We start from the raw sequence: 144179 nt of genomic DNA, 5'->3' as shown, positions 1-144179 counted from the left end.
AATGCGTATTACGCCTCCCCTCGAAAAAGATTGCCTCAATAAGGAAGGAAATCAGGCGAGTCTTGAAGATGGACTCAATGCCGCTCAGGATGCTCGCCCGGATTGTAGGACTCCTGTCCTCATCCATTCAAGCGATATTCCCGGGCCCCCTACACTACAGGGCCATGCAACGGCTGAAAGCGGGTTACTTACGCACCGGACATTCCTACGACCACTGGATCCCACTCACTCGGGAGGTGAGATCAGAACTGCGATGGTGGTTGCTACACATACAAGCCTGGAACGGCAAGGCGATCTTCGGCCCCTCCCCGGACTTCGTTGTGGAATCGGACGCCAGTTTATGGGGATGGGGCGCCAACTGCTCAGAGGCCTCCACAGGGGGACCTTGGCAAGGGGAGGAGACCGGTCTGCATATCAACTGCCTGGAGTTGATCGCGGGCTCCTTCGCCTTACGCAGCCTGGCCAAGGACAAATCGAACTGCTGTATCCTGCTCCGCATGGACAACATTTCGGCGGTGCAATACATCAACCGCCTGGGCGGAGCGAGGTCCAAAGATCTGACCGAAGCTACGAAGGACATCTACAGCTTTTGCATGCAGAGGAACATCACGTTACAGGCGGAATACCTCCCAGGGGTCGCCAACCTGACGGCGGACTGGTTCTCCCGGCACTGGAGAGACACCAGCGACTGGACGCTCAACAGAGAGATATTTCAGTCACTGCGACAACGGATGGGTCCGCTATCAATAGATCTGTTCGCATCGAGGACCAACCACCAACTGCGGAGATACTACAGCTGGCTTCCGGATCCGATGAGCGAAGCGGCGGACGCTTTCCTGCAGGACTGGCCCTCACACGGAGCCTACGCTTTCCCTCCATTCTCGATGATCCCACGAGTGCTACGGTACTTACGCACCCACAGGACTTCGGCTCTACTCATAACGCCCCTCTGGCAGAGTCAGCCGTGGTTTCCGGACCTCCTGGAGATGTCCCACGACACTCCCGTGCGACTCCCGACCTTCCCACTCCTTCTGTCGGGACCTCGAGGGGAACCTCACCCCCTCGTCCTGGAAGACCAGTTGGAACTGGTGGCTTGGGCGATTTCAGGGGATCCTGGTCAGTCCACGGCCTATCGCAGTCTACTAAAGACCTCCTTTGGGATTCGTGGGCCCCGGGCACCAGGAGATGTTACATTTCCGCTTGGTCAGCCTGGAGTGATTGGTGCGTGGAAAGGGATTCCGATCCCTTTACTGCCCCTATCCCGCTGATACTTAACTATCTTGCCCATCTCTTCTCGACTGGTAGATCATTCAGATCCCTTAACGTGATCAGATCGACCATTTCAGCGGCACACATCCCAGTACAAGGCAGACCGGTGGGTCAAGACCCGCTGGTGTGTCGCCTACTGCGAGGCGCTAGAATGACGAGACCCCCAGCGCCCAAATATTCCAACCTTTGGCAGGTAAGTAGAGTACTGGACTTTCTGAGAGGTTGGCCGGACAACCCGTTTCTATCTCTGAAACGACTCTCAGCAAAATTGGCCCTTTTGTTGTGCCTGGTCTCTTTCCGACGGGTGTCTGACATTAGGGCCTTTGACGTGGACGGTTTCTCTCTCACTCCAGAGGGAGTCACCTTTTCCATTGCGAGACGGACTAAATCAGATACGCCCTCTGTATCCTATCCATACTTTGAATCGGACCCCAAACTGTGTGTTGTCAAGACACTCAGGAGATACGTAGAATGCACAGCCTCTCTCCGGCATTTTCCGACGGGTCAACTGTTGATTTCCTACGTGAAGCCTCACGGACCAGTGTCTACGACCACCCTGGCCAGATGGGTTCGCTGGTTACTACAACTGGTGGGAATCGAATCTAGCTTTGGGGCACACTCAGTTAGGGGGGCGGCGGCATCCCAAGCGTTCTTGGCAGGCGCCTCCCTAACCGACATTATGCGTTGCGCGGACTGGTCTAGGGAAAGTACTTTTCGGACATTCTATTTCCGCCAGGTTTCGCATGCTTCCTTCACACTGGTTAGGCCTAAGCTTTAAAAATGCAAATATGAAGCCTCCTGTCATGTGGTAAAATTGAAGATTATATTAGCTTTAGTGTACTAATAATCTTAATTTTAGTAATGACAGGAGGCGAATATTTCCCGCCCTAGGGTTTTTTCTTCCCCCCCAGATACTTTGTTTTTCTTCAGGTTTAAGTCCTAGTGCTCAGGTAAGCATGCAGGTTATTACTGTAAATATTAGCATATGTTTTTTGCATTGTTTTTGTTATGTATGGATTATTTATATCATCATTTTTTCATTTGATTTTGTGGTCATGTTGCTCACGTTCCGTTTTTGATAACCTAGTTTAAGTATAATACTTTGATGCCCTAGGTTTAAATTTCTACTCTTAATATATATTATTGTTCAGTTATACAATGGTTGTGATATGCGGACACGTTTCCACGCCAGAAACCTTTCACCTTTTTTCTTTTTCTTTCAGCGTGAATATCCATTTCATGGGACGAAGAATCGTTTTCCACTGAGTCATATCATGGATTTACCTAAGTTCTTTATCGTTATATATTGTTGAATTGTTAATCTGTATTGATATTTTATGTATTGACTGTTACCTTTTTTCGCCTCAAAGAAAGAGGAAATGATGTCATAGACAGGCCCTTTTATGGGCAGCATATCTTTTCTCTGATTGGTTGTTACTGTTTCTATGCTGCTGGAGTTTTCAGTAAAGAAAGATATGCAAATATTCGCCTCCTGTCATTACTAAAATTAAGATTATTAGTACACTAAAGCTAATATAATCTTCAATTACTACACTCTCTTTCAGACCTTTTAGATGCGGGTCCATTTGATCCTCGCACCGACCACGTAATTAAAACTGCAATTTACCTGGCTTTCTATGGTTTTCTTAGAACCCATGAATTTACCACAACTACCACGACCAACCTACAATATTGCCTCAGGAAGTCTCACCTAGTTAAATTGGGAGACTATTATGTACTAACACTTCCTCACACTAAAACTACACAGGATGGTCAAGACGTTAACATACCCTATTACCCGACACATAACAAATGGTGCCCGGTTAAGATCCTAGACACCTTTCTACTGACTCATAATATACAAACTTTCAAACCACTGTTAACTTTACATGGGTCAGTCCTTACCACAACTAAATGTATGACTTACATCTGATCATTGATCACAAGGCTAGGTCTTAACCCTTCTGACTATTCTGGCCACTCTTTCAGAATAGGGGCGGCTTCCACGGCCTCTAGCAAGAACATATAATCAAAACTCTAGGTCGCAGGAAGTCCTCCGCATACTCTTTGTACATACCACAACTCAGACACGATTTTCATACTATGTCTATGTAGTACATGCTCTTCGTTTGTTGATTGTAATAAATTCTAGTCTGTATCTATTTTTTGCCCTCTTTATTTACAGGCCTACTGCTTCGTCGGTTCCGGCACACCTCAACCGACTTGTCCTCTTCTTACACCTTGCTACACCTTCATACTCTCCTTACACTCTTGCCTCGGCTTTTTATGCCCCTATCACAAATGTGAAGGCTTGGCCTGCAGTTGTGGGAGGGGCATGGTCCCCTATTTAAGCCCACTACTCACCTCCACCTGTCCCGTTCGTTGACCCCACCCTCCTCTCCCTTTAATACTTTTCTTTACTCCTTAGTGGGTGGGCCCTCTTTATTTACAGGCCTACTGCTACGTCGGTTCCGGCACACCTCAACCGACTTGTCCTCTTCTTACACTTTGCTACACCTGTATACTTTCCTTACACTCTTGCCTCTGCTTTTTATGCCCCTATCACAACTATAATTTCTTCAGCTTATCTTCTGTTTGTAGATTTCTTTTCATAGTACTTGTCTTCGACTCTCAAGTTTAAATCTAAGAATTGTTGTGTCCATTCCACAAGTACGTTTAAATTTGTTAACCGGCTCAGTGCAAGTTTAATAATGGTAATCCAATTTTTATGTTTAATGACTGTTTAATGAATGCGGGGAAGATGAAGGGGTTAAATTATGAACTGTGGAATAATCCCATATCACACTCCGTTTATGTCTTCAATCATTGCCCTAATGTGCTTAATCAATAATTCATTCAAATTATTACATGTTATACACTATATATTATTTCTGTATATCTTGTTAACTATGTAATTAACTAGTAGAGACCCCTAAATATGCTTTAATTAATTGTGTCATGCTGGTGATTACAAATCTCTTATTACATTATAGAATAATAAATTATTATTTTTTTAATTGCCTTGGGACTATCTAACATTTCCTAGACCTAGACTATAATCTACAAGTGACCATGTATTGGCATCTAATTTAGTGTTAAATCCTATGTGATTATATTTCGTCTAAACTTACCCAGCCCAGCAAAGCACCCAGAGCTCAATCAGCTGTTCCACTGCCCTTTGCAACAGTCTGATTTTAACACTTACCCAGCCCAGCAAAGCACCCAGAGCTCAATCAGCTGTTCCACTGCCCTTTGCAAAAGACTGATTTTAAAACATACCTAGCCCAGCAAAGCACCCAGAACTCAATCAGCTGTTCCAGTGTCCTTTGCAACAGGTAGCCTTCTGGAAGACCAACACTTAATTATATTTTTTACAAACCCTGTTATTTTTGTTGTGTGTGTTTTTATATTTAGTGATTATTATTTTAGTTTATTATTTTCAATGTATTTATTTCCATGTCTTTGTAACTGGAGCCTGTGCTAATCATACTTTGCATATCCCTGGCACATTGCTAATTTTATCAACTTTGTCTTGTCCATTATGTTAAAAGTTAGTTTAACCAGCTCAGGCCCATATATCTTTCTTGTTATTTTTTAATGGTTTTATTTCCCTACATGAATACCTCTGTCTTATCTATGTAGTTTTCAATCTTTCCCTTTGTTTTTCCTTAAATGACCCTTAAATCAAATGTCCATAGATTAATCTCCCCCATCTGACCCTAATATATATCTCTCTCCCACAGTCTGATTTTAAAACCTGTCCAGCCCAGCAAAGCACCCAGAGCTCAATCAGCTGTTCCACTGCCCTTTGCAACAGGTAGCCTTCTGGAAAACTGTTTCCCCTTCCACCCACCCCATGCTCATTTCCTCATTTATAGATAGTGTCCCACATAACTTTCATTCTCCTGAAATGACAGGTGCAAACACTGATCAGCACACCCTTCCAACTCTTAACCCTATAGAATACTCTCTCCCTACAAATAGCTATATATCACACACCAATATTATATACTTTGATTTAATTTTTGTTTTTCACTATTTGTGTTTCATTTTCATCTACACACCTACACACCTCACACCTAAAATGAATCCAAATATGACCATACTGTTATTTTTAATAACCCTTTTGTCATTCCAATTTTGTTCAATCACTACCGCCATAAGCACACACCTCAAACTGGAAAACAAATTATCATACACCATGGCCTGCTTTGTTGCTGTAACTTATCTGCTGAGTGCTGGTGGAGAGTTATAAAAAAATAGCCCTCCTACCCCCACCTCACAGAATTATAAAGTATACCATCATGGGCATCCGCAGGAATGGGCATCCGAGGGGGGGGGGGGGGGGGAGGGAGGGCATAATTATAATGACATCCATGTTTGGCCCCTTTATGTATTCCTGCCACTACAGTGTTCCTTTAATCAAATTAAAAGAACATTCTGGTCACCATAACAACTTCATCTAAATGAAAATGCTATGATGCCAGGAGGCCCCTAGGTGCTCTCTTTCCTTTAATGGGTAAAACCTCTCTCAAATGGTTTAACCCCAAAGACTTCCTCCAGCTCCAGATCTCCAGGTCGCTCAGTGGTATTTGGCTTCTGAAATGGAGTGTCATGAAGTACAGATTGACGTCAGGCATGGTTGCCACTGATTGGCTAGAGTCAGCTGCCACTCTAAGTCAATCGTTAGTTCCCATTTCATAAAAATGTTTTACTTTTTGTGAATGGGAGCTACTGATTGGCTTAGTGCAAGCTGACCGATATAGCCAATCAGCAACACCCTTACCCAACGACACTCTGTGCTTCCTGACACTCAGTAAATAAAAGACACATTAACACTGAGATATTTTTTTTACCTGGGAAGATGAGAAGGTCCAAAGTTTCCCTGAAAGGCCCAGATTCCAAAGCCTTATGATTTGGTGTCCAGAATAAAGTGGAGGGATCACTTCACTTGTCCTTCTTGCTCAAATCTCCTTTTCTTCTTCTTCATTTGACACAGTTTTCTTCCTTGACTTCTTTTGCTCCTTTACCTTTCTGCTACTTTCTGTTTTTTTTGTGCCCTTCTGCTCCTCTCTCTTTCTGATCCCTTTCTGCTCCTTGCAGACCCATTCTGTTCCTTCTCCTACTTTACCTTTGTGCTCCTTGCTGTCCCTTCCTGCTCATTTATGTTCCTTCTTATCCTACTTTACCTTTGTTCTCCTTCTGATTATTTCTGCTCCTTTTGCTTCCTGCTCCTTCTGTCCCTTTCTGCTCATTTCTGTTCCTTTCTGCTCCTTTTCCTACTTTACCTTTGCTCTCCTTCTTCCCCTTTCAGCTCCTTTCTACTCTTTGCTGCCCTTTCCAGCTCATTGCTGGCCCTTTCTGCTCCTTCTTTTACTTTACCTTTGTGCTCCTTCTGCTTCTTTACCTTTGTGCTCCTTCTGTCCCTTCCTGCCCCTTTCTTCTCCTTGCAGACCTTTCCTGCTGCTTGCTGACCCTTCCAGCTCCTTGCAGACCCTTCCAGCTCCTTGCAGACCCTTTCTGCTTCTTGCTGCCCCTTCCTGATCCTTTCTGCCCCTTCCTGTTCATTTATAGTCCTTTCTGCTCCTTGTCCTACTTTACCTTTGCACTCCTTCTGCCCCTTCCAGCTCCTTTCTACTCCATGCTGCCCTTTCCAGCTCCTCGCTGGCCCTTTCTGCTCTTTCTTCTACTTTACCTGCTCCTTCGGATTCTTTCTGCTCCTTTACCTTTTGTCCCTTCCTGCCCCTTGAAAACCCTTCCTTCTTCTTGCAGACCCCTTCCTGATCCTTCTGCCCCTTCCTGCTTCTTGCAGGCGCTTCCTGCTCCTTCCTGACTCTTTCTGCTCCTTGCAGGCCCTTCCTTCTCCTTGCAGACCCTTCCTGCTCCTTGTTGCCCCTACTTGCTTGCTGTAGGCTGCTCCTCCATGCCTCACTTACCTAATCTGTATGCTGCACCCCCATAACTCACTTACCTGATCTGTAGGCTGCCCCCTCACTTGCCTGATCTGTAGGCTGCCCCCCATGCCTCACTTACCTGATCTGTAGGCTCCCCCTCATGCCTCACTTACCTGATCTGTAGGCTCCCCCCACATGCCTCACTTACCTGATCTGTAGGCTCCCCCCACATGCCTCAATTACCTGATCTGTAGGCTGCCCCCCATGCCTCACTTACCTTATCTGTAGGTTGCCCCCCCATCCCTCACTTATCTGATCTATAGGCTGTCTCCCCCCATCCCTCACTTGCTGATCTGTAAACTGCCCCCCATCCCTCACTTACCTGCTCTGAAGGCTGCCCCCCATTCCTCACTTACCTGATCTGTAGGCTGCCCCCCATCCCTCACTTACCTGATCTGTAAGCTGCCCCCCATCTCTCACTTACCTGATCTGTAGGCAATCTCTGCAGGCTGGGAGTTCTGGCTGCATGTGCTGCTCCCCTGCGGTTTCAGTCAGGAGAGAGAAGCAGGGATAACATACACAGTGTGCCGGTATTGCAGTGTATTATCACTCTCTTAATAAAAATACCGGCACAAACTGAAACATCCAGGAGGGGGAAAGTGCCCCCCACCCTTCCCCCTCTGTGGACGCCCATTTATCCCATTCACTATATGGTCAAACAAAAATGATGTCCACATTCCTATTTCTTATGTTACTTGCCCTTGCAAATGATGTGGAGTCTAACCCTGGTCCCCCAGCTAATTCTAGTCCTAATCTCCCCACTAAAAAAGGCCTCTCTTTTGTGCACTGCAACATCCATAGCTTTCCTCCTAAACTGGATGCACTGCAAGCCTGGTGTTCCCATTACAAACCAAATATCATTGTGCTGTCAGAATCATGGTTAACAACTAAAATACCAGACTCCGCCATTGCAATACAGGGTTATTCATGTTTTAGAAATGACAGAGCAAAGAGTTGAGGAGGCATTGTTATTTATGTTGACAAGTCCATAAAATTTACTCCTTTAAAAACTATAACTCCCTTCTGCCTTTGATTTCCTTTCTGGCACAATTGCGATCCTTTTCACTAAAACTATAACGGTTACTGGAATCTACTGCCCACCTAGCTCTCCGGTGCACTCCCTTTCTGACATAGCCCAACTACTAAGTGAAACTGTAGCTCAAAACCAAAAAAGCGAACTGTTGTTTTTTAACACAATTAATTTCCTCTCCAACTCGCATTAATATTAAAAACCAGAACCATACCTTGCTCGATTGGATTCCCTCCAGTTGTCCTGACAGAATCTAGGAGGCGGTCGTTCTCCCTAACAGTTTCAGTGACCACTGTCTAATGTATTGCATACGCAAATTAAAGACCACCAAGATTATAATCACCAGGTCTTTTAAAAATTTATAATATAAATATGGGTGGAAAAAACTACCCTAGATGAGTGGAGAAAATGGTTAAGTGAATAGATGTCTTAAAAGACAGAAAATAAATATATAATAAAAAATGTATAATAAAAAGAAGTTCTCAACTGGTAAAAGAGCTTCCCATTAAAGCTCTGAAACAATTAAACTGTTGTATAAAGGGAATAACACCCTAAACGTACCAGGAGATCTTCTAACAAAAAAAAAAAAAAAAGAGGGGGAGGGTCTACAATGTCTATAATAAGTAATAAAAATGGAAGCACACAAATCTAAAAGTACAGAAAAAAGAGAAGAAAGAAGCAAGAAGAAAGAGGAAAAAAGAAGAAAAGAGAGGAGAGACAAAAACACAGGAATTACATATATACACAGCAGTACTGGCCCAAAATAAATCCAATACGTAAAAAACACACTGGTAAATATGGAGTATCTAAACGTATCCCAATTGAAAGATATAGTCTCTGTAACTTGTAGATATTGAAAAATATAGGTAATATTGAAAAATATAGGTAATGTTTGTATAAATAATTGTAATGAATACAGACTGCCCGTATGCTAATAGACAGATGTGGTCTCTATAATATGTAGATAGATTCAAAATATTCGAAATCCTTAGAAAGGTGAGGAAAAATCTGTATAAATAAATGTAACCGTGGATACAGACTGCCAGTAACGAAATATAAATACGTCCCAGCTACACTGTATCGCTATCTGTAATAATATATCTGTATGATAACAAACATACACAGAAATGCAATCATATGTCATGCAGCAAGGGCTTCTGATCACACACTAGGTCACTGACATAGATCTAGAGTGATAAAATAAATGTCCTCTGGTACTTGATAAAAACAGCAAACACCCATCGTATGAATAAAAAAAATATATATCAAATTTATTTGCACAGCATCATCAATAGTAAAAATGAAGAAGTAATAAATAATATGAAAAATCAAAAGTCTAATAAATATATTTACAAAGTCCTTGGGAATTAGCAGAATCCGGGTTAAGCGGTTACTCACTAAACCTCTGGCCGGTCAAGAGGTAGCAGTAAAAAAAAAAAAGAGCCGGGAAGATAGTTGTCGAAATCTTCGCGTGCGTCTCACTTAGTCTCGATCTGCGTTCCACTGGGTCTCGGTGAAATTGCGGCTCCTGCCGTAAATTGCCTTACTCGTTTCGTGACTGAATGGTGTCACTTCTTCAGAGGCTCTTAATCCTAAGGGAGTAATCAGTGTACTTATATAGCTCACATTATTAAAAATATCCCGGACAGCTGCGGACGGTAGTAATCCAATTAGTCACCTTATCGTGATCTTATGATGTTGAGATAATAAACGTTATAAGCATTAAAGGTTTAAGATAAAATAAACAAAAGTGTCAAAAGGGACAACCAAACACTGCAACACCCCCTAGATGTAGCAAATGCCTTTAATAATTATTTTGTTGGATGTGCTACGACCCTGGTTGCTAAGATAACAAATTACACTAATTTTCAGACCGCAAATAATGATCAGGCCCTGCCAAATCTTCAAAATCCTCATTTATAGAAATTCAATTTCAGACCTGTGTCTGTTAGTGTCCTTAATAAACATCTTAATAATTTAAAAATTAAAAACCAGTGTGGACCAGATCAAATCCCAGCAATGTTGCTGAAGCTCAGTGTGCCACAATTGCTAAACCTAAACCTTCGTCCAAATCCCTCAACTTCGATTGCCCTCTTAAAAGTTTGCAATGACATCCAAATTGGCATGGAACAAGGAGACTTAACTGGAGCTATTTTCTTTGATTTTGCCAAGGCCTTTGACACAGTAGACCATGGCATTTCTTTTGCAAAAACGTAAAAACTCAGGCATTGGCGATCGTCCGCTAACTTGGTTTTGATCGTATGTTTCAGACCGATTGCAATATGTGGCCATTTCTGATAGCACTTCCCTCCCTCTTGCAGTCACGGGTGGTGTTCCCCAAGGCTCCATACTCGGCCCCCTGCTATTTACATTATTTATAAATGATCTGCCTAACGTCTGCAAATCCTCAACTGTACACATGTATGCAGACAACACTGTAATCTACGCTACTAAACCCAAGCTACCGAGGCTGTGCTCCTACACCAATTCACAGAGGTAGAAAAGTGGATAGCGGATAATGCACTCTTCCTGAACACTGACAAAACCGTTACAATGATCTTTGGTACTGTACCTAAATTACGTAAACTACAAAATCAACAATTGTGCATCAGAACAAATTTAAATAGCACACTGACAGCAATCTGCTCTTTTAAATATCTAGGTATGTTGCTAGACCCCAATCTATCTTTTGGTCTTCACATTGAAACAATCTCTTCAAAACTTTACCCAAAACTTGGTGCCCTGTGCAGAAACATATCCTGCCTAAGCCCTACAGTAAGGAGACAGATGCTACAAATGCTAATGCTGGTCATTGATTATGGGGATGTAGTGTATGCACCGCAAACCCACCTTAATAAACTTAATACGTTATATAATTTGTTCTGCAGCTTTGTACTAGAATTACTTTACTCACCACCGTGACAAGCTAAAAGAGGCTAAACTGGCTGTCGCTGGAATCCCAACACACTCTTCATCTTTCCAGCCTTGTGCATAAGAGCATTTCTGGGAAGCTCCCACCCTACCTGAGTAGAATGCTCTCCCAGGCTGTTTCCACCTCCTGTAACCTCCGATCCAGTACTAGCACGATATTTAGCATACAACAATACAAAAATAAAGTGTCTCAATCCTCCTTTTCCTACAGAGCACCGCAACCTCAGAGACACAGTCAAATCTTCATTCAATCTAAAATCTTTTAAGAGATCTAAGAGATCCCGGACATACTTGAAAACTAGAGAAATCTCAATGTATCCATCCTGGTAAAATATTTTATAAATAAATAAATAAATTTATATGACATTGTTGTAGCGGAGGGCAGTATTAAAGACCACGATCTCCGCTGGTTCCACGAGTAAATCCACAGTCAGCGCTGAAAAGTAAGACAAGTCCCCAAATCCTCCCAATAACCGGACGAAACACAGTTTGGGAGTCAACTAACTGGCTTTAATCACAAGCTGGCATATTTAAGCAGTTCCCCATGCAAGGGGTTTCCGTACAGATAATCCAGGGGATTTCTCCCAACATGCATTGTTCTTTTCCCAACAGGCATTGCTGCACGAGAGGGATACTCCCACTAAAATGGACGATTAAGTGGATTATCCCCTCGTGCAGCAGAACCGGCAATTTACTTTAAAATATACATTTTACACAATATTCGGTACATTGAGATGACCGAACGTTCGGTAGATAGCTGGGGTCTGAGCGCACCTTTTGTGAGAATACCGCTCAGATCCCAGCTAAAATGACCGAACGCCGCACAAATACAGTTTTACATAGAAGTTCCCCTCAATCTGTCGAACGTATCTAGGGGAACGATTCTACCGAACACCGGGCTCCTGAATGGCCTGGAAGTGCAGCGGTGTTCGCATCATTGAGTAGCCGTTTTTAGTTCCAGGCACTCGACGACCAAACACCGCTGCGAAATAGACGAATCCAAGATGGCCGACCGCCGCATGATCTACCAGGGGGGCCCGTATTCGTTCGGCGAACGGCTTAGATCGCCGCTGTTCGCCGAACAAAGTACTTGTATGCTGGTAGCTTACGGCTGCCAGCATGCGAATCACCATAGCATAACATACATACATCAAATATAAACGGCACACATTACAGCCTACAGACAACCTTCCCATATTATAGTTCCGAAGTGGCTAGGTTTGCCACAATGCTCCCCCAGAATCAAGCCGGCATACACAGTCTGATCCCAATGGATCGGCTTGGGGAGGTCCAGGAAAGTACTCACAGATCATTTTTCAAGTTCAGTTTGTCTAGATAACCCGTTGGCGTTACCGTTTTGCTTCCCTAGGCGATAGTGTATTGTAAAGTCGAAGGGCTGCAGCGCCAAACTCCAGCGCAGCAGCCGGGCGTTGTCCCCTGCTACACGGTTAAGCCACACCAACGGGTTGTGATCTGTGAGTAGGGAGAAAGGTTGTCCATATAAGTAGGGCTGTAGTTTCTTAAGGGCCCACACCACGGCCAGGCACTCCTTCTCAATGGCGGCGTAGCTTACTTCTCGGGGCAATAACTTTCGGCTCAAGTAAGCTACGGGATGTTCGCCGCCATCAGTTCCAACTTGGCTCAGCACTGCCCCCAATCCAAACATTGAAGCGTCTGTGTGGACAAGAAATCGTTTAGTTGGATCAGGAGCAGCAAGTACTGGAGCATTAATTAGTGCAGTTTTTAGTTGTTGGAATGCCTGTTCACACTCTGGGGCCCAGACAACCTGTCGAGGAAGGTTCTTACGGGTTAAGTCAGTCAGGGGTTTGGCCAGGGCGCTATAATTGGGTACAAACTTTCTATAGTACCCGGCGGTACCCAGAAATGCTAACACCTGGGTTTTCGTTCTAGGGGTCGGCCATTTAGCTACCGCTTCCACTTTAGCTGGTTCGGGTTTCTGTCGCCCGCTTCCCACCCGGTGGCCCAAGTACTGCACCTCTGCCAACCCTATATGACATTTACTGGGTTTAAGCGTCAACCCTGCCTCTCCAATGCGATCTAGTATGGCTCCTATGTGTTGTAGATGCTCGGCCCAGGTCTGACTGAATATAGCTATATCGTCTAAGTAGGCACAGGCGTAGTCCTGGAATCCGTCCAGTAACCGGTCTACCATCCGCTGAAATGTCGCCGGAGCGTTTTTCATCCCGAATGGCATGACTCGAAATTGATACAAGCCAAACGGGGTGACAAACGCCGACTTAGGGATGGCATCCTCGGCTAGTGGAATCTGCCAGTATCCCTTACATAAATCTATGGTAGTGAGATACCGGCCCCGTGCCATCTTATCCAGCAGCTCGTCTATTCGGGGCATCGGATAGGCATCAGACACCGTTTTGTCATTTAGCCTCCGGTAGTCGACACAGAAACGTGTTGTGCCGTCCTTTTTGGGTACCAGCACTACCGGCGATGCCCAGGGGCTATCGGAGTGTTCGATAACTCCTAGCTGCAACATCTCCGCTATTTCTTTTTCCATGTGGGTCCTGACTGCTTCAGGGACGCGGTACGGAGTCTGCCGCATGGGTAGCTGTCCCGGGGTTTCAACTCGGTGGGTGGTTAGCGGAGTGTACCCAGGCAAATTGGAGAAGGTAGCCCCTTTGGCTACGATCAGCTCTTGTACCTGGGCACGCTCCTGTGGGCTTAGCCGCTCCCCAAGCTGAACCCCCTTGGAGGGCTCGGTCTGCTCCTCCTGTTCCAACAGGTCAGGTAGGGGCAAATTCTCTTGATCCTCCGAGGCTGAGGCGCATATCGCCGCCACGTCCTCTATCCTCTCATGGTAGGGTTTGAGCATGTTCACATGGAGCATGCGTCTCTTCCCTACCCCTGAGCAGGGGCCAATCACGTAGGTGGTGTCACACTTCTGTTCCACCACCTGGTATGGGCCTTGCCAGATGGCCTGCAGCTTGTCTGTGCGGACAGGTTTTAAAATCAAAACCTTCTGCCCTACCTGAAAGCTGCGGTCTCTGGCTCCCTTATCGTACCAACGGCGCTGGCGTTGCTGGGCCGCCTGGAGGTTGGTGCGCACTTCCTGAGTCAGCGCCTCCAGATGGTCCCAGAATTCCAGTACGTATGATACAATAGGGGTTCCATCTGGGCTACTCTCTCCCTCCCAATGTTCTCTAATGAGATCTAACGGTCCCCGTACCCTTCTCCCAAACAACAATTCAAAAGGGGAAAATCCTGTGGACTCTTGGGGTACCTCTCTATAGGCGAAAAGTAAATGGGGCAGAAAGCGTTCCCAATCTCGGTGGGCCTCTCCAAACGTACATCTGTTTCAGCGTACCGTTAAATCTCTCGCATAAGCCATTGGACTGGGGGTGGTAGGCGGAATTTATTATGGGCTTAATGCCACATATTTTCCATAGTTGCTGGGTGACCTCGGCGGTGAATTGGGTGCCCCTATCGGATATTATTTCTTGGGGAAACCCCACCCGGGAGAATATTTTCATCAATGCCTCGGCTACCGTCTCGGCATGGATATTCGAGATAGCTACGGCCTCGGGATATCGGGTGGCATAGTCTACTACGGTTAAGATGAACCGTTTACCGGAGGGACTGGGTTTGGGTAGTGGCCCCACTATGTCAACGGCCACCCTACTGAACGGTTCTGAAATAATCGGGAGGGGACATAATTTCGCTTTGTGACGGTCACCTCGCTTGCCTACTCGCTGACATATATCACAGGACGTGCAGTATTGTCTTACATCTTTAGAAATCCCTGGCCAGAAAAATGCATGGGTCAGTCTATATCGGGTACGAGTCATTCCTAAATGTCCGGATAAGGGGATATCGTGAGCAATTCTAAGTAGCTCGGGACGGTACTTCTGGGGAACCACTAACTGTTTGGTGGTCACTGTGGCGGACCCCCCCACTCCCCGTTCTGCAGTGCGATATAATAGCCCCTTCTCCCAAGTATACCGCTCCCCCTCTGTTCCCGCTTGGTTAGTGTGTACCCTGTCTCTATACACCTGTAATGTGGGATCTGCCTTTACCTCGGCTTCAAACTTAGCTGGGGTATCCCAGGACATACGTGTCGGGTGAGGGTCTTGGTCTCTTACCTGAGCCTCAGAGTGTGTAGGTGGAGCCGTGGTGCGGGCTTGTTGCCGGGTGGTGACCGGCTGGGCTTCTTGGTAGGGAGCCTGTGGGACAAAAGCAGATGTCATCTGGCCCAAGTCATTCCCCAGTACCACATCTGCAGGTAGGTTTTGCATGAGACCTATTTCCACAACCCCCTCCCCACACCCCAATCCAAATGCACTTTAGCAGTGGGCAGACGGTACACTGCTCCCCCTGCTACCCTCACGGCCACTGATCCACCAGTGTGAGCGGTCCCGGGGACTAGGTGGGGTGCAATCAAGGTGAGTGTGGCTCCGGAATCGCGAAGCCCTTGTAATTCTTTCCCCTCCAGCGTCACCAGCTGGCGATGATGCTGCCTGTTGTCAGTGGCTCTGACCGACATCACCTCGTGTAATACCCCTAGTGGTTCCTCGGGTTGAACACTCCACATCTCTTGGGCCGCTGGTTCCCGCTGATAATAGTGGGCTGCAGCCCTTGGTGCGGGATTCGGTCGGGCTTGGTTCCAGGTGGGTCAGCCCTGATTTTGGGTGCATTCCCAGGCTATATGCCCCCACTGTTTGCAAGAGTGGCACTGGATATTGGCACGTCCATTGTACCGGGAGGCGGGTGGTATATTCCCTGGGGCCGTGCGAAAAGGGGTTGCAGTGGGACCCGGGGAAACGGGAACGCTGGGTGACCCTGTGGGTCGCGTGTAACTCTTGGAGAGGGTTATCTGATGCCTTCTTGCATCAAAATGCTGGTCGGCTAATTGTGCCGCCTCGGTTAGGGTGAGAGGTTTCCTGTCTCGCACCCATTCTTGGGTCACTGGAGCTAACCCGTCGAAGAATTGCTCCAACAGCATTAACTGTCGCAATCCTTCCATGGTAGTGGCTTGGCTCGCTTGTATCCATCCTTGGGATGCTTGGTTCAGCTTGTGTGCCCACTCGGCATGTGAGTCTTTATCTGGTTTCTTCAGGTTTCTAAATTTTCGCCGGTATGCCTCTGGGGTGATGGCATACATTTCCAGTATCGCTCGTTTCACTTTCTCATAGTCCTTGCTGTCCTCGCTGGGTACAGCGCGGTATGCGTCAGCTGCCCGCCCTGCTAGCCTACTTGCCAGCAGGGGGACCCACGTGGTCCGTGCTAAGTCATGTAAATCACACAGCCTCTCAAAATCTTGTAAAAACCCATCGATTTCCTCCTTTTCCTCGCAGAATATTTTAAATGCTTGATAAGGAATTTTGGGTTTTACCTGGCTGTGGGATGACTCCGTCGCGGCCTCTGCTCGAGATGCTGTATACTGCGGGCTGTGTGCCATCACGTACTCCTGCACATTCGCCATTACTACGTTCAACATGTCCACTGATATAGGCTGTGGTAAAAATGCCAGCCTGGTCCTCATTTCTCTCTCGTAGAGCGTTTCTTCCATGACTGCTGGGGGTGTAGCGCTGCGGGCTTGGTCTCCCTCCATCAGCTCGGCAATTAGTACAGCCTTAGTTTTGCTGCTGGCTACTTTACCCCTGGCTTCCAGTAGTTCCTTTAACGTCTGTCTCTTTAATTTCGCATAATCCGTCTCCATTCACTTCGGTAGTCGGTTCTTTCGTTGGATTCTGCTTGCCATTCCCTTTTCTCATTCGGCAGTTACAATTTGCACGAATTGCGCTCTTTCGGCTGTAAGGTCGGATCCCGTCGCTTGCCACCAATTGTAGCGGAGGGCAGTATTAAAGACCACGATCTCCGCTGGTTCCACGAGTAAATCCACAGTCAGCGCTGAAAAGTAAGACAAGTCCCCAAATCCTCCCAATAACCGGACGAAACACAGTTTGGGAGTCAACTAACTGGCTTTATTCACAAGCTGGCATATTTAAGCAGTTCCCCATGCAAGGGGTTTCCGTACAGATAATCCAGGGGATTTCTCCCAACATGCATTGTTCTTTTCCCAACAGGCATTGCTGCACGAGAGGGATACTCCCACTAAAATGGACGATTAAGTGGATTATCCCCTCGTGCAGCAGAACCGGCAATTTACTTTAAAATATACATTTTACACAATATTCGGTACATTGAGATGACCGAACGTTCGGTAGATAGCTGGGGTCTGAGCGCACCTTTTGTGAGAATACCGCTCAGATCCCAGCTGAAATGACCGAACGCTGCACAAATACAGTTTTACATAGAAGTTCCCCTCAATCTGTCGAACGTATCTAGGGGAACGATTCTACCGAACACCGGGCTCCCGAATGGCCTGGAAGTGCAGCGGTGTTCGCATCATCGAGTAGCCGTTTTTAGTTCCAGGCACTCGACGACCAAACACCGCTGCGAAATAGACGAATCCAAGATGGCCGACCGCCGCATGGTCGGTAGTCGAACGACGGCCACCCAGGATAGTCTATAATTACCGATTGCAACATTGTTGCAATCGGTTAACAAGTGCCACACGACCCTAAGTGTGTGATCTACCAGGGGGGCCCGTATTCGTTCGGCGAATGGCTTAGATCGCCGCTGTTCGCCGAACGAAGTACTTGTATGCTGGTAGCTGACGGCTGCCAGCATGCGAATCACCATAGCATAACATACATACATCAAATATACACGGCACACATTACAGCCTACAGACAACCTTCCCATATTATAGTTCCGAAGTGGCTAGGTTTGCCACAATTGTGTTTAAATAAATCTGTCATCAAGTAGTGATATTTCTCATCTATTTTAACCGTCTGTATCTGTATTGAATTTCACTTTATATCTTATCTATTTATAATTATATTAATTTAAATTCTTTATAGTGACAGCACGCCATAGTTCATTCCTCTATCCCCTCAACCCCATCTCAAATAAATCTCCCAAACAAGTTTCCTATATTATAACCAACTCTTATTTTTCACCCATTCTGTAGCTTGCTCATGATTATTAAATGTGTGCCAAATATTCTCATACATAATTCTCAAGGTCGTTGGAAATGCCCATTTGAATTTTAAGTTTTGTTGTTTTATAATTGGAAAAATAAATGGAAAGGTTCTCCTCTTTGGACGTGAATGGTAAGAGACATCTGGCAATATTTTTATGTCCTTAAATTTATCTTCCAATGAACTCCTTCTCTTAAACTCCTGTATAACTCTCCATTTTAATTCAAAAGACTGGGAAGCCACTATAACGTCACATGGTAGATGGTCTGTTCATGATTGTCGCTTGGCAATTCTAGGCAAAGGAAGAGTTCTTTTAAGAAATCTTTTAATTTACCATCTTTGATGTCTTCTGGTATGTTCCGGAATCTTAAGTTTGCTCTCCTTGATCTATCTTAGAGGTTACTTATTTATTCTTCTAACTGCATTATTTTAGATTCCATCCTATTCTGTTTTTCTTGCAAATCCTGAAGTTGATTTCCTCGCTGTTCTTCTGTCTGTTCCATATATTGAATTTTCTGGTTAAGACACAGGATATCTGATTTCAGGTCTATAAATGTATTATTTATTTCATTTTTAAGGTCTTTAAGGCAATCTTTTAGAAAGCTTGTGGAGACTGTCACTTTCTGCCGAGTGAGGCTGTATATTTTGAGATAATGACAGGGATGCATCTGCACTGTTTTTCTCAATTAATTCAGGGTCTTGTATGGAGAAAAAGGATTAAAGCCATTTTTCTTGTTTTTGTCCTTTTTTCTAATTTTTTTCACTCTTTTACTCTCTTTTTATTCCTTTCCTCTTTTCCTTATTATATATAGGTAGTTACAGCTCTTTATACTTAGTACAGCAAAGTCAATATTATGGCTGATTTCTTTGGATTGGTTTTGATTTTAGTCTTTTAATTGTAAATGCTTTTATATGCTAATACATATATATATATATATATATATATTTTTTTTTTTTTTAAACAGAATATATCTGCAGATATTCTTCTTTTTGGGTTCAGGCACCTTTACTTAATATCTTTAAACATTTGCAGAAAGTCATTCACTTTGTTTTACTTCCACAATTTAACTCAAAAATAAACAATACAATTCATGTGTACCTGATTTTCTCTGCAGTTTCAAGCATTCAGCAGGATTCAGTATTCAGCAATGATTCATACCTTACTGACAGCTCCCGCTTCAATAGAATTCCTGTTTTTAACTTTGTATTCCTCTGATCTTCTTTTTAGCTGTTTAAAGGACCACTCTAGGCACCCAGACCACTTCAGCTTAATGAAGTGGTATGGGTGCCAGGTCCAGCTAGGGTTAACTAATTTTTTTATAAACATAGCAGTTTCAGAGAAACTGCTATGTTTATCAATTAGTTAAGCCTTCCCCTTTTTCCTCTAGTGGCTGTCTCACTGACAGCCGCTAGAGGCGCTTGCGTGATTCTCACTGTGAAAATCACAGTGAGAGCACGCAAGCGTCCATAGGAAAGCATTATGAATGCTTTCCTATGCGACCGGCTGAATGCGCGCGCAGCTCTTGCCGCGCATGCGCATTAAGCCGACGGGGAGGAACGGAGGCGGAGAGGAGGAGGAGAGCTCTCCGCCCAGCGCTGGAAAAAGGTAAGTTTTACCCCTTTTCCCCTTTCCAGAGCCGGGCGGGAGGGGGTCCCTGAGGGTGGGGGCACCCTCAGGGCACTCTAGTGCCAGGAAAACGAGTATGCTTTCCTGGCACTAGAGTGGTCCTTTAAGTTTGAATCCTTATCCAAATACATATGTAGTAAAGTAGAGATGTGCAGTAAATCTTCACAGGCAGTCTCCCCATCACTTATCTCTTTATCTCAATATTATCTCCTGTAGCTGTATCGGTTGCATTCCCTCCTTGAACCTTGAACTCAGCTTCTCAGCATCTCTGCATGCCTCGTGGCCCACTCTCTCCCTCATTTCTTGGAGTCCCTTATCGTCCGTGTTAAAATGTTCCCATCCCCTCACAGCGTGTGCGTATTACGTCATCATGCCCCCTGGGATCGTCTGTCTCTTATCCACTCTCGCAGTTCCGGGGAAAGTGCTGAGTAAATATACCAGGAGTATTAGCTGGATCACCTCCTCTATTGTAGGTGCTTGGCACCCGTTCACCTAGTGCATCGCTGTCCTATGGAGTCGGCAAGGCCATTCAGTATAGGAGTCCTTTAAGGGCTTTTTGCAACTCACGGAATTTGCGCCAATATGCCTCTGGAGTTACTGCATATTGGGCCAGCGATGCTTCTTTCACTCGGTCATAGCTCCGTAAATCCTCATCGGGTACCGCCTGAAAGGCCTCGACAGCTCTCCCGGAAAGCTTGCCGGCCAGAATAGATACCCAATCCCGGAGGGGTAGCTTGTGTCAGGTACATTGTCTTTTAAAATTGGACAGATTCCCATCAATTTCCTCCTCTGCTTCGCTGAAGGCTTTGAAAGCTGTATCTTTCAGGGCTCCGTTGCTGCTGGTGCCGAACCTCGGCCAGCTTTATCTTGTGGAGCCGTCTGACCTGATCCTCCGCTTCCACACCGGCCATCCTTTAAATACCATTTCTAGTGAGGGGTTCAGGTCAGGGTCAACTGGGCCTGAACGTCCCGCATGTATGCCTCTGACGAGGGCACAGAGGAGGCAAAGCTGGCATTGTCAAGCTCCATGTGTTCTGCTTGCACTACTGCTTTGGTCTGTTTGCAAGCTGGCTGCCCTTCAATACTTCATAGTGCTGATCCATCTGCCGCTGGTTTCACCCTGTCTCCAAGGAAGGGGACCACCCCACTTCTGCCACCAGATGTGGCAGTATACCCTCTCGAGGATGGGTTACTACTGCCTGTGGTTGCCCCTTCCTAGTTGTGCCCAGCCCTAAGTGATTATAGCTGCTAGCCAGTAATTATAGTTGTATAGACTATAGACCAGTAATTATAGACTTAGTTAAGGGTGAACAGGACTGTTTATTGTAGGCAAGATACACAGTATTTATAGGGGGTCTCCATTTACATAAGAAACATAAGCCCACCCTGGCGTCGCTGTGTCTGGGAGATAATGGTATTTCCCGGGCACAGGAAGCCGATCACACACAAACCCCAAAAATACACACCATACAGTGACGCACCGCCTCATGCCATACATCCCCAAATAGCTGGGGATACATGGTAGGCATGTGCATGGGAACATTTTTTGGTTCGGTTCGGCATTCAAAAATTCGGTACTTCGGAACTTCACCACTTCGGAATTTTAGAACTTGTCTTGCAGCCGCTTGGTAGATAACTCCCTAATTCCCACGGTATTAGGGAGTTAGCTACCAAAAGGCTGAAAGACCTAAATTGGTCTTTCAGCCACATTTACTAATACTAAGTAAAAATTACTTAGTATTAGTAAATTTTGCCCCTACTCGCTATACCGCAACTAGGGACATGTCTAGTAAACAGTGTTACATTTTTTTTTAAATGTCCTCCCCCCTGGCCGCCATACCTGAGTGGTGGGTGGGGGCCCTAAATACTAATTGGGGGGACCTAATGTCCTCCCTCCTGGCCCCCACCTCTGAGTGGTGGGTGGGGGCCCTAAATACTAATTGGGGGGACCTAATGTCCTCCCCCTGGCCCCCACCCCTAAGCAGTGGGTGGGGGCCACAGGCTACTCACTGTTCACTGTTTAATAGACATGGCCCTACCTGCGGTATAGCGAGTAGGGGCATAATTTACTAATACTAAGTAATCTTTACTTAGTATTAGTAAATTTGACTGAAAGACCAATTTAGGTCTTTCAGCCTTTTAGTAGATAGCTCCCTAATACCGTGGGAATTAGGGAGTTATCTACTAATTACCGTATATACTCGAGTATAAGCCGAGTTTTTCAGCACATTTTTTGTGCTGAAAAACCCCAACTCGGCTTATACTCGAGTCAATAGTCTGTATTATGGCAATTTGCATTGCCATAATACAGACTGGGGGCTGTGGGGGCTGGCAGCTCCTGTCAGCTCTCTCCTCCTCCGCGCCGTCCGTTCAGCACCTCGGTCAGCTCCCAGTGTAAGTCTCGCTGTGAGCTGACAGAGGGAGCTGCACAGACCGCGCGGAGGAGGAGGGAGCTAACAGGAGCTGCAGGAAAGGTAAGTACAGCTCTGCCAGCACCCCTCTCCCCCCCACTGAACTACCAATGACACTGGACCACCAGGGAAGGAGCCCCCCTCCCTGCCATATATCAAGCAGGGAGGGGGGACGAAAAAAAAATATAATAAAAAAAATAAAAATAATAATAATTAAATAATGAATAATAATACAAAAAAAATAATATAAAAAAATAAAAAATAATAATAATTAATAATATATTAAATGCCCACCCCCACCAACACACACTGCATCACACACACAGCATCACACACACTGCATCACACACACTCACACTTCATTCATATACACACACTGCACTCATACACACACTGCACTCATACACACACTGCACTCATACACACACTGCACTCATACACACTGCACTCATACACACTGCACTCATACACACTGCACTCATACACACTGCACTCACACACACTGCACTCATACACACTGCACTCATACACACTGCACTCATACACACTGCACTCATACACACACACTGCATTCATTATATACACACTGGAAATAAATATTAAATTAATATATACGCACACACACTGCACTCATACACACACACACACTGCACTCATACACTGCATTCATACACGCACTGCACTCACACACTGCATTCATACACGCACTGCACTCATACGCACACACTGCACTCATACGCACACACTGCACTCATACGCACACACTGCATTCATACGCACACACTGCATTCATACACACACACTGCATTCATTATATACACACACTGTAAATAAATATTCAATTAATATAATTTTTTTAGGATCTAATTTTATTTAGAAATTTACCAGTAGCTGCTGCATTTCCCACCCTAGTCTTATACTCGAGTCAATAAGTTTTCCCAGTTTTTGGGGGTAAAATTAGGGGCCTCGGCTTATATTCGGGTCGGCTTATACTCGAGTATATACGGTAATTCCTGTCATTACATTGTCTGGCCAAGTAACTTACATTTTATATGAATGTATGTTACTTGATTGTTGTAAGTGTTGCAAATGCTTACAGCTGAATCCTGGCTATGTTTGTATACTTTTTATTTAAAATTGTATACAGTGTAACATTCTTCTTTTTCCACTGGGTAAGTATATTAGTACTTAGGCAAAACTGTGCTTCAGAACTTCGCCAATTCGGAACTTCGCCAATTCGGAACTTCGACACTTCGGAAATTCAGTAATTTCGTAACCTCTGTAATTCAGCACTTCGGCTATTCGGACATTCGGAAGTACCCGAATGTCCGAATTGCCCGAAATTCGTCCGAATACATATTCGGCCCGAAACGAATTGCACATGTCTAATACCTGGTCCCAGCTATGATCCCTGCACATTGCGGAGCTATCGGATGTATAGAGCCCAAGAAATGGTCGTACAAAGTCTGGACTTGAGGCTCTGTACATACCCGAAAATAACTCCACAGAACCACTTGCTTTCGGCCGGTGGATTCAAATTACACACCTAAACCATGCGGCGGCCAATCAAGAGAGAGGGTGCAAAATCAACTTGCACCAATCAGTGCTCAGGGAGGGGAGGAGTTACAAGTTAAGCCCTTTAACTCACACCGACTAATCGGAAGAAAGGGCTCGAACCAGTTTGAATGACAGCTCCTTCTCCTATTGGTCGGCATGGGTTTCCAGGCAGCCACATCAGGACTCTGTGGCTGTGACTCAGAGTCATAGTTCTATGGGGCTCCCGTCTCTCTCCAGTGGATATATGGGTTTCCAGGTTGAACTTGATGGACTTTAATCTTTTTTCAACCTAGACAACTATGTAACATTATTTTGTCTTTCAGTTATACAGCCACAACATTAAAACCACCTGCCTATTATCGTGCAAGCCCCTCTCATGCTGCCAAAACAGCTCTGGTGCATCAAGGGATGGAATCCACAAGACCTCTGAACGTGTCCTGTGGTATCTGGTACCAACACATTAGCAGCAGATCCTTTAACTCCTTCAAGTTGGATTGGATGGATCCTATTTGTTGTTCCAGCGCATCCCACAGATGCTCAATTGGACTTAGATTTGGGAAATTTGAAGGCCAAGGCAACACCTTGAACTCTTGTCATGTTCCTCAAACTATTCCTGAACAGTTTTTGCATTGTGGCAGGGTACATTATCCTGCTGAAAGAGGCCACTGCCATCAGGGAACACCATTGCCCTCAAGGGATGTAAGTGGTCTGCAACAGTCTCTAGGTAGGTGGTATGTGTCAAAGTAACATCCACATGAAATTACTGTGACACTTATAAATCTATATCGAATACACAGTACTTTGCATTACTGGATGCTATGATTCAACTATAATAATGGGGGACTTTGTTACATGCATACACACGTCACAATACTAAGGGACACTTAAGAGAACACTCCAAGAAATATGACAACTGCAATGTGTAGTGATTATGGTACCAGGAGTGCCAAGACACCTTCCTGTGACTATTCAAGTAGTTCAATGTGTGCGGCTGGTTATTCGCAGTCTCACAAAAGAGGTTCATCAGGCTCTGGGGAAGGGAGCACTCTCAAGTCTTGGGTCTCCTCCAATGTCTCATGACCTCTTCAACATGCCCTTCAAATAGTGCCGTGGTTGGTGGTCGAGGGACCGAATGACACCAGATCAAAAGTCCACGGCATCACAGCACAGCCCCAATCTCCCAGTGTGCAGGATGGGTACAGGCGATCTCATGAGGTTGCGAACTCCAATAGGGAGGCAGAATAAGCGTTCCGGGAAGCTCTCAATACCTTCTTGCCATAGAGATAATAGCCCCCTAATCCTCGGTGGGAACAGAGTTCTGTGACGCTATCCATGGACATTTTTGGGAAACTAACAACGCTTCAAGGACTCCAGCTCCTTCGAATGACTGTTTTAGACGGCAGGACAATAGACAGGTTCTGAAAGACCAATGTAAATTAAAAGTCACAAAATAACCATGTCTAAGAGCATTACTTTTAAAACATCTGAAAACCATAATTAGTTGCTCATTCTCTCAACTGCATTTCCAGTCATTAAAAAGAAGAGGGGGTGGGGGATACTGCAGAATTAATCACGGCAGGGAAATGACCATTACCAGCACACAATCATCATTAGTGCTTTTATTTGATTTTTTTGTTTCTCAATTGCAACAAAACTGCCTCACTTGCACCTGTAGACCATCATACATAGTTTTTTTTTTATTACAACTGCTATAAAAATTGTATTGATTTGATATATTAATTGGTGTGTGTGTGTGTGTATGTATATATATATATATATATATATATATATATATATATATATATATATATATATATATATATATATATATATAAATTGTTATTATTAATTTTGTTTTAACCTGGTCTTATCTGGGAACTATATGACAGAAAAAATATGAAACTAGTTCATTGTCTTGCCCAGGGGACTTGTGCAAAAAACAAAACCCAATCTCCCCCCCCCCCCCCCTCCCCCCTCCCCCCCAAAAAAGAAAACTAGAAAACAAGTTAACTCCTATGTTTTGTTTTATACAATTACAAAGTATTTGTAGGGTGAGTAAAGGTGCTTTGATTTCTCAAAACCTGCTCATTGTTGCTTAATTCTCTTTCACGGAAAAGACCGCTTTTCCACCTAAAGCCTCTTGTTCTCCCTTTCTGAGTTTTTCGCATAGTCTGGATTTCACTGCTAGGGAGGGAGGCAGGTTCATGCAGCACATAACCTGTTTTGCCAGCTTGCAAGGAAAAGGAACCCACACCAGAGGTGGGGCAGTCAATTCTCAGCTTGAAAAACTTGTTTCCTCATCTCAGATACAACCTCCACTTAGGTATGGCCAGTCCCTGCAACTCTAGGCATTGTGATTTTGAAGGTGAAGTCATATGACTAAAGATGTTCATCTGGAAGAAACTACCTGTTGGAACTGAGATAGTTATAGAAGAACCAAAACAACAACTGTCCATCGTAACAAAACTAAATTCTTATATTTTTCTTTTTTTTTCTGTTGATGAAGAATAGCTGAGTTAAATATTTGCTATATTTTTATTGAGTGATATCTACATATCTACAAGTTTAAATGTGGATTTTGCACATTTTTGGAATGGCTTCTACACAGGGTGTCCTCGTGTCACTTTCATAAATTTCATAAATTGCATAAATAATTTGGTATACTGTGGAAACAAACAGCAAGAGGACCTGCGAAGGACCGTTTTTTCATATTTCTTCGTTTTAGGCTCATACTCAGTGGTGGGGAAAAATGGGTTGTACACTCCTTTAGTTGCACACAGAAAGGAAATGCTATCCCTTGGATGAAAGATTAAGTTTGTGGTCTGAAGAAGTGTGTACCAGTCTGGTGGGGCCCCTGAGATGCCGTGGTGGTGCTGTTGGTGTTTCTGTCCTCCTTGCCTTTCCGAGGATAAACGGGCAGCTCTGATTGTGAACAGAGAAATAGACAGAATGCTGGTATTTGAGAAGAAAAAGGACCGTAGAGAGCTGAAACTCCTGCTTTTGGGTAAGTGTTTAGTTTGGTTATTGTAATTTTGTTCCATATTTGACTGCAGCGCTCTGTGAATGAAATAAACTCTATCTAGTATTTGTGCGATGGAGTCTTTAAAGAATGGTGTGCCAAATATTTTAGTTTGATTGACTTTAAAGGACACCTGTATTAATAGTTTCAGCAAGTTTTGAATGGAAATGCACCTTGGGTCAGAAAGTGTTTGAAAACCAAATGAAAAATATAGTCAGTCGCTATAGTCTTTCCTGTTTCTGTGCAGAAGTGAAGCAGGGAACCCCACAGAGATGGTCAGTTTTAAAACACTATCTGTCCCAAGGTGTATGTACACTGATCAGCCACAACATTAAAACCACTGGCAGGTGAATTGAATAACATTGATTATATCATACAATAGCACCTGTCAAGGGTTGGAATATAGAAGGCAACAAGTAAGCAGTCAATTCTTAAATTTCATGTATTGGAAGCAGGGAAAATGGACAAGCAAAAAGATCTGCGTGACTTTGATTGGGTCCAAATAGTGATGGCTAAACGACTAGGTCAAAGTATCTTCAAAATGTCAAGTTTTGTAGGATGATAACGGTATGCAGTGGTTAGTACCTACCAAAAGTGGTGCAAGAAAAGACAATCAGGTAACCGGCGTCAGGGTCATGGACGCCCAAGTCTCATTGATGCATGTGTGGAGCGAAGACTAGCTCATCTGGCCCAAACACACAGAAGAGCTATGGTAGCTCAAATTACTGGAATATATAATGCTGGCCATGATAGAAAGCTGTTAGGACACAGAGTACATCACAGTTTGCTGCCTAAGGTGCTGCATAGCTGCAGACCGGCCAGCATGCCCATGATGACCCTTGTCCAGAGCCTTCAATGGGGATGTGAGCATCAGAACTGGACCAAATGAGCAATGGAAGAAGGTTGCCTGGTCTGATGAATCGCATTTTCTTTTAGAATCAGTGGATGGCTGAGTGTGTGTTATATTTACCTGGGAAAGAGATGGTAGCAGGATGAACTATGGGAAGAAGGCAGGCCAGCGGAGGTAGTGTTATGATCTGAGCAATGTTCTGCTGGGGAAACTTGGGTCTTGGTATTCATGTGGATTTTACTTTGACAAGTGCCACCTACCTAGAGTTGTTGCAGACCATGTGCACCCCTTCATGGTAATAGTGTTCCTTGATAGCAATGGCCTCTACACTGCTAGAATTGTTTAGGAATGGTTTGAGGAAATAAGAGTTCATTGTGTAGCCTTGGCCTACAAATTCCCAGATTTCAATCCCATTGAGCATTTGTGGAATGTGGTGGAACAACAAACCTGATCCATGGAGGCTCTAACTGACAACTTGCAGTACTTAGAGGATTTGTTGCCTCAATGCATCAGATATGTTTTCACAGCACTAGGGGGACCTACATGATATTAGACAGGTGGTTTTAATGTTGTGGCTTATCAGTATATACAGTTGAAAGATCCTTTAATATAGTATAGTTAGGGATAAGGTTCTTTTTTTTCCATTTTTTTAATATTGTCCATTTAAAAAAAATCTATTTCATTTTAAAAATGTATGAAAATTTTAGGTTTTCCTGACATATGGTGGCAGTACAATAGGGATGAACTCTTCCCATGGGACAAGCATCTGAAATTAAAAATTATCATAAAAGTTCCTCCCCCAACAGATATAAGACATCAACCTACCACGAACCCTCAGTTCTCTTTCTTGTTCCATCAGGAACGAACAACATCTGTATTTTGTGGTGAGGCACAGGGGGGGGTCTGGCCTGATATTCTCCCTGGTGGAGAGCTGAGTGGCCTGCGTGCATCCTGCAGGACTTACGGAGCAGGTATGTTTCACTTGCTTTATGCCGAGTGTGGTCACTGGCAAAGCAAGGAGGAAGTTTCTAGCGGCAGCAAATCACTGCCAAAAGCGAGACGCATGCACACAGCGGTGGAAAGCACGCCCGGAAGGTAATGCGTTCCACCGGAGTTCCGACCGTACTACTGCGCATGCGCGGTCGGAATTCCTGGAAATAGCACCAAATTTGAATGAATGCTGCCTATTTAAGTTGTGCAGATCCTACTGACAGCATGGATGTTTGACAGGAAGGATCTCCTGTGTCAGCAGTCCCCCCCGTCCCCCCCCCCCACGGGTCAGAGGTTTTACAGGTGAGATTTTTCAGTCTCTGATCTTTAAGACCTCTGTGTCTATCTTAATTTACTTAAATTTCAACAATCATCGTCTGCTGAATTTACAAAGTTTCTTCCAGAAAAAGTTGTTCCTAAAGTTCTCTCTTCCAGGACTATCAATCAACCAATTTCCCTGCCTACCTTTAGTTATCCATCTGTCTCCGATCTGGATGAGAATTGTCACATGTGGGATGTTGGTAGGTCTCTGAAAATCTACTTGGATCGATCAGGCCAGGTTGTCTCCAAGTCTACTTTGGCAAGATGACTCGTGGACATGATTAAATTAGCTTATTCTTCATCAAATTTGCCTTTGCCTACCTCCTTGAAAGCTCATTCTACAAGAGCCAAGGCTGCTTTCTGAGCCAAAAGAGAACAAGCTGCACCTGAAGATATCTGCATTGCTGCTACATGGTCTTCATTTAACACCTTCATCAAACATGACAGACTAGATGTATTCTCTGCCTCTGACGCTGCTTTCAGGCATAAGGTGTTAAAAGCAGTGGTTGCTTAATTCCCGCTCTGGGATTTCAATATATCCCTATTGAACTGCCACTAAATGTCAGGAAAAAACTGCATTTTTATGCAGCGTAAATTCATTTTTCCTTAATATGGTGGCAGTACCATCCAAGTGTTTAACTCGGCATCCTCAGGAATTTCACAGCGCTATCTACTGTGGGCAGATGACGTGTCCCACAGGGACTGTAATCTGCCCACACAAAGATGGTGGCGCCCAGGACCTAGGTCCGGGCATGAAATGAAGATAAAAATAGGTGGGGGGGCTTAGGGGCATTTGGGAGTGACTAGATCTAGTGAAGTCGGCCCTGACAGTGCCGTTTTCAGTTCTTTGGATTTTTGGATATTGTTATCTATGTTTTACATTAAACTATCTTCCTGCAGCTACCTCATATTGTCTAGAATTATTTAAGAGGAAGAATTTATATTATTTCCTTGAATTTTAATAAGGGCTGTTTTTTTTTTTTTACTGACCTTTATTACACTTGTTTATGAATATTTGTTTTACATTTTACATTTCTGGGCATCTTTCTTTTCTTCTCAAAAATAGGGAAATTAGTTTTCTCGAGTGGGTGTTGTTCTTGTGCTAATATTTCTCCAGCAAATGTCAGTGGTCTAATGCATGCCTGAAAACTCCTTCTTGTTAGAAAAAAGTGAATTGCGTGTAATTTTCAAAGTAAGACCCCTTGGGAAAACCCCAACACCATTAAATTAAATATAAAATCTGTGGAACATTTATTGGGCTCTGTAAAGCTTTATATGTGAAGATTGTGTCCTTTTTTTATTTTTTTTCATTTACAAAAAGTGCAGATTTCAATAGTACTTTTATAAATTAACCTTGTTACACCCTCCAGCTCAGGGCCAGATTAACATAGGGGTTGGTGGAGCTGCAGCTCCATGCCCATGCCCATGGAATAGGCCTATTGATTTTAAAAAATGTCTTTCTATTTAAAAAAAAAAAAAAAAAAATTCACACTACTTTTAGGGTTGCCACCTGATCTGGCCAGTATTTATATTAGGCTGCCTGGCCGGTGCCAATATTGCAGTAATACCGGCAATACAAATGCCGGTATTGTTCTCAGTATAAACAGAGATTACTCTGCAATACCAGCACGAGTCAGTAGTGGTCGCTATGTGTGGAGAGAGGCAGGGATAGGAAGTTGCAGCATATACCTGCATCTCTCTACACGCTGATCCGCGGGGGAGCAGCTACACAGCACAGAGAGTCCCAGCCTGCAGAGACAGCTTACAGCTCAGGGAAGTGAGGGATGGGGTAAAGGCTGCAGGGAGACATGGGGACACAGACACTAAGAGGCACTGTGAGACATGGGGACAAAGGGAGAGCTTTGGGGATGCGGAGACACTTGGGGACACTGAGACACTAGGGACACAATGTTCCCAAGTGTCTCAGTGTCCCTATGTCTCCCAGCCAGTGTCCCTGGTGTATGTGTGTCCATGTCTCCCAGTGTCTGTGTGTCCATGTCTCTGTGTCCCCTAGTGATATGGGGACACTGGGAAATATGGGGACATACACTAGGGGACACTGGGCAACATGGGGACACAGAGATGTGGGGCACTGAGACACTGTGATACATAGTCTCAGTGTCCCCATGTCTCAGTGTCCTCTAGTAACACGGGGACACTGGGTGACATTAGAAGACAGGGAGACACTGTGAGCAACCCATTTATACAGCAGAATCAAACTGTAAGTAGTTTTTGGTGATTTTACAGAATTTTCTCTTATGTCACTCCTTGTGATTTCCATCATGTAATGTCACACATACATAATTAGATATGCAAATTAGTAAGGTATTTTTTTCCAAGAAAGTTGGCAAGCCTAACTACTCTTCACATACTCTTGCAAAAGTATGGAAACTTAAGAGGGATATATGGAAGTAAAACATGTGTGGACTAGCCGAAATGAAATTAGTTAAGGCAATACTGACTTTGGTATCTCTAACACTGTGGCATGTTCCCTTTTATTCTACACTCACTACATCCTCCTTTTCTCTGTCTCAGACTGTTTACCAGGAACTTCTGCCTGCTAGTAAGAAGGTAAGGAGACAAGTGGACATGTGAGTGCTAGGGGATACTTGTGCCAACAGCATCCTGAGCTTAGCATAAATGTGTCTAATGCATGGAGCACCCACCTTTGGAGTTCTCATTGAGATGCATTGGAAAGTCTGTCATTGGACAGCCACAGAAAGTCTGGGCAAAGTTAGAGGAATTGCAAAGGCAGCAGACAAGTGAACTGCAGCTTTTTTCATATATACACCCAATCAAAAAGTGCATAATTCAATGAATTATATTATACATACTACATCGTGATTTATTTATCTTTTTATTTGGTACATTTTTTATCTTCACACTAAAAACTGTATTGTAGCCCCCATCAAATACAGTTTAGACAATATAAGACTGGCTTGTGTAATTAACAGGTTTGTTAGCTAATGTCCAAATGGCCTCATACCAAATTGGTTAAAACCGTCCTTACAAAATCACCAATCAGAACACACTATTAAGATTTGAAAGTATGGGACAGCCATTACAAAAGTTTTTCACAACTTGAATACTCACTCTGCACTGAGCCCTAGTGGGGCTCACATTGATGTATTTTTGTTGCGTCATTTTTTTTCTTCATCTGTATTTTTTCAATTCAGTCCTTTTCTATTAAAATGTTTTATTTTTACAATACCAACATTGGAATATAATGGAATTTTGGGGGGCTGAAGAAAAGAAAGCAAGTATATTTTTTTTCTCTTACAAGTATTAGATTTGTTGCCCTCTCCATATTATTAGGGTAAGGGGTTAAGCAGGGCAATTGTTAAGTGGTAGTTTCAAGGTGCTTGGAGAAACCCTAACCACTGGGTGGAAGGAATTGGCCATAGCTTGTGGGAGGACAAATGGCAATATGATGAGTATATGATAAATATTTAATATCCCCACGAATCACATGTCTAGGGAAGGAAGTGGTGTTGAAAATAGCATGTCCACCTCATCACCTAATCACTGATTAATAAACAGCCACCACCTGCCATCCATGAGTGGGGACTGTGGGATGCTAGGTCCCCCCTTGGTTATTAAGTTAATACTCCCCACCAATAGGTGGATGAGGGCTAGTACCCCCACTTTAAGAAGTAGTTTCTAACTGCTGAGCATGGGTTTTAAAGTTCCCTTATAGTAATATGTGGATATATACCGGTGTGTGTATATATATATATATATATATAGTCAATAAATGTTAAACAAAGATCTGCACACCAGTCAAACCATAAGAATTGCTTTTCCTACCGAAATCACACATTTGCAGTGATGTTACTACCTCACTGGTGGATCGGGGGGGGGGCAATTCCTCTCCCCCCCCCCCCCCCCGGGCTTTCCCCTGCCGGCTAATGCAGGGCACTGTCCAAGCGCCAGCCCTGCAATCTGCCTTCACAGATCGGAGATGAGATCAGTGATCTCCCTCCCCAGTACGCAGGCACCGTGCAGCCGGCGGGGCGGGGGGGGTGGGGGGGTGGAGGGAGGGAAAGAGGACCCGGGAGCTCAGCCTGCAGCTCCTCCGAGTCCTTCTCTCGCAAGCATGGCAACGCTCCGGATCTCGCAAGAGTGAACTATAGCCCTGGAGCTACGGGCTAGAGTTCACTCTCACCACTGCGACCCCATGGACCACCAGGGATCGAGAAATGGACATATACTTGTTTATTTTTACTAAAAAATTTTTTTTTAAAAGCCCCCTACATATTCACATACTGCCCCACTATAGACATTACCCCCCCATACCCACACTGCTCTCACATACACTGTCCCTACCATACACACACTGCCCCACTCACACACATACACTGCCCCCCATACACACACTGCCCCCACACACCATACACATTCACACACTGCCCCCCCATACACACATTGCCTCACACACACACTGCCCCACCCACGCATATACACCGCCCCACACACACCCTGCCCCCACACACACATACACTGCCCTCCATGCACACTGCCCCCACACACACATACACTGTCCCCACACACACATACACATATTGGCCAACACACACACACACACACTGCCCCCCATACACACATTGCCCCACACACCCAACACATTAGCACACTACACACCCCACACACACACACTGAACCTTACACACACACACACACACACACACTGCACACACTGCACACCTCACACATTGCACACACACAACTGCCCCTATGCCCTACCACAGCCCCATATCCCAGCAGACCCCAGGTAAGTTTTCAAACTGTTCTTAAACGTTTTGACTGCTTACTCTGGGAGGAGGTCCAGCACTCCTGGCACCATAACCACTCCACAGAGCTGTAGTGGTTATTGTGCATGGATTATTTCTTCAAATAATCTACAAGTGCCCCTCCCGAGATCAGGCTCTGGATCCGCCACGTTACTACCGCAAAGGATTCTGGGTGGGCATATGCAAGTTAGCTCAACAAGGAATTAAATTTTTGCCTCATTCCATTTTAAATATGGATTCCTTAGAGTCTGTGTTTGCTGTATACAACAGCTTTGAAACACAACTTGGGAAAAGATGCAAAGCCAGTGAAACTCTCATGGACAGCTATTTAATTGTTAATGCAAATCATCAGCATGAGGTTGGTTACTGGCTTGCTATTGAGGCTTGGCAATATATATATATATATATATATATATATATATATATATGTCTATATATATATATAAAGAAAAAGTACCTTGCACTCACGCTGAAAGATGTCCCTTGTATACCGGGTGCTAGAGCTAGGGCTTGATTGTACAAATATCCAGAAAGGTAGCAGCACTCACGGAGTTTTAAAAAATTCTGTTCTTTATTTGGTCATTTAAAAATTGCGATCAACGTTTCAATCCTCTAAACGGGACTTTCCTCAGGATCAATACAACAAAGTAGTCAATAAAACAAACTTATATAGACATAAACATTAATTAAATTAGCTTACCCCCAGGTGAAGTGCATTCCCGAACGGTGTTCTAGCTTGATCAGTGCGCATGTGCACAATAAGCTCCACCCCGTGACGTTACCGCGTCCGTTTCCATGGCGACACAATACAAATATTGTCACCATGGAAATAGGGATGCGGACATGCTGACTGTATGTGCTATAAATTGCTCATTCTAAGGAATGAAAGAAGTGAATAAGAGAAGAAAAAGTGCATACTCAGGATGAAAATGCATGTTAAGAATAAAGTACATTGTGCTGAATCTGAATTACCATTCCTAATTATTATAATACCAATTAGTGTGGCTAGATCATGTATGATCAATTAAAGTGATAGTGTGCATTGTTAAATTTAGTGATATCAAATTATTGATAATAAAGTGCATGTTTAAAGGGTCTAAAGTATCATATGCCACCTAATAAAGTGCAAAAAATATGTGATTAAAGTGCCATAGTGAATAATTCTAAGGGTACAAATATGTTGACCAACACTTATATACAGTAAATACAACTACATGCCTACAGTAACTATAATTAATTGGACGTTCTAAAGTAAGCAGTGCTATTGAAATTTTTTTCTACAATTGAAATAATTATTGTGTAAACCCTGTCACATTAAAGCAATACATATATTGCAAGATTGGCTTATTCACTAAACTATTGAATATGGATGAATTTTTACTCCAAGCTTGAGCTTTTGCAGAACAGGCAGAGATTATACAGTTCTCCCAGGAGGAGGCAAAGAATATATTATGGGAGCAGACTGGATTGGAGTTACCTTACAATATTACTGCCAAGGATGTTTATTTTAAGTTGTCTAAGTTGCACAGAAAAAGTATTGACCTGGATCTCCATGGCCTTTTTCTCTCCGATTACTATAAGGCAAAGAGAATCCCTAGAGGGTTCAGGATATTGAATATCCCCACTATTGGCAGAGGTAAAGCAAAGTATGCAAGGAATGGACTATGGTTCTAAACAGAACATCACTGGATATGATGCTGATTATCATTAAAGACGTGAAAGAAGATTTAACAGACGTCAATCAAAATATCCTGGAGGTAGAAACAGAGCACGCTATGTTACTTGCGTCTACAGAAGGATTGAAACTGCAAGAAACATAGAAACATAGAAACATAGAATGTGACGGCAGATAAGAACCATTCGGCCCATCTAGTCTGCCCAGTTTTCTAAATACTTTCATTAGTCACTGGCCTTATCTTATAGTTAGGATAGCCTTATGCCTATCCCACGCATGCTTAAACTCCTTTACTGTGTTATAAGAGAAATTAAAAGAAGACCTCCTCAAATATAAAAATGAGTTGATTGGGGGCGGGGCCTGGCTGCCGAGCGGGAAAGACGCACAGCTACATAGCTCCTGACCACAGCGACATATTCGGGGACAAAACCCCCCAAAATCGGAACAAATCACGGCAGAGAAGGCATGATGCAGGCAGGGGAAACCCGGGGGTATCCAATGACCCCAAAAACGAGACACACACCCCTCGGGAACCCTCAAAAGCCACTGTGGCCTACTCGAGACCGCACTGGGGAGAGGCGGCCGCTCTCCTTGGCAGCAAAGGCACACACAGACCTCTCGGTGTCCTTGCCTCCTATCCCCCCCCCCCTATGGACCGGAGGGGGTTATCCCGGTCCCCCCTGAACAACGGGGGCAGCTCAGCTAAGCCACACCACAAGACTAAACCTGTAACACAGAGGGGCGACCTGGCACACGATGCCTCCAAGATGGCGGCGGACTGGGAGGCCTCCCACATCGCAGCGGATACAGAGCTCCGACTGGCCGCAATCTTTGACACTTTCTGTGAGAAGCTGGAGGCTTATTTGCGACCTCCCTACCCAATGACTAACTCAAAAGGCAAGCTACTAAGCTCAGACCAGGTGGCTGCTCAGCGGAAAACGACCGCGTCTACAAGTTCCATGAGCCCGGAAGGCCTGCGCCGCAGGGGCGCCATCCCGGAGAAACACCCAGGGAGACCCATTACCAGCAAAGGCATCCAGAAACCAACCCACAGGGTCAAGAAAGTGACTGAGACAGACCACACAGGCCCCACACGCCGACAAACACTGGCCAGCAACAGACCCAGCAGGAATATAGCGACACTTGATCGGCACCGGAGGAGGCGAGAAACGAGGCCCAAAAAGGCAGCAACACCAAACCAGTCCAACAAAGGTACACAATCACGGAAGGGGGAACCTCCCGAGCACAAGCAGCGCCCGAAAACAAAACACGCCTGAGTACCTAACCGGGACCGTGAAATGCCTCCGGCAGGAGTCGGCTGACCGGGACACTTATCACTGCAGATGAGATAATTGTTTATACCTCATACTGCCCCCATCAGTGACTGGTGACTATGGCCTATTGTTTCTATGAGTTTTTTCAGCGAATCTTATTCCAATCGTGTTAAATGCTAGCTGTAGTGGTAATTATAACTCAGCAATCCATACATCAGGCTACACAGTAGGATACCACTGCTACAACACACTAATTGTAACTTAACACACACCTAAAGAATAGCGAGGAGATATACCCACATACCAAAGAGTTAGTTAACGAGGCAATTGTTTAATAATTTACCATTTAGCCAACGCATTACTAGCACTGAAGCGATGTAACTAACTTTGGTGAACAAAAAGAGCAAAGAGCACTGCCTATAGAGTATATATTGGTATATACAGCTATATAGATTTAAAGTAAAAATAAAAAATATATTTATTAGTGAACAAGATACAAGGTGATTATTTCATACATCCACTCCTGAGCCGTCTGTATAGATGCATACAGGGGCATACAGAGATGCTATGCAGAAATAAAAAAAGGTTTAAAAGGACAGTCAACAGCACCTAGATCACAGCTATTCTCAGATCAGTCGTTACAATGTCTCCACCGTTACGATTAGTAGTACTTTTGGCAGTTCGTCCAGCTGCACAAGATACTTTCTGTAACTATAATCAAAGTGCAGGAGACTTAAGCTGTCTGAGTAATATCTCTTCCGTTATGGTTAATAATATCTCGATATAGTTTCAAATTGAAAAAGATATCAACTGTAATTGGAATTACAACGGGAGACCAGTGCTGTCTGAATGCTGTCTTAGAGTTATAATAGGCTGCAAGCTATGGTAGTGGTACGTTCGATTCCTGCAATGGTCCCTACTCCGGGTAGTGAATTTTGAATTACCCCAAATATAGTGTGGAGAAAAGACAGAGAAAAAAGGAAATATATATCTCTGTGCCTTCAAGGGCACCTACCAGATAGGAGAGCTAACTGCAGGAAAAGGAAAGGTACAGAAGGAGAGAGGTATTTAAATTAATCACAGAGTAGTCAAATAGTAAGTACTGACTGTGCCTTCAAGGCCACCTTCCTTTCAAATCACTAGCTGGCTTGCGTCTAAATAACTAGGATATCAAAAAAAATGAAGTATTATCAGATGTCCATTCCATACTGTGCATGTGTTAAACACATGAATAACGTTATAACCACAATCCGTGTGAGTGGCTATAACCTTAGTGTCCCTCCCGATACACCCACGACCTATATGGATATCGTTAGTGATCAGAGTATTCTTAGGTATTAGCTGCTGGTGCAGAGAGTATAATGCTAGGAGAGACCAGAAAAACCCCGACGCGCGTTTCGCCGGTAAGGCGGCTTTTCAAGGGGAACGAGATCGTGTAACAGTGGGCTATTAAATAGGGCGCCCAAACCTATAATTGGAATCACGAGAACGTCGACGTCATCAGTCAGGTCTGACGGGAGACGGTGGCCCAGAGGGGTCATATCACTCCATACAAATTCTGTTTGCATTGTGTTTCACAGAGAGTGAAGCAGATATACCGATATGTATCTAATAAATAGATACATAGTGTAGAGGAGCAAGTGGCATGTACACAGTAAGTGACATACCTAAAACCTGTTACATATATATATAGAGCTCATAATGCTCGATCGGTAAATTCTTCTCCTTTACATGATAGAGTGATTGTAATTCATCTACAGAATTAAATATGTTTTTGTAAGGCATGAGGCGAAAGGGGCTTGATTCAGACCCTCATTCTATACAGTATTTACAAATTATGATGCTTACAATGTATATGGCTGTTACATCGGTAAGTAACTAGATCCCATCTATATGTAGTGGTAGATAGTATCCCGTTTGAACATATAATATGTCATGTTCGTGTATCATATAAGATCCATATGTACACATACTTATACTGGGAGGTCATTTATACCGTGGGAGATCCATAAAAGTAATAATAATAATACAGCCAAAAGCCCGTCCAAAAGTTTATCCTCTTTTCCAAGGGGTCGGGAAGATGTTGGCATTGGTATACTAATCGATACCGTAGTCTCATGTAGAGAACACGAGGTCCATTATCTCATGTTCAATACTGTTTTAAAACAAACATATAGGGGAATCAATGGCATATGTGCAATATATGAGTACATTGGTAGACGTTCTTAGGTATTGGTAATTTCTGCAAAAATCTTGTAATTAGAAGAAATTGTGATGCTCAAAGGATCATTAAAGATAATTGGTAAAATACTGAAATTTATAATGTAATATGTATAGATAATTAATTATGATCATGGAGTGCCAGTCATGATGACAGAGAAAGTTGTTTGAATTTTATATGAATCTAGAGGTGTGGAAATTGGATATAGTTAATGTATAAAGGGTGTATAGTTGAACTCCTCGTTGAGTCCCTGAGGGGCGAGGGTTCTTAAGGAATATATCCATTTAGATTCTTTTTGAAGTAATTGCTGATTAAAGTTCCCTTTCCTAGGGTTAGGGATCAGCTTTTCAATAGCCTGGAATTTCAGATTGTCAGTATTACCCTGGTGAAAGTTTATGACATGCCTTGCCACAGGGGTAGGTGTGATGGTGTTCTTTACAGAATTAATATGCTGAAGGATCCTTCGACGAAAAGGTTGAATGGTTTTGCCAATGTACTGGCAATTGCAGTACCACTCGTCTAGTATATCTGATCACATGTACATGTAACATCCAGTACATTGGCAAAACCATTCAACCTTTTCGTCGAAGGATCCTTCAGCATATTAATTCTGTAAAGAACACCATCACACCTACCCCTGTGGCAAGGCATGTCATAAACTTTCACCAGGGTAATACTGACAATGTGATTAATTTAAATACCTCTCTCCTTCTGTACCTTTCCTTTTCCTGCAGTTAGCTCTCCTATCTGGTAGGTGCCCTTGAAGGCACAGAGATATATATTTCCTTTTTTCTCTGTCTTTTCTCCACACTATATTTGGGGTAATTCAAAATTCACTACCCGGAGTAGGGACCATTGCAGGAATCGAACGTACCACTACCATAGCTTGCAGCCTATTATAACTCTAAGACAGCATTCAGACAGCACTGGTCTCCCGTTGTAATTCCAATTACAGTTGATATCTTTTTCAATTTGAAACTATATCGAGATATTATTAACCATAACGGAAGAGATATTACTCAGACAGCTTAAGTCTCCTGCACTTTGATTATAGTTACAGAAAGTATCTTGTGCAGCTGGACGAACTGCCAAAAGTACTACTAATCGTAACGGTGGAGACATTGTAACGACTGATCTGAGAATAGCTGTGATCTAGGTGCTGTTGACTGTCCTTTTAAACCTTTTTTTATTTCTGCATAGCATCTCTGTATGCCCCTGTATGCATCTATACAGACGGCTCAGGAGTGGATGTATGAAATAATCACCTTGTATCTTGTTCACTAATAAATATATTTTTTATTTTTTATTTTTACTTTAAATCTATATAGCTGTATATACCAATATATAATCTATAGGCAGTGCTCTTTGCTCTTTTTGTTCACCAATTTCCACGTAGGGTTAACCCCTTCACTGCCTTGATACCTTTACACTAGGCTTTCATTTTGTGCAAAAATGTAACTAACTTTAACCTACTGCTAATCAATGCATGCTTATTGCCTACTCATAACGTTTAATACCAGAATTGTTAATGCCTAGATTATTTTCACAATATATATTGTAAGCCAACACTGTTAAGATATCAAAAGCGTTGCCAACGCATAGACCTAGCCTAAATTAATCATATAGCTACTTATACCAGCGACTGTTTCTACTAATTGTTATTATTATAAAATGTGCTTGTCCATCTTGTGCCCCGCACGTTGAGCGTGGGAAAAGCTGGAGGAATGCTCTTGGGGCACCTCTTACCTGCCTGTGATATATATATGCACAACAAAAATAAAGAATTCAAAAAAAAAAATGAGTTGATTAAGTTTAAAAAACAGAAATTCGAGAAGGTACAACAAGACTATCTAGACCATAGGGTCTATAGATGGTTATCTGGCAGTAACACAAGTAGACCAAGACGACAGCGCAGAAAGATCGTAAAACCCAGGATAGTTACTATTGACAATACATTAGGAGAATCTGCCTCAGAAAATGATAACGAATCCACCAATACATTGTCTCCTTCAACTTTTTTAAGGGTCTCAGAAGCAGGTACCTCCACCAGGAGCCAAAGAAAAGAACACGCAGAACCAGAAGAAGCCGTAGGACTAAGAAGCATGCCAAAGGGCAAGCCACTCCGCAGGAAGTAATACCTATATTTAACCTGTCACATAGACCATTAATCCAGGATGAAATTGATCTATTAAGCTGGGGATTATCATTCGTACCCACGGCTAAATCGAATAGATTCCAATGGAATTTTGAAGGGTACAAATTTGGCAGGAATATGCGCTTAAAAGAGTACTTCGATCAATCAGAAAAAACATCAACAATTGCCAGTAACAAAGTACTAGAAAAATTTCGACCTAGATCTACCTTTGATCCACCGTCAAACAAGCCCTCACTTAAAACCTTTTTAACCATGACTAACAAAGAAGTTCATGAAATCATGTCCAAACAAGGTAGCACACGACACAATATTACCAGATATCAGCGACAATTACTTAAAAATCTTGGGGATGATCCTTCCATAGTTATCTGTTCTGCGGACAAGGGAGGAGGAATAGTCCTGATGGATTACAAAGACTATGCCAATGATTTAAAACAACAACTGTATGATACCAGTACTTACAGAACATTGGATGGAGACCCCACCAAGAGGATACAAAGTATCATACAGGACACACTGTCAATGGGCCTAAGAGCGGGCTTCATAAATTTGGAATTATACCAATTTTTAAATCAAAAACACCCACGTAGCCCAATCATCTACAGCATTCCTAAAATCCATAAAGATTCACAAAGACCTCCAGGACATCCCATAGTGTCAGCTATTAAGGGGTACTTGAACCACTGGCGAAGTGGCTAGATTCACTTTTTAAGAGACCAATTGAAGCGTTGGAAACATGCATAAAAGATACACCAACAATTTTGCAGAAAATAACAGAAGTCAAGTTCCAAGAAAATAAACCTATTTTGATTACGATGTAAAGAGTATACAGTTATCCTGCATGCTGAAAGGGTGGAAGCCATGAGAACAGTACTAACTCATTCAACAGTCTACAAAGGTCCTCCGTAGAGTTTGTGTTGGAAATTTTGACACTCGCTTTGGAGCACAACTACTTTTGTTTTGAGCAGGAATGTTTTTTACAAGTATCAGGTACCTCTATGGGGGCGGCAATGGCCCCCATGTATGCTAACGCATACATGTATATCTATTAGAAGAACAATATCCTGATCCCATATGCTCATTTGATACAGGGTTATTATCGTTTCATTGACGACTTGTTAATCATTTGGAATGGAACATCAACAGAGGCATTCACTATGGTTGAAAAATTGAATCAATTGCCAACGCCGATTAGATTAACGGCAAACATCATTTCTGATAAAGTTCAATACCTAGACGTGGAATTATCCATTGGGAAAAAGAATATTGACTATTGTCTTTATACGAAAATTACGGACCGTAACACCTTACTCCATGCACAAAGTGCGCATCCAAAAGCCTTGAAGAAATCTCTACCGAAAGCACAATATCTTAGAGTAATAAGAAATAACTCTAGTGATACGGTAAAGGAAATGCAACTACAGGAAATGACAAGCCCATTTTTGAATCGGGGATACCATAGTCAAACCCTCAGCAAAGTTCTAGAAGATGCCAAGGCAACTCGAGCAAAGAGGGAGGTTCCTGGTTCCTAGTTTTTCCGATGACATTTCATAACTCGACTTTACCGATTTCGACAGTGATTCGGAAAAATTGAAGAATATTGGCCACAGATGATATGCTCCCAAAAGTCTTTCGGGAGACTCCACTGATATGCCATAAGAGAAATAAAAATTTGGACGTATTTGTGCTCACAGACCCATTCAAAAGCTATGCAAATGAAAGTGTTATCCAGCACCGAGGGTCTGTACGTTGTTTGCGATGTGTCACGTGTGGGCATATGACACCATCGAAAAGCTTTACTCAACTGCACACGAACAGAAGGTATATTATACAACATACCATTACATGTAAAACTACACACGTAATATACAAACTTACATGCCCGTGTGGACTGGTTTACATCGGGAAAACCGAAACAGCCCTATGTGAGAGAATCAGAGGCCACCGCTCTAGCATTAGGTTGGCCTATAGGGACGGTATATCTGATAAACCAGTAGCCAAGCACTTTTTGCAGTATAAGCATTCGTTGGCCACCTTGAAATTTCTTGGTATAGATCATGTGCCCATATCACGAAGAGCAGGCGATCTTGGGAAAATGTTACTGAACCGTGAAGCATTCTGGATCTCTGAACTGGATACAGTGTCCCCAAAAGAGCTTAATAAGACCCTCTCCTTTCACTCTTTTCTGTAATTTTCAGCTCCAGCTAGTTTTTAAGTTTTATATTTGTGTATTTTTATACTATGAATTTGTAACAGTGTTTTGTTTGTTAGGCTATTTAGCAGACCAATACTATATGGTTAAAATCTTCATTATGCCAAAATAGTCGTCAGTAGATAATAATAGATTTATACTTAGCAGCAGATAAGTAAGAGGTTCCTTTTTGGCACCCATGAATTTATAAAAGTTTACAATTATTACATTAAAATCTGCAATTGGCAATAAGTATTTCAATAGCACTGCTCACTTTTAATTAATTATAGATACTGTTGGCATGTAGTTGTATTTACTGTATATAAGTGTTGGTCAACATAGTTGTACCCTTAGAATTATTCACTATGGCACTTTAATCACATATTTTTTGCACTTTATTAGGTGGCATATGATACTTTAGACCCTTTAAACATTCACTTTATTATCAATAATTTGATATCACTAAATTTAACAATGCACACTATCACTTTAATTGATCATAAATGATCTAGCCTCACTAATTGGTATTATAATAATTAGGAATTGTAATTCAGATTCAGCACAATGTACTTTATTTTTAACATGCATTTTCATCCTGAGCATGCACTTTTTCTTCTTTTATTCACTTCTCTTATTCCTTAGAATGAGCAATTTATAACACATAAGGTCAGCATGTCCGCACCCCTATTTCCATGGTGACAATATTTGTATCGCGTCGCCATGGAAATGGACGCGGTAATGTCACGGGGCGGAGCTTATTTTGCACAAGTGCACTGATCAAGCTAGAACGCCGTTTGGGAATGCACTTCACCTGTGGGTAAGCTAATTTAATTAATGTTTATGTCTATATAAGTTTGTTTTAATGACTACTTTGTTGTATTGATCCTGAGGAGGAAAGTCCCGTTTAGAGGATTGAAACGTTGATCGTAATTTTTAAATGACCAAATAAAGAACAGAATTGTTTAAAACTCAGTGAGTGCTGCTACTTCTTTGTATATATATATATATATATATATATATATATATATATATATATATATATATATATAGTAAAATTAGTGAAAACCTGGGTGGTACAGTGGTATAGTACCATCCTGGAAGACACTGAGAAGGGAGAGGAGACAGGCTATACAAGATATGGTAAGTAGAGGATAAAACAGATTGTGGGAAATGAATAAAGTAGTAAACTCATTAGTAAGATTAATACAAGTACCAAATCTCCTACTACAACTGGTGAGTTATAGATTAACTTATATACATAAAGTTATATACATAAAATTGTCGGTTCGCGAACGGCGAACGCGAACTTCCGCAAATGTTCGCGAACGGGCGAACCCTGCGAACCGCCATAGACTTCAATAGGCAGGCGAATTTGAAAACCCACAAAAAAGCCCTAAAGGCCCCCACCCCTGACCGGTGGGTGGGGGCCCTAGATAATAATAGTGGGGGGGGACCTACCGTCCCCCCCCGGGCCCCCACCCCGGAGTAGTGGGTGGGGGCCCTTAAAAAATAATAAGGGGGGGCCTACTGTCCCCCCAAGCCCCCACCCCTGAGCGGTGGGTGGGGGCCCTAAATAAAGAGAGGGGGGGGACCTACTGTCCTCCCCCCGGCCCCCACCCCTGAGCAGTGGGTGGGGGCCCTAGATAATAATGGTGGGGGGACCTACCCCTCAGCCCCCACTCTTAAGCGGTGGGTGGGGACCCTAAAAAAACAATAAGGAGGGGACCTACTGCCCCCCGGCCCCCACCCCTGAGCGGTGGGTGGGGGCTTTAAATAAAGAGAGGGGGGGACCTACTGTCCTCCCCCCGGCCCCCACCCCGGAGCAGTGGGTGGGGCCCTAGATAATAATGGTGGGGGGGACCTACCACCCCGGCCCCCACCCCTGAGTGGTGGGTGGGGGCCCTAAAAATACAATAAGGGGTCACCCCCCCCCCACCCAAATACAACCTATCCCCTACCAACCCCCCTAACCCTAAAAATAGTGAGGGGGAATAAAATAACTTGCCATTTGATGTTTTCTTTTTTCTAAAATCTTAATTTTTCAGCCCCAAAAAAGGCCAAATAAAAAGCCATCATACCCGACGAACTTAAATTAAAATAAAAAACCTGAGCGCAAAAAAAAAACCAGACGAAAAAGAAAAAACCTGAGCGCAAAAAAATTATCCATCTTCACCCAAGGAGGGCTCTGCGCAGACTGAGCTACTCAGGGCGGGGGAAGGCTTATAAAGCCTTACCCCGCCCTGCAATTAGGCTAAGAGCACTCTGATTGGTGGGTTTAAGCCAATCAGAGTGCTCTTTGTCATTTTACACAGCGTGGGAAAGTTCTTTGGAATTTTCCCACGCTGTGTAAAATGACAAAGAGCACTGTGATTGGATGGCTTGAAAACCATCCAATCACAGTGCTCTGTGTCATTTTACACAGCGTGGGGAAGTTCTTTGGAATTTTCCCACGCTGTGTAAAATGACAAAGAGCACTCTGATTGGTGGGCTTGAAATCCATCCAATCACAGTGCTCTGTGGAATTTTACACAGCATGGGAAAGTTCTTTGAAATTTTCCCACGCTGTGTAAAATGACAAAGAGCACTCTGATTGGCTTAAACCAGCCATTGTATAACAATTGTATAACAATGTTTGGTATTTAGTGAATATTCCCCTGTATAACAATGTTTGGCATTTAGTGAAAATTCCCCTGTATAACAATGTTTGGTATTTAGTGAATATTCCCCTGTATAAAAATGTTTGGCATTTAGTGAATATTCCCCTATATAACAATGTTTGGCATTTAGTGAATATTCCCCTGTATAACAATGTTTTGTATTTAGTGAATATTCCCCTGTATAACAATGTTTGGCATTTAGTGAATATTCCCCTGTATAACAATGTTTGGCATTTAGTGAATATTCCCCTGTATAACAATGTTTGGCATTTAGTGAATATTCCCCTATATAACAATGTTTGGCATTTAGTGAATATTCCCCTGTATAACAATGTTTGGCATTTAGTGAATATTCCCCTGTATAACAATGTTTGGCATTTAGTGAATATTCCCCTGTATAACAATGTTTGGCATTTAGTGAATATTCCCCTGTATAACAATGTTTGGCATTTAGTGAATATTCCCCTGTATAACAATGTTTGGTATTTAGTAAATATTCCCCTGTATAACAATGTTTGGCATTTAGTGAATATTCCCCTGTATAACAAGGTTTGGCATTTAGTGAATATTCCCCTGTATAACAATGTTTGGCATTTAGTGAATATTCCTCTGTATAAGAATGTTTGGTATTTAGTGAATATTCCCCTGTATAACAATGTTTTGTATTTAGTGAATATTCCCCTGTATAACAATGTTTGGTATTTAGTGAATATTCCCCTGTATAACAATGTTTGGTATTTAGTGAATATTCCCCTGTATAACAATGTTTGGCATTTAGTGAATATTCCCCTGTATAACAATGTTTGGCATTTAGTGAATATTCCCCTGTATAACAATGTTTGGCATTGAGTGAATATCCCCCTGTATAACAATGTTTGATATTTAGCGAATATTCCCCTATATAACAATGTTTGGTATTTAGCGAATATTCCCCTGTATAACAATGTTTGGCATTTAGTGAATATTCCCCTGTATAACAATGTTTGGCATTTAGTGAATATTCCCCTGTATAACAATGTTTGGCATTGAGTGAATATTCCCCTGTATAACAATGTTTGATATTTAGCGAATATTCCCCTATATAACAATGTTTGGTATTTAGCGAATATTCCCCTGTATAACAATGTTTGGCATTTAGTGAATATTCCCCTGTATAACAATGTTTGGTATTTAGTGAATATTCCCCTGTACTTAATCCACCAATTAGAGTGTTATGAGTCAATTTACACAGCGTGGGGAAATTCCACAGAACTTTCCCACGCTGTGTAAAATTACACAGAGCACTCTGATTGGTGGATTTCAAACCAACCAATCAGAGTGCTGTGACAGGTAAATGTAGAGACTTACCTGTCAGTTTCTTCATTTACCTGTCAGAGCATTCTGATTGGATGGCTTAAACCCACCAATCAGAGTGCACTGAGCCTAATTGCAGGGCGGGGCAAGGCTTTAAGCGTTCCCCCGCCTTGCAGAGCTCAGTCTGCGCGGAGCCCTCGCCGGGTGAAGATATATTATTATTTTTGCGCTCTTTTTTTTTTTTTTTATTGCGTCGGTTATTAAGGATATTTTTTTGGCCTTTTTTGTGTGTGTGTGTGTGTGACTGTCTGCCTGTGTGTGTGTGTGACTGCCCGCCTGTGTGTTTGTGTGTGACTGTCTGCCTGTGTGTGTGTGTGTGTGTGACTTTCTGCCTGTGTGTGTCGCTGTAGCTGTGCCGTTGTGTGTGCCTGTGCCTGTATGTGTGACTATCTGCCTTTAACTGAGTGTGTGTGTGTGCCTATCATAGTGCGTGAGTGTCTGCATGCCTGTAACAGAGTGTGTATGACTGTCTGCTTGTGACTGTGTGTGTGACTGTCTGCCTGTGACTGTGTGTTTGGCTCTGTGACTATCTGCCTGTAACTGTGTGTGTGTGTGTGTGTGTAACTGCCTGCCTCTGTGTGTTACTGTTTGCCTGTTCATGTGTCTGCCTGCCTGTGTGTGCGCGTGACTGCCTGCCTGCCTGTGTGTTACTGTTTGCCTGTTCATGTGTCTGCCTGTGTGTGTGTGTGTGTGTGTGACTGTCATGATCAGGCAAACAGTAACACACAGGCAGGCAGGCAGGCAGGCAGTCACGCACACACACACAGGCAGGCAGACACATGAACAGGCAAACAGTAACACACAGGCAAACAGTAACACACAGGCAGACAGTCACACACACACACACACACACACACACAGGCAGTCACACACACACACACACACACACACACACAGGCAGGCAGTCACACACACACACACACACACACACACACACACACACACAGACACACACACACAGACACACACACACACACAGGCAGGCAGACAGACAGATGAACAGGCAAACAGTAACACACACACAGAGGCAGGCAGACACATGAACAGGCAAACAGTAACACCCAGGCAGGCAGTCACATACACACAGACTTACCTCTTTCCATTATGGCTGGCAGGGGGAGTGGATGCAGTTGGTTGTTGGGGAAGCAGGGGCACATTCCTGCTTCCCTCTTCCTGTGCAGCTTCAGGTATGTATAAGCCCCACCCCACCGCACATTAAGCCCTGCCCGCCACACGTTAAGCCCCACCCCCACCACAGAGATTTTTTTCTTTTTCTTTTTAATAGACGCGGGTGGAGAATAATTAATCCTCCACCTGGGTACCTGCTTTAGCTTCCCTGACACCAGCCATGTGCGAGCTGTGTCGGCTGTCAGGGCGCCCCCTGGTCTATGGCGCCCTGTGCGGCCACAAAGCTCGCACACCCCTAAGGCGGTCCCTGGTTGTGGCATAGAAAATGAGTGGACATTTTTTTTTTTTTTTTTTTTTAATATTAGAGACAGCAGGAGAAGATAATAGTCAGTGGTGCGGTAACATGGCAAAGGATAAAACTCATACTGGTTAACTGTGTGAGTGAATATTATAAAAATAAGCTAGTGTTTTACATGTGAGACATATTAGCTAGGAGATAGTCATAACAAATGACTGACTAAGCATAGCATGTGTTAACTAATATATGAGTGATTGGCATGTTATAACGTTTAGTAGCATGTTTGAGCATGCAAGTTGGGCCACCGATTCCCTAACACTCCTTGTGGTGATTGCCTGCTCAGTGAGAGGTATGAAACCTCGACAACAAAAGGTATGTTACCCAGACTGAACATTAGCGGTGGACTGCATTGCTTAGTCTTTGCTAGACATGGAGAGGAAACCAAGGAAGTCTGGGTGGGCATAGTTGAGTCTATGGTAAGGCTTGTATAGGTGCCTGGGTGTGCGCACCATCTCTGCGGTGCAGCTTCCCCTGGGGGTACCTCCCGGTGCAGCCCGCAGGGTATAGTGTCCACAGTCAGCCTATGCCCATGCTGGGCAGCGTGATGGCAGGCACCCTGGGGCCCTCCAGGACGATGATGCGGTATGAGCTAGCAGAGGTCTTCATCCAGTCCCAGGCTTTGTGGATAGCCTGCATCCTCTCTCTACAGAGTCGGCGGCTCCATGAGGCAGTGTCTGTCCCTCTTCGGGTGGTACGGAAGGTCGCAGTATTTTGTCTCCGCTGGCGGCGGGAGGTCCGTCTGTGGCATGTGCGATGCTTTGGGGTAAGTCTTCGGTCTTCCTTAGGTCTGGGTGGGTTATCTGCCAGAACAGCAGTAGCTTGGGAGTGTCCCCCGCACCTTTACCTCATGGTTAGGTGGAAGTGGCGATTGTGCCAGGCGCTGGTGTAGTTGCTCCTAAAAGTTTTCAAATATTCTGTCCAGGTGTTTGAGTGCGTTTTCCGCATAGTTGCCTTTTAGTTGTTGATTGGCGGACGCCATTTTGTTCATCCAGTTGAGAGTCGTGCTGGCGTCTGGATGGGCTACAAGATGCGGTGTTGCTGTGTGCTTTGGGTTGGTGGGGACCAGGATAACCCCCGCCGGTCCATGGGGGGGGAACAGGGTTCCACGCTGGCGTGTACAGCTGGGTATGATGGTCAGGGAGCGGCCATCTCCCTCGCGCCCTCCATGCTGGTAGGCCGCGCCCTCCGAGTTTGTGAGGTCGGTGAGTAACACCACATATTTGGTATCGTCATGTAGGTCTCCCGGTCCTCTGTCATTTGGGCGGCAAGTTAAGTCAGGTCTCTGCCTTTGTCAGTGCGGAAAACAGACGATGCTAGAGCTACAGACAGACATGTCTGTTCGGCTCTGCAGTCAGGCCCCGCCCCTTGAGAACACTGAGAAATATTTTACCCTTTTCCTTTATTCTTTTATTATCTAGTCTTATTTAAGATTTGACATAACATTGTTGCATTTTAAAATTTTCAATTGTTTAGTGAATATACCCATTGTTCTTATTGTTTAGCCTATACTAAGTGGATGTATTCCTTTTATACCATTTACCTCCTATTCCTGGTTCAAGCAGCAACTTCTTGCTAACATACATACATACATACATACATACTATTTTTTTTCTTTCACTTTGTAATGAGACATCTGGCTATCAAGTTCTGGCCCACTGCCACATATTAACCCTTGTGCCACTGAGGGTTTTTAAACTATTTGCCCCCGCCTTACTAACAGACAAATAGTATTTCAAATGGTCATTCACTTGCAAATTTCGACCGTTGGTAAATATGAGAATTGCCGTTTTGTTTGGAATATAGCCATTTTCATAGAATTATGTCAATTCAGACAAAATCTAATATTTAGTGAATAACCCTGTAAAACTCCAAATGGATTTGGTTTGGCAGCAGTGATGAATAAGACCAGGTTATACAGATCTCCTGTTAAGGTACACCTGATAATATAGTGTGTTCAGGACTTGTGTTCAATTCTTTGAGCTGCCATCTGATACTTGGCAACAAAAGCTATTATTGGCTTCTCATGTCATAGTCAAATATGGCCTTGATTTAATATTTCTGGATAAGCATTACAAATTATCACAAGCTGTTGGAAAAAACTTTTCTAATTCTTTATATACACCATTAAAGTCTCTGGGAATTATTGCAGGTAAATTATTTGGTAAGTTTTTCTAACAGATTGTGATCATTTGAAAAGCTTATTCAAAATATTAAATCAAGCCCTATAGGATAAAGACAAATTCATTTCTGATTTGTTGGAAGAGAGTTACGAGTACCAAATGGGTATGCTGCATGTATCTAGAGTTTATTAATACAATACACAGTTTAACATTACACTTTTTTTTTTATCAATCTCTATTAGGAACAGGAGAGAGTGGAAAGAGCACCTTTATCAAGCAAATGCGAATTATCCATGGAACAGGCTTCTCGGACGAAGACCGTAAGGGGTACGCCAGACTTGTGCACCAGAACATCATCACTTGTGTGCAGTCCTTGGTGGGAGCCATGGAATCTCTGCAGATACCCTACACCCGGCCTGAGAATAAGGTGCCACCATGTAGTGAAAGGGGTGGGCCATGTTGCAAAGCTCCCTTTTTCCTGTGTCACTCTGTTAGAAATGTCCCCGACATAATATTGCATAGCTCCCCCTTTCTTATATATTGCTGAGTAATAACTGCAGATTATTAGAATGAGACGTCAGATAAGAACCATTTGGGCGATCTAGTCTGCCCAATTTTCTAAATACTCTCATTAGTCCCTGGCCTTATCTTAAGTCTAGGATAGCCTTATGCCTATTCCACGCATGCTTTAACTCTCTCACTGTGTTAACCTCTACCACTTCAGCAGGAAGGCTATTCCATGTGTCCACTACCCTCTGGTTTTTTTTTTTTCAAACCTCTGCCCCTCTAATTTAAGACTATGTCCTCTTGTTGTGGTAGTGTTTCTTCTTTTAAATATAGTCTCCTCCTTTACTGTGTTGATTCCCTTTATGTATTTAAATGTTTCTATCATATCTCCCCTGTCTCATCTTTCCTCCAATCTATACATGTTAAGATCCTTTAACCTTTCCTGGTAAGGTTTATCCTGCAATCCATTAAAGCGGGACTGTCATGCCGAACTTACATTTACTCAATCTCTTCCTCTTCTCCCCCTCTATCAGGATCTGTTCTTCTTTTCTTTCTGTCTTCTTTAGTTTTCTTTAAAATCATAAGACAAAGTAGGTACTCTTTGTCTTATGGAGGATTCCTTCGCTTGACCAGCGGAGGAGCAAAGTGTGCTTCATTTCCGCTGGTCAGAGCAATTTTCCCATGATCCCTAGCTTTCCTCCCTGTTCCCACGATGCTTCCTGTCAGTATTGCCGAACGTCCTGTCACTTAGACAGAACGCCGGCAAAACTGCCGAATTGCATCCTAACAGAATGAGCACTGTTTCTCCATTCGTGTTAGGATGCAAATCGGTACTTTGTTCGGATCGCAATTTCATTCGAATGAATGAAACTCCGATCCTATTCGTGCTGTGTCTGGATCTTGCAGCCGCTTAGTAGATAACTCCCTAATTCCCACGGTATTAGGGAGCTATCTACTAAAAGGCTGAAAGACCTAAATTGCTGTTTCAGCCACATTTACTAATACTAAGTAAAGATTACTTAGTATTAGTAAATTATGCCCCTATTCGCTATACCGCGAGTAGGGGCATGTCTATTAAACAGTGATCAGCCTGTGGCTGCTCACTGTTTAAAAAACAAAACAAAAAAAATACTAACCGCCCCCCCCTTGCGCTGCGGGTGGGGGCCCCCTAAATAAAAATTAGGGGGGGGACCTATTGTACTCCCCCCCGGCCCCCACCCATGGGTGATGGGTGGGGGCCCTAAATGACAATGGGGGGGCTACTGTCCTCCCCTCCCCTGGCCCCTTCGTGGTGGGGGCTATAAATCACTATGGGGGGGACCTATTGTCCACCACCCGCCCCCACCCCTGCATGGTGGGTGGGGGCCCTAAATAGGGATAAGGGGGGGACCTACTGTCCTCCCCCCGGCCCCCACCCCTGAGTGGTGGGTGGGGGCCCTAAAAACCAATAAAGGAGTGGGACCTACTGTCCTCCCCCCCCCCGGCCCCCACCCCTGAGCGGTGGGTGGGGGCCCAAAAAAACAATAAAGGAGTGGGACCTACTGTCCTCCCCCCCCTGCCCCCACCCCTGAGCGGTGGGTGGGGGACCTAAACAAAACAAATAGGGGGGGACCTACTGTCCTCCCCCGGCCCCCACCCCTGAGCGGTGGGTGGGGGCCCTAATAAACAATAAGGGGGGGACCTACTGTCCTCCCCCCTAGCCCCCACCCCTGAGCGGTGGGTGGGGGCCCTAGGAAAACAATAAGGGGGGGGCCTACTGTCCTCCCCCCAGCCCCCACCCCTGAGCGGTGGGTGGGGGCCCTAGAAAAACAATAAGGGGGGGACCTACTGTCCTCCCCCCCTGGCCCCCATCCCCGAGCGGTGGATGGGGGCCCTAAATAAAAATCCCCCCTCCAATCAAGGTGACTAGGGGTCCCTAGCCCCTAGTCACCACCCCCCACCCAAATAAAACTATCCCCTACCTACCCCCCTCACCCTAAAAATAATGAGGGGGTGGATAAAATAACTAACCTGTAAACAAAAATTAAACTTACCATTTGACGTCTTCTTTTTTCTAAAATCTTTATTTTTCAGCCCAAAAAAAGGCCAAATAAAAAGCCATCATACCCGTCGAACTTAAAATAAAATAAAAAACCCTAGCGCAAAAAGAAAATCCTGACGAAAAAAAAAACCAACGCTAAAAAATTTAATCTTATAAAGCCTTGCCCCGCCCTGCAATTAGGCTAAGAACACTCTGATTGGCTTAAACCAACCAATCAGAGTGCTCTTTGTCATTTTACAGAGCGTGGGAAAATTCAAAATAATTTTCCCACACTGTGTAAAATGACACAGAGCACTCTGATTGGCGGGCTTGAAATCCATCCAATCACAGTGCTCTGTGTCATTTTACACAGCGTGGGAAAATTCCAAAGAACTTTCCCATGCTGTGTAAAATGACACAGAGCACTGTGATTGGATGGATTTCAAGCCACCCAATCAGAGTGCTCTGTGTCATTTTACACAGCGTGGGAAAATTCTTTGGAATTTTCCCACGCTCTGTAAAAAGACAAAGAGCATTGGCTTAAACCAGCCAATCAGAGTGTTCTTAGCCTAATTGCAGGGCAGGGAAAGGCTTTATAAGCCTTCCCCCGCCCTGCAGAGCTCAGTCTGCGCGGAGCCCTCCATGGGTGAAGATGGATTAATTATTTTTGCGTCGTTTTTTTTTTTTTTTTTCAGGGTTTTTTTTTTTTTTTTTTTTATTCTTTATTTTTGTTGCGCATGAAGGTACATAGGCATTGAAAGACGCCACAACAGCGTACAAGTAGATTTTGTAAACAGGCTAAACTGTGGCATAGAGAGTAGCGCATTTTTAGTTTGTAGTTACAAGCTAGTTTGCAGATAAGCATACAACATTAACAGGTTCAGGCTTAGACAGTAAGTATTGTAGGTTTGATCTTTTGTATAGTGAAGTAACGTAAGACAAGTTTAGTTATGCTCAAATTGATGTGCATGTGACACTGCATTCCCAACTATGGTAAACAGTTATATTACAGTAAGCAGGATAAACCATGTATTAGGGTGTTACTTATGTGATGGAGCTAAGTGTCCCAAACAAGCACGGTGAGTATACTCGTTGTCTTGGGTGAGGGGAAACAGGCTTAAGTGAGGCCACTGGGGCAGAGCTGTCTTGCTGTTATGTGTCCATGCGGGCCCCGGCAGGGAGAAGTTGGTGGGGGCAAGATGTGGCTGCATGCTTCGTCCATGAGAGTCTATTCCCAGATGCCAGGAGGTGAGTAGTCAGCTCCCATGTTACCCGGTCTGCATCAGGCTGTGGGGAACTCCGTGCATGTGTCGCTTGGACAGGCGATGATTCATGAGTCCCCTCCAGCCATTATCTCGGCTAGGGAGGTGCGTGTTGCAGAGGGCCCGCTGGATTTCTTGGTGCCCTTCTCTCTTTGGTCTGGGTCCGCTGAGGTCGCTGTACCATTGTTCAGACAGCTGTTGTGGCATATCGCAGGAGTGGTTAGGCAGGTGCTCTGGGTCGCCGCCATCTTGGGCTGTGGGCCTTGCGTGTTCAGCGCCCTTTATTCAGCTTGTAGGTCGGTTTGAGTACGCCCCAGTGTGGACCGGGATAACCCCCCCGGCCCAGAGGGGGGGGGTGCAGGGGCCGGCAGGCACACAGCATTCCAGCGTTAGGCAGAATAGTGGGGAGACAGGGCAGCGGCCGTCCACCCTGCCTCCCCTAGAGTAGGCCGCGGCCTCCGAAGTCTCGGGCCTCCCGTGGGGGGGCCCGCAACTCCCGATCTCGGGGTCCGCTACCCTTCCCACATCTGAGTGAGTAGTGTCTCGCTGTTTGCGGGTGTGGATGGCTGCTTGTTATGGCCCAAAGGCCTGATTTCTCAGGAGCTCCTCCGCCATGCGACCGATCAGCACGGCGGTCCGGCCCCGCCCCGGGTTTTTTATTTTATTTTATTTTAAGTTCGACGGGTATGATGGCTTTTTATTTGGCCTTCTTGGGGCTGAAAAGATTTTAGAAAAAAGAAGACGCCAAATGGTAAGTTTAATTTTTGTTTACAGGTTAGTTATTTTATCCCCCCCTCATTATTTTTAGGGTGAGGGGGGTAGGTAGGGGATAGTTTTATTTGGGTGGGGGGTGGTGACTAGGAGCTTGGGACCCCTAGTCACCTTGAATGGGGGGGGGGGATTTTTATTTAGGGCCTCCACCCGCCGCTCAGGGACAGTAGGTCTCCCCCAATTGTTTGTTTTTGTTAGGGCCCCCTCCCACCGCTCAGGGGTGGGGGCTGGGGGGGAGGACAGTAGTTCCCCCCCCCTTATTGTTTATTAGGGCCCCCACCCACCGCTCAGGGGTGGGTGCCGGGGGGAGGACAGTAGGTCGTCCCCCCTATTGTTTTTTAGGGCCCCCACCCACCGCTCAGGGGTGGGGGCCGGTGGGGGCCGGGGGGGGGGAACAGTAGGTTATTTTTTAAACAGTGAGCAGCCACAGGCTTCTCACTGTTTAGTGGACATGCCCCTACTCGCGGTATAGCGAGTAGGGGCATTCGGGAGATTTTAATCTCCCTTGTGCTATTATGGGGGTCATATTGACCCCCATAGAGTGAGAGGGGGACCTCGGGGGCTTAGGAAGTGGCGGGGAGCAGTGCTCTCTGCCGCTTCTATCTTTACATATTACAAGGAGGGAGCTGCAAGCCGGTAGCTCCCTCCTTGTAACAAACTGAACGAACAAACGAGCACTGATACTCAGTGTTTGTTTGTTCGTCTGACTTTTCTATTCATTCATTCGTCTGTCTGACTAATGAATGAATAGATGAAATTCCTGTTCGCATGTCCAGGTGTTTCACTGGGCATGTGCGGGAATCTCAGTGCTATCTAGTGTGGGCAGATGACGTGTCCCACAGGGACTTCACCTACCCACACAAAGATGGCGGCACCCTGAATATAGATCGGGGCAGAAAATAAAGTTTAATAAATAGGTAATATGGGGGGCTTAGGGGCATTTGGGGGTGTCTAGGGGTTCAGTTAGATGTAGTGGAGGTGGGAGGGGGGTTAAAAAAAAAAAACGGGATTCGGCCATGACAGTGCCGCTTTAACCAGTTTAGTAGCCCTTCTCTGAACTCTCTCTAAAGTATCAATATCCTTCTGGAGATACGGTCTCCAGTACTGCGTACAAAATTCCAAGTGAGTTCTCACCAGTGTTCTGTACAATGGCATGAGCACTTCCCTCTTGCAACTGCTAATATCTCTCCCTATGCAAACAAGTATTCTGCTAGCATTTCCTGCTGATCTCTTACATTGTCTGCCTACCTTTAAGTCATTTTCTGCACAGTCATGAGAAAAAGAAAGTGCACCCTCTTTAAATCTATGGTTATACATATCAACACATAATAACAATTAGCTGTTTCTTAGCAGGTCTTAAAAGGGCTTCTCCATTTTGGCTTTACTTTTGTTAAATAAATCATTACACAGTGTAATATATTATGTGTTGTTCATCTGAGGTTGTATTTAATTAATTTTAAGACCCACTAAGGAACAGATGATTGTTATTATATCCTGATATGTAAAACCAAAGAATTTAAAGAGGGCGTACTTTCTTTTTCCCACGACTGTACATTTGCTCACTTTAGTGACATTTACTGAGAAATCCAGATATAGCAGTCACTCTGCCCTATCAACATTCCTTAACACTTTGTCTGATTTTGCCACTAGCCTGCCCCAGAGTGACACAGAAACATAATGGAGATGTTGAACTAAATGCTTGCTGATATTATAACAATCATGCCACAAGAATACATTTATTATAGAGTATTATAGAGAATGGGAGCCTAACATTTCCTACAAAGTGATCCTATAAAACTGACCCTCACACATGCAACAATATAGCACTGATGCCTATGGAGGATTCTGTGAGACCGCAGGAGGCTCCATATTTTCTCGCAATGAGAGCGTTAATGCATCAACCCACCTTTTGCTAAATGTTGCCCACTTGAGGATTTACCATAAGACAACGTTCTTGTATTATATATTTTGACTGCATTGGAATTTCCAAGGAATTCTAACAGTCTTTATTTCATATAAAATGTATTATTAATTATATAGCGCTAACACATTCAGCAGTGCTTTATAATCATAGACTGGGGATAATTGACAAGCGACAAACAAAAGCAATAACAGTGTGTTGTGGGGGAAGAAGGATTGTTGCATAAGATGCCTGTGTCAAAATAAACCAATCAAAGTGGTGTGTGGGAGAACCAAACTGAGAAAGGAGAGAGAGTGAGTTGGGCTAAGGTGTGGGAACTGAGGAGGGCAATAGTAATGAGATGAGTGTCAACCAGGAAGATGAAAGGAGTTCCTAAAGAGGTGAGTATTTAATGACCTCATGAAGGACTGGAGGCTGAGGGAGAGTCTGAAGGCACAGGGTAGAGAATTCTATGAAAATGGTGCAGCAGATGAGATTAGAGCTGGCAGAGAGGGAACGAGCAGATATAAAAAAAAAGGTTGCTCATAAAGAGAGGAAACAAGAAGAGGTGTATTTGTTAAGTAAAGAGGAAATATAGTGAGGAGTGGAGTTATTGAGGGCTTTGTAGGCATCAGGTTTTGGAGAGTACAGGGAGCCAATGTAATGTTTGGCAAAGGGGTGATGTGTGGGAGTAGCAGTCAGTCAGGAAGTCGAGCCTGGTGCGCAAATTGATTACTGACTAAAGAGGCACAATGTGGGTATTTGGAAGGCCAATGAGTGGTGAGTTGAGCAGTAGTAAAGTTGGGAAATGTTGAGTGCCTTAATTGCATCATGAGTTACAAAAGGGGAAATTAGGTCAATATTTTTAAGGTGGAAGCTACAGGATTTGGAGAACCGTTAGATGTGAGGACAAAAAGTAAAACCTGAATTAAAGGTAACTCCAATGCAATGAGCATAAGGAATCTGGGTAATATGTGTCCCATTGATATTCAGGGAGATAGATGGGGGAGGGTTATTTGATGGGGGAAAGATGAGGAGGTCAGTTTTAGAAAGAATAGGCTTTTGACTAAAGGAAAAAAATCTAGTTAGACATAGAAGAGAGGCAGTTTGTGACACATTCCAGGTGGGTAGGAGAGAGTTTAGGAGAGATAAATGTGAGTATAGTCAGCATATAGATGTCATTGAAATATAAAACAAATTAATAAGGTTACCGAGAGTCAGTGTAGATGGATAATTGAAGAGGATCAACAAAAGAGCCCTAGTGAATACCAGATGAAGGAGACACTAAATGAGTGTCCAAGGTTGTGGAGGGTTTGAAGAAGATGTGGTCAATACAAGTATTAAAGGCAGTAGTGAGGTTGAGGAGCATTAAGAGAGAGTAATGACCTTTAGAGTTAGCAGAGATTAAGTCATTAGTCATTTTGGTAAGGCAGGTTTAGGAGAGTGGAGGGAGTGGTGGCCTGATTGAAGAGGGCAAGAGGACAGAAGAATCTTAGAGACTTCTTGTTCAAAGACTGGGGGAATGGAGTTTAAGGTGGAAGATGGAACAGCATGGAAGCTATATATATAGGAGGAGAGGATAAAAAAGGAGTGAGTGGTTGATCTTTTCAGTAAAGTGACATGATTTGGTTGATCTTTTCAGTAAAGTGACAAAAAAATCACTATCTGTGATGTTAGTTAATGTTGCGGTTTCAGCGGGCAGAGAAGGGAGTTAGAGGTATGAAAAATGCATCAGGGATCATAAGAGTAGGTGGATATGAGCAAGGGAAAATATTCTTTGTTCGCAAGGGAGGGGTGGAAGTATGAAATATTTTAGGAAATGCTAATTTTTTTGTGGGGGGGCAGGAGGGGGGTGGGGAGGGGAGGGTGTGTAGGACAGAGCAACTTTAAAGGGACACTACAGTTACCAGAACCAATACAGCTTAATGTAGTTGTTCTGCTGTCTATAGCATGTCCCTACAGGACCAACATTGCAAACGCTGTCTTTTGATGCCTTGTAAGACTTCTAGGTGCCATCATTCAGATGGCCAATAGAAGTGCTTCCTATTCTAGTGCTGAATTGTGTGTGTTCAATGTCTCCACTCTCTGCATTTGTGTACAGCACTTGCATTGAACATCTCTACTAATTTTTTACTCCATTCTGAGAGGGGTCAGAAACATAAATAGGTAGTCCAACACTATATTGTTAGGAATACATGTTTGTATTCCTAACATTATAGTATTCCTTTCATTGGTGGTGAAAATATAAAAACTAAGCAAACTCAATAGTATCAAAAGATCTGAATAGTACTTACACTCTGTTAGCATAAAAGGTGCAGGTATCTGGGTCACCTCTAAAGACCCTAAATCCACAAAATACAAAACCACCAAATTATACCGCACTCAAGAAAGAAAGTATATATGAATATACATTTATTGCCACAACTTAATACAATTGGAAATAGTTCTCATCTATCCTGTGTAAAGACACCAATGGTATATAGATAGTCCTATTCAATGGTTTGCCCACCACTATGAGAGTGTAGAGACTGAGTATAAAACACTGGATGTAAGATCCCCAACAAGTGCTGTCTACCTATACACAGCTAAAGTATGAGAGAGAGGGTACAGTGATTGATATACCTATTCAATCAGTCTGGAGTGTAACACAAAACAAAATATATACAACATATATCACAAATATACAATACTGCCTGCCAATTATCCTCTATTAAGCATGAAATACTCTGAGACAGTAGAAGGGTATACATGTAATAACATTTTTTTTTTTAAAAATATATCAACGTTTTCTACTTGTTACTGAAATTTACTTTGAATTCTCACTTTAGTAAATGACCTTGTATGAGAAACCTGTTGTTACTTCACTTCAACCTACAGTTGCAAAACAATATATACAAATAGGTTCCTTTTTTTTTTTAAATACAGTTTACCATAGGCACACAAAGCCCCAGGAAACTCAAAAGATAGCATGTTGTGTTCAGCTAGCTATGGGGTTTGGATACTAAACAATAAATTGTAGTGAACTGGAAAAATTAGCACAACAACTTTTGCCTTTATTTTGCAAATTGGTTTTCAGTTTACTACTATCTGCTGTTTAATGAATAAACCTCTGTGTCATGCATTGTAGAACAGGGTGTAGTCACTGGGAAAATATTAGTCAAAAGTATGAGTCACCCGGTATACATTCAACATCATATTAAACATAATTAAGTAGAAACTAGAACAATTAGTTGTCATCTCTTATATACATATTTTATTGTTTTCATTTCAAAAACCTCCACCCAGTACAGCCGGTGAGATAGCTCAGTGGGTTAATGCATTATCAGTAGAATCCGTGCAACCCTTGCAGGTTTGAAGGTTTGAATCTCGGCCCTTCGTCCTTTTGAGGTAGATAAAATGAATACACATAAATTGGGTAATAGTAAACAACCCCTGGATGTTGGGCTAAGGTTACATCCCCAGAATGTACTTGAAAACCAGAGTAATATGAATGTACCTTTCCTGGTTAAATACTTTGTTCTCATTATGTTAAAGAGATATTGATAAATGATTTGGGAAACATGTAGAAGGTTGTAATAAATTCAAGTTACCTCTGCCTAATGAGAGCATTGCTATTTTCAAATGTTCCCAATCTTTACTTGTAGAAATGCCTGCTAGAAGCAAGATGGCCGACAGCAAGACAGTAGCAAGTTTCACATGTTATCATTACCTAAATTTGACTTACTTTTTCCAAGATTTTTCACTGGCGAGATGAGTCGACATTCACTTTAATAAAGAGTCATCTCTGGAATATCCTTAGTAAGTTTGCTCATGATAAGTGCACAGTACCTTTAACAGGGTAATTCACTAAACACTGGATTTCGTCTGTATGGTCAAATTACAGTGGAAATGGCTAGACTCCGAAGCGAAAGCTAATTCTGGTCTGAATAGTCAGAAGTCTTCAGTATCTAGTAACAGTGCTTTTTGCATCTGAACCTTATACAAAGTATAGGATTTAGCCTATGTTCAAAGCACAGCAGGATGCAAATTTTCTAATTATAGTGAAATGATGTAAAAACGCAGGATTAATCGCTTCTATGGTTTTAATTGCTGCTCTCTATTTAAGTACCTGAAGCATTTACATTTACTCTAATGAAATTGCTCATCCTGCTTACAGTAATATATAAAAAAAAGAGAGCTAGTACTAGATGAATTCTTCACTGTCGTAGTGACTAAAGAACAGTTTAGATAAAGTAGGTGGAAGATATAGCTATACCTATATAGATCAGCTGCTAAAACAAAAGAAATTTCCTAGTTTCTACAAAGATATGCATATATGGGTTTCAGCGCTTAGTAGATGTTCCCCTTATTAGTAATGAGGATCTTAAAATATAAAGAGTGATGGAGGATAATCAAACCTTATAAACTAAAGGATCAAAGGTAAAAGCAACCAAGATTCAAAATATAAGTAGAAAAATGTAGATAAAAGTGAATAAAAAATACATATAAAAACAAAAACAAAAAGGAAAGAAAGTCCAAAGTCAGCAAAAATTAAGTATAAGTTCTGCACATAAATAGTCCAATGATGTAGTGGATGATGGGGGTCCAAATCTATGTGGAGATACCTTAGATAAAGGGAGACAAAACTGTATATGGTGTAACTCTGTGACACAATTTATTTCTCCAAATACAAATATAAACTCCCCCCCTACATAAATACTCTTACATAAAAAAAGTCTTTAATACTCATCGTGAAGCAGGGAAAAAGAAGGACTCCGTGCTCGCTCGTATGAAGTCCAGGTGGAGCTCCGGTTTTTCTCAAAAGACAGCAGCTGCCCGGTGCACTCGGGAGGGCTGTCTGTGTTGGCACTCGCGGGGAAAACAACTTGCGATATAAACGGCTCCTATCAGGAACTTGTAGAGCAGGGTATACTGAGAATGAGACCTTCTGCTGGCACCTTATCAACGCGTTTCACCCTTACTTCGAGGGCTTTTTCAAGATAGGTGCTTACTGCCTGGACTTCATACGAGCGAGCACGGAGTCCTTCTTTTTCCCTGCTTCACGATGAGTATTAAAGACTTTTTTTTATGTAAGAGTATTTATGTAGGGGGGGAGTTTATATTTGTATTTGGAGAAATAAATTGTGTCACAGAGTTACACCATATACAGTTTTGTCTCCCTTTATCTAAGGTATCTCCACATAGATTTGGACCCCCATCATCCACTACATCATTGGACTATTTATGTGCAGAACTTATACTTATATAATATAATATTTCTTTTTTATTGTTAATACTATAGCCTAAGTATTAATGGCTGTGTAAAAGCAATCATTATGTGCCACTAAATGCGACTGTAGAATTTGATTTCTAGTAACAAAACATAAAATTAATAACTAGTAGTACAACTTCAGTTATTCAGCCCTTACTTTTACATTTCTACACTGATCAATAGTGATGTCGCGAACATAAAATTTTCGGTTCGCAAACGGCGAACGCGAACTTCCGCAAATGTTCGCGAACCGGGCGAACCAGGCGAACTGCCATAGACTTCAATGGGCAGGCGAATTTTAAAACCCACAGGGACTCTTTATGGCCACAATAGTGATGGAAAAGTTGTTTCAAGGGGACTAACACCTGGGCTGTGGCATGCCGGAGGGGGATCCATGGCAAAACTCCCATGGAAAATTACACAGTTGATGCAGAGTCTGGTTTTAATCCATAAAGGGCAGAAATCACCTAACATTCCTAAATAACAATAGATATGGAGTGACACCTGACATATGACATATTGACACCTTGACATATGGATTGACACCTGTCCTCAGAGACCCTGATACACACTGACAGAGAGCAGAATAGGGACTGTTCCCCCTACATAGGGTCACTTGGCAGATATGGATTGACACCTGTCCTCAGGGACCCTGATACACACTGACACACAGCAAAATAGGGACTGTTCCCCCTACATAGGGTCACTTGGCAGATATGGATTGACACCTATCCTAAGGATCCCTGATACACACTGACACAGAGCAAAATAGGGACTGTTCCCCCTACATAGGGTCACTTGGCAGATATGGATTGACACCTGTCCTCAGAGACCCTGATACACACTGACACAGAGCAGAATATGGACTGTTCCTCCTACATAGGGTCACTTGGCAGATATGGATTGACACCTGTCCTCAGAGACCCTGATACACACTGACACAGAGCAGAATATGGACTGTTCCCCCTACATAGGGTCACTTGGCAGATATGGATTGACACCTGTCCTCAGGGACCCTGATACACACTGACACAGAGCAGTGTGCTTCCACACTGTCATTCTCTGAAGTTCTGCCTGTGCATAACACTCAGAACGACAGGCGGATGCGTATTAGGGACTTTAACTTGTGGCTTGGTGAATGGTGTCGGGAGCAAGGATTTGGCTTTATTGCTCAAGGTAGCTCTGTTTGGAATGGAAATAAACTGTACAAAAAAGATGGTTTGCATCTTTCTCAAAAGGGAACAAATGTTCTCAGTGAGCAGTTCAGAGGTTTTGCTAGGATGTATTTAAACTAGGAGGGGGGGGGGCAAAAGGGTGATAAAACATCAATCCAATTGTCCCCCAAAACAAGGACAGAAGGTGCCTGTAGCAAGTGTGTTAAAAAATGATAAGCTTAGAGTCATGTCTACAAATGCTCGCAGTTTAGGGAATAAGATCCAAGGCCATACTAGGAAAAGAGGCCATACTAGATTTAGTGTTAACAAATGGAGATTTGGTATCAGATATTACTGTAGGTGAAAGTTTAGGATCCAGTGATCATCAGTCAGTGTGGTTTAACTTGTGGCAATAATGGCAACTGATAGTGTAGATTTAGTCGCTGTTACTGAGACATGGTATAATGAGTAAATGACTGGGACATAGCAATACCAGGGTACTCTTTATATAGAAAAGACAGGGAAGGCAAGAAAGGGGAGGGGTGGCCCTGTATGTAAAGGATAGCATAAAATCCAGCCTAATAAAGGTTAGTGAGGTGAACATAGAGTCCGTTTGGGTTACGTTAGAATTTGGTAATCACACAGTAACTCGTGTAGGTGTGATTTATAGGCCCCCAGGACAAATAGAAGAGTTAGATAATCTACTAGTTGAAGAAATGGCTAAAATGACAATGAAGGGGGAAGTTATCATCATGGGTGACTTTAATCTTCCTGATGTGAATTGAAAAACAAAAATAGCTACTTGTGCCAGGAGCACACATATTCTAAACACCCTACTGGGATTGTCTCTAAAACAAGTCGTTGAGGAGCCAACTCGTAAAGAGGCCATACTAGATTTAGTGTTAACAAATGGAGATTTGGTATCAGATATTACTGTAGGTGAAAGTTTAGGATCCAGTGATCATCAGTCAGTGTGGTTTAATATAAGAACAGTGACTGAGTCACACCACACAAAAACAAAAGTTTTAGACTTTAGAAAAACAGACTTTTCTAAAATTAGAATATGTGTAAAGGAGTCATTATCAGACTGGAGCAATTTAAATGGAGTCCAAAAGAAATGGGATTATTTAAAAGTTGCACTACTGAAGGCAACAGAAAATTGCATTAGGCTTGTCAGTAAAAGCAAAAAATTCAAGAAACCACTGTGGTACTCCGCAGATGTGGCCGAAATAGTAAAAAACTAAAAGTTAGCATTTAGTAATTATAAAAAAAACCAGAGTGAGGAAGACAGAATGACCTATAAGATTAGGCAGAAAGAGGCTAAGCAAGTTATAAGAGCTTCCAAATCACACACAGAAGAGAAAATAGCACAGTCAGTAAAAAAGGGGGACAAAACTTTTTTTAGATACATAAATGAGAAAAGAAAAGTAAAACAAGGATTAGTTAGATTAAAAACAAAAGAAGGAAGGTATGTAGATGAGGATAAAGGTCTAGCTGACTGCCTCAATGAATATTTTTGTTCGGTATTTACAGATGAAAATGAAGGAAAGGGACCTCAGTTAAGAAAAAGGATAAATTAGTCATTTATTACACGTGAGTTTACAGAGGAAGAGGTTCTATTTCAACTGTCAAAAGTAAAGACAAATACGTCAATGGGACCTGATGAAATACACCCAAAGCTATTAAAAGAGCTTAGTGGTGTACTAGCAAAACCATTAACAGATTTATTTAACCAATCATTGATAACAGGAGTAGTCCCAGAAGATTGGAAGTTAGCGAATGTTGTGCCCATTCACAAGAAAGGTAATAGGGAGGAGTCGGGCAACTATAGGCCAGTAAGCCTTACTTCAGTAGTGGGGAAAGTGATGGAAACCATGTTAAAGGATAGGATTGTTGAACATCGAAAAACACATGGATTTCAAGATCATAGACAACATGGGTTTACTTCAGGGAGATCATGCCAAACTAATCTTATTGATTTTTTTGATTGGGTAACTAAAATTATAGATCAGGGTGGTGCAGTAGACATTGCTTACCTAGATTTCAGTAAGGCTTTTGACACTGTTGCACATAGAAGGCTTATCAATAAACTACAATCTTTGAGTTTGGATTCCAATATTGTTGAATGGGTAAGGCAGTGGCTGAGTGACAGGCAACAGAGGGTTGTAGTCAATGGAGTATATTCGAAGCTTGGGCTTGTCCCCAGTGGGGTACCTCAGGGATCTGTACTTGGACCCATTCTCTTTAATATTTTTATTAGTGATATTGCAGAAGGTCTTGATGGTAAGGTGTGTCTTTTTGCGGATGATATTAAGATATGTAACAGGGTTGATGTTCCAGGAGGGATAAGCCAAATGGAAAATGATTTAGGTAAACTAGAAAAATGGTCAGAGTTGTGGCAACTGACATTTAATGTGGATAAGATAATGCATCTTGGACATAAAAACCCAAGGGCAGAGTACAGAATATTTGATAGAGTCCTAACCTCAACATCTGAGGAAAGGGATTTAGGGGTGATTATTTCTGATGACTTAAAGGTAGGAGACAATGTAATAGAGCAGCAGGAAATGCTAGCAGAATGCTTGGTTGTATAGGGAGAGGTATTAGCAGTAGAAAGAGGGAAGTGCTCATGCCATTGTACAGAACACTGGTGAGACCTCACTTGGAGTACTGTACACAGTACTGGATACCCTATCTTCAGAAGGATATTGATACCTTAGAGAGAGTTCAAAGAAGGGCTACTAAACTGGTTCATGGATTGCAGGATAAAACTTACCAGGAAAGGTTAAAGGATCTTAACATGTATAGCTTGGAGGAAAGACGAGACAGGGGGGGATATGATAGAAACATTTAAATACATAAAGGGAATCAACACAGTAAAGGAGGAGACTATATTTAAAAGAAGAAAAACTACCACAACCAGAGGACATAGTCTTAAATTAGAGGGACAAAGGTTTAAAAATAATATCAGGAAGTATTACTTTACTGAGAGGGTAGTGGATGCATGGAATAGCCTTCCAGCTGAAGTGGTAGAGGTTAACACAGTAAAGGAGTTTAAGCATGCGTGGGATAGGCATAAGGCTATCCTAACTATAAGATAAGGCCAGGGACTAATGAAAGTATTTAGAAAACTGGGCAGACTAGATGGGCCGAATGGTTCTTATCTGCCGTCAAATTCTATGTTTCTATGTTTCAAGAATAGGGACTGTTCCTCCTACATAGGGTCACTTGGCAGATATGGATTGACACCTGTCCTCAGAGACCCTGATATACACTAACACAGAGCAGAATAGGGAATATTCACTAAATGCCAAACATTGTTATACAGGGGAATATTCAGTAAATAAGGATAAGGGGGGGGACCTACTGTCCTCCCCCCCAGCCCCCACTACTGCGCGGTGGTGTGCCATAAATCACAATGGGGGGACCTACTGTCCTCCCGCCCGCCCCCACCCATGTGCGGTGGGTGGGGGCCATAAAAATAATGAGGGGGGGACCTACTGTAGGATGTTGTATCGATCAGGTAGTGTAAGGGTTACGCCCGCTTCACAGGGCAGAAGAAACTCCCCATTTAACGCACCGCAAACAACCGCAAACAGTCCATTTGCACAACCGCAAACTCCCCATTTGCACAAGGTTGGATACCAAGCTAGCCATGTCCGTTCCTTGTCCTCACTGATGTCATTGAAGGTCTCTTCCTCCACCCAGCCACGTACAACACCAAGGGTCCCCGAAAGGTGACAAGCCCCCTGGGATGGCTGCGGTGTTTGGTCTTCCACCTCCTCAAAGCCACCTTCCTCCTCTGACTCCTCTTCTTCAGAATCCTCTCTCTGCGTTGCCTCTCTCTGCGTTATTATAAGGTGTGTTAAGTAGTACTATTCTTATCAGTTTAATCCCTGTTACGAGTAGAGGACTATTTCCTTGTTTCGCCAAACCCCTTTAAAGATGGAAAAAGCGTTACGAGTGGAAGAAACGAGGAAATGTGGTCAAGTGGTGGTGCCAGCCCCACCGATGGCTTGTACCCAGGGATGCTAATAAACTGAAAAGAAAAAATCTCCCAAGAAGGAGATCTAAAACTGGCATAGGAAAAGGTTAGACAACTATAATAAAGTGATACCTACAAATCCTAGTGAGCATAGGTGTATAATAGAGGGAGAAAGGGAAAGCAGAGTAATGCTTCCTAATACCGTGGTTAGTACCCTTTGTTAAAGTAAATTGAGTAATGGACAAAAGTCTTTATTGTATCATTTATAAATAACAAAGGGATACTATACTCATTCCCCTATAGTGGCTAATTGTGTAATAATGGTAGTACTATTACCTATTGTATAATATTGCCAGGGGCAAGGAAATTCCCTCTAAACAGATGGGTATAGGCAGAGAGTATGGAGACCGGAGTGATGCTGCCATAAAAAGTGTCAATAAGGTGATATAAAGTTAAATGTATCACATACACACAGCCACCCTTTCTCTTAGCTAGTTTCCAGAAATGCTGGATAGGTAGAAGGGCTATAAAGACTCAGAGAGGTCTAAGAAGAATCCTCTAAACTAGCACTAATATCCTTAAACACCTTCAAGGGTGTTCTAAGCTAAAGCTCAATCTAAATGTTTAGATGACTGCCTGATTTCCCATCACAGATGCTGGCTAGAAATAACACTGTGCAAGACAAAGAGTGGGTCTAAGTGCCCATAGTGCAGTAAAGTGTCCCTAGTGAAGCAGTGGCGGCTCTAGACTTGGTGAGGCCTTAGGCGAAACTCATACATGAGGCCCCCACTAACACCATTATTGGAAAAAAATTGCAGTTGACTTGTGTGTGTATAAGAAGCTGTAGATATTTTGAAGGGAGAGCATGCAGCACTGGATATAGAGAACTAGTCTTTGTATACATCGTTGCATTGTCTACCTGTGTGTGTCTGGCAGTGAGTATCTTTGTATATGTATGTATGTTTCTCTGAGCATGTGTATGTTTGTGTACTGCCTGTGGCCTTTGGCATTAAGTTCATGGCGAAGCTGTGTTTTATGACAGTGTGTAGAATGATTGCCTTCAGGGTGTGACAGGGTGAGTAAAGGAGTAACTGTGGCAGGGTGAGTGTAAAAGAGCAGGAGGGTGCCAGAGTGCGGAGAGTGGTGCCTGTTTGTTTAGAGGGAGAGATAGTGTGTATGGAGGTAGGTAACAGTGTGTGCGGAGAGAGGTGACAGAGTGTGTGGGGAAAATGACATAGTGTAGGGAGGTGGCATAGTGTGAGGGGGGAACAGAGTAAGAAGGGGGTGACATTAGTGTGAGAGGGTTACATTAGTGTAAGGGGTGTGACAGAGTAAGAAGGGGGTGACATTAGTGTGAGAGGGTTACATTCGTGTAAGGGGTGTGACAGAGTAAGGGGGGGTGACATTAGTGTAAGGGGGTGACATTAGTGTAAGGGGTGTGACAGAGTAAGAGGGGGGTGACATTAGTGTGAGAGGGTTACATTCGTGTAAGGGGTGTGACAGAGTAAGAGGGAAGAGACAGAGAGGGGTGACAGAGTGAGAGGGGTGACAGAGTGAGAGGGGGTGACAGAGTGAGAGGGGGTGACAGCGTGAGAGGGAGAGTGACAGCATGAGAGGGAGGGTGACAGAGAGAGGGGGGGCGACAGAGTAAGAGGGGGCGACAGAGTAAGAGGGGGCGACAGAGTAAGAGGGGGCGACAGAGTAAGAGGGGGCGACAGAGTAAGAGGGGGCGACAGAGTAAGAGGGGGCGACAGAGTAAGAGGGGGCGACAGGGTGAGAAGGGGGAGACCTAATGTGTGAGGGGGGAGACCTAGAGTGAGGGGAAAACCTAGTGTGAGGGGTGGAGACCTAGTGTGAGGGGGGGGAGACCTAGTGTGAGGGGGGGAGACCTAGTGTGAGGAGGGAGGGTGACATAGTGTAAGAGGGGGGGTGACAGGGTGAGAGGGGGGTGACAGGGTGAGAGAGGGTGACAGAGTGAGAGAGGGTGACAGAGTGAGAGAGGGTGACAGTGTGAGAGAGGGTGACAGTGTGAGGTGGGGTGACAGTGTGAGGTGGGGTGACAGTGTGAGGTGGGGTGACAGTGTGAGGTGGGGTGACAGTGTGAGGTGGGGTGACAGTGTGTGGGGAGTGACAAGGTAAGGTGACAGTAGTGTGGGGGGTCACAGAGTAAGAGGTGGGGTAACAGGGTGAGAGGAGGTGACAGGTGAGGTGGCAGGGTGAGAGGGGGTGGCAGGGTGAGAGGGGGTGACAGGTGGGGTGACAGGGTGACAGGGTGACAGGTGGGGTGACAGGGTCAGATGTGGTGTGAGAGGGGAGGCAGGGTGAGGGGGGTGACAGGTGGGGTGGCAGGGTGAGAGGGGGTGACAGTATTAGGGGGTGACAGGTGGGGTGGCAAGGTGACAGGGTGAGAGGGGGTGACAGGTGGGGTGGCAGGGTGAGATGGGGTGACAGGTGGGGTGGCAGTGTGAGAGAGGGGTGACAGGGTGAAGTGGCAGGGTGAGGGGGTGACAGGTGGGGTGGCAGGGTGAGGGGGTGACAGGTGGGGTGGCAGGGTGAGGGGGTGACAGGTGGGGTGGCAGGGTGAGATGGTGGTGACAAGTGGGGTGGCAGGGTGAGATGGTGGTGACAAGTGGGGTGGCAGGGTGAGATGGTGGTGACAAGTGGGGTGGCAGGGTAAGATGGTGGTGACAAGTGGGGTGGCAGGGTGAGATGGTGGTGACAAGTGGGGTGGCAGGGTGAGCAGGGTGACAGGTGGGGTGGCAGGGTGAAAGGGGGTGACAGGTGGGGTGGCAGCTTGAGAGGGGGGTGACAGGTGGGGTGGCAGGGTAAGAGGGGTTTACAGGGTGAGATGGGGTGACAGGGTGAAGTGGCAGGAAGAGGGGGAGTAACCGGGTGAAGGGGGGTGACAGGGTGAGATGGGGTGACAGGGTGATGTGGCAGGGTGAGGGGGTGACAGGGTGAAGTGGCATGGTGAGGGGGGGGTGACAGGGTGAAGTGGCAGTGTGAGGGGGAGTGACAGGGTTAAGTGGCATGGTGAGGGGGGGTGACAGGGTGAAGTGGCAGTGTGAGGGGGAGTGACAGGGTTAAGTGGCATGGTGAGGGGGGGTGACAGGGTGAAGTGGCAGTGTGAGGGGGAGTGACAGGGTTAAGTGGCAGGGTGAGGGGGGTGACAGGGTGAAGGGGGTGACAGGGTGAGGTAGGGTGAGGAGGGGGTGACAGGGTGAAGGGGGTGACAGGGTGAGGTAGGGTGAGGAGGGGGTGACAGGGTGAAGGGGGTGACAGGGTGAAGTGGCAGGGTGAGGGGGGGTGACAGGGTGAGATAGGGTGAGGAGGGGGTGACAGGGTGACGTGGCATTGTGAGGGGGGGTGACAGGGTGAAGTGGCAGGGTGAGGGGGGTGACAGGGTGAAGGGGGTGACAGGGTGAAGGGGGTGACAGGGTGAAGGGGGTGACAGGGTGAGATAGGGTGAGGGGGTGACAGGGTGAGATAGGGTGAGGGGGTGACAGGGTGAGGGGGTGACAGGGTGAGGGGGTGACAGGGTGAGGGGGTGACAGGGTGAGGGGGTGACAGGGTGAAGTGGCAGGGGGTGACAGGGTGAGATAGGGTGAAGGGGGTGACAGGGTGAGATAGGGTGAGAGGGTGACAGGGTGAGATAGGGTGAGGGGGTGACTGGGTGAGATAGGGTGAAGGGGGTGACTGGGTGAGATAGGGTGAAGGGGTGGCAGGGTGAAGTGGCAGGGGGTGACAGGGTGAGATAGGGTGAAGGGGGTGACTGGGTGAGATAGGGTGAGGGGGTGACAGGGTGAGATAGGGTGAGGGGGTGACAGGGTGAGATAGGGTGAGGGGGTGACAGGGTGAAGTGGCAGGGGGTGACAGGGTGAGATAGGATGAGGGGGTGACAGGGTGAGATAGGATGAGGGGGTGACAGGGTGAGGGGGTGACAGGGTGAAGTGGCAGGGGGTGACAGGGTGAGATAGGGTGAGGGGGTGACAGGGTGAGATGGGGTGCCAGGGTGAAGTGGCAGGGGGTGACAGGGTGAGATAGGGTGAAGGGGGTGACTGGGTGAGATAGGGTGAGGGGGTGACTGGGTGAAGTGGCAGGGGGTTATAGGGTGAGGGGGTGACAGGGTGAGATAGGGTGAGGGGGTGACAGGGTGAAGTGGCAGGGGGTTATAGGGTGAGGGGGTGACAGGGTGAGATAGGGTGAGGGGGTGACAGGGTGAGATAGGGTGAGGGGGTGACAGGGTGAGATAGGGTGAGGGGGTGACAGGGTGAAGTGGCAGGGGGTGACAGGGTGAGGGGGTGACAGGGTGAGATAGGGTGAAGTGACAGGGGGTGCCAGGGTGAAGGGGGTGACTGGGTGAGATAGGGTGAGGGGGTGACAGGGTGAAGTGGCAGGGGGTTATAGGGTGAGAGGGTGATAGGGTGACAGGGTGAGATAGGGTGAGGGGGTGACAGGGTGAAGTGGCAGGGGGTGACAGGGTGAAGTGGCAGGGTGAGGGGGGTCAAAATGTACCTTTATTCCTGGTGGTCCAGTGGGGTCAATCTGTCCCTGGTGGTCCAGTGTCCTGGATGGCTCCCTGGTGGTCCAGTGGGCTTTCCGGTCTGCAGCTCCGCCGGATGCAGAGCTGCAGGCCACATGGGGAATGTCTCGCGATCTCCTTTCAGAGCGTTGCCGTGGTAACCCGCGGCAACGCTCTGATTGGCTGGAGATCGCGAGACCTCAGTCTGCAGCTCACACCCAGCGGAGCTGCAGACTGAGGCTGGCTCTCTCCCCGGGCGGCCTGATAGGAGGGGCCTCGCACCCGGCGGCACAAAGGGCAAGCCGCCGGGCCCCCTCCTGTGTCGGGTCCTCGGTCATAGACCGAGAACCCGACATGTCAGTCTGCCCTCAGGCGATTTAGGCGGCCGCGAGGCCCCTGACTGCGCGAGGCCTTAGGCGGTCGCCTAAATCGCCTAATTAGAGAGCCGCCTCTGTAGTGAAGTGAAAAAGAGAATAATGAGCTGGCGCCCAAGAGAATAACGAGCTGGTGCCCTATAAGGGGACGTGTATATGGCATCGATTTTAGGAACCGGGAGATGGAAAAAGATGCTTGGTCGGTCATCCTACTTCAAATTTGGGGCACTGCCCGTGCAATCTAATGTGCCACCAGATAGGAATATTACTACTTAACACACCACTCCTATCAGTTTAATCCCTCTTATGTGCCTTTTTTTTGGTTTGGTTTTTGAAGCCACAGTGCAGCACCAGAGGGCCGAAAAATTAGGCATGTACACATCCCTGAAAAATTAGGTATTGTTGCAGCCGCTGCTGTAGCAGCGGCCATAAAAATTGATGTTTGTTTCCCAGGCAGAAAGTGCCCTAAAACATTGCGGCTTGAACCCTAGTTGGTGGCGGATAAGTCACGCAAGTCAACCGGCATTCAGAGCTAAAATACAGACCATTTTTAGCCCAAGGCAGCTCATCTCATCAGGCCTTTATTAGTCGAATGTATCGCCCACTGTCAGTCCCTTCGGGATCCATCCCTCATTCATCTTAATAAAGGTGAGGTAATCTAGACTTTTTTGACCTAGGCGACTTCTCTTCTCAGTGACAATACCTCCTGCTGCACTGAAGGTCCTTTCTGACAGGACACTGGAAGCGGAACAGGCCAGAAGTTCTATCGCAAATTGGGATAGCTCAGGCCCCAGGTCAAGCCTGCACACCCAGTAGTCAAGGGGTTCATCGCTCCTCAGAGTGTCGATATCTGCAGTTAAGGCGAGGTAGTCTGCTACCTGTCGGTCGATTCATTCTCTGAGGGTTGATCCCGAAGGGCTGTGGCGATGCGTAGGACTTAAAAAGCTCCGCATGTCCTCCATCAACAACACGTCTTTAAAGCGTCCTGTCCTTGCCGGCGTGGTCGTGGGAGGAGAAGGATTACTTTCACATCTTCCCCTGTTAGATTCCCGTTGTGCTGTGACATCACCCTTATACGCTGTGTAAAGCATTCTTTTTAATTTATTTTGCAAATGCTGCATCCTTTCCGATTTGTTGTAATTTGGTAACATTTCAGCCACTTTCTGTCTAGTAGCGTGGACACCCAGTACAGGTCATTCTCCTTCAGCCTTTATATACGAGGGTCCCTCAACAAGCACAACAGCATGAAAGACCCCATTTGCACAAGGTTGGATGCCAAACTACTCATTTCCCGTTCCTCCTCCTCAGTGATCTCAATGAAGGTATGTTCTTCCCCCCAGCCACGTACAACACCACGGGTACCAGATAAGTGACAATGAGCACCCTGGGATGCCTGTTGTGGCTGGTCTTCCTCCTCCTCCTCCTCAAAGCCACATTCCTCCTCTGACTCCTCTTCCTCACAATCCTCTTCCAGCGTTGCCGCAGGTCCAGCAAGCGATGCTGATAAGGCGGTGATGGTGACCACAACTCTTCCTCTTCCTCTTCACGCTCATCTACGGCCTGATCCAGCACTCTTCGCAGGGCACGCCCCAGGAAGAAAACAAATGGTATGATCCTCAAAAGGATGCATGAGCCTACAGGCATTGCGCATGAGCATCCAGTAACGTGGCAAAAAAAATTCCCTGCTCCCCAGAGGCTGTCCTAGCACCCCGGTCATACAAATATTCATTAATGGCTTTTTCTTGTTGGAGCAGGCGGTCGAACATTAGGAGTGTTGAATTCCAACGTGTCGGGCTGTCGCAAATCAAGCGCCTCACTAGCATGTTGTTTCGCCGCTGGATATCTGCAAAGTGCGCCATGACCGTGTAGGAACGCCTGAAATGGCCACACACCTTCCTGGCCTGCTTCAGGAAGTCCTGTAAGCCTGTGTACTTATGCACAAAGCGTTGTACGATCAGATTACACGCATGTCCCATGCACGGCACGTGTCAACTTGCCCAACTTCAATGCCGGCACAAAATGTATTCCGTTGTCACAATCCACTTTGCCGATATCCAGTTGCTGCGGAGTAAGCCACTTTTCCACCTGTGCATTCAGGGCAGACAGGAGTGCTTGTCCGGTGTGACGCTCTGCTTTCAAGCAAGTCAAACCCAAGACGGTGTGACACTGCCATATCCGGGATGTGGAATAGTACCTGGGGAGCTGGGGGGTGCCGTTGATGTCACCAACTCCTCTGCAGAGCCACGCATTCCATGCTTGGCAGCCGTCAGCAGGTTTACCCAAATGCGCAGTGTAGGTGATATACCTGCCCTGACCATGCTTTGCAGACCAGGTATCAGTGGTCAGATGGACCCAATCCAGTACAGGTTGGGGATTGCCTTTTGTGAAAAGAAATTTCGTCCGGGTACCTTCCACTGCGGTGTCCCAATAGCTACAAATGTTTTGAACGCCTCAGACTTCACCAGCTTGTATGGTAAAAGCTGGCGGGCTAATAGTTCAGACAAGCCAGCTGTCAGACGCTGGGCAAGGGGGTGACTTTCTGACATTGGCTTCTTACGCTCAAACATGTCCTTGACAGACACCTGACTGTGGGCAGATGAGCAGGAACTGCTCAAGGCGAGAGACGGAGTGGCGGATGGTTGAGAGGGGGCAAGGAGGACAGCAGTGGTTGATGTGGCTGAAGATGCTGGACCAGGAGGAGGATGGCGGCTTTGAGTTTGTGTGCTGCTTGTACTCATGTGTTAATCCCATAGGCGTTTGTGATGTACGATCATGTGCCTACGCAAAGCAGTTGTACCTAGGTGGGTGTTGGATTTCCAACGACTCAGTTTCTTTTGGCACAGGTTGCAAATGGCATCGCTGTTGTCAGAGGCAGACACACAAAAAAAAATCCACACTGCTGAGCTCTGCAATGACGGCATTCTGGGGGTGGACACAGCATGCGTTGATTGACGTGCTGTCGGGCTGACCCCGGTGCCGATGCATGCTGTCTGACTGTGCCACTAGCTCCTTGCGACGACCTCCCCCTGCTTCCAACTCGTCTCCTCCTCCTCTGTCTCCCCATCTGACCTTTTGCCCTGTTCTTCTTCTTGCCGAGCGGGCACCCACGTGACATCCATGGACGCATCGTCATCATCAACCGCTTCACTTGTATCTGACAACTCAGCAAAGGAAGCAGCAGCGGGTACAACATCATCATCATCATCACACCGTACGTCCATGTGTGTAATGCTGCCTGACTGAGACATATCCCTGTTATCTACATCACTCATTTCTTCAAACGGATGTGTAAATAACTCCTCTGACAGATAAAGTGAAGCGGCTGTGGTGCTAGTGTTGGTGGTGGCGCCAGGCGGGTGACTGGTATCTTGAGAGGTGCCTGAAGCTAAGCTGGAGGAGGATGGTGTGTCAAGGTTCCGAGCGGAAGCTGTAGAAGATTGTGTGTCCTGTGTTAGCCAGTCAACTATGTCCTCAGAACTTTTCAAGTTCAGGGTACGTGGCCTCTGAAAACTGGGCATTATTCTAGGGCATAAGGGAATCACAGCACCACGACCATGACGGTCCTTGCGGGGTGGCCTGCCTATGGATGTCATTTTTTTTTGGATTAATGGTACTATGCGTGCAAGCTACTGTGAGACCAGATATGAGTGGCACTGTGCAGTGGCAGAGGTTGGCAGAGTACACACTGTAGGCCTGACACACCCACTTGAAGACAACTAACTGCTATTCAATCTGCAACAGTGAAAACATGTTTTGGTTTTAAATGCACGCTATTGTGACACCAGATATGAGTGGCAATGTGCACTGGCAGAGGTTGGCAGAGTACACGCTGTTGGCCTGACACACAGACGCTTGCAGACAACTAACTGCTATTCAATCTATTACAGTGAAAAAAAAAATGTTTTGTTTTTAAATGCACGCTATTGTGACACCAGATATGAGTGGTGGCACTGGGCAAGTGGGCACAGTATCCACTGTGAGCCTGACACAGAAGCTGGCAGGCAGGCAACTGCAATTAGATTACACAGGAAATAAAAGCAGACTGATGTTCTAGCCCTAAAAAGGGCTTTTTGGGGTTCTGTCCTTACAGCAGAGATCAGATGAGTCCTTCAGGACTGTAGTGGACTCTGAATACACTAGCCCAACTATCCATTTCCCTATCAAATGAGCAGCAGCTACACTTTCCCTCCTCTATCTAAGAATGCAGCTTCAGAATGAATCTAAAATGGATGCTGTACAGGAGGTGGGAGGGTCTGGAAGGGAGGGTCTGCTGCTGATTGGCTGGAATGTGTCTGCTGACTGTGAGGCACAGGGTCAAAGTTTACTCAATGATGATGAATAGGGGGCGGATCAAACCGCGCATGTGTTCGCCCGCCGTGGCGAACGCGAACACGCTATGTTCGGCGGGAACTATTCACCAGCGAACAGTTCGGTACATCACTACTGATCAAATATACATTTATTTTACTCCCATAGCAAACAGTAATACATACATACAAACTTAACAGATGTTACAGAGAGAAAGAGAGTTCTCTGATTAATAGTATTCATCTTTGTCCAGCATGTCAGGGAGACACCCGAAGAGAGAGAGTGTGGTGTGTGGTCCTTTGTCTACTGTTCTTTTATAGCCATAACTATAATGATGTCACAACCTTTAAATAAAACTGGTCAAATATGGACACCCCAAACCTCTTATTATACAATCATTCCATACCTCATGGTACAGCATAGCAACCCCCATCTGTTTTTTAAGTCATTAGACTCCGTATTGCTGATATATACGAAGCAAAATACAGAAAAAAAAACTGAAAAAAGGAGGGAAGTGCAATTATAGTGTGCTCCCCCAAATTTATTTGAAGAACAAGCAACAATACCGATGTTTAGGGCAGAGGCCTTTCTCAATGCATCTTTACACTAGAAGAGCAGCAGTGTGTGGGGGAAAGCTTTAAATGCATTTTTCTATAGGTACCCTCTATATATCGGTCCTAATATCTATATAAATAGGAACATAGAATATGTAATATTCTAAAGAGGCCAAGGCAACACCTTGAACTCATGGTAATGTTCCTTAACCCCTTAAGGACCAAACTTCTGGAATAAAAGGGAATCATGACATGTCACACATGTCGTGTGTCCTTAAGGGGTTAAACTGCTGAAAGAGGTCATTGCCATCAGGGAACACTGTTGCCATGAAGGGATCTGCAACAATCTCTAGATAGGTGGTACATACTTGTTAAAGTAGCATCCATATGAATGTCAAGACCTAAGGTTTCCGATTAGAACAATGACCAAAGCATAACACTGCCTCAGTTGGTCTGCCTTCTTTCCATAGTGCATCCTGCTGTCATCTCTTCCCCAGGCAAACAACACACACACGCACTAGGCCATCCACTTGATCTAAAAGCAAATTTGATTGATCAGACCAGGCAACCATTTTCTATTGCTCCATGGTCCAGTTCTGATGCTCACATCCCCATTGAAGATGCTTTTATGGTGGACAGGGATCATCATGGGCACTCTGACTGGTCTGCGGCTACTCAGCCCCAAACTGTGATACACTGTGTGTTTTGACACCTTTGACACCTTAATGCGAGCATTACGTTATTCAGAAATTTGAGTTACAATAGCTCTTCTGTGTGATCAGACCAGACAGGCTAGCCTTCGCTCCCAACATGCATCAATAAGCCTTAGGTGCCCACAACTCTGACACTGGTTCACTGGTTGTCCTTCCTTGCACTACGTTTGGTACATACTAACCACTGCATTCCAGGGATCACCGTACAAGACTTGTCATTTTGGAGAGACACTGACCCAGTCGCCTAGCCATCACTATTTGGACTCGGATCTTTTCACTTGCCCATTTTTCCTGCTTCCAACATATGGAATTCAAGAACTGGCTGTTTACTTGCTGCTTAATATAGCCCACCCTTGACAGGTGCCATTGTTATGTTATACAGTGGGACCTCTGTTCACCTCCATTGAAAATAATGCCTCGGTTTACAATTTTTTTTTTTTGCAATACAAAGCAAGTTTCCTCAGGATGCATTGCACCTGGGAGGTTTATAGCACCACCCCCTGCATGCTGGAGCCTGTGGGTAGCACGTGACATCGAGTATGGAGGTGTTGGAGCGGCTTTTGCATCGAGTTTTGGAGCCATTCTGGAAACTGTTTGCAGTTGTTTTGGCACTTTATGGTACATTTCTCCAGCTGTGGAAAGGTCGTTTGCATGCCTTTTATTGTGTGTTCTGCATTGTGGGTTGGTTTAATGTTGTGGCTAATCAGTGTAATGCAATTCTATTAGCACCAGAATATTCCGCAAAACATGTCTGGAAACATTAGGTAATGAGGACACTGCCTAAACAAGCTGACAAACTAAAAGGATGAGGGGCAAATACACAGAGGAAGACTAGGGAATTAAATGATCTGTATGCAACTGAAAATATATATGGGAGATCTATATGGGAGCAGGAAGCACAGTAGGTGGAGATGGCAGAGGAAGGTTGTAAGAGATGAGGAACAAAAACAGAGCATATGAGAACTCTGAGAACAGACAAAAGCTTAGAGAAATTCAAGAGCTTGCCATTCCATTCCACTACTTGTGCCATTACAGAGTGAACCTATACCGTAGCATATCAGACTGAAATTACCCTAGTCATATATATTCCCCAATTGGCTATTTTAGCTTTTTGTTTTGCAAACATGTTTTCTTATGCATTTTTAGAAATGTACTGCTTAGTGCAGCGGTTCCCAAATTGTGTGCTGTCTACGGACGCAGAGAAGGCCTTCTACAGGGTCTGCTGGCAAAAACTGTTCCATACGTTAGCGCACATAGGGCTGGAACCACACTTCAGGGGCTGGATCGAGGCGTTGTAAGATGGGCCCACCGCCCATGTCATCATCAGCGGAGCCATGACAGCAGAATTTCCTATACACAAGAGCACCAGACAGGGATGTCCCCTGTCCCCCACCCTTCGTACTGACACACACACACAGCAGGATGCCGACATTAGGGCCATCACGAGAGGGGATACACAGCATAAGGTGGCGACATATGCTGACGACCTTCTGTTCTTGTCACCAACCTGGAGATCTCGCTACCAAACATTCTGAAAGCTTTCAGGGTATTCGGGGAAGTTTCCAACCTTAAAATCAACTTTTGCAAGCCATATGTCTTGAACATCAGTGTACCCAGAGCCAACTCACTGAGGCAGAGTCACACATTGCAATGGGTGGAACACAATATACAGTACCTGGGCACATGGTTGACCAGGAAAGGCAGAGATCTATTCAGGGAGAATTTCGCACCCCTACTGAACAAGTTCAGACAGGACCTGTCTGAATGTCATATCCACACATATCCTGGTTGGGCAGAATCCAGGTCATCAAAATTAATTTCCTCCCGTGTTTACTGTACCTCATGCAGGCCCTCCCCATAGCTATTCCCAGATCATTTTTCAATACCCTAAGACAAGCAATGGGTAAATACGTGTGGAATCAGAGAAGAAAAAGGGTCAACCTAGGTTAATGGGGACATGGGAACAGATGCTAGGTAAAACCTTTACCGATGGAGACTGGGAGAAGGTGTACTACTTGACACATCACTGCTCAGTCTTCAGCAAGAATCAAGAAACAGCATTCAAACTAACGAACTGGTACCGCATCCCGATCATACTCCACGCCATAGACCCAAAACACACCGACCTTTGCTGGAGATGCAGCAAGGAGACCAGCACCACACTCCACTTCTGGTAGGACTGCGAGGCCATCCGACCCTTCTGGAAGGGCATACACGACTTACTTCACACATTCTCAGATGCACCACCCCCCTTCTTCCCAGAAGCCATGCTCCTACACCACACAAAAAACCCTAAATCCCGCTACAAGAAGTTGCTAACCATAATAATACTGAACGTAGCTAAACAAATGCTCCCATAATTCTGGAAGCAAACATTAACCCCCTCTGCTGACTACCTGGTTCTCCCAGATGGAAGAACTAAACATGGGCAATAGAAGAACTAAACATGAGCGCAGCCAACTCCTCAGATAAATACCTAGAAATATGGTTGCACTGGCTACTGACAACTACCAAGGCAGAGTTCGTAAACAGGCTCAAATATGGTTAGGTAGGCTCTAATGCAGACAAGACGCGTAGACCAGAAGAATAGAGGACAAACCGGACATGACACCCCCCGACAGTACCCCTCCCCCCCACATCTCGCCCCCCACCACACAAAACACAGCACAAAGTACCCCTAACGCCAAGGGACAACATCCAGATTCACTAGATCACTGAACATAAGGGACGTCCACAACCGCATTAAAATACAGGACGCAATACCGCACAGACGTAAAACCCACAGAGGTTGGCTGAAACCAAGGAAGGCTGGCACCCTGCCAACACTCAGAGCCCAACTAAGACCAACCAACCACCTTGAACACCGGCAGGTACCCGGTTGGCAGACCAGAAAATGGGGTGCCGCAACACTCCACATTACACTGATGCTACCAAGCACAGACCAGACGACCCCAGAGTCGACACGTAAATCTAATGGGCAGACATGGGAACCTACCAGACGATTGTAATGTACCATAGAACGTATGTTCCTGTATCGTACACCTGCAAATACTGTTATCATGCCACACCGAGGCCTGTGTGCCTCATGAATGTCACTTGTTGTGAGATCTGCGTATCTCGAGCTTCACTTATGCTTCACTGTGTCGAAACCTGCGAGTTTCTATTTAACTTTGGCTCAAAAACTGAATAAAAAGAAATTTACAAAAAAAAAAAATACAATCTCATTTCATTGAAATTTCAACAGTTAAAAGATATAATAAGACTAAGTAGGGACTACTTTTTTATGGTAAAGCCTCAAGTTGTCAAAACTCGACAACAGGCAAAGCTTTTGCTTTCAAGTTCTGTCCATTCCCCCAACTGTTAATAGTGACGGCTAGGTGAATAAGGCTTTGTTTTGCTCATCACAATGAAATATGTATGCACACTTCATAGTCAGTTTTGTATTCTCTGGCTGGCTCCAGGATCTGAGTATTGAAAATGGCAGTGCCCATGGGGATGGTAACTAGTATGTTTGACTAACATTAGGTGTGTGTGCAAAATATTCACCTAAAGGTGATAGCGCTGTTTTAATACTTCATTGGGGGTTCCCATAACCTGCTATTAAATTTTATTTTTTTTGCAAGGAGCTCCAAGTATCCAATAATAATAAAACATACATTAATTAAAAAACCTATGGAATATGATCTTCCACTGTGTAAAACTGTATTGCATTAGATTCAAGGTTGCACTGTATGATAGACTTAAACTCTTTTTTGAAATTTTTTATACATTACATATCTAAATAAAATATGTTCATAAACTTTCATTCCTAACTAATCTGAATTTGGCATGATAAGGTGATCATTCAAATTCCTGAATCCTGAGCCAAAAAGCTACTGACTTACGAACCAACCAAAATACAGAATAGCTGAGCATGTTTGTTTTGATTCATGATTCGGAATTTCGCCTGTGGGGACAGTGACTAATTGTCGATTTTATCAACAGATCAAGTAAGGAAAAGTAGTCAACAGAGGAAAAAACAAAGAGCAGCAGTAAAATAATCTATATATTTTTCATTTATACATTTAATATATTTACTGCCCCTCCTGTTTTATAATATATAATATTAGTTATAATAATATAATTTGTATTTGTGTGTATATATATATATATATATATATATATATATATTTGTGTTCGGGGCATTCTCATATGATATAGAATAAGATGGTTGTAGCGATGTAGCTTTAGGAATAATCGGTTGAGGTGTGCCGAAACCGACGTATGCTGTAGGCCGGTAAAAAGTGGGCAAAAAGAGAAATATTAATGCAAAACATTATACAGGATCATAGTGCATTTGTTAACCATCAGGTAGACATTTTAATGAAAGCTTCCTAATTCCTGAATCGGCTGTGGTATGTAAGTCGCATAAGCCTATGATTCCGAGCGGCCCCGTGTCTTTAACGTGTGCGGGGATATCTTGGCTATATAGTGCATGAACTTACCTGTGGTAAGGACAGTATTGTACAGTGACAGTAATGGTTCAGTGGTGCGTCTGGTGGCAGGCCCAAGAACATAACCAGTACCTTAAACAGGGCACCCAGCATTGCTTGTAAGATAGTAGGTTATATTCACTGGTTCGCACATCTGACTCGTCTTAGTTTTAGGAAGTGACCGGACATAGTGGTATTGTGTGTTTTAGAACAATAAGAGGTCAACAGGCACTCTTGTTTATGATGTTTGCAGCTGATAGTGAGTTATACCTTTAGAAAGCAGTTAAAGGCTAGATAGGTAGCAGTTTTGATGACTGCATTGGTGCATGGTTCGGAAGGTGCATGGTCGAGTGGTTCTGATATGGTTTGAACATTGTATGTCTATGGCCAGTATTTAGTTGTAGCGGGAACGTCCGCTTGGCTATGTCTCTAAGTAAGGTATGCATGGGGTAGGAGGATAGGAACCTTTGTTGTTTGGGAAGGAGAAATACGTATAGTGTTGAATGTCCGTGAGATAAAGTTTAACCGTGTTGTGCGAGAATTTTTAACTTAAGGTGGCAAAAAGAAGTGAATGCCATAAATGGTGAAACCTCAAACCAGCTATCGAAGTCATGGTCCGACATGAAACGTATTGTATAAGTGGAAACCCTGTAGCAAGCGTGTTGAGTGCTGGTGGACAAGGCCAGTTTAGTCAGAGCCCGGCTATGTTGGCGAGGTTCATTTAATCCATGACCTTGACCATAAATGACCCCCTGTCACGTCAGCTGCTACAGTAGTTTACCATTACGTGTGGTTAGGTCTACCGTGGCTTGGTTGTCTTGGGACAGCCCCTGATCATCATGCGGGAGTGTGGAAAAAGCAAAGTGGTCTGAGATGAAAGCGCAGCCTGCGGTATGATGCGCATGGCAAATTTTAAGGAACCTGGCAGGGATTGTAGTTCCATGCGGTTGCGAGTACCAAGCAGGAGTTGGTAATTGGTGTTGTTGCGACTGTTCCTATTTCTCACGTGGTAACTTGTTGGCAAGGATGCCAAGTCAAGTTGTATGCCCAGGAATGTAACGATAGTGTCTGGGTCTTCTGTGACCTTAGGGGATACTGGGACCCCCAAGTGTTCAGACATACTAATGGCTTCCTTGAAGCTTCTAGAGGGAAAGGCGTTCCTTTTGACCAACAAGAAATCATCTCTGGAGTGTATGACTGTGGGGCATCTGGATATGTTTAACCACAACCAGCAAATAGTTCTACGAATATATTTAAGATTGTGGCTGCTCTTGACCCGAAAGTTAAGCAGGAGAAGAAATATATGACTGCTGCCCATAAATGCCCTGTAAGTGCCAGTGTAGGGTGGATGATGGCAGTCTGAAAAGCGTTGTGATATCAGTTTTACTTAACCAGGCTTCCCCCGCTGCTTGAGAGATAGCTGTAATGGTATGAACAATGGTGGCATACTGTAATGAAGACTCCTTGGAAGGGTATGAGGGAGTTGAGACTTGGGGTAGCCGAGGCGTGAGGTGCAGATAAGTCTATGATCAGTTACAGTGTGAGGGAAGATTCCCTGTGACAATCCCAATGGGATTGCGCCACGCGGTAAATGGTGTAGATCGGAGAGGCCCAGGTAGAAATCTTTCTGCCATTCTTGGACCATGAGTGTATTGCTAGCTGTTGGATGCTGCTGTGATGACTGCAAGTTAGGGCATTCTAGATTTCCCTAAAAGTATATGGCAATACCTGTCCGGAAGGCCTTTAAAATAGGAGATTAGGAAATCAACTAAATGTCTGGAAGGGTGATGAGTTAGAAAGTACTGGAAATGCATAATGTTTACAGACGTGAAGTAATGTTCAGGGTACATTTATTGGGACACATGGTTTTCATGTGCCCTGACGTATTGGGAACATACCTGCCACAGTCTGCATGCACTGAAACTACTTGTGCCAACAAGAGAATGAGACGACCCAATTTGTCTCTGGTAGTTCTGAGGTGCTAGAGCTTGGAGCCTGAAACGTGATCGTCCGCTGTGTTGGGACAAAATTGTCGTGTGGGACTAGCAACATCCTCTCCAAATGAAAGATGAAGATAGCCATTATTATATGAACCCACAGTGTGCTAGTACTGGCTTGCTAGCTAAAGCCGCATGGCGAAACAATTAATCCTTTGTTTTGTGACAGGTGAGGCCCTGCTAGTTGCCAAGTGGCTTGAGAGGCTCTATCTCTGCAATGGCGCGAGGGAATTTTGTGGCCACCAACGTAATGGCAGGATGTTGGCCTCTCGGTGACTGTAACCAGAAAAAAGTGGAGGGGAGTGACAGGTGAGGCCCTCTCTATATACCATGCGAGGCGGCTAGCTCACGAGTGGCCCGATGGGTGTTTGCCTCCGAGCGTTGAGGCGGGGTGTTGGCCTCGCGGTACCACTATACGACAGGCGTAGATGCCAAGAAAGGAGAATACCTATTGGAAACCTATAGTCCCTAATTGCCAGTACGCTAAGGATGTATCCAGGGGAAAACAGAAAATGTATGTAAATACCACATAAGCAGGTGTATATACCTGGTAGTATGATTAGAAACCCTTACTGGTCGTAAGGGTTATTAATACCTGTGTCCCGGACGGGTAAAACAATGTATGAATATTGAATATAGACATTTAAAAGCGTATACCCATATGTGTGTTATGCATGTTTAAAAGAGCAAAGTGCTCCGTCCCAATGTTTATTGTATGCTTGTTAATGCCCCTGTTTGAAGGAAATTAACTTGTCGGGAGTGTTATATCATCTGTGATATGGAATACACTGTACCCGGAAACATGAGTGTAGTGAACCATGACTGGCTGCTGAATAACCTAATGTGTGAAAGTACGTAATTGGAAGGACTTATATTTTAAGCGTGCAACCATGCAAATATTCCGTAGGAGTCAGTATAAAAGTGAAAATGCTGTAGTTAGTTTGTTTGCTTATGAAGTGAAATAAAGTCTGAGAAGCCTGTAGTATACCGATTGAACAGTAGGGGTCAGCATGTAGGCGGAAATGCAGTGGTTCGTTGGTTTCTACATGAAATGCAATAATGTCTGAGAAGCCTGTAGTACACCGAATGACCGGTAGGGGTCAGTGTGTAGGTAAAAATGCAGTGGTTTATTGGTTTGTACATGAAAATGCAAAAACGTCTAAGAAGCCTGTAGTACATCGAATGACTGATAGGGGTCAGTGTGTAGGCGAAAATGGAGTGGTTCGTTGGTTTGTACATGAAATGCAATGATGTCTGAGCAGCCTGTAGTACACCGAATGACCAGTAGGGGTCAGTGTGTAGGCACGAATGCAGTGGTTCATTGGTTTGTACATGAAATGCAATAATATCTGAGAAGCCTGTAGTACACTGAATGACCGGTAGGGGTCAGTGTGTAGGTGAAAATTCGGTGGTTCGTTGGTTTGTACATGAAATGCAATAATGTCTGGAGGTAAACTGGAGGTAAACTGGAGGTAATCCGAGGTATTCAGGAGGATAAATAAAAAGTTAAGGTTTGTTTGATTTAAATTATTCACCTAATTGGAATGGCAGACTTAGTTCAGTGTAATAGTTGCTTTGCATTTGTTTCACGTTCCACTTTTTGGAGGTTTGGTTGTTGTCTAATCTGTAGACAGTTCTCTATTTTGCGGCAGGAGATTGTATTTTTGAAGTCTGAGATTTGTAAATTATCTGGTAAACAAACTCAGGCTGGAACTGCTGCAAAGCCACTGCCGCAGAGACATACTAGGAATGGCAGATGGATTACTGTAGGGTCTGGTAGACTTGGAGTTGTGGATAAAAGGCATATTGCACAGTCTGTTGCTCTACATAATTCATTTTCTGCACTTTCAGAGTGTAGTGGTGTCGTGGAGAGAGGCACTGAGGCTAGTGGTGTTGTGCAGAGAGGCACTGAGGCTAGTGGTGTTGTGCAGAGAGGCACTGAGGCTAGTGGTGTTGTGCAGAGAGGCACTGAGGCTAGTGGTGTTGTGCAGAGAGGCACTGAGGCTAGTGGTGTTGTGCAGAGAGGCACTGAGGCTAGTGGTGTTGTGCAGAGAGGCACTGAGGCTAGTGGTGTTGTGCAGAGAGGCACTGAGGCTAGTGGTGTTGTGCAGAGAGGCACTGAGGCTAGTGGTGTTGTGCAGAGAGGCACTGAGGCTAGTGGTGTTGTGCAGAGAGGCACTGAGGCTAGTGGTGTTGTGCAGAGAGGCACTGAGGCTAGTGGTGTTGTGCAGAGAGGCACTGAGGCTAGTGGTGTTGTGAAGAGAGGCACTGAGGCTAGTGGTGTTGTGAAGAGAGGCATTGAGGCTAGTGGTGTTGTGCAGAGAGGCATTGAGGCTAGTGGTGTTGTGCAGAGAGGCACTGAGGCTAGTGGTGTTGTGCAGAGAAGCACTGAGGCTAGTGGTGTTGTGCAGAGAGGCACTGAGGCTAGTGGTGTTGTGCAGAGAGGCACTGAGGCTAGTGGTGTTGTGCAGAGAGGCACTGAGGCTAGTGGTGTTGTGCAGAGAGGCACTGAGGCTAGTGGTGTTGTGCAGAGAGGCACTGAGGCTAGTGGTGTTGTGCAGAGAGGCACTGAGGCTAGTGGTGTTGTGCAGAGAGGCTTGAAGACTATGGTGAGGCATAATAGAAAGCAGTTGTTGGTGGGGGATTCCATCATAAGAGGTGTGGAGATGGACAATGGTGGTCTTGTGAGGTGTCTTCCCGGAGCTACTGCTCACAGAGACAGGAGACGTATCTGTAATATTGTTAAGCAAGCAAAGCAGGAAGGGAAATTGGATGTACTTGTCCATTTAGGGACAAATGACTTGGCTTGCAATGAGGTTTCAGAGGTTAAGGAAGTTTTTAGTGTTTTTGTCAATGATATACGGCAGGTTGCTTCCACATTGTCATTCTCTGAAGTTCTGCCTGTGCATAACACTCAGAATGACAGGCGGATGCGTATTAGGGACTTTAACTTGTGGCTTGGTGAATGGTGTTGGGAGCAAGGATTTGGCTTTATTGCTCATGGTAGCTCTGTTTGGAATGGAAATAAACTGTACAAAAAAGATGGTTTGCATCTTTCTCAAAAGGGAACAAATGTTCTCAGTGAGCAGTTCAGAGGTTTTACTAAGATGTATTTAAACTAGGAGGGGGGGGCAAAAGGGTGATAAAACATCAATCCAATTGTCCCCCAAAACAAGGACAGAAGGTGCCTGTAGCAAGTGTGTTAAAAAATGATAAGCTTAGTGTCATGTCTACAAATGCTCGCAGTTTAGGGAATAAGATCCATGAACTTGTGGCAATAATGGCAACTGATAGTGTAGATTTAGTCGCTGTTACTGAGACATGGTATAATGAGAAAAATGTCTGGGACATAGCAATACCAGGGTACTCTTTATATAGAAAAGACAGGGAAGGCAAGAAAGGGGGAGGGGTGGCCCTGTATGTAAAGAATAGCATAAAATCTAGCCTAATAAAGGTTAGTGAGGCGAACATAGAGTCAGTTTGGGTTACGTTAGAATTTGGTAATCACACAGTAACTCGTGTAGGTGTGATTTATAGGCCCCCAGGACAAATTGAAGAGTTAGATAATCTACTAGTTGAAGAAATAGCTAAAATGACAATGAAGGGGGAAGTTATCATCATGGGTGACTTTAATCTTCCTGATGTAAATTGGAAAACAAAAATAGCTGCTTGTGCCAGGAGCACACATATTCTAAACTCCCTACTGGGATTGTCTCTAAAACAAGTCGTTGAGGAGCCAACTCGTAAAGAGGCCATACTAGATTTAGTGTTAACAAATGGAGATTTGGTATCAGATATTACTGTAGGTGAAAGTTTAGGATCCAATGATCATCAGTCAGTGTGGTTTAATATAAGAACAGTGACTGAGTCACACCACACAAAAACAAAAGTTTTAGACTTTAGAAAAACAGACTTTTCCAAAATTAGAATATGTGTAAAGGAGTCATTATCAGACTGGAGCAATTTAAATGGAGTCCAAAAGAAATGGGATTATTTAAAAGTTGCACTACTGAAGGCAACAGAAAATTGCATTAGGCTTGTCAGTAAAAGCAAAAAATTCAAGAAGCCACTGTGGTACTCCACAGATGTAGCCAAAATAGTAAAAAACAAAAAGTTAGCATTTAGTAATTATAAAAAAAAACAGAGTGAGGAAGACAGAATGACCTATAAGATTAGGCAGAAAGAGGCTAAGCAAGTTATAAGAGCTTCCAAATCACACACAGAAGAGAAAATAGCACAGTCAGTAAAAAAGGGGGACAAAACTTTTTTTAGATACATAAATGAGAAAATAAAAGTAAAACAAGGATTAGTTAGATTAAAAACAAAAGAAGGAAGGTATGTAGATGAGGATAAAGGTCTAGCTGACTGCCTCAATGAATATTTTTGTTCGGTATTTACAGATGAAAATGAAGGAAAGGGACCTCAGTTAAGAAAAAGGATAAATGAGTCATTTATTACACGTGAGTTTACAGAGGAAGAGGTTCTATTTCAACTGTCAAAAGTAAAGACAAATAAGTCAATGGGACCTGATGGAATACACCCAAAGCTATTAAAAGAGCTTAGTGGTGTACTAGCAAAACCATTAACAGATTTATTTAACCAATCATTGATAACAGGAGTAGTCCCAGAAGATTGGAAGTTAGCGAATGTTATGCCCATTCACAAGAAAGGTAATAGGGAGGAGTCGGGCAACTATAGGCCAGTAAGCCTAACTTCAGTAGTGGGGAAAGTGATGGAAACCATATTAAAGGATAGGATTGTTGAACATCTAAAAACACATGGATTTCAAGATCAGAGACAACATGGGTTTACTTCAGGGAGATCATGCCAAACTAATCTTATTGATTTTTTTGATTGGGTAACTAAAATTATAGATCAGGGTGGTGCAGTAGACATTGCTTACCTCGATTTCAGTAAGGCTTTTGATACTGTTGCACATAGAAGGCTTATCAACAAACTACAATCTTTGAGTTTGGATTCCAATATTGTTGTATGGGTAAGGCAGTGGCTGAGTGACAGGCAACAGAGGGTTGTAGTCAATGGAGTATATTCGAAGCTTGGGCTTGTCACCAGTGGGGTACCTCAGGGATCTGCACTTGGACCCATTCTCTTTAATATTTTTATTAGTGATATTGCAGAAGGTCTTGATGGTAAGGTGTGTCTTTTTGCGGATGATACTAAGATATGTAACAGGGTTGATGTTCCAGGAGGGATAAGCCAAATGGAAAATGATTTAGGTAAACTAGAAAAATGGTCAGAGTTGTGGCAACTGACATTTAATGTGGATAAGTGCAAGATAATGCATCTTGGACGTAAAAACCCAAGGGCAGAGTACAGAATATTTGATAGAGTCCTAACCTCAACATCTGAGGAAAGGGATTTAGGGGTGATTATTTCTGATGACTTAAAGGTAGGCAGACAATGTAATAGAGCAGCAGGAAATGCTAGCAGAATGCTTGGTTGTATAGGGAGAGGTATTAGCAGTAGAAAGAGGGAAGTGATCATGCCATTGTACAGAACACTGGTGAGACCTCACTTGGAGTACTGTACACAGTACTGGAGACCCTATCTTCAGAAGGATATTGATACCTTAGAGAGAGTTCAAAGAAGGGCTACTAAACTGGTTCATGGATTGCAGGATAAAACTTACCAGGAAAGGTTAAAGGATCTTAACATGTATAGCATGGAGGAAAGACGAGACAGGGGGGATATGATAGAAACATTTAAATACATAAAGGGAATCAACACAGTAAAGGAGGAGACTATATTTAAAAGAAGAAAAACTACCACAACAAGAGGACATAGTCTTAAATTAGAGGGACAAAGGTTTAAAAATAATATCAGGAAGTATTACTTTACTGAGAGGGTAGTGGATGCATGGAATAGCCTTCCAGCTGAAGTGGTAGAGGTTAACACAGTAAAGGAGTTTAAGCATGCGTGGGATAGGCATAAGGCTATCCTAACTATAAGATAAGGCCAGGGACTAATGAAAGTATTTAGAAAACTGGGCAGACTAGATGGGCCGAATGGTTCTTATCTGCCGTCACATTCTATGTTTCTATGTTTCTATGTCTGAGAAGCCTGTAGTACACCGAATGACCGGTAGGGGTCAGTGTGTAGGTGAAAATTTAGTGGTTTATACATGAAAATGCAAACAACGTCTAAGAAGCCTGTAGTACACCGAAATGACCAATAGGGGTCAGTGTGTAGGTGAAAATGCAGTGGTTTATTGGTTTGTACATGAAAATTCAAACAACATCTAAGAAGCCTGTAGTACACCAAAATGACCGATAGGGGTCAGTGTGTAGGTGAAAATGCAGTAGTTAGTTGGTTTGTACATGAAATGCAATAATGTCTGAGAAGCCTGTAGTACACCGAATGACCGGTAGGGTCAGTGTGTAGGCGCAAATGCAGTGGTTCATTGGTTTGTATATGAAATGCAATAATATCTGAGAAGCTTGTAGTACACTGAATGACTGGCAGGGGTCAGTGTGTAGGTGAAAATGCCTTAGTTTATTGGTTTGTACATGAAAATGAAAAACGTCTAAGAAGCCTGAAATACACCGAATGACCGTTAGGGGTCAGTGTGTAGGTGAAAATGCAGTGGTTCGTTGGTTTGTACATGAAATGCAATGATGTCTGAGAAGCCTGTAGTACACCGAATGACCGGTAGGGGTCAGTGTGTAGGCACGAATGCAGTGGTTCATTGGTTTGTACATGAAATACAATAATATCTGAGAAGCCTGTAGTGCACTGAATGACCGGTAGGGGTCAGTGTGTAGGTGAAAATTCGGTGGTTCGTTGGTTTGTACATGAAATGCAATAATGTCTGAGAAGCCTGTAGTACAACGAATGACCGGTAGGGGTCAGAGTGTAGGTGAAAATTTAGTGGTTTATACATGAAAATGCAAACACCGTCTAAGAAGCCTGTAGTATACCGAATGACCGATAGGGGTCAGTGTGTAGGCTCAAATGCAGTGGTTCGTTGGTTTGTACATGTAATATGTTTATGTTTTATGTTTATGTGTATACTTATGCTCAAGAGCAATTGATCCTGTGCAAATATCTATTTAAATCTGATTAAGCTTATAAGACACCCATTGTGTATAGGAACATACTGAGTAATAGTATTGTATTCTAATGATCAGATGTTGCTTTTTGACTGTGTGTTTAAATAGAATCAACACCTTTTTGGTTGATAAAAGGAGTTCAGCTAGTTAGAATAATTTAAATAATTTGAATAATTTGAATAATTTAAATAATTTAAGTCCGCATATGCAGAATTGATTGCCCAGTAAACATGACCAAAATTCACGCCCCCTGGCCAATGGGAGGAGAAGGGGGAGGCTCTGTGGACTTAAAAGACTGTCTGGAACTCTCTGACGTCGTCGGAGGAAGCCTGTGGAGGCGGGCGAAACGCGTCACACGAACGTCACTGGAGGGGCGGACCCGGAAACGGTCACGTGATCGGACTGATCGGACTGCAATCAGGAAGCGTTTTTACAATATTTGTTCATGCTTTTATGTGGGTGACTCTGCGAGTCTATACCCACCACATCCCAAGTAAGGGTTTTAATTTTTTTATGTAATAAACTTACTTAAGATATTATTCAATTGGAGGTCCTCCCCTTCTGTTTTCACACACAGCACAGCAGGGATCGGCAGTGAACATATCCTTTGAAGGATTCAGCGGTGTGGGGATATCCCCTCTCCTAAAGAGCCTTGCAAACCCAGAGCCAGGGGTGATAGGGCTCTGGGACATGTGAGTTTTTTTTCCCTTAGATTTCTCTAAATATATAGGAGTGTATTCAGACAGTCTGCACTATTATTTGTATTTTATATTTGCAGATTATTTTAGCGCGCTGTTTTGGTAACTATTGTCTATTTTTTGCACATTTTTTGTGTATTGTATTTTAAGTGCTGCCATAATATCTGTACGGTGTTTCTATAGCGCTCACATATTGGTTTGATTTTATGAAATGCAATAATGTCTGAGAAGCCTGTAGTACACCGAATGACCGGTAGGGGTCAGTGTGTAGGTGAAAATTTAGTGGTTTATACATGAAAATTCAAACAACATCTAAGAAGCCTGTAGTACACCAAAATGACCGATAGGGGTCAGTGTGTAGGCGAAAATGCAGTAGTTAGTTGGTTTGTACATGAAATGCAATAATGTCTGAGAAGCCTGTAGTATACCGAATGACCAGTAGGGGTCAGTATGTGGGCAAAAATGCAGTGGTTCGTTGGTTTGTACATGAAATGCGATAATGTCTAAGAAGCCTGTAGTACACTCAAAGACCGGTAGGGGACAGTGTGTAGGTGAAAAATTGTATTTCGTTTGTAGTTTTAACCGCACAGATGATTTTAACCCAACAGATTTTAAACAACAGATTTTACATGAACAGCTAGGTGAGTATTAGGTAATGAATTAACCGTGCAAAACGAAAGGAAACTGTGCTGAACGCCGTGGGAACTAATCCTGGCGCGACAGGTGGGTCAACTTACGGTTTGAGAGTCCCTGAGGCACCAAATGTGATGCTGACCGGAAAGAAAGCCACTGGATTAACGGAAAGCCCTGCAGCAGGATTCCTGGACACAGCTTGGAGTATGAGACCTCATGGAGCAAAGGTGAAATCAAAATGGCGTCTTGTATGACCTGGAAGTGCTATTTATCTGACCCACAAAGGTAAGTAGGGAAAGGGGGGGAGTCCCTTTTGTAGGTCTATAGCCCCTCCCACAACTTCAGGCCATGCCTTCCAATATATATATATATATATATATATATAGAAAGTTGTAAAGATGATAGCACTCTCAGGACTCCAATATAATATTTAACTTTTAATGATTCACAGGATAAAAGATCGACGTTTCAGTCTGCTATACACAGACTTTCATCAGGACTAATGTTAACAGTACAAATACACACTTATATACACATACAAGAACAAGCAATTAACTTACCCACCACCGGAATTAACTCCCATTCACTGTCCAGCCGGACCGAAAAACGCGCGGATTCTGCCATGGGTCACGTGTGCGTACGTGACGTCATCACGTGACGTCGGCGTCATTACCACGTCACGTGATCGGCCGGGATTGCAGCCTCATTGGGAGAGTGTTGCTATGCGACCTCCGTGTCCATAGCAACATAAAAACAAATAAAACATAGCTGGAAAGCCTTCAAATATCATACTTCTAACGGGCATCCCCCAGGTAATCAGTACTGAGAATAATATATCTTACAGCATTAAATCGGATGATTACATTACAGCCCAATTGTGCAGACAAAACATGCATATCCATATAATTAGACCTACAGCACGAAACAGGCAACAAGATATAGCAGAAAGAGACAAACGAATAAATAATAAAATAATAAGTGTAGCATAGACATCCAGATTAATCATAGGAAGCACATATCTTGAGTATTATCTCCCTCGACAGCGGAGATAGTGCCCGTCTTCAATCTTTCATCCAGAATTCTATCAACGGACGAAGTTAGTTTATTAAGTAAGGGACTATCCTTTGTCCCCACCTCTAAGCCAAATCCACTAAACTGGGAGGTGGAACTTTTTAAGTTTGGGCGCTCCCTAAGACTTAAGGATTTTTTCAAGTCCAAGTCTATTGACTATTCTACTCCTGCTGCTCAATTCAAGAAAAAGAGTACCTTTGATCCTATGCCTAACCAGGCTTCCATCAAAACGTTTCTACGCTCGGTGCAAAAAGAGTCGTCCGACCTTTTGAAAGAAGTAGGTCCTCATCACTCCAATTGTACACAGAAAGATCGAGCCATTATCAAGTCACTGGCTAGTGACACAAACATAATTATCAGACCTGCCGACAAGGGTGGCGGCATCGTCATTCAAAACTATTCTGACTACCGCTCCGAAATCTTGGGACAACTCTCGGATCAATCTACCTATTTGAAGTTACAAAAAGACCCTACAGAACAAGTTATCCGTATGATTGAAACCTGTCTGATGCGAGGTCTCCATTCTAATTACATTTCTATGGAACTATTCACGTACCTGCAATCAACAACACCCAGAACCCCAGTGCTATACACACTGCCCAAAGTGCATAAGAATAAAGAGATACCTCCCGGACGCCCCATTGTGTCTGCAATAGGGGGCGTATTGGAACCATTGGCAAAGTGGTTGGACCACTTATTCAAGGAGACTATAGAACACCTTCCGACGTGCATTAAAGACACCCCGAGCTTCATCAAGCGACTGTCTGACACGCTGTTACCATCTGGACCTATCGTCCTAGTGACGTGTGATGTAAAGAGTCTATACACGGTGATACCGCACCAAGAAGGTATTGATGCAATGAGATCAATTTTAGCTGTGTCCGCACACTACAGTGGCCCTCCAATAGAGTTTACATTGGAAATATTGGACATTGTGTTGTCACAAAACTATTTCAGATTTGAATCTGAGTGGTATAGGCAGATTGCAGGTACATCCATGGGTGCTGCAATGGCACCCATGTATGCAAATGGCTATATGTTTAATTTTGAGACCATCTATATTTTGGAACCATATAAAGAACGGATCCTAATGTACGTCCGGTATATTGACGACATCTTTATGCTAGTCAGAGGAGATGTAATAGAAGTGGAACGGATGATTGCACAGATCAATCTATGCACGTCCAATATAGAACTTACAGCGGTGGTGGATGAGTTTACAGTTGATTTCTTGGATGTCAGGGTAACACGTAAGGACTCCAATCTAATCTATACACTATACTCCAAACCCACAGACCGCAACACGCTATTACAGGCTAACAGCTTCCATCCGACAGCATTAAAACATTCATTGCCATATTCACAGTTCCTCCGGGTATTGCGCAATAATTCTGACTTCAACAACGCTCAAGATCAACTGAAGGATATGTGGAATAAGTTCCAGGAGCGGGGATATAGCAACTATGTGCTACAGAAAGCACTTAATAGGTGCCTCACAACTGTGGATCCTTCATCATCCACAGCAAAGCCCAAGAGATTGGTCTTTCCCACTACCTATACCACAGCATCATCAAAATTCAAGGAGATCATCTGTGATAACTGGAGAATATTGAAAAATGATACCACTCTACCTGACATTTTCAAACAACCTCCAATGATTTGTTATAAAAGAAACAAAAACCTAAAGGATTTACTTGTGAAGACCGACCCCACACACTGCTATCTGAAGGATACAACGTCGCAGAATCTGGGATGTTTTCGTTGCCTGGGTTGTGTAACCTGTGGACACATGATCCCAGGGAAAACATTCACCCATCCACACACAGGTAGAAGCTATCGAATACAGCACCGTCTGACTTGCACCAGTGATTTTGTGGTCTATAGACTTATGTGCCCGTGTGGGTTGACGTACATCGGAAAGACCGATCTACCCTTGAGAGAAAGGATACGTAATCACAGATCAAGTATCAGGACGGCGTATAGGGATCAAAAGTCTGATCTACCGGTTGCCAAACATTTCCTCGAACTAGGCCATACTCTTCCATCTATGAAACTGATGGCCATTGACCATGTTCCTATGCCTAGAAGGGGTGGTGACCGTAAAAAGATGCTCCTACAAAGGGAACTATATTGGATCAGGACTCTCCAAACTGTCCACCCTAATGGGTTGAATGAAAAGTACTCACTGTCTGCCTTCTTATGAGATACTGTTCGATGACATACTCTTTCTTTCTGGTTTCTTGTTTTTGAATACGTTTATCCTGACACTGTTTGTTGTGGGAGATTGATGCCCACCCTACGGGTCATGGCACCATCTCTATTACTCAGCATGTGATTACCTGTAAGGCGTGGGGAGGGTCCGTTTTGCTGTATAATTTCTACCCGGATACCCCAGGCTTTGTTTGTCTATGTGATTTATGCCAGATAACTTGGGGGGGACTGGGGGCTGCCTGGGCCCTCCTCTTTAGCATCTGTGACTACTATTGATTCCATTATCCCCGTTGGCAATATTTGTGCACCTTCTTACCCTAAGGAGGTGGAGTTGGGATGACGATGCCCACCCTGGGGGAAAGGCACACATCCCAACCCCTTCGTACTATAGGATATGCATCTCTTTCCTGACACCTTGATACTTTGGATACTATAGCACTTTCCTGCATCCTGAGATACTTTGCTTCCTTGTTTTATAGGAGGGTATCGTTTATAAGAGTATACATCTATTATGCATTTGATAGAATCACGTCTATTCCCTATTGATATTTGCTCCAGTAGTTACTGTGTCTTTAGTTGTGTTCTGGCACATATGGCGTTAATAATATTAGTGGGTATATCCACCTAGTGTGATAGGCGCTCATGTATATCTTTTGACCAGTTATTTTTTACCCAGGAGCTATCCTGCACTTCGGAAAGGGCTCTTCCCCTAAGGAATGGGTATATATACATATATATTTAGGGGTGTTATTGGGAGATCTGTGTGAGCATCTACTTTTTGATAATACTCAAGATATGTGCTTCCTATGATTAATCTGGATGTCTATGCTACACTTATTATTTTATTATTTATTCGTTTGTCTCTTTCTGCTATATCTTGTTGCCTGTTTCGTGCTGTAGGTCTAATTATATGGATATGCATGTTTTGTCTGCACAATTGGGCTGTAATGTAATCATCCGATTTAATGCTGTAAGATATATTATTCTCAGTACTGATTACCTGGGGGATGCCCGTTAGAAGTATGATATTTGAAGGCTTTCCAGCTATGTTTTATTTGTTTTTATGTTGCTATGGACACGGAGGTCGCATAGCAACACTCTCCCAATGAGGCTGCAATCCCGGCCGATCACGTGACGTGGTAATGACGCCGACGTCACGTGATGACGTCACGTACGCACACGTGACCCATGGCAGAATCCGCGCGTTTTTCGGTCCGGCTGGACAGTGAATGGGAGTTAATTCCGGTGGTGGGTAAGTTAATTGCTTGTTCTTGTATGTGTATATAAGTGTGTATTTGTACTGTTAACATTAGTCCTGATGAAAGTCTGTGTATAGCAGACTGAAACGTCGATCTTTTATCCTGTGAATCATTAAAAGTTAAATATTATATTGGAGTCCTGAGAGTGCTATCATCTTTACAACTTTCTACATTTCTGCTTGACAAGCACCAGGCAAGTAATGGTTGATTTCATGGAGTGCAAGATTATTTTCTATTTTTATATATATATATATATATATATAGGTAGGTGTATATGTGTGTGTATATATATATATATATATATATATATATATATAAAATTTGTGGTCGGGGCAGAAGCCATAATGAGAGCATATTAGAAGTAGATATGTAAGGTCCCTATATGAGACCTATAGTAATATGAAAAAGTTGGTTGTGGTGTGTCGGAACCGACAATGCAGTGGGCCTGTAATAAAAGAGGGCCCACCCTAGATAAAGATATGAGAAAAGTGAGTGGTGGGAGGGGCAAATCGCCAGACCGAAAAACGATAATGGAGAGCGGTCTGATGTCCCTTAACAAGGGAAACCAAGCCCCTCCTACAACTACAGGCCCAGTCTTACATTTGTGTTCATGGTATGAAAGCCGTAATGAGAGCATATTAGAAGTCGATATGTAAGGTCCCTATATGAGACCTATAGTAATATGATAAAATCGGTTGTGGTGTGCCGGAACTGACGATGCGGTAGGCCTATAATAAAAGAGGGCAAAAAGAGTATACCATACAGAATTATACAGTCTACAAATCAAGCATATTACAATATTTTACATATACATGTTATGGAAGACTTGGCGTATTTAAGAACAGGTTGATGTATATATCTTGAGTAAGCTTAGGCCTTGTAACGGATCGACGGGCACCCCGACTGGGTACCTCCGTTGAAGGATGCTCCTAGAGCTTCCTGAGGGTTCCAAGCACTCCAGCTGACACCATAAGCACTGTAGGCTCCTCCAGAGACCAAGACAGGAACAAGCTCTTACAAGAGCTTAGTAGTGATATAGCAAGGGAGTATGACTAGCATAGCAATCCCTTGTAGACGACACTTCGTTTTGAGGGTCAAGCAGAACTGACTGTACTGGCACATACAGCCTCTTTTATTCCCAATCCACAAACGTAGTACTGCCCACAGGGTTTTACAGAGCAACCAATAACACACGTACATTACAGAAAACACTCCCAGCAATTACACACAAAATCCTTCCCTCTGCCTGTGATCTAATTATGGTACACAATGGGTTAACATAATTATCACAAGCAGGAAAAATACAGTTTTTATATATGTACTATAACTTTCAAAATATACATCCGATCTTCATAAATTCATAGATTACATTTTATTAATCAGCGTACTTGAAATATAAACATACTCAAAAATCAGGCAAATCCATCCAGTAGATAAAAAAGTTAGCTGGGAGTCCTTAATGACTTAAGCACATTTTCCTGCCCAAAAAAGTTCCATAGATTTGGGCTGTGCGGTCAGTCTATTTTACAGAAAACTGACTAAGTCCCATTCGAATGCACGAACGGGGCCATTTGTGCATTTAGCTTAGTATAGCAGTGAGTTCAAACTGCCGAACGGGACTTAGTCTCTGCAGCTGAAAACTGAGTGTAGGAGAAGGTAAGGGTCAGCGGTGTTCATTGAAATGTGTAGCCGATTTCAGTTCCATGGATTTGGCTATACATACCGCTTACCTCGTTCGAATGAACAAAGATGGCGTGTTCGTTTGTTGAATGGCGGCCACTTCGACTACTTCGGCACTTCGGCTACATCCGAAGTGCCAATTTAAAGCTGCAGAACTGCTCCAATACAATTTAAAGGGGCAGCAAGTCTTTTAAAATCCAATCTGGTAAAATAGTCTTTAACAGGCAATATCTTCCAAGGGTCTTAAAGGGGCATTGTTCCCAAAAGTCACCATATGTCCCCAGATGGTTCTAAAAGGGCCAACAGCAGCATAATAAAATACAATATACCCAAATACTGTATTTAAAGGGTCAAATCTCCCAGGGGCCATAGTCAGCAGGCAGGAGGCGGGCAAACAGGCCACATGCCTCCATAGTCTCAACGTCCCATTAATATGTACCGAATGTTTCTGGAGGTATGGTTGTCAGCACTGATGTGGAAGGAGTGACCTACTTCATTAGGTAAATTAAGACCTTATCTGGCCATGCAGTAAAATGCTGAGATAAAGTCTGAAAATAGTCGTTAGAGTATTGTCGTGTAAGGATAGTAGGAGCGGATCAGGGGAACCTTGAACAGAGGTTAGGTCGTTATCAAGCATTATTACTGACAGAATTGTCCAATGTCATTTAGTAGTGTTAAAATATTTAAGTAAGACGTGGCAAAAGAAGTGAAATCGACTGTTGACCTCAAGAAGCTTAAGCACAACAAAAAAATCTAGCCATAACCGGATTAAACTGTAGACCCTGAGCAGAAAGTCTGTAATGGAGAACAAGATAAGTGAGGGATATGGTCATATGTCGATAAAGTCAGTATTCTCACAAACTGCATATGACAAGTTCTGCTCGAGGCACATGCAAATACGTGAGAAATGCCATAGGTGAGCCAAACAATTAAACAACCCTAGAGTTATGACATAGGAACAGAGGATAACATAATCCCATATTACAATAGTTCGAAATAATGAGCCAACATAGCGTGAGTGAATACACGCGAGCACATGTATATACATGTATTTGCATATACACACCCACTACCTACCTTCACATATATTTACATATGAAGATACGTATGATGTATATCGTGGTTGTCTATGATTTGCGAGCCCGGCATCAAACTGATCTGGTCAGTAGCGACACCTGTTATTAAGGGGAGCTAAGGTGAATGACAGTATAGAAAATGATGAGTCTTAGTAAGGGCTTAATACTGTAAGCTAATGGAGGCATGCTGTGATGCTATGTTTAGATGAGAAGCTGAATTGTAGTAGTAGAGAAAATCGCCCTGAATGAACATAGCCGCTTCTATGCACGAGGAGGGAAGTGGTTCAACCTAAATATTATCATAAAAGGTATATCGCATCTACCGGCGTGGAATGCATGTAATCTGGATCCTAATTTACTTGTGATGTAGACAGATGGTCAATATCCCGTTGAATATCTTGATCGTACAGAAACATGCACTGAATAATGAGTTATGTAATGTATGCTCGAATGCATATGGAGGAGTCTGTGAGGGTCAGCGTAAGGAGACAGCCCTTTGTAAAAGACAGTTTGAATGTATGTACAATATGTAAAGGAGAACGGAGTGACGTCTTGAATTGTCATGAATGAAATGTAATGTTGAATACCTGCAATCCAATTACATAGGGCAACCTATATATTCCTACTGTATCTAACCAGCTAACAGACTCTACCTGACAAGTATTTGCAAATATGGACCTATACCTGTCACTGATAACCAAAACTAATTTGTGTACCTAATATAGTTCATCACATAATGTTCTAATCCAATATGATTAGACAGAAGGAACTTACCAATACCTAATAGTACCAGCCACGTAACTTACACACATTTAATTCTACAGGCTTCACATAGTTACGTCCAATGTAATTCAATCTGCTCTATATAATTATGCAACATGGTAGTATTCCAATACTAGACACAGTTCTAGGACTCCAATACTACACTAAGCCGTCATTTCCCTACTAAAAGCCTGGTTAGTTGTACCTATATCTGTGAAAAATATGTATGTATGTGGTTTGATAATTGGTTTATATAGCTGTGCTGGTACCTTATGTGCCATTCAAAAGTCCTGCTGTGATGCGAGGTATATTCCAAGATCTAATAGAAGTAGGACTAGCCATGTCCCTTGTGTGACGTATCAGACCTAGTAGGAGTGCAGGACAGGGAGAGGACCCTCCACCTTCCTGTCGCAGAGATGTGTTAAACAGCATGAAGTAGTTGTGTGTACCCTTACAACATGCTGGTATACTAGCTATTACCAAGTGGCGAAACCTTAAAACAAGTTGGTGACAGGTGAGGCCCTACTAGATGCTAAGCGACTTGAGAGGCGCTATCAATGCGTTGGTGCAAGAGGATTATGTGGCCACTGAACTTGTGGCAGGGTGTCGGCCTCTCTGTGACTTTTAAAGCATAAGATAGAATGGGCGTGACAGGTGAGGCCCTCTTTATGCCACCCTGCGAGGCGACTAACTATGAGTTGGGCCGATGGGTGTAATACCTCAGAGTATGAGGATGGAATGTTGGCCTTGCGGGACCACTAACGTAAGGCATAGAGGCAATGGCATACATACCGCGGTTGCAGGGGTCGCAACTGCGACCGGGTCTGTCACTGCAGGTAGCCACCGTCCAAGGGGTCCATTGGGTGGCCCATGGTGTTAGGGCCACCCAATGGAGATGGATTGTCAGGGAGCCCGGTCAGCATTGGGCGCTTTAACATCGTGACCGGGCCCCCTGTGATGACATCACACGCTGGGAGGAAGTGACTGCCCCGGGCACTCCTCCCAGCAATCACACAGAGCCCACTCGGGAGGAAGCAGAGGAGGGAGTCAGAGTGGGAACTCTGACTCCCATCAACCTGAGCCACCACTGGACCCCAGGGAAAGTCACCCTCCTGCACCTAAAAGGTAGGAAACAGGAGGGTGACTGAAACATTTTGTGTGTGTGTTTGTTTGAATGTGTCTTTGTATGTGTGTGTGTGTGTCTATTTGTATGTGTGTATGTGTCTTTGTATGTGTGTGTTTGTCTGTCTGTATATGTCTGACTGTGTGTCTGTATGTATGTGTGCCTGTCTGTTTGTATGTTTTTGTGTGTGCCTGTCTGTCAGTATGTATGTATGTGTGCCTGTCTGTTTGTATGTATGTATGTGTCTTTGTATGTATGTGTGTCTTGTGTGTGTGTGTGTGTCTGTATGTATGTGTGTGTCTGTCTGTATGTATGTGTCTGTCTGTATGTGTGTGTCTCTATGTATGTGTGTGTCTCTATGTATGTGTGTGTCTGTCGGGGGGGAGTGTGGTGGAAAGAGGGAGGCAAGGGGGGGCCCCACGGGTTAGTTTTGCACCGATTCAGTCAACAAAGTGACTGGAGCAGGTATAGGAGTCCTGTCAAGGTTCTGAGGAGTTGGAAGACAGCGAAACAGGCTGCAGGACTAGGTAAGCGTTCCCACGAGTTGAAGGTAAGTAAAGTGGCGTTTTGCACAGACCGGAAGTCACGGTATGCAAATCGCCAGACTGAAAACGATAATGGGGAGCGGTCTGGCGTCCCTTAAGAAGTGAAACCAAGCCCCTCCCACAACTACAGGCCCAGCCTTACATATATAGATAGATATAGGTATGTATGTATTTATATTGCAGTACACTGATTGGCCCATTTTGTACCCTTCTTATTCATCTAATTTGTTTCTTAAATCAATTTCTGCCGAGCTGAACAGACATACAGGTGATACTCAAAAAATTAGAATATCATGCAAAAGTTCATTTATTTCAGTAATGCAACGTAAAAGGGAAAACTAATATATGAGATAGACGCATTACATGCAAAGCAAGATAGTTCAAGTCGTGATTTGTCATAAGTGCGATGATTATGGCTTACTGCTTATGAAAACCCCAAATCCACAATCTCAGTAAATTAGAATATTACATGCAATCAATAAAATAAGGAGTGTACATTGAACAATATCGGACCTCTGAAAAGTGTAAGCATGCATATGGACTCTTGGTACTTGGTTTGGGCCCCTTTTTGCAGCAATTACTGCCTCAATACGGCGTGGCATGGAAGCGATCAGCCTGTGGCATTGCTGTGGTGTTATGGAAGACCAGGTTTCTTCAATAGATTCTCTATGGGGTTCAGGTCATGCGAGTTTGCTGGCCAATCAAGCACAGTAATCCCACTGTCATTGAACCAGGCTTTGGTGCTTTTGTTAGTGTGGGCAGGTGCCAAGTCCTGCTGTAAAATAAAGTCAGCATCCCCATAAAGCTCGTCTGCGGAAGGAAGCATGAAGTGCTCCAAAATCTCCTCGTAGACTGCTGCATTGACCCTGGACTTAATGAAGCACAGTGGACCAACACCAGCAGATGACATGGCTCCCCAAATCAACACAGACTGTGGAAACTTCACACTGGACTTCAAGCATCTTGCAGTGTGTGCCTCTCCATTCTTCCTCCAGACTCTGGAGGAAGTTTATCTCATCAGAAAAGAGGACTTTGGACCACTGAGCAACAGACCAGGTCTGTTTTTCTTTAGCCCAGGTAAGACGCTTCTGACGTTGTTTGTTGTTCAGGAGTGGCTTGACAAGAGAAATACGACCTTTTGAAGTCCATGTCCAGGATCCGTGTGTGTGTGGTGGCTCTTGATGCACTGACTCCAGCCTCAGTCCACTCCTTGTGGACTCTGCTGCTTGTGCACCTTTTTCTTCCACACTTTTCCCTTCCACATAACTTTCTATTAATGTGCTTTGATACAGCACTTTGGGAACATCCAACTTCCTTCACAATTACCTTTTGAGGCTTTCCCTCTTTATGGAGGGTGTCAATGATGGTTTTCTGCACAACTGTCAGGTCAGCAGTCTTCCCCATGATTGTGATTCCTACTGAACCAGACTGAGAGACCATTTAAAGGCTCAGAAACCATTTGCAGGTGTTATGGCTTACTTAGCTGATTAGAGTGGGACACTGTGAGCCAAGAATATTGCACCTTTTCACAATATTCTAATATACTGAGATTGTGGATTTGGGGTTTTCATGAGCTGTAAGCCATAATCATCGCACTTATGACAAATCACAGGTTGAACTATCTTGCTTTGCATGTAATGTATCTATCTCATATATTAGTTTCCCCTTTACGTTGCATTACTGAAATAAATGAACTTTTGCACGATATTCTAATTTTTTCGGGTATCACCTATATATCTGAATGGGAAGCATTTGCACCTGTAAATAAGAGTTCTCATTCTATATATATATATATTTTTTTTTATTATTTTTTTATTAAAGGAGCATTTTAAGCAGCATAAACACAGCCCAGTGTAGTAGTTGTGAGGCAAAGAGTCTATGAGAACCATCCACTTTTTTTTTTTTTTTTTTTTTTGTCAAAGTGGCTGCCCCCAAATCTCATAGATTGCCTGCCCTCTATTTAACCAGTTTGATAATGCAGAATTTACACTTCTGCATTATCATTATCAGTTAGGTAGCAATATCAATTAAAATTATACTAGTAATAAGCTAGCAAGGTTATTCATTAAAGTGAGAATTGTTGAGAATTCAAAGTAAATTTCCGATTTTAGACCAAAAAAGTCAAACTGGAAACATAGCTAAAAAGAGAATACAACAGTGCAAATCATGCAACAAGAATAATAATAAAAAAAAGTACAACTATATATTTACCCACAAAAAAATCACAAAATGTCACCTAAAAATGGTTTGGTGGAACATTGCTAACTTTCAGATTTTTTTCAATTTAGCTATTCAAGCTTAATATGTGAAATCAACTCTGAATTCCTGACAATTATCACTTTAGTTAGAGTTCTGGTGAGAGTTATACCAACCTATAAGTATTATCAGGGCTATTTTCTAAAGTAATAAATCAAAGTGAACTTCAAATTTAAAAGTACACTATAGTCTCCAGAACAACTATAGCTTAATGTAGTTGTTCTGGTAAGTATAATCAGTCCTTGCAGAAATGGTGATTGGCCAGTGTGTCATTTGACTCCGCCTCTGCCCCACCTACTTAGTGGGGTCATCAGAATTGACAATTTCAGCCAACCTAATGCTTTCCTACAGAGAAGCATTTTATTAACTAAGATCGTCAATTCTGATGATCTCAGCCAAGGAGGCGGGGGTGGAGCCAGCTCCGGCAGGCCTGTGTGGCCTTTGAATAAAGGTGGGTGTTACAGCTTTTTAAGGGGTGGAGGGGGAATGGCAACCTAAATAGTGTTTTTAACAGTATAGGGTCAGGAACACATGTTTATAGTGTTCCTTTAATCCCTTAAGGACCAAACTTCTGGAATAAAAGGGAATCATGACATGTCACACATGTCATGTGTCCTTAAGGGGTTAAGTTACTACCCCATATTTATTACCTGTTTTAAAGGAAGGCTTAGTTGATCTTTTATATGGATTGTTTTATTGTTTTATATCAACTACACACCCAAATGATACATGACAAAGACTTCAAAATAATCGTGCTGAAGTTTCTTTTCTGGCAACAGGCTGGGCATTATTGCCACCTTCAAAATAAATAATACATTTTCATTCAATTAATTGCTTGAGAAATTATATTATGTATTTTGTTCTACACAGATGATTTAGCTTTTCAACATTTTGCTTTGTGTAGTTTGCCATTCTTTTTTTTTTCTCAAAATGTTTTTTAAATGGAAAAGTGAAAGAATAAGGTAAGATAGCTCTAAAAATGGTTTCCTTCATTAAAACAATATATTTTATAACATTTTTTTGTTTTTTTACAAGATTTTTCACTAGAATTAAAATATTTGGTGAATTTCAAATTATTAAGTCATTATTGCTTAACTTTCAAAATTCCCAAGTCAGCCATGCTGCCAATTCGTTTATCTTGTCTTTACATTTGAAATTCACTGGGAATTCCTGCCAATTCTCCCATTAGTGAATAACACTGTTAATGTCACAGCAACTATTTATCCAAGTTAGAATTATTTTGTGCTTTGCAGAGCAGACTAACCCATGTGTTCTTCATTCTATCAGATCAATGGGAAGCTGATCCAGGAATTAGAAGCGTACAAGATTCATAAAATTGAAAAGAAACATGCAGATGCTATTATGAAATTATGGTGTGATTCCGGGGTCCGCAAATGCTATGAAAGAAGAAGGGAATATCAACTACTGGACTCTACTAAATAGTGAGTTTGCATTAAATGACATAAAACAGGAAACTAGGAAATTTAGTTAACATCCTGTAAAAACCCTCATGTGATATTTGTATTGTGTATAGATATTTATAATATGATTTTATAGAATTTGCATGCTTCGTTAATTACTTTGCAAACTTCAAGACAATGCTAAATTCTGAAATATCAATAGCTATACAAGTCTCTCCCCCCTTGTTTAATTTAATTAATAGCCTCACAATTGTGGCACAGGGGTTGTAAAATGATCTGTCCACATAGCCCCCACCCAATGACCACAGGTGAGGGTTTGAGGTGGACCTGTCCTAAGTCTCCCTGTATGTTAATGGCAATTGGGCAGCGATAGTTCCCAGTATGTAGGACTTTAGGCATAGGTAATTCAATACCTATGCTACCATCCAAGCCTTTAAAGTTACTTGCCACTGCCACTTATGGCTTAATGCTTCACCTCTCGGTCCGATCGACCATTCCAAACTCCAAGATTGAGAAAAACCCATTACACAACAGATCATGACTCCTCCAAAGTCTTCTATCGGCAATGCAATTACTTCTCTTACTCAAGGGAGGAGAGGACAAAGGGACGAGAGATTTGGAGGAGGTGACTAATTGGTTAAAGGCTGGAATTCTTTTTCCTTTGATATTAAGAATTTTAACATCAAAATGGTTGGAGTATCGAATTCTGTATCATATTGAACACCACAATCCTGCTTAACATTTCATACTGATTATTGCTTACTGTTTGTTATCAATTTATCTGCAAATACGTGACATTCCTAAGAAAAATGCACTTTCATAATTCAAAAAGTTGGAAAATAATGGAAAAAAATGTTTTATTTTCACAGTTTTGCTTATAATAATTTTTACACATCAAGCACAAAAAAAGAAAATAGATTCATGTATTAGTCACGATTGTTGAATGCCTTGTATGTCTAGGATCTGAATATTTTTTTTGCACTTAATGCTAACCATATACCAACCCTATCCCTAAATCTATGCTTTTACAAACTCTAACAATGCACCTACCTTGACCCTGCTCTGCTCCTAACCCCAAAATAGCATTAACTCTGACCCAGCATCAACCCTTATCTTACCCTAACACTAACCCTACCTTAAAGGAACACTATAGTCACCTAAATTACTTTAGCTAAATAAAGCAGTTTTAGTGTATAGATCATTCCCCTGCAATTTCACTGCTCAATTCACTGTCATTTAGGAGTTAAATCACTTTTTTTCTGTTTATGCAGCCCTAGCCACACCTCCCCTGGCTATGATTGACAGAGCCTGCATGAAAAAAAAACTGGTTTCACTTGCAAACAGATGTAATTTACCTTAAATAATTGTATCTCAATCTCTAAATTGAACTTTAATCACATACAGGAGGCTCTTGCAGGGTCTAGCAAGCTATTAACATAGCAGGGGATAAGAAAATCTTAATTAAACAGAACTTGCAATAAAGAAAGCCTAAATAGGGCTCTCTTTACAGGAAGTGTTTATGGAAGGCTGTGCAAGTCACAGGTGTGACTAGGGTTCATAAACAAAGGGATTTAACTCCTAAATGGCAGAGGATTGAGCAGTGAGGCTGCAGGGGCATGTTCTATACACCAAAACTGCTTCATTAAGCTAAAGTTGTTCAGGTGACTATAGTGTCCATTTAATGCTAATCATAAGCCTAACTCAGAGGAATTCACTCTGCTGATGTTAATGGAGATTCACTTAGTTATAAACTGCAGTTCATCTAAAATTGCATGGCTGATTGCATAATCATAGACTAATCATGAACAGGGCCGGATTAACATAGGGGCTGATGGAGCTGTATCTCCAGGCCCATGCCCATGGAATAAGCCCATTGACTTTATATATATATTTAGGGTTGCCACCTGGCCGGTATTTATTTGAGGCTGCCTGTCTGGTGCCGATATTGCAGTAATACCGGCAATACAAATGCCAGTATTTTTCTCAGTATAAACAGAGATTACTCTGCAGGGACGTGGGATAAGGGGGCGGGAGGGAGTGGGCACTCCAGGATTTTCTAGTGCCAAGAAAACTAATTTGTTTTCCTGGCACTAGAGAATCCCTATAAGGTTATTGCTGTACCTACCTAGCTATCTACAGCAAGTGGTGCTTAAAAGAACTTTGAGTGGACAATATGAAACAACCTATTTAATTTATCTTAGTGTGATCATAGTGTGCCTTGCTGGCTCCCAGCCAAATATACAGAGAAATAGGTGCTGGAAAGCTGGCAAAGCCCAGCAATTGTCCATATCGGTTGGGAACAGGCTGAGCTACCAGGACAGTGTCTATATAGACCATGGAGTGTCTACCCTCATCAGTCTTCAGCCCACAAAATTTGCAGCTAAGTTAAAAAGCTATATGCAGCGCTGACTTCCAGTGCTGCACAGAGCTCATCAGTCAGTCTGAAGTCACTAACTTACAGGAGCCCCAGGTATCCATTGACACCTAGGTTTAGTGGTGTGAGCAAGGATTTAACCCTGCTCATACCGCAATCTTCACATAGGCATTTAAATGCCTATTTAAAGAGCTGTTTGTGATGCTGGCTTCCAGCTCCACAAACAGCTCATCTAGAAGGCTAAGCCATTAAATATGGCCCCAGCAGATAGAGGGGAGCCCCATGTATCCATTGAATCCTTTGCCCAAACGGTGTTAAGAGGTTAAAGTCAAATGCAATAATGTTACAGTAGTAAATCCACAAGCACCAACCAATTTTGCAACACAAATACCTATTTATGCTAAATAAAGTTGTGTTATTTTACACAATCCTTCATATCACAAATTTATTGTAATAAGAAGAATAAACTCACCAACATCAATGTTATCCTAATCCTAATTCCAAGAACTGGTTGAGGGAGAGTAGAGGTTGTGTACCCAAATCCACCATCAGAAGTAGTGTCAGGGCCTGTGAGACTCTGAACACTTCTTCCTTGGCCATGAGGACTGCTGACACCTCCTACACCAGTTGCAGTTTCACCACTACTCGACTAAAGAATCCATTGTTAGAAGGTGCAGGGGGGCTGAGGTCACATATCAAAGTAGGGCTCTTTTCCTATTTCAAGCTGTCTCCCCTCTATCCTTCTAAGCTCTTGGATTTTAAAAATAGTAAAACTGCAAGTCTTAGGCTCTAGGGGGACCCTAAGAGATATGCCCATTTTTTTGCCATTTCTATTCTAATGGATTTGCTTACATGCCTCTGGTCCCTGCACCTCAGGACTACCTACTTAGAAAGTGGGTGTAAGCTGAAAACTCCTCTACCCATTCTTGAACTGGTTGAAATGCCTAACTTGCTTGTCGCTTAGTCCACTCTTTCCCAAGCCCTAGGGCGTTGATGCGATCAGATTCCACATTTTTATTTTTTGTTTGGTATCCTTTTTGGGGAGTTTTGTTTTCAACCCTGCTCTTTAGGATTTTGCTAATTGGAGCTCTTTGCTGGGTTCTCTGATTTCCTATCGGGAGTGGATGATTCTTCTATAACAGTCTCTGGCCCTAGCAACATCTATATAGTAGTATAGGCTCCCACAAACTCAATTCAAGATTGGCCATTAGACCTACAGCTTTCTAATCCTGGATACTCCTGACTTTGAATATTATTTCTACTGCCAGTCCTGCTTGGGGAGTATATGGCTACATACCTGCTCTTCAGATGTGCTAGACAACACTGTTTTTGCTAAATGGTTGAAATAATTGTTTTACTAAGCTTCTAACTGTTATGTCTCTCTCATGTTTATCACCTATTGGATTAAATATATATATTAGAGCTACCATTGTAATAAAAATGCTGTCATTTTCACTGAATTTTTCCACCCAGATAAAATCCAGTATTTAGTGAATAACCCAGAAAGAGGCAAATGAACAGAAATTGTGGCAGAACTTGTAATTAGAACATTCTTTTGGGTGTTTGAATAGCCTGGTTATCCTTTTATCACTTCTGTTGTCCTTGAGACAAAGGTATAGGCCTTCCGAGGTACTCCCTAAAAGGTGTTCACAGGCTATATTCTTTAACACAGTCGGGTGTGTCTCCTCCATGTTTTGTCAGTTGCATCTGCATGGTATTGTGTTCAGTATATTATTTATTATGGGAAAGTTATGTATAGTGTACGGACAGACACAAACTGCCTAAATTAACTTGACACTCTCGTTGGTTCCAGCGCATGTCTTCACCAAACTTGAAACTCTCAAAAGACATTACATTACGACCTTTATTGAACTACCTTAACAACCTTGTTGTCATTATAGTTTTTCAGCATTGTAGCAGCTATGTATTTGGTACTGGAAAGATTGCTCAAGATTTTTTCAAAATTAGGGTTGCCAGATTGCATTTTAGTTTGCTATTTTTATGGAAGCAATAGCGTGGTATATTTTCCCTCCAATACAACAAAGGTTATATGCATTTGTGGTTACAGTACTCCATAATTAGTGCAAGTGTGTGTAGAGTTTGTGTCTCAGAGGCCATCTGTTTCCATTGTCTTCATTAAAATGGTGACAGGAGCTACTGAAAAGTACTCCTACTCCTACTAATCTCTGGCAGGACATTTTAGGACAGATTAGGACCCTCAATGTGCACAGAGATGAATTGCATGAATGACATTTGAAAACATGATCTGCTCATATTTTATCAGACAGATCATGTGACATAACTATATTTGCCTCTGTCTGCATATCTAGAGTGCAATTTCACATAGAAAGCATTTTACTTTGGAAATTAATAACCCACGATATCAGACATCAAATATGCAAATATTTCAATATCCAAATCAGGTCTCAAATTGTGCACACAACTAGTCATTGACTAGTAAAGATTTAGCCCTAGTGATTAGAGTGTGTTATGAAGCCTGACTAGTAGCACAAGACTTACATTTTAAGCATGAGGAGGTAGAAATACTAATTAAGTGATTACATGGATGTGTAAAATTAAGGTATTTTGTAAAACAAACTTTGAGTTGTCATCCCACTGACAGGAAAGAATCTGCTGAAAATAGTCATGGATGTCCTCAGCTGGCAGTGCTTGCTTCCTCCTAAATTCCTTTCCATCATCGAAGACTCCTACACTTATTTACATTTTAAGTGTCTTTGGCTAGCACTGACTTCCCTATATTCCTGTGTGGTTTTTGTGCAACTAGGTGAAGCCTAAATAGACTTCAGCAGTGCACCGCTCTCTGCCTCCACTACATTCGACAGCTTAGGAACTTTTGTTAGCTCGCCTGAGCAAAGCACTGCATGTCTAGCTCACTGGCTGAAAGTGTCAGATGATTGCTTTCTGCCACTGCAGGACTTCGCTCAGATGGAGAGCTTCCAGTTCTCTATCAGATGTAGTGGAGGCATATAGCAGAAACCTGGTAAGAAGTCAAGCTATTCTAAAATGGTTTGTCTACTGGCAGTTGGGGTCAGTAGTGTATATACACCATAAACATGGGTTTCCTAATCTTATTCAAAAGTCAAATATAGGTTGTATTGATTCTTAAACTGCAATAAATACTATCCAAGTAACTTGTCATTGCAATGCTTTACTGTACTACATCCCTAATATGTGATTAGTAGTTTTCCTAGTTTTACTAGTTAGCAAATAAAATATTATTGTAGGACTGCATTATATTTGTAATAACTTGAAAGGACATCATATATATATATATAGATCCAAAGAGGAATTGCTGTATTGCCATAATCATTATTATAATTTATTATAAAAAAAAAAAGGGATTTACCAGTAGACTGAGGACATACATCTGTAGAGACAGACGTTTTTATTCTGTTTGCAGTTATTTGTCCAATTTGGAAAGGATTGTGTACGATGGGTTCCATCCCACCGATGAAGATATTCTACGGATCCGAATGCCAACCACAGGAATCAATGAATACTGCTTCACAGTTGATAATGTTAACCTCAGGTATGAGGCAAGGGTAAACAGAGTACCTATGGTTTGTCTGATTTCCAATGTGTCACACAATGTGCCTTTATGTTCATACCTCCATGTCTTGTCAATCTTTATAGGATGGTGGATGTTGGTGGACAGAAATCAGAGCGCAGAAAATGGATTCACTCCTTTGAGAATGTATCTGCTCTTATTTATTTGGCGTCGCTTAGTGAATATGACCAGCAGCTGGAAGAGAACAATAACGTAGTAAGCCTGTTTGGGTAACAGTAAAAAGACTTATGTTTCCAGTTTTTAACTGGAATTATTGGCCAGCATAGAGTTTAATTATCCGACACCTAAAGGCTTAAAAAAAGCAGCAACAAATACCTTAAAATGGTTCAACAGTCCACCTTCTCCCTCCTTTTTTTGTGGTGTTTAAGTGTGTACTTTTTCCATACATTTTTGATTATACTCATGTATAGTACACAACAATTCATTATTTTGTGCTTTGATAAATCTCCCTGTTAACTGAAGATGTAAGAAGAAAAAACAAATATACCCTGCCTGGCCCCCCAAAAAGTCGGCACCAAAAAAAAGGTCACACACTCTAATATTTTGTTGTACCGTCTTTAGCTTTGATTATGACACGCATTCGCTGTGGCATTGTTTCTATAAGCTTTTGCAATGTTACAAGATTTATTTCCATCCAGTGTTGCATTCATTTTTCACCAAGATCTTGCATTGATGATGGGAGAGTCGGACGACTGTGCAAAGCCATTTCCAGCACATCCCAAAGATTCCCAATGAGGTTAAGGTCTGCACTCTGTGGTGGCCAATCCATGTGTGAAAATTATGTCTCATATTCCCTGAACCACTCTTTCACAATTTGAGCCTGATGAATCCTCTTAGAATATGCCCACTTCTGGGGGATACCCTCTTTAATCGGCAACCAGAGTTACAGGGAGGGGAGACAGTCAATCTCACTCCCCAGCAGCAGAGTGCATCCAGGGAGTGGAGACAGCCGGTCTCACTCCCCAGCGGCAGTATGAGTTTCTGGGAGTGAAGACAGTTGGTCTCACTCCCCAGCAGCAGATTGTGTTCCAGGGAGGGCAGACAGCCTCACCCCCCAGCGGCAGAAGTTATCCCCTAGAGAGGAGAATTGCGCCCTCCATCCCCAGCGACAACTTAGTCCACAAAGAGTGCAGTGCAGCAGTTTTCCATCCCAGCATTACCCTGGATTTACAAACTTGAGCTTGTGGAAGGAGGCCATTTGGATAACTGAATCTTTTGGGAAAGGTCACCAGACTAACACAGACCCAGACCAATTGGAGATCTGGGGTATGGTTAGTCTTCCCAGGAGGGGGAAGATATGTGACAAAAACTCTTTTCCTTGGATGTTTGCCACAAACTCCTGGAGAAGTGTGGAAGCAGGCCTCCTACCTAACGACTATGGTCCAGGTCTGACACCCCATTCGGAAGTTGCCCTGCCCGGCCGTCCTTAACCGTTTTCCCTGGGTGCTCCTAGTTAGGCACTTTCCCTTATTCAAATGGAATCGATTGCTAGATCCCTGGTGGCTGTTCGCATGAACCAAACCCACGAATGGTCCTCAGCAGTACTAATCCGTGACCGCTGGAACAGGGTAAATCCCCACTATCCTTCCAGTTTTTTTATAATGTGTTGGACAGTTCTTAACCCAATTTTAGTAGTTTCTGCAATCTCCTTGATGTTTTCTCTGCTTGCTGCATGCCAATGAATTGACCCTTCTCAAACAGACCAACATCTTTTCCATGACCACGGGATGTGTCTACCGACATGGTTGTTTAGGAAATGAGAAGCTACTCATTGCATCAGTTGGGGTTAAATAACTTGTTGCCAGCTGAAAGATAATCACCCATGCTCTTACCTATTTGCTTAGTTAAATCCAGGTGGTGACTTTTTTGGGGGCCAGGCAGTGTATATAAAAGGACAAGCTGAAGGTGTTCAATGAAATGCTAAATTGTTTTGGGATAAGTGAAACCACATTGGGACAAGTGAAATTTTGAACTGCTAGTTACCCTGCATTGTAATATAGAGGTGACACCTGAAAAATTAGAATATCGTGCAAAAGTTCATTTATTTCATTAATGCAACGTAAAAGGGGAAACTAATATATGAGATAGACGCATTACATGCAAAGCAAGATAGTTCAAGACGTGATTTGTCATAAGTGCGATGATTATGGCTTATAGCTCATGAAAACCCCAAATCCACAATCTCAGTAAATTAGAATATTACATGCAATCAATAAAATAAGACGTGTACATAGAACAAAATCAGACCTCTGAAAAGTATAAGCATGCATATGGACTCAGTACTTGGTTTGGGCCCCTTTTGCAGCAATTACTGCCTCAATGCGGCGTTGTTTGTTGTTCAGGAGCGGCTTGGAAGGGGAAGAGGAATACGACATCTGAAGCCCATGTCCAGGATCCGTCTGTGTGTGGTGGCTCTTGATGCAGTGACTCCAGCCGCAGTCCACTCCTTGTGAAAGTCCCCAACACTTTTGAATGGCCTTTTCCTGACAATCCTCTCTAGGCTGCGGCCATCCCTGCTGCTTGTGCACCTTTTTCTTCCGCACTTTTCCCTTCCACGTAACTTTCTATTAATGTGCTTTGATACAGCACTTTGGGAACATCCAACTTGCTTCGCAATTAACTTTTGAGGCTTTATGGAGGGTGTCAGTGATGATTTTCTGCACAACTGTCAGGTCAGCAGTCTTCCCCATGATTGTGATTCCTACTGAACCAGACTGAGAGATCATTTAAAGGCTTAGAAAACCTTTGCAGGTGTTTAGAGTGGGACACTGTGAGCCTAGAATATTGCACCTTTTCACAATATTCTAATTTAATGAGATTCTGGATTTGGGGTTTTCATGAGCTGTAAGCCATAATCATCGCACTTATGACAAATCACAGCTTGAACTATCTTGCTTTGCATGTAATGCGTCTATGTCATATATCAGTTTCCCCTTTTACGTTGCATTACTGAAATAAATAAACTTTTGCACGATATTCTAATTTTTCAAGTATCACCTGTATGGAAAAATGAACTTTGAATTCCTCTACAAAGATATAAAGAAGAAGAATCTGATCCAAGGACAAAATCAAATTTAAATAACATTCCAGCTCTGGAAACTCAATCAAAGTCAGCCAAAATGCTTTGGATATAAAAATAACAGCCAGTTGAATAACTAAAAACATGATTAAACCCCAAAAGTAATATAAACTCAAGAGAAAAGTTACTTGCACACTATCCCAAATCCTTTGCACTTTGAAATAATTGGAGGTTTTTAGTACTACTCCAATGGCCATTCCGGCCATTCAAGTGTAAGCTCACTGGCCATTCAAGTGTAAGCTTACACTTGAATGGCCATTATAACAACTTTGTTTTTCTGGCACTATAGTTTCCCTTTAAGCTGGTAATACACTCAGCCTATCTCATTCTCAGGTTTACGTGTTAGGGTATACAATACTAGAAATTGAGGTGTGTAAATTAACCTCCTAATAAGACTGATTTGTTTTAAATGTAACTTCTGAATGCAACATTACAGAAAATGAAAACAACACAATACTGCCTCCTTAAACAATTTACTTTGGTATTACATACATATATGTAATTTATTTTGCAAATAGAGGGGATATTAGAGAGATGGTCATATATATTAAGCCAAAACATGAATGCCATATGAAAACATACTGAGTGCCGCTAATGCCTTAATGCATCAAACCTGTACTATTTATATTGGATATGAAGCACATTTTAACTTAATTTACCTATGACTCTGCAAAACCTAGATTAAACTGTGTGAGGCCTAAAAAAATACCTATCTGGCTATACGTCATTATTCACATTGGAGCAAAGTGGCTCCAGCCTCCTTGTTTTGTTTCCCATCGTAGGAGCCACAAAATGTCAATACGAATGCCTCTATTGAGTAGGCGAGTTAACAAAAATACACATTACCCTAACAGGATCCTAATTACCCTAACAGGATCGCAATAATAGCTTTTGTGATTGGTCAGGTCCTACAAGGGTGTTGTGGACGGTTATTGCACATAAAACCAATACAATTGGACATTATCTTATCCCATATCATAGGAAATATGTTTTATTCTGAGCAAAATTATTTGAGCTCACTAGCCAACCTTTATTATTATTACTACCCGATAATCATAGCCTTTAGGAATACAACATTAATTATTAAAGGGATACCATTGGCAACTGAGCAGTGAGACTGCAGTGGCATGAAAAATACACCAAAACTGCTTAGCATTGGGGAGAAAAAAGGTAGCTTCTTTAATGATACACTTTTTAAAAAAATACACTTTTGCTTTTCTTGTTCTATAGCAAGGATCATTATCAAGGCAGGAAGTCCTCCAAAGTTGTCTGGTTCTGAGTCATATGTTACACTGCACTAATCAACCCACAACACTGCATACAATCTCACTTAACCAATCATGACCTGGATATAATCTTTTGTTTGTCTCTGATACAGAATCGCATGCGGGAAAGTATGGCCTTGTTTTGCAGTATCTTAGAGCTGCCATGGTTCGAGGATACTCCAATTATTCTCTTTCTCAACAAGACTGACCTGCTGGCTGAGAAAATCTGCATCTCTGACCTTGCTACTTACTTCCCAAACTATAAAGGTTAGTATATAGTACATTCTCCTAGCCTGACTCTATTACTTCTGGTATTACATACTTATCAGGGATTAACAATTGCAATGCATCTTAAAGCATTCTTTCATATGCCTACTTTTAATTAAGAGGATAGCAACTGCGTGTGTTAAGTAGGTTTTATCTGGGCAAATATGGGAGTATGTGTATGTAAAAGGTGTACAAAAAACAAAATCCCATGGAGAGACACAATTATATTTAAATCAGCCAGGTGCCAAATCCCGCTAAAGGAATACACACACAGACACAAGCACACACACTGATACAAAAGGACACAGATACACAGACACACATACTGAAACAGACATACACACATGTAGGCATACATACTGACACACACATACTGAGACATACACACATATACAGACACACAGGCATACATAGTGGCAGACACATACTAACATACATACTGACACACATGCATGAGGACATACAGACACATAAATACATACATACACACTGACATACATAAGGACGCCAACATACAGACATACATATATTGATACTGGCATACATACATATATACATACATACAGACATACTGACAGACATACATACATATAGACACTGACATCCATACACACATACATACATACACATACATACATTCATACTGATATACACTCATACTGGCATACATGCATATATACAGACATACTGACATACATACATACATACATACATACATTCATGCAGACAGACATACATGCATACAGACACTGACATCCATACACACATACATACATACACAGACATACATTCATAATTGCATACAGACATATATTCATACATACATACATACATACATACATGCATACTAACATCCATACACACAGACATACGTTCATAATGACATCCAGACATACATACTGACATAAAGACATGCATACAGACATGCATACATACATACATACAGACATACAGACATACATTCATAATGACACACATACAGACATGCATGCATGCATACAGACAGACATACATATATACATACTGACAGACCTACAGGCATATATACATACATACTGACAGACATACATGCATGCATACAAACAGACATACATGCATACATACAGACATACATATATACATACATACAGACATACATGCATACATTGATACTAGTATACATAAATACATACATTGAACTGGTATACATACATACAATACATACATATATACATTAATACATGCATACAGACATACATAATGACATACATACATACATTGATACAGGCATACATACATACAGACATACATACATACAGACATACATATATATATATATATATATATATATATATATACACATACATAATGACATACAGACATGCATACATTAATACATACACACACACACACACACACACACAGCTCATTTTTCAGCCACCCTCCTGTCTCTTACCTTTTCTTTGCAGGAGGGTGGCTGGGGCTGATGGGAGTCTGCTTGCTCTCCCTCTTCCTGCCTGGCTGGCGCTCATCCCATGCGGAGTGAGCTGACCAGGCCCCTGAAGATATAGGGCCCATCGGGTGGCCCTAAGTATGTGGGCCACCCGATAGGCCCCATCAGTGTGCGGGCCCCGATGCAACTGCACCGGCGGCAGTTCCGCCGCTACACGTGGGGCCCGGGCGGCTGGTTGTCACCCCCTGATGGCGGCCCTGACTATTGTATTACTGTTTGCCTCTATTTCTGTTACTTTGTCTATTTGTGTTTTTTTATGTAAAAGGTGTAAGCATGTGTACATCTGGGAGTAAGTATAAGTGTGTGTACCTGTATGAGTGCATGCATCTATGTGTATATCTGGGTGTCTGTATGTGTGAATGTGTCTGGGAGTGCCTATGTCTATGTCTGGAAGAACATATATATGTATGGTTTTGGAGTACCCATCTGTGTGTGTACAGTGGGTTATGCCATAAGTGTTGCTGGGGATGATGGTTTGGCTGCCGAAGCCACAGATGTGAGACTCTTTAACCCCAGATCTTTACTGTTAGTGGAGAGGGCAGGAGTATAAATATTCTTTAATTTTAAATCCGGCAGGAACTTTTCAAAGCAACAAAAGAAAGATAATTTATATAGTGACCCTGCCAAGCACCACAGCCCTCTATTAGTTAAGTAGCATGACAAGATCAAATTGAATACCTTTCTATGCCGTAGACTTGTACACGGAAAAAATAAATTTCAGCCAAACAACTTTGTCTGAAAATTTAAAAAATATATATATAAAAATTCAGGATAGTCAAATTTAGGCCATTATGTTGGTTCAGCCTGTCTAAATGTCTTAAACGAAAAGAGATTCAGAAAAACAAACTAAAAGAGCATGAAAATGGGCAAGTGTACTGAAAAAAAAACTATATATATATTCCAACTGTTTGATTCACAGATCAAGTGAGAAGTAGCGAATAGATGACAAAAGGAGTAGTAAATAAAAAATAAAAGTCAATATCTAGTGGCTGTCCCCTAGCCATCAATTATCTTTTTTCACCATTAATCATCCCTTTTTAAATACCATGAGTGAAATTCGGAATCACAAATCAAGCGAATGTCCTCGCCAACTGAGCGTTTTATTTGGATCATGATGCAGCAACATTTCGATTTGGAATTCAGCAATTTTACCCAGGTTCAGATGAATTGTATTTTGTAACTAAACAAATCTCCAAATGTAATATAAGCAGTATATACTTGTTTCCAGTTTTGTGTTCACTGAATTTCTAGAGTGCATTAAAAGTACAGTCTTCTTGTGTAGAGAGGAAGGAATATGACATAAAAAAGTGGAGGAAATGTTGTGGCATACCCCTCTCTGTTAGTGTAGTGGTCATTGAGTTTCTGTTACCAAAAATAAACACAATTTAATCTGCTTCTACATAGCTCCCTGTGTCTCAACCTCTTTGAATATATCTAAACTTTAGTGCTTGGGTATCAATACCAGTGACTACTTGCCTTATGTATAGCAGTCAAGTTAACAAAACAGGGGCAATGGGCAAATCTTAAAGCAAGTTTCTGATTCAGTTGCCAATCAAATTTACCCACATTACATTGGTAAAATAGATCTGACAGAAGGGCAAACAGCAGATATCAAAGGCAGAGGAGGGCAAAATGACTGTTCCAGGATATTGAGATGCGGCACGTAAGAAAAGATAATATAAATAACAGCGAGTGTCTAGGAAGAGAGTCTAATTATTGAGGTACAGTGGACATAAGAGTAAAAAACAATCTCCCCATATCCAAAATGAGTATTTCATAAAGATAAAATATCTTGAAATACTCACATTAACTGTGTTCCCCTGAAATTCTAAAAACCTATGGTATCTTTGTCCAACCTATGTAGGGTGTGGACGGAATTTGGGTCCTACTCTGGGTTTAGAATTTACCATTAAAGGGACACTATAGTCACCTGAACAACTACAGCTTAATGTATTTGTTCAGGTGAGATCTATAGCTCCCTGCAGGGAATCTAATGTAAACACTGTATTTTCAGAGAAAATACAGTGTTTACATTGATTGATAGGAATACCTCCAGTGGCCGTCACTCAGACGGCCACCAGAGAAACTTCCTATAATGTAGGCCCCTAAAAAGGCCTTGTACACGTCAGACATATTAAAATATGTCTGACGTGTGCAGGAGAGAGAAGACACTGTGTGCACGCCTTCTCTCTCCAGCCTGTCAGCAGTGGAGAGGGGGCGGGCAAACACCACGAGCTGAGCTGTCACGCATGCGCCTGCGTATTTCGCCATGTTCACGAAATAGGGGGCGCGGCTTCACGAGGCTCCCGGCACTGGAACCAGGTGAGTAAACTACTCTGCCTGGAGAGTCCCTTTAAAACACACAACTATTAAAACCAGCTCAGTATACAACAAATGTACTCCCACCTTCTTGTAAACACCACTGCAAACAACCCAATTGTTTACAATCAATCAAAACAGATCAATAAGATTTGGAGTGTTATAATTAGATATCCAAAAATACACACAATTTTAATTTATTAGGTGACTTTTAAAATTAATTAAAACATCTCAAAAAATGTATAAATACCATGTGAATTGAAATAGCTATGGTTATCAGTGCATGTAATGTCAAACATTCCATTGGCTTGGTATATCAAGCTAAAAAAGGAATTTGCTACGTGTATGTACGTAGTGGGCATTGGATAGCATTCCCTTCATCCCCCATAAAACCATAACTTACCCCTTCAAATAACGACAGAGAACTTCTTGGAGAAAACAGGCCACAGCATTTATTAACACAACCAAATACTGTATAACTCCTTTTAACATGTAACGAAATAATAATTATCATAAATTAACATAAAAAAATTGCATATAGTCATACAGTAACCAAAGAAACCGTCCTTGCCAATATAACTTCCCCAAGGCTCTCACCTCCCCCCCTCGGCATAATAAAAACATCTTCCTTTTCAGGGCTCCCCACCCACTCGGTGGGGCCCAACCATAATGCTCCCCACTGGTCGACTTACAACCCAGTGGGGACACGTCCAACCTGGTACCTCCTCCAGGTTCACCATAAGAGACAGGGGGAGGATGAGACCCGGCCATTATCCCCCTTTTTCATCTAATCTACCAAACCATCCCTTATTTGGCAAGGACACCCCCCCGCCTCGCTGTGACAACCCCCCGGGTCAAAAGCAGCAAAGGGAGGGTGGGCGGGAAACTTGTTGCTGGCCCTTCTCCTAAGTGACTCTGAGGTCAGTCTAATCTGTCACCACCCACTTCCTCACATCTCACACTCCCACATGTAGCATATAGCCAATCATGCATTATCCATCCCACACTCATACATGTGCCCCTGTCCGCTAAGCTGCGCACTCTCCCTGGGGCCTTATCTTGTGTACTAAAGCACAGTTTAGTCAATTGTTCATTGCACAAACATGCATAAAAAGAAATAGACGGCATAATATAATAACAATGGCTGTTAAATATTATTTTTTAATATTTTGTCCCACAATTATCCCTACATAGGACACAAGATAAAACAGGCTTACACAAAATTCTGTGGAACCCTTGGATTTTGTAAACCCACATATGTGCTCAATGGAATCACTTGTATGTTTTGTAGAAGCCACTACCACTCTGCAGCTTGCCAAGATTGGCTCTGCTCAGTTGACTGGTTATGAGTTGGCTGGTTATGAGTTGGGACGTCGGCACAACCTTCCCTTGGGACTTTGTCAAAGTGATATCAGCCAGTTCTGTGTCCGTGTATAAATAGCCCAATGAGTTGTAACAAAGTAATCCATTATATCCACATTCCATACTATTGGATAATTAGTAACATACAGTTGTGCTCAGAGTAGGTTATTACAGAATGGCACAATCATAAAACAAAACAGGGCAACAAAGAAAAAAAAAAATCAATGATTCCTGTTCAAAAGTCTTTATATGCTTAGTTCTTAATATCGTGTATTGCCCCCTTTAGCATCAATGACAGAGTGCAGTCGTTTGTAATAGATCTCTATAAGGCCCTAATTCTTGCTGGTGGTATAGCTGACCATTCGTCTTGGCAAAATGCCTCCAGGTCATGCAAAGTCTTTGGTCGTCTTGCATGAAAACACGTTTGAGATCTCCGTAGAGTGGCTTGATAATATTAAGGTTAGGAGACTGTGATGGCCACTCCAGAACCTTCACCTTTTTCTGCTGTAACCACAGAAGGGTCAACTTTGCCTTGTGCTTAGGTTCATTGCCATGCTGGGAAGTCAAAGAGCGTCCCATGCGTGGCCTTCATGTAGAAGAATTCAAATTGTCTGCCAGTATTTTATGATATCATACTGCCTTCATCTTGCCATCACTTTTTACAAGATTCCCCGTGCCTTTAGAGTTTACACAGCCCCCAAAACATCAGTGAGCCAACACCATGCTTTACAGCGGGGCTGGTATTCTTTTCACTATTGGCCTTGTTGACCCCTCTCCAAACATAGCACTTGTGATTATGACCATAAAGCTCTATTTTGGTCTTGTCACTCCAAATTACAGTGTGCCAGAAGGTGTGAGGCATGTCAAGGTGTTGTCGGGCATATTGTAACTGGGCGTTTTTGTGGCATTGGCGCAGTAAAGGATTCTTTCTGTAAACTCAACCATGCAGCTTATTGTTGTTCAATCAATCTTTATTTGCCATTTTAATGTGTGTCTGTTACAAGGCCAAACATTCAAGAGTAGGTAAACTTTTGAACAAGGCCATTTGGGTGATTTCTGTTATCATTATTATTTAACCCCTTAAGGACACATGACATGTGTGACATGTCATGATTCCCTTTTATTCCAGAAGTTTGGTCCTTAAGGGGTTAAAAAAGACCAAACAACAATGTGATAACAAATGGCTTCATATGATCACTATCCTTCAATAAAATAAAAAAATGTTTGCATGATCAGTCATATTTTCAAAGTCAATGCCAACATTTCACAATTTCTCCCACGCTATGCAACCTTTTTAGGACAACTGTGTGTTGTTAATAGATTGGTTTAGAATTAATAATGCAAAATGTGAGGCCTTGAACTTAACCCTACCACCAAGACATTTACGTGATACCTTTCCCTTTTTTTTGACGCTATAGTATACTTGTGGATTCGGGTCACTCTGATATGGTGGGAGAAAGTTTTGGACCATTGATTTACTTAAATTGCTGCTGGCTTACAGGGTCCCCTACTCTGTTTCATTTTTTAAGTGTATTTATTCTGTGAAAATGCTGCTGCTTCTAAAACTATTTGTTTTAAGCCATACAAATGCTGCTGCTGTTGGCAGACCTGACCTCATTTCAGGAAAAAAATCAGTTATTTGGGCGGGAAGGAAGGAAAGGTTCTCTAAGCTGGCATGGAGATGGAAAAGATGGCAGTTTCTCACTTATTCACATACTATAAGGCGGCTAAGTTTGACATGTATTCTCAGATCAATGGGACTTCCCACAAGCCAGATGGGTGATGTTGGAAGATAGAACGGGTTACATGGGCAGACACATTGTTATGGGCATCCTGCAGCACTATTACAGTCAGGGTGGGCGCATTGCTATAGGCGACTTGGTCAAGTTATGAGGGATAGGCAGGAGGGAAGCACACAGCGCTCCCTCCTGCCAGTCCCTCAGTGTAGCGTGGCCGAGCTCTGCTCCAATCCGCGGTACAGGAAATCCGTTTCCTGGAACATCCAGTTCCGGTACAGGAACATCCGTTTCCCGTACCTGGCCGGACTGACAGGAAGTGCTCACAGAGGGAACAGGAAGGAGCAGGGCAGAAAGGGGGAGAGAGAACTAGAAAGGGGAGCAGAGAAAGGGAGGGAACCCAGAACAGAAGGGACTAGAGAGGCAGAGGGGACAACAGAGGAAGGGGTTTCAATAAAAGAGGACGGGGAGGACACCATGGGGGGAGGGAAGGGGGAACAATGGACAGAACCCGGGGGAGGAGAGGGGAAACCCCCGGTGACCCTCATCCCCAGAGGACCCACTAGAACCCGGGGAGGAACCCCCTCCACCCCACGAACGGCGGCACAGCCGTGCCCCGCGGCGGCCCACTCACCACCGCCAGCCCGGTCACAGGTCCGCTGTTGCGCCGACCACGTGGCGCCCGGGAAGGCCTCCCAGACGCCCCAGGCTGTCCGGGCTGCGCAGGTCATCTTCTGGCTCCCCCGGCCCGCTGTCCAATGCCAGGGGGGCGCGCGGGAGGCTTCAGTGGGAACAGGCCGCGTGTCAGATGGGGCAGACACGCGGGCCTGATGGCTCCTATAATGGGCCCGAGGTGAGGCATCAGGGCTTAGGCAATCAGGCAGGTGGGAGTGCCGGCCCATTCTAGTCTTGCCTACAGGGGCTGAAGCCATCCAGGTCAGCTGCAGCTCTGAGGGCAGAAAGGATTGATTCCATATCCATCCTTAAGTACTTAAAATCAACAGGCCCAGGACAAACATGAGCAACAGAGTAAGGGTAAGTTGTTTGCTGGCCCATCTCCCAGGAGGCACTGAGGTAAGATGATCCCTACCCCACTCCCAAACTCATAACCACTCCCATACACACATACAACCAATCAGAAGCATCCATCCCCACACTCATACATGTGCCCTTGTCCGCTTAGCTGTGCTATCTCCCCAGGGCCTACATTCTCTGTCTGAATACTTTTTGTCAAACCAACTGCTCCACTTTGTGTGTACCCTTTTGCAAAGTCACACTAGGGGAGAGCTCTCTTCCTATGCAGTTAACTTTAGACTAGCGTTCAAACAAAAAATGCTATTTATTTATTTGACCTTTCTGGCTGACCGCGTTTTATTTCACTCTGGGAACAAACTTGAGAGACGGACTGTTGCGATATCTTTACCAATACTTTGAAAATCATCCAGTTCATACCGATTAAAGAAAACTGTTACAAAATGTTAGCACAGTGGCAAAGGTTCAGCCTGTTGTGCCTTCTGATTGTGTTCCTTTGGTTTTCTCCCAAATTAAAGCCGTAATAAGACTCCATGTTTGAGAAATTGTCTAGATGTCTTCATGTGACCCTTTTGCCTGTACCCTGGGTAGCCATTTTTAATAGGTAATATGAGGTACTCAATCTCACCTATGCAAGTCACAAGCTTATCTTTTGGATGTGTGGGGCCCTGCAGCTCTATTTAGCCAAGACTTGGAAGGCAGCCCCACATTCACAGGCAGGGACGGATTAAGAGCACATTGGGCCTGGTGCTGACAATTATGATAGGCCTAATTACAGAATCTTATCGACCAAAAACACTAAAACAATCATACCTCCCACGCGTCATGTATCTAATAGAGATGGTGTTGGAGGGAAACTCATAGGATGCAGCTATAAGAAAACACATACTCTATGCTAATCTCTCTCTAATTTATGTTTTCATCTTTCAAGTAAATCCATAACCCCTAACAGCAGTGTCCAGTGAAGCAGGAAGTCAATGGGTGGGGTAAAAGGGTTGGGCCCCTGGTGTGAATCACGTGACCAGACCTGCCAAAAGGGGAGAACATGCCCAAAAAGGTCCAAAGAATTGGAAGGCCAGCCTGGCATGAATGCAGGTCAGGCTGCCCGCCCATCCTGCAGGCTGTCCAACTAAGGGCATACTAAGCAGGTAGCACCCTGAGTTTGACATAAATGCTTCTAATGATGCTCTCACTCCATGCTTTCTAAGGACTGTCCCCTAGCACTCGCTGGTCCACTTGTCTCCTTACCTTCTTATTAGCAGGCAGAAGTTCCTGGTATATAGTCTGAGACAGAGAAAAGGTGTATGTAGTGAGTGTAGAAGAAAGGGGATATGCCACAGTGTTAGAGAGACCAACGTCTGCATTACCTAAACTAATTTTATTGTCAGCCAGTCCACACAAGTTTTGTTCACATACATCCCTCTTAAGATTCCAAACTTAAAGGGACACTATAGTCACCAGAACAACTACAGCTTATTGTATTTGTTCTGGTAAGTAGAATCATTCCATTCAGGCCTTTTGCAGTAAACACTGTCTTTTCAGAGAAAATAACTCAACTGACCACTCCTTAGATGGCTGCTAGAGGTGCTTCCTGGGGCAGTACTGCCTAGTGTGCAGCACTGCCATTCAGTGTCTCCACCCTCTGCATGCAGACAATGAACTTTCCTCAAAGAGATGCATTGATTCAATTTATCTTTATGAGGAGATGCTGATTGGCCAGGGCTATGTTGGACTTGTGCTGGCTCTGCCCCTGATCTGCCTAGTTGACAGTCTCAGCCAATCCTATGGGGAAGTATTGTAATTTGCTCAGACCACCACTTCTGATGATGTCAGCAGACAGTCAGTTCAGAGGCAGAGCCAGCAGCTGCAGACTTGAATACAAGTTATATTTTACTATACTTAGGGAGGCAAGAAGGGGCCAGGTGGTTTTAACATAATAACAATAACATAATGATTGTGTTCCTGACCCTATAGTGCTCCTTTAAGCAAGAGTATGTGAAGAGTAGTTAGGGTTGCCACCTTTCTTGGAATAAAATACCAGCCTTAATCATTTGTGTAATCACAAGGAGTGACATCAGAGAAAATTCTGTAAAATCACCAACAAACTACTCACAGTTTGATTCTGCTGTATAGATGGATGGCTCCCAGTGTCTCAGTCACGCAAGTCACCCAGTGTCTCAGTGTCCCTATGTATCACAGTGTCAGTGTCCCAATGCCTCAGTGTGTCCCCATGTCACTAGGATACTGGGGACACAGTGAGACATGGGGACACTGAGAGACATGGGGACACTGAGAGACATGGGGACACTGAGAGACATGGGGACACTGAGAGAGCCGGGGACACAGAGACATGGGGACACTGGGAGACATGGGGACAATGAGACATTTAGGGAAACTGAGAGAAATGGGGACACTAGGGACACAGACACTGGGAGGCATGGGGACACTGAAACATTTCGGACACTAGGGACACAGAGACATGGGAACACAGGCACTGGGAGACTAGGGTACACTGGGGGACACTGGCTGGGAAACAGACACTTGGGGACACTGGGAGACATAGGGACAGTTGTGGACATAGACATGAGGACACTGGGACACATGGGGACACTAGGCACACTGAGAGACATGGGACACAGACACTGGGAGACATGGGGACACTGAAACATTTGGGGACACTAAGACACTAGGGACACAGACATGGGGACACTGTGAGACTAGGGGACACTGGCTGGGATACATAGGGACAGTTGTGGACATAGACATGGGGACACTGGGATATATAGGGACACTGAGACACATGGGGACACTAGGCACACTGAGAGACATGGGACTCAGACACTGGGAGACTTGGGGACACTGAGACACTAGCGAGACTGGATGGGGGACACTGGAAGAAATGGGGACATAGTGTCTCCGTGTCCCAATGTCTCAGTGTCTCCCAATGTCTCACAGCGTCCCCATGTGTCTCAGCATCCCCATGTTTTCCAGTGTCCCCAAGTGTCTCAGTGTTTCCAGGTCTCCCAGTGTCTGTGTCCCCATGTGTCCTAGTGTCCCCATGTGTCCGCTAGTGTCTGTGTCCCTATGTGTCCCCAGTGTCTGTGTCTCCTAGTGTCTCAGTGTCCCTTAGTGTCTCAGTGTCCCCATGTGTCCCCTAGTGTCTCAGTGTCCCCATGTGTCCCTGCTGCCTTTCCCCCCATCCCTCACTTACCTGAGCTGTAGAGCTGCTGTCTGGACTATGAGCTGTGTTGCTGCTCCCCCATGGATCAGTAAGTAGTAGAGAGAGGCAGGCAAATGCTGTAACTTCCTATCCCTGCCTCTCTCCACACACAGTGACCCCTACTGGCTGGTGCTGGTATTGCAGAGTAATCTAATTATTTTGAGAAAAATACCTGCATTTGTATTGCTGGTATTACTGCAATACCGTCACGGCACGGCAGCCTCAAATATTGGCTGTGCCAGTAAAATACCAGTCAGGTGGCAAACCTAAGAGTAGTGTGTAAAAAAAAAAACATTTTTTTTTTTTTAAATGGGCCTATTCCATGGGCCTGGGCCTGGAGCTGCAGCTCCATCAGCCCCTATGTTAATCCGGCCCTGTTCACAGGCCCATGTTAATGCTAGGATTTGTTATGTAATTAAAATAAAACAATAAACAGCCACCATCAACAAAACCCCAGACAATTTAAAAAAATGTTTTGCAGCCCCTGGATGAATGTTTAAAGGACCACTCTAGGCACCCAGACCACTTCAGCTTAATGAAGTGGTCTGGGTGCCAGGTCATTCTAGGGTTAACCCATTTTTTCATAATCATAGCAGTTTCAGAGAAACTGCTATGTTTATGAATGGGTTAAGCCTTCCCCCTATGTCCTCTAGTGGCTGTCTCATTGACAGCCGCTAGAGGCGCTTGCGTGCTTCTCACTGTGATTTTCACAGTGAGAGCACGCCAGCGTCCATAGGAAAGCATTGTGAATGCTTTCCTATGTGACCGGGTGAATGCGCGCGCAGCTCTTGCCGCGCGTGCGCATTCAGCCGACGGGGAGGAGAAGAGGAGGATCGGAGGAGGAGAGCAGGAGGAGATCTCTCCGCCCAGCGCTGGAAAAAGGTAAGTTTTTACCCCTTTCCCCTTTCCAGAGCCGGGCGGGAGGGGGTCCCTGAGGGTGGGGGCACCCTCAGGGCACTCTAGTGCCAGGAAAATGAGTATGCTTTCCTGGCACTAGAGTGGTCCTTTAACCCCTTAAGGACCAAACTTCTGGAATAAAAGGGAATCATGACATGCCACACACGTCATGTGTCCTTAAGGGGTTAAGGACCTTGACTCATTGGTAGTGTAGTTCTTGGGGTGGGGGCAGGCTTTTCCTACCGAAACTAGCTTCTCTCTTGATTATTTCTTTTTTTCTCCTTCTTCTCTTTATATTTGGTTTTCTGCTTGCAGGGTTAAGTTTTTCCTCATTCCTGCTTTTTTTCACATACCTTCCTAAACTTCTCATTCTCTCCATTGTTTGTGATGTACCATCATAGGAGCCTGTTTTCTAGGCAATCCTTTTAATACGCTGGCTCTATTGTTAATATTAATATTTCTCTTTTGTGTTGCTATACAAAACTTCAATAAAATATGTTAATTACAAAATATATACTGACACAAAGTAAGGAGTACTTTGTCTATTTTTCCTGTGCTAGACAAAAGGCAGAGCTACCTTTTGTAAAGCTTGTAATTTCACCCCCCAAAAAGCTCTTTCTTTACACATGAGCAAGAGTACAGTGCCCACAAGGGACAGATTAAGGTGAATATACTGCACCCATGGCCACTGGACCCTCGACAGCGATGTCAATGTCAGAGGTCTTTGCAAATCATGATGCTTTAAGGTCAAGAACTGCTTAGAATGTGTAGAATCCCAAAATCCCTTTATGCATTTTACAGTAAGTACTCATTGAAACAGACTCTTCATATATGAGAGGCCACAAGTAACTGCCCACAATAAACTGCCTGGTCCTCATTGCCACTGTTAAAGGGGCACTAAAAAATCCCATAACCTTCTAAAGCTTGTTATGGTTATGGTGATCTTAGTCTATTGTAATTTGATCACTGTTCACTTTGATCACTTTGGTTTTCTGTTAAATCATTTTTAACCAGGCTGATAAACACTGTGACTCTCCCTGTCAACCATAGTCTGCCCTTCTACAGCAATATTGATAATAAGGTAATTACAGTCCATCATTTTCTAATGCAGCATTTACTTCCCAGTAATATTTGCTAGTGTGTTACTACAGTATGTATTTATTTTATTTTTTTTATTCTTTTTACGCCAACTGCAGAATTATAATTGTAAGGTCAAATCATACTCTAGTCTAGCACTGGCAATGGACAAAACATGGATTTTATTGGGGACCTGCAAGTGATTGCATATCTCATACACTCAACACCAAAATGTTATTTTCCGAAACGATATTTTATTTTTTACTATATTTTTAAAGATGAAATGTCACTTTTATGAAAATTACACCATTGAAAAACACCTATAGTGCCAGGCAACAAGTCAATAGCACAATCGTAGGGTCTGTGAGGCGGTAATTTGTCAGCCTCCCTTTTATCGTAGACAGTCTTTAGAGATAAGTACTGAGAGGGTATAGCCGTAGACAAAGGAGGAATGGTAGGTACATTAATAGAATTCAAAGGCGTGACTTCAATAGTACAAGACTCGTAGCAGGCTGCACTCCATGATTTTATTTGCCCTGTCTCCCAGTCAAAAATGGGATTGTGAGCACGTAACCATGGATACCCTAACACTAATTGTGAAGAGGGAGAGGTGATGACCTGGAACCGAATGGTTTCATAGTGTAAAACCCCTGTGTACATGTATAACGGTACAGTCTCATGAGTAACAACTGGAGAACTTAATGGTCTACCATCTATGGCCTCAACGGCCAAGGGTATCTCCTTCTCTCTGATGGGAATGTTGTTTCACTTTACAAAACCAGAGTCTATAAAATTTTCAGCTGCCCCAGAGTCAACCAGAGCATATATGTTTTCAACTATACAACTCTCTCCCATATGTAAAGAAACCGGGAGAAGCAAGCGGTTAGAAGGCAATTTAGGAGACTTAGATATCACACCCAAGGCCAGTCCCCTATAAGGTCTTAGGTGCGAGAGTTTTCCGTGAGCAAAGGACATTCCTTTACCATATGGTCTCTCCTACCACAGTATAGGCAGAGTCCCTCCCTTCTCCTATGTAATTTCTCAGTATCAGAGAGTTTGGCAACCCCTAATTGCATAGGTTCCTCCTCAGATACTTTAACACTCTCCGGTATATTAACTCTGGGGTTAATAGGTGTAACGAAACATCTATTCCTGTTCTTAGTATAGAGCCTGTCACAAATTCTATTATCTATATCAATGAGGTAATCAATAAGGTCCTCTAAGGCAATAGGAAGCTCCTTAGCTGCTACCTCGTCCAATATAGAGTCTGATCAACTTTCCATGAAGCGGTAGTTAACCCAGTGTTGGTCCAATCTACCTGTGAGGCAAGGGTATGAAACTGAATAGCATAATCAGCCACAGACCTAGAACCCTGTTTAATTCTCATTAATGCTCTTGCGGCATTCTTTGGCCTTTTTTATTGTGTCAAAAGTTCTGCGAAAAGCCGTAAGAAAACTGTTGAAATCATGCACCATAGGTCCATTAGCTTCCCAAATAGGATTTGCCCACTCAAGTGCTTTATCGGTAAGTTGGTGCATAAAGAACCAAACCTTAGACCTCTCTGTGGGAAATGAACGTGGATACATCTCAAAGTGGAATTCTATTTGATTAATGAACCCTCTGCATGTCTTAGAGTCCCCTCCGTACCTAGGAGGAGGTGTTAAATGGGCCGAAGTATTAGGAAAAGTAGATACCTCAGGAAGAAGGGGTGTAGGAGGGTTAGGTGTGGTTGCTCGAATGGTTCTAGCTAAGAGCGTCTGGAGAGCCTGGGCTATCTGATCCATACGGTGATCCTGCTCTATAAATCTAGCCTCATGGGACGCCATCTGTTGAGCTAAATCTGCGGGGTCCATGGCCCTATCGTAATGTAACGAGAATATACCCCTACACACAGGATCCAGCTAAACAGAAGGCAACACAGAGGAGAGATACATCTACCGGACCTTAGAATGTCCGGACTCGACGTATATGAGAGGAGACAGAGTCAGGAACGATCCGAGGTCAAGGGCACAAAGAGACAGCGTAAACTAGGAGTAGCCGGGGTCTGGTACACAGTAAACAGCAAGCCGGCAAACAGAACAGATAAGGACAAAGCGAAAAAGAAGTCAGAATACAAAGCCAAGGTCAATACGAAGAAACACAACTGAACACCACAAGCGCTAAAGGGAACTGTAACAGAAACCACGATAGGGCAAGGAACTAAGGAAAAAAGGTAAGTTTAAATAGCTTCTAAACTAATGTGATTGACTCCTGTCATATCCACACCCCCAAAAGGTAAGTGTATGGGGAGTGTGGTATGGCAGGGGCCAATGGGAGCCTTTTGGCAATTTAGGCTCCCACTGTCTCTTTAAGAACGCGCCCGAGAGTCGCGGCGCGCTCTTAGATACAGGCGGGACACGTGACCGCTTCTCGCGGTCACTGCCCGCCTTCCATTTGAAGCTGTCGGATGAGCCGCGCGCGGCTCGTGCAGCAGCAGGACCGCGCACGGCTCGAAGAGAGGACTGCGGCCGGCCCCCGGATAAGGTAAGTAACGCTACACTCATAAGCCCTTACGCTGCCATGAACGTATGCATTAACACGTTTCTGCTTTCCTTGTCTCTGTGTAAAATCAGCTGCTGGGAATACTCAAAGAAGTCACACCAGTTCAGATGGATTATCAATAAGCATTCAAAGGCTTAATGCATCGTACATCGTATATATAAAATGGCATTAGTCTACTGCGCATGTGTACATGAAAACAAAGGACAGTTTGAGAGTCTTATCTACAAGGATAAAGCGAAAGTAACATTTCATAAATATCCTGCAGAAAAAAACTGCTGACAGAAGCAGGAGTAAGTGTATACGTGGAAGGACCTAACTAGGGTGAAGGTTTTAACCCTTTATTTACTTTGATTTATGACAATTCCCATCTTCTGACACCACCGGTTGAGAGTTCTTTGGGACTTTAATTAGATCTTCACCTCGATTCCCTTGCCATCTAAAACCAAGGAAGACTTGTCCAGATATCTATGGGTTACAGGATAATATGTGTTATTAAATCCATGTCTCATTTTGCAATACATCCATAGGTTAATATATAACTTGAACTAAAGGGACACTATAGTCACCAGAACAACTACAGCTTATTGTATTCATTCTAGTGAGTATAATCATTACCTTCAGGCTTTTTGCAGTAAACACTGTCTTTTCAGAGAAAAGGGATAACACCACTGGCCACTCCTCAGATGGCTACTAGAGGTGCTTCCTGGGGCAGTGCTGCACAGTGTCTCTGCATGGAGACACTGAACTTTCATCATAGAAATGCATTGATTCAATATATCTCTATGATGAGATGCTTATTGGCCAGAACTGTGTTTGGCTCTGCCCTTGATCTGCCTCCTTGACAGTCTCAGCCACTCCTACTGGAAAGCATGGTGATTGGCTCAGAACAACACTTCTGATGATGTCAGCCAAACAGGCAGATCAGGGGTAGAGCTAGCAGCTGCAGACTTGAACAAAAGTTAGATATTACTATATTTAGGGGCCAGGTGGGCTAAATGGTGGTTTTAATACTGTAGGGTTAGGAATACATGTTTGTGTTCCTGACCCTATAGTGTTTCTTTAACTTTTTTTCTTGCAATGCTCCATTTTTTATATATTTTATTATTAACAATTAATTATTTTTATTATTATTACAGCGCACAAATGGATTGACAACTTACCTGGGGTCTACCGGGTATCAGTAACCTACTCCAGGAGAGGCAGAAGCTCTCTGCACTGAGCTAAGCCGGTGGAGCACTCAGCCAATAAGTTAACCCTGCACTAAAGGGCTTAGCTCAGGTTAGCTCCTGGAGGCTGAAACTCGAGCCTAGCTTAACCTATGTAAGTTGCCCATCCATTTGCAAACAGTTTGACTATCTACCCTGGAACGGCACCATGGCACTACTGACATCTTACCCTGGGAGGGCACTCCTGGCACCAGGCAGCAAGCTGTAGTAGTTATGATACTTAGATTGCTCTTTTAAAGATTTAGCAAATACATTTAGCAAGACAAAGCCAGTTTTAACACTGCAAATGAAGAGAAGAAATATACATTTTGGTATATGAATAAAAAGTGTCATGTTTTGAAAAGTGGCCTAAAAAACTACAAGTGGAGTAGTCACTATGGAAACCAGTGGAATAAGCAGGCACTTTTGCATTGGTGACTTCTTTTCCATGTTTGCCCCACTTTGCAGAAGAGACACTTTTTATACATAAAAACAGAGTTTGTGAGAACTTTGAGAATGGACTTGGAGGAACTCTGTAGCTTGCCCTTTGGTATATCCCCGCTCAGGTTTCAAAATTGTTTTTGCTAACTTGTGCCATTAAAGAGAGAACCTGTTTCAAGGAATATCAGAATAATCCCACCCATAAAGGCAGTCCATAACAGAGAGGCAAGTACTCTCTGCACGAGAGATACAGCAACCCTGGACAATCGTTTGGGCCATCTTTGGGCTTCGTCAGGCCCATTTGATTGTAATTTCTCCTTTTCTCTATATGTTTTTTGTATGCTGACTGCATATGCAAAAGACAGAGCTTCTAATAATGGTTGACATGGATCCAAGATGGAGGCATCCAGTTGCAGGATTAAGATCTGTGGATTTCTACATTTAATGTTATTTTTACATTTCAAAAATACTTAATTGTTAAATATAGGGATAAGTAAACATATTATTAAAATACATGCAAGTGGAAGTTCCTCTTTAATCTTTTTTATGGACTGCATCCCCTTTGAAGAGTGTGTTTCCTGAAAAACAAATTTCCTTCTAGGAATATCAGTTTATACCAGCAATGGGCACTGTTATAAGCTGAAATATAGGCAGTCACTCTCAACCAATTACAGCTGCCTATTGCTGCTCAGGCTAATGCTTCCTTATTGGCCCAAGCAGCACTGAGTGGATGGGCTGTTGGGGACTCTTGTTTAACTCCTTAAGGACGGCAGTTGTGCTATGCCATCCTTGGGGACCTGGTTCTAAATGCCAGCGGGCTGCATAGCACTTCTCCGCTGTCCTTTGTACTTACCTGCTGGCCGGCGATCACGGTGGGGATACTCACCTGGCATCCCAGGGAGTCCCCCTGCTGCCGTTCTTTCCCCCTGGACCATGTGATCACGAGGTCCACAGCAGTGCCAGCAGGGGGAGTGCCTGTAATAACAGGTACTCACACTGCTGCCTGAAAAAAGTAAAAAAAAAGTTTTAAAAACAGTTTAACCCCTTAAGGACACATGACATGTGTGACATGTCATGATTCCCTTTTATTCCAGAAGTTTGGTGCTTAAGGGGTTAAAATAAAATATATATTTAGATCATATATATAATCTAAGTATAAATATATATATATATGTATATATATATGTATATATATATATATATATATATATATATATATATATATATATATATATACATACACATACATACACGGTCTAATATAATTAGATAAATATCAAAATGCACGTTGAATGATATTTATTAAATATATATAATTATTATTATATATATATCATTTACAATAAATTAATATGTAAATACGTTTAAAAATAAAAATAACAAAATAATTAAAATAAATAATTAAAACATATATGTGTACTTTTGTTTTAACTGTATTTTGATATCAATATATATATATATTGATATCAAAATACATGTAGAACGAAATAATATATATATCTATATACTTAAGTATATATGTATATATCACTATATGTATACCTACCTATATAACTACCTATATAAATAAAATAATTTTAAAATTTTTATATATATATATACACATACGTATATGTATATATATATATATATAATAATTCTACGTATAAATTTATGTAATAATTTTACATAATAAGGTTTAGTTTATTAATTACAATTTGCGGGACCTGCCTGACAACCCAGGCTGAAAGTCCAGGGAATTTAATTTGCTAGCACTAAATTTAACCCTGTAACTTTCCAAGACACCATAAAACCTGTACATGGGGGATACTGTTTTACTTGGAAAACTTTGCTGAACACAAATATGAAGACTTAGCTGAACACAAATATTCAATATTTCAAGACAGTAAAATGTATTACAACGATGATATCATCAGTGAAAGTAAAATTTTTTGCATTTTCCACACACAAATGGCACTTACACTGACGATGTAATTGTTGTGATACTTCTTACTGTTTTGAAACACTAATATTTGGGTTAAGCGAAGTCTCCTGAGTATAACAGTACCCCTCATGTATAGGTTTTATGGTGTTTTCAAACGTTACAGAGTCAAACATAAGGTTTGCATTTCAGTTTTTTCACATTGAAATTCGCCAGATTGGTTACGTTGCCTTTGAGACCGTATGGTAGCCCAGGAATGAAAATTAACCCCATGATGGCATACCATTTGCAATAGTAGACAACACAATGTATTGCAAATAGGGTATGTCGAGTCTTTTCTAGAAGCCATAGTTACATAGCTCTAAAGAGACAGATGAAAGTTTCCATGATGACCACTGTCCACTGCCGTAAGCACCTTCGATGGGGATGTGAGTATCAGAACTAGGTGCTGGAGCAGTTAAAGAAGGTTGTTTTGTCTGATGAATCACATTTAGATCAAGTCGAAGGCCGGGCGCTTGTGCATTATTTATCTGTGGAAGAGATGGCAGCATGATGCACTATGGGAAGAAGGCAGGCTGGCGGAGGCAGTGTTATGTTCTGAGAAACATGACAGAGTTCAAGGTGTCGCCTTGGCCTTCAAACTCTCCAGATCCTAATACGATTGAGCAACTGTGGGATGTGCTGGAACACATCCATGTAGCCCCCTCCTTGCAACTTGCAGGACTTAGAGGTTCTGCTGTTATTGTCTTGGTGTCAGATACCACAGGACACATTCAGCCTGTTTGTAATGCTGGGAAAAATTGGAATATATCAAATTGCTTATTGTGCCTATATAAGTGCTTGTAATTTGGAATTCATCTTAAATTCCCAGCAATTCTCACTGTAGTGGATAATTCTATTTGAATCACTGTATTACTCTATCTGTACTCTCATTTTTTTTATAGGTCCCCGGCGAAATACCGAGACTGCTAAGAAGTTCATTTTTGAAACCTACAATGAGATTTTCAACAAAACAAAAGTACCTGGCATGGCAGTTATAGGAAAAAAGGAAGCAGAGGACAGACTTTACCCTCATTTCACCTGTGCCACAGACACAAACAATATCCAGGCAGTGTTCACTGATGTAAAGGATGCAGTTCTCAGGAAATATCTGATAGATTTAGGCGTTGTGTAGTAGACCATACTGAACACTATGCAGGCTCTCTGTTTTGTTACAACAACCATCTGTGTCTGCGCTTTATACCAAAGCTCAATTGGAACACCTTCTAATGGACACTGCCATTACATTTTATTCTAAAACCTACATTAAATAACATTTGCAATCCTTTAGCTAGGATAGGATTTCCTTCCTGCATCTGTTAGAGTTGTGGATATAAAAGAGATGCTATGGACATGATATACCGTATTTATCGGCGTATAACACGCACCTGCGTATAACACGCACCTCATTTTAAGAAGGAAATTCCAGGAAATTTCCCCCCCTCCCATAGTATTCCCCCCCTCATCCCATAGTGTCCCCCCCCCTTTCCATAGTATTCTCCACCCCCTCCCATAGTATTCTCCACCCCCTCCCATAGTATTCTCCACCCCCTCCCATAGTGTCCCCCCCCTCATCCCATAGTGTTCACCCCCTTTCCACAGTATTCTCCCCCCCTCCCATAGTATTCTCCACCCCCTCCCATAGTGTTCCCCCCCTCATCCCATAGTGTCCCCCCCCTTTCCAAAGTATTCTCCCCCCCTCCCATAGTATTCTCCACCCCCTCCCATAGTGTTTCCCCCCCTCCCATAGTGTCCCCTAGTGCACTTTCCCTCCCCTTGTCCCATAATTACTTACCTGTCTTGAAGCGTGGGCCGGCTTCACAGCGCGCACCGCGGTACTGGAACTTCAATTTCAGGTTCTGGTTTCCGGCGGGACTGAAAGGAAGTGGGTGTATAACACGCACCCATCATTTTCCCCCTATTTTCAGGGAGAAAAAGTGCGTGTTATACGCCGATAAATACGGTAGTTTACTTTATGGATTTGGCTGTTACTGCTACATTGCCTACTCATCTCTGCGCTCACTTATTTGTTACCCACATAGCTGTATATATGTATTTGTTGTCTGTAAATCAGGGAACATTTCTTAATATATTTATATTTATTTATACCATGATTTCAAGTACTGTTTGTCCTGATATATAATAGTATCAATGGCGAAAAAAAAGAGTGAGATTGCCTTACACCATATATGGTGGGCACTGTTCAAATAAGGCAACAAAATATTCTGTAAAATGTCTGCATGTATAACTAAAAGGGTGGAAATTTATGAAATAGCTTTCAAAGACACAGTTGAATTTGCCAATTATTTTCCTAAATACATACATTACAGCCGATAAAAAAATGTAATAGAAGAAAAAGTAAATTGAGCTCAGCACTCTGTCAGCACAAACCTTTATTGTGCCACAGGGCTGGGAATGTTTCAAGTCTCGACTGAACACTGTTCTGTATCAAGTCAAATCATCAAATGTAAACATAATCTATTAGTAACAAGTGTAAACAAGTACAAGACACACAATGAAGACAAAATCTCATCAGAGTGATCTTAAGACATGATCTTTACGTTTTGAGCCTTAAAACTTTATGATATAGAGCAATAATGTCACCCACACCTGTGTTTGACATCACCCCGTCTCTCAGTCCCCCACATGTCACATGTCTATATCTATCATGCCTGACTTTGCATCAGCGTTTTGCAACATTTCTCAGATCATGCATATATATTTTTCGGGATTCCTTCACTATTCATGAACAGGACTATACATGGGACACAAGGTCATGCCTTTAGACGGGAAGAAAGGAGATTTAGTCTAAGGCAAAGGAAAGTTTGTTTTTTTTGTTTGTTTTTTACAGTAAGAACAATAACAATAACAATAATGTATAGATACATTCTATCCAGATGTCTAAACAGCAATTGGATAAATACTTGCAAAACATAATATTCAGGGATATCATTTTTTAATTAGTGGGGTAATAACTTCTGGATCCAAGTAGATATTTGTCATTTTGGGGTCAGGAATGATTCTCTTTCCTTGTTTGCTGCAAATATGGAAGCACTTCAAATAGTTTTTGCCTTCTCTTGGATCAACAACAAAAACAAATGTTAAAGAGGCTAAACTTGATAAACGCGTGTCTCTTTTTAGCTATGTAACTGGGCAACTTTCAGCATGTTCAGCACCTTGTATCTCTTAAGGTAATGCTGGGCCTGCTCACTGTGTCAATCAGCCCTTCAAACAAAATATCCCCAGTAGCCCAGACCACAGAGAGGAGCAGTGGACGACTCTGCACGAGGCAATTCAAGTCCAGACTGCAGGTGATAACAGAGAACTGGGTGACCATTGACAGACAGGAGGCACGGGGCCTCAGAGACACTGGTGCCACCCTTACTCTTGTACAGCTGCGCAAAATCAGTGCTCAGGCCCGCACCCACAAAACAGTAGCCGTGAGGGTGGCGGGAGGAGCCATCCACAAGCTACCCACTGCCAGAGTGCACCTAAACTAGGGCTTGAGAGCCAAGCATTTGTAGGTGGGCATCATGAAGGAGTTACCAGCAGAGGTGTTACTAGGAAATGACTTGGGCTGCCTCACCTCTCAGCTCACACACCCCTACACTGAGGAAACGTATCCAGTGACCACCAGATCGCAAGCCTGCCTGTCCCTCCCTTAACCGAAGCCCCTCTCCTGTTAGTATCCCCATTGGAATAAAACAGGGAAATACATCAATCCTGGACTGTTGGTGGGCCATGAGGACTGGTTTGAGAACCACTGGTCTTGAGGAAAAACTAAATCCCTTGGAAAAGGCCAAGGCCTCTCAGCTGCTACAGAGATACCGGGAAATGTTTTCCTCATTGCCAGGGTACACCTCTGCTACAGTCCACCGAATGGACACCCAGGGAGAAACGCCCCATACGGCAACAACCGTACCATATCCCTGAGGCTATCATTCTATCAAAAGCCCCTACCCCATGAAAATCCCCTACCCTCATCACTTCCGGTGAGGGGAGTCAGCTGGAGCTTGTGCTGCACATGCGTGCTAGAACTCCTGCTACTCCTCCACAGCAAGGTCCTAAAGTTTAGGACATGGGACATTTAGGGTTAAGTGAGGGTTCAAATTTGGGTTAGGTAAACTATTTTAATCTCTCTCACATCTTATTCTAACCCTAATCCTTGGGGTAAGGGTTAAATTCAAGTGTGACATAATTCACAATTTAAATATATTCCCCTAGTGTGAACTACCACTAGATAAAAACATCCCCCTAAATCTAACCCTAATTTGAACCCTAACATTAACCCTAAATGTCCCATGCCCTAAGCTTAGTTAATGCACTAACTATAATGAAAGTGTAAAACTAGCTTTACTTACCTTCCAAAAACAGAGGGGAAACTACTTTTCCAAGTACTCATAGCAGCGGTTACACTCATTGCTAGGGCATGGAAAATGCCACAAGCCCCATCAAAACAAGCCCTCCTGACACAGATTACTATGAACTGGGAATGTGAGGCCATGGCAGAGAAATATATCATGAACGCCACTCACACCATGACAGCGAAAGCCAAATGGGATGACTTTGTTAAACGACACAAAACTACTACTAGTGATACTTAATGGGCAGCACAATACAAGCGAAGAAGGTCAGAAAAGGGAAGCAACACCGAATGTTTAAGGACATACAACAACCTAGGCACAACTCACTGATTTAGAGTGAGGTAAGCAGGGCACATAGGGGGAAACCTATAATACCCATGCAGGTCACTGTTATACCCTTAGGCTAGGCCTGTGTAGATAGATATGGACCATGACCAACAGAGTAAAGCAAGCCAACCTCCACTCCCCACCCCCCCCCGATTTTAGTTCCTTTGATACTCACTACCTGCATACCACCCCAAATATACCAAATTACATTATGTGAAAGCATTGCACCTAGACGACACACCGAGCACAACCATCAAGTAAACAAAGGGGATTGACCATAAGATATACTCAGGGCCGGATTAAGAGCCCAGTGGGCCTGGTGCTGATAATTATGATGGGCCTATTTACTAAATCTTATTGACCAAAAACACTAAAACAGTCCTACCTCCTAAACGTCATGTATCTGATGGAGATGATGCAGTAGGGAAACTCATAGGATGCAACTATGAGAAAACACATACCCTTTGCTAATCTCATGCTTTCATCTTTCAAGTAAACCCATACCCCCTAACAGCAGTGTCCAGTAAAGCAGGAAGTCTATGGATGCGGTAAAAGGGTGGGCTACTGACACAAATCACATAACCAGAACGGCCGAAAGGGCGAACATACACAAAAAGGGGGAATGTCTGTGTCCCTATGTCTCCCAGTCCCTTAGTGTTTGTGTCCTCATGTCTCCCAGGGTCCCCATGTCACTAGGGGACATTGAGAGACATTGGGACACTGGGAGACATGGGGACACAGATACTAGGGAACACTGGGAGACCTGGGAAATCTGAGACTCTTGGGGACACTGGGTGACAGACACGAGGGGACACGGGGAGAAATGGGGCACTGAGATACTGTGATATATAGGGGACACTGGAGACTTGATAAAAACCTGGGTACAGGTCAAAATGTTGCGGTGTCCAATAAACCTGGTTAAAGCTATCACAGTGAGTGCCTGAGATTTTTTTCTTTAATACTAGGGGACACTGAGACACTATGGGCACAGAGACACTATGGGCACTGAGAGACATGGGGCACTGAGACACTGATACATAGGGGACACTGATACATAGGGGACATTGGAGACTTGATAAAGACCTGGGTACAGGTCGAAACGTTGCGGTGTCCAATAAACCTGCCTAAATCTATCACAGTGAGTGCCTGAGATTTTTTCTTTTATACTAGTGGACACTGAGACACTAGGAGACATGGGGACACAGAGACATTGGGAGACTAGGGGACTTTGGGAGTCTAGGGAACACTGAGATACTAGGGACACTGGCTGGGAGACATGGGGACACTGCCATGTCTCCTATGTCTCAAAGTCGCCCAGTGTCCCCATGTCTCCCTGTGTCTCCATGCCTCTCAGTGTCCCCATGTTGCCCAGTGTCCCCTAGTGTTTGTAACCCCATGTCTATAGTGTCCCTTAGAGTCTGTGTCCTCATGTCTCCCAGTGTCCTGATGTCACTAGGACACTAGGGGACACTTAGAGACATGGGGACACTGAGACACTAGGGACAGTGGCTGGGAGACATGGGGACACAGACAAGGGGCCACTGGGAGACATGGGGCCACTGTGTCCCTAGTGTCTCAGGGTCATGGGTGTTCGAATGTGGGGGTAAAGAGGGGTACTTGCCCTCCCCCCCCGGATTTTTCAGCTTGTGCTGCTATTTTTCGTTTTAGTGTGAGAATACAGTGCAATACCAGCGCTGGCCAGTAGGTGGCGCTGTGAATGGAGAAAGGCAGGAAGCTACAGCTTATCCCTGCCTCTCTCTCATGACTGAAACCGCAGAGGAGCAGCACAGAGGCAGCCTACAGAGCAGGTAAGTGAGGGATGGGGGGTGGGGGAGACCGCATAGAGGAAGGTAAAGAGGAAGGTGCAGGAAGAGGCAGCAAGGAGCAGGAAGGGGCAGCAAGGAGCAGGAAGGGGCAGCAAGGAGCAGGAAGGGGCAGCAAGGAGCAGGAAGGGGCAGCAAGGAGTAGGAAGGGACAGCAAGGAGTATGAAGAGGGAGCAGGAAGGGTCTGCAAGGAGCAGGAAGGGTCTGCAAGGAGTAGGAAGGGGCAGCATGGAGTAGGAAGAGGCAGCAAGGAGCAGGAGGGGTCAGCAAGGAGTAGAAAGGGTCTGCAAGGAGCAGGAAGGGTCTGCAAGGAGTAGGAAGGGGCAGCATGGAGTAGGAAGAGGCAGCAAGGAGCAGGAGGGGTCAGCAAGGAGTAGAAAGGGTCTGCAAGGGGCAGGAGGGGTCAGCAAGGAGTAGTAAGGGTCTGCTAGGAGTAGGAAGGGGCAGCAAGGAGAAAGAAGGGGCAGCAAGGAGAAAGAAGGGGCAGCAAGGATTAGGAAGGGTCTGCAAAAAGCAGGAAGGGTCTGCAAGGAGCAGGAAGGGTCTGCAAGGAGCAGGAAGGGTCTGCAAGGAGCAGGAAGGGGCAGCAAGGGGCAGGAAGAATCAGAAGGAACAGAAAGGATCAGCAAGGGGCTGCAAGAAGCTGGAAGGGGCAGAAAGAAGCAGGAAGGGCAGTAAGAAGCAGGAAGAGTCTGCAAGAAGCAGGAAGGACCATCAAGGAGCAGGAAGAGCCATCAAGGAGCAGAAAGGGATCAGAAAGAGAAAGGAGCAGAAGGGCACAAAATAAGCAGAAAGTAGCAGAAAGGTAAAGGAGCAGAAGGAGCCTCAGAAGACAAAGAAGACTGTGTCAAATGAAGGAGAAGAAAATGAGATTGGAGCACTTCATTCTGGACACCACATCATAAGGCGTTGGTATCTGGGCCTGGCATGGAAACTTTGGACCTTCTCATGTCCCCAGGTAAAAACAAACAATATCAGTGTTAATGTGTTCACTTTTATTTACTGAGTGTCAGGAAACACAGAGGGCTGCTGGGTAGGGGTGCCGCTGATTGGCTAGATAGGTCTGCTAGCACTCTAAGCCAATCAGTAGCTCCCCATTCATAAAAACGTAAAACATTTTTATGAATCGGGAACTAGCGATTGGCTTAGAGTGTCAGCTGACCACTCTAGCCAATCAGCGGCACCCATGCCCAACGTCAATCTGCACTTCCTGACACTCTGTTTCAGAAGTCGAATACCACTGAGCGACCTGGAGATCTGGAGCTGAAGGAAGCCTTTGGGGGTGAACCATTTGAGAGCGGTTTCACCCCTTC

At 43.4% G+C, this 144179-nt stretch overlaps 1 protein-coding gene across 1 annotated transcript; it reads left to right on the top strand.

Annotated features, from left to right (window-relative positions):
- Positions 1-26447: 26447 nt before the first annotated feature.
- Positions 26448-137777, top strand: LOC134611530 (guanine nucleotide-binding protein subunit alpha-15-like). Its single transcript, XM_063455484.1, has 7 exons — positions 26448-26802; positions 51143-51327; positions 106362-106516; positions 112291-112419; positions 112524-112653; positions 116916-117069; positions 137257-137777. Exons 1-7 carry the CDS (start codon positions 26658-26660, stop codon positions 137484-137486), a joined length of 1128 nt encoding a protein of 375 aa, XP_063311554.1. The 5' UTR covers positions 26448-26657; the 3' UTR covers positions 137487-137777.
- The last annotated feature ends 6402 nt before the right edge of the window (positions 137778-144179 follow it).

The sequence above is a fragment of the Pelobates fuscus genome, chromosome 5 (genome assembly GCF_036172605.1).
Source record: "Pelobates fuscus isolate aPelFus1 chromosome 5, aPelFus1.pri, whole genome shotgun sequence".
Classification (NCBI taxonomy): domain Eukaryota; kingdom Metazoa; phylum Chordata; class Amphibia; order Anura; family Pelobatidae; genus Pelobates; species Pelobates fuscus.
This window is presented reverse-complemented; position numbering and strand designations above follow the sequence as displayed.

Bases quoted from the DNA above. Each gene is read 5' to 3' on its own strand.
- LOC134611530 (XM_063455484.1), top strand. From the start codon at position 26,658: ATGCCGTGGTGGTGCTGTTGGTGTTTCTGTCCTCCTTGCCTTTCCGAG. The intron at 106,517-112,290 runs GTGAGTTTGCAT...TTCTGTTTGCAG, and splicing joins CTACTGGACTCTACTAAATA to TTATTTGTCCAATTTGGAAA. The intron at 117,070-137,256 runs GTTAGTATATAG...TTTTTTTTATAG, and splicing joins TTACTTCCCAAACTATAAAG to GTCCCCGGCGAAATACCGAG.